The sequence below is a fragment of the Trachemys scripta genome, chromosome 1, assembly GCF_013100865.1.
Source record: "Trachemys scripta elegans isolate TJP31775 chromosome 1, CAS_Tse_1.0, whole genome shotgun sequence".
NCBI classification, from domain to species: domain Eukaryota; kingdom Metazoa; phylum Chordata; order Testudines; family Emydidae; genus Trachemys; species Trachemys scripta.
In genome coordinates this window covers 15,655,968-15,800,146 of record NC_048298.1, presented here as the reverse complement: position 1 = coordinate 15,800,146, position 144,179 = coordinate 15,655,968, and the positions used below count along the sequence as shown (strand labels likewise).

General features: G+C 43.5%; 1 protein-coding gene across 5 annotated transcripts; it reads left to right on the top strand.

Moving 5' to 3' along the window:
- The first annotated feature begins 52,704 nt into the window (after positions 1–52,704).
- FAM107B (family with sequence similarity 107 member B) lies at positions 52,705–135,697 on the top strand. Of its 5 annotated transcripts, XM_034765226.1 has the most exons (6): positions 52,771–52,905; positions 55,387–55,518; positions 87,211–87,353; positions 122,957–123,140; positions 129,367–129,520; positions 132,528–135,697. In XM_034765226.1, exons 4-6 carry the CDS (start codon positions 123,013–123,015, stop codon positions 132,642–132,644), a joined length of 399 nt encoding a protein of 132 aa, XP_034621117.1. In that variant the 5' UTR covers positions 52,771–52,905; positions 55,387–55,518; positions 87,211–87,353; positions 122,957–123,012; the 3' UTR covers positions 132,645–135,697. The 5 variants fall into 5 exon arrangements, with proteins under 5 accessions (XP_034621134.1, XP_034621140.1, XP_034621117.1 ...); XM_034765243.1 differs by lacking the exon at positions 55,387–55,518 and having other exon boundaries at positions 52,705–52,905; XM_034765234.1 differs by lacking the exon at positions 87,211–87,353.
- Positions 135,698–144,179: the final 8,482 nt, after the last annotated feature.

The following is a 144,179-nucleotide window of genomic DNA, read 5'->3' as shown; positions in this document are numbered from 1 at the left end:
TAAATGGAGCGGGTTGAATAATGGATTTTTCAGTTCTTTGGCAATTTCCAAATAGAATGATTTTATTTTCTGGCTGAAATATTTTGTTTTTTGATTTTTCACCAACTCCCCACCCATTAATTTTCCTTTGGGGGGGGGGGGAAATGACAATTTTTTCCCAACTAGTTCTAATTAAAATCACAACCAATCATGTTGTCATTAGGCAAGTGTTACACCCACATTCTCAGCTTTCGGATGGAAGCCAAATAACTGGTTTGGAATTTTAATGAAGGTGAACAATGGCAGATAGGCATGAAGCTGTTGGAGGGGGATTGGGAGGAGTGTGGTGTACATGGGCTAGCTGCAAGACTACATTTGCTTTGCAGCTACAGTGGTTGCCATCACGACATTTCACATTGGGCCAGATCCTCAGCTGGTGTATGTCGACATCGGTCTATTGAAGTCAGTGGAGCTTAGCCAAGTTACAGCAGATGAGGTTCATTCACAACTCAAAACTGAGGATCATATACAGAGGATGGGAACTCAGCAAACAGAAACTCAAGAAAATGTGCCCACAAACCAGAACTGTTCAGTTTAGCACAGCTCTAGTCGTTTCCAAGAGCACATGTATCTCCCCAATGTGTCTCTGTCCTCTACGCACTTCCTGTCTCTGTCCTCAGTTATCCCTATCACCTCGCTTCTTTCTTTTCCCAGTCTCAATACCTCCTCCCCCTACCTCACTCCCCTTCTCCATTGTGTGTCTCTCCCTACACTGTGCTTACGACATAAATACAGGACCTTATTCTCAGTTACCCTATGGCCACTTGTCACCACCTTGGCATCGTAAAGATGCTTTAAAATGCATGAATGTGTAAAATGCAAGCCCAAAGTATTGCTTTGTACAGTTTTTCTCCAAACAATGCTGAACCAACCACATACCTGTAATTGAGTGGTATTTTTACAGGTTTTCCCTGTAATTACCTCACCCATCCTCCTCCTCTTTATGGCTATTAGTTTGTAGAAGCACTGTATTTGCTACCTGCAGAACGTTTCCTTAATACATCTCATCTGTCTCAGCTTTTTATGGTAAACGGGTCATTCTGAAGGTGAATCCTAAGGGTATGTCTACACTACCCGCTGGATGGGCGGGCAGCAATTGATCCAGCAGGGATTGATTTATCACATCTAGTCTAGATGTGATAAATCGACCCCCGAGTGTTCTCCCGTTGACTCCTGTACTCCAGCACTGCAAGAGGTGCAGGCAGAGTCGACAGGGCAGCGGCAGCAGACAGACAACTCATCGTGGTGAAGACACCACGGTAAGTCAATCTAAGTACGTCGACTTCAGCTATGTTATTCACGTAGCTGAAGTCATGTAACGTAGATCGATTCCCCCCGCCCTCCCAGTGTAGACCAGGGCTAAGTTTGTGCCCTCTCAGAATTTTCCTTTTTTTGTTCTGTAAACACCAATTTAAAAATTAAATGTGATTTTTCTGACTTCCAAGCAAGCTTTGCACTCTAAGGATGAATTATTTCCTTGTTGGGAGAGGAGTGAATTGGAACAGGTTTAGTTATCCCCATTTTACAGATGGGAAACCAAGGCACAGAGAGACTAACTGACTTAATCAAGGTTACATAGGAGGTATACAGCAGAGCAGGGAACCAAAGCCAGGTTTCCCTAGGCTAGGTTTCGCTAACCATAGGACCATCCTATGGTTAGCAGAATACTTTGACATAAATATATGAGTGAACTGTGAGAGTCTGTTTATAGATTTCAAGGCCAAAAGGGACCATTGTGATTATCTAATTTGACCTCCTGTATAACACAGGCCAGCGAATTTCCCCAAAATAATTTCTGTTGAACTAGAGCATATGTTTTAAAAAAATCCAAACTTGATTTAAAAATTGTCAGAAATGAAGAATCCACCACAATCCTTGGTAAATTGTTCCAGTGGTTAATTATGCTCACTATTAAAAATTTACGCCTTATGTCCAGCCTGAATTTGCCTAGCTTCAACTTCCAGCCATTAGATCATGTTATGCCTTTGTCTGCTAGACTGAAGAACCATTTATCAAATATCTGTTCCCCATGTAGGTACCTATAGACTGTCATTAAGTCACCCCTTAACCTTCTGTTTGTTAAGCTAAATAGATTGAGCTCCTATAAGGAACAATGGTCCCCAAACTTTTTCAATCATGCCCCCCTTCTCTGGTCCATGCCCCCCCTGGGATCCAGGTATGGGGAGGTGAGTGGGGCAAGATGGGGGAGGGGAAGCTGCGCTCCAGAGGTGTGGGGATGACAGGATGGGGGGCAGCCGGTACCTCTCTCGCTGGAGCTGTTTCTGAGTGCTCCACTGCTCCTCCAGACTCCAGCAGCAACTGCTGCTCTTCCCGCCCGCACCCAGTGGTGGAGGCCGGTTACTGCGGGTAACCGGACATTTAGTGTCTGGTCAGCAGTGCTGACCAGACACTGCCAGGTCCTCTTGGCAACCCTAAGCCGGGGCCAAGGCCAGGGGTGGGGGCTGTGGCTGGGAGCTGGAGCTGGGAGAAGAGCCACAGCTGGGGCTGGACCGCAACTGGGAGCAGAGCAGGGCTCCCTCCCCACACCCCAGGGGGCTGGCTTGGGCTCACTGCACCCCTGGATGTTTCTCTGTGCCGCCCCAGGCGGGCATGCCCCACAGTTTGGGGACCACTGCTATAAGGCATGTTCTGGCTCTTCTCTGAACCCTCTCCAGTTTATCAACATTTTTTTGATGCTGCTTGCTGATAATCTTGCCCCTCTCACCAGGTTACAGGAAACCACACATGCTCGCCTTCCTGCTTAAAACATCCATTTGCCAGCATTTGGTCGAGCCCAACGGTCTGTACCATGTGCTGCACTAGCACAGAAACCTCACTGCCTTCCCTTTGATAAGGGAAAATATGAGTAATGCAGTGGTGTGGCTGGTGGATGTGGTTGTGTATGTTGTGAGCCTTTTAGAATAACATTTGTTCTTCCAAACTTCCGTTATGAAACCAGAAGCTCGCCAGGGTCCATTGCCAACTCTAGGTCCAGGTTTGTCAAAAATGTCACTCTTTTAAATATGCAGTGTGGCGGTAGCCGTGATGGTCCCAGGATATTAGAGAGACAAGGTGGGTGAGGTAAATATCTTTTACTGGACCAACTTTTGTTGGTTTGCTTACAGAGATAGGCCTGAAGAAGAGCTCTGTGTTAGCTCGAAAGCATGTCTCTCTCAAGTGGGCTGTAGTCCACGAAAGCTTATGCTCTAATAAATTTGTTAGTCTCTAAGGTGCCACAAGTACTCCTGTTCTTTTCACCAACAGAAGTTGGTCCAATATAAGATATTACCTCATCCACCTTGTCACTCTTATAAATGAAACTTTTCAAGTTTTTTGTAAGTTTTAAATGACTCGGGTGATGGCGCTTCCACAGGACACTATCCCTAAGATTTGTAGATTTTGCTGAGAGGATTTTTTGTTGTTGTTGCTCACCTGTTTAAATTTTACCTTGCTAATTTCATTACATCTAGTCTTGTCTTCAGTGGTTTGGCCTAAGTACCAAAGCATTCTCTATCTTAAGTACTTATATGGCACCTCACAGGATAGGTGCAGTCTTTATGAGTTGCTGAGGGTGCTCAACCTCTGCTCCGCCCCCACTCCACCCCTTCCCCCAAGCCCTCACCTCTTCCCACCCCCACTCTGCCTTACCCTGCCTCTTCCTGCCCCTGCTCTGCCCCATTCTGCCCCCTCCCCAAAGCACGCCCTGTCCTCACTCCTTCCCCTTCCCCCCAGTGCCTCCTGCACGCTGCTGAACAGCTGATCTGTGGCAGGGACGAGGCGCTGGGAGAGAGAGGAGCTGGTCGGCGGGGCTGCCAGCTGGTGGGAGGCGCTGGGGGGAGGAGGAGGAGATGATGGGGGTGCTGAGCACCAACTGAGCACCCATGGAGTTGGCACCTATGCCTCACAGTCTTTAATGTATTCCGCCTGTTAAGTAGAGAAGTGCTATTAGTCTCATTTTACAGGGCATGAGGCAGAGAGATACTGAGTAAATTCTCCCAAGTTACAAAGGAAGTCTGTGGTGGAGCAGGGACTTGAATCCACATCTGGGCTAGGAGTTGGCTAGTGTCCTACCCACTGGACCATCCTTCCTCTCTGCTGCAAAGAGTTTTAATACTACTACTTCCATCCTGTTGAATGTAGCTATGTGTTTACTGTTTCCATCGCTCCATACGTCTAGTTTATCTAATTACTCCTTTTATGAATCCACTCAAAGCCCATATTGAAAGAATGTTAGGAGTCTTTTTCTCAACTCAATTTTGGAAGATGACATTTTAGATCTGGGTGTTGAAAGATTTTGGCCAAAGTGATTTTATTTTCTGAATGCTGAAGCCACACAATTGCAAAAGACAGAGTTCAAGTGCACATTACTTTACTTGCAGAGAAAAATATTGCATTTTATATTTGGTGTTGCTGTCATGTTTAGGTTAACTGCGTTAGTATTTTAATAACTAAAGCTTGAATGAATTTACTAGTATTGTATTTTTGTTTTTTAGACATGGATAAATATACAGAGGCAGTGTATCAAGTGGTTAGTTCATGGGACAGGCAGCCAGGAATCCTGGGTTTTGTTCTTAGCTCTGCCATTGACTTACTGTCTGGCTTTTGGCAAATCACGTAAACTCTACGTTTTTCAATTTCCTGATATGCCATATGGGGATAATAATGTACTTACCTTTCTGACAGGGGAGTTATGAGGCTTGATTTTTTTTTAATCGCTTCTCGGCTCTCTATGAGCTAAGATCAAATGTATTTTGAGATCCTTTGATGGAAGATGCTTTAGAAATACCTTTATTATTATTATTATTAATAACTATTCCACATCTTTCTAATTAACAGTTTATTTGCATTTTCTCTCTTTTCTCTTTTGGGGGATGTAACTTAACAGGAACAGCAAGAAGCAGCGGAGTCACAGAAGGATATAGATTTGCCAGTCTCGGACAGCGAGCCGTTATCAGGTAGAATGCATTAAGTGGCACTTGTAGTTTGTTTCCTGACTGCCATGCACTATACAAAGCATAGCCTGGCTTTTCTAAATCTGCTTTAGACAATCCCCGAAGAAGTGCTGATTTTCAGATCAGCACACATGACAAATATACCTAAAATAGCAAGTCTAAAAATCTGAGAACAGGTCTAATTCAGCTGTCAGTTCCACATCAAGTAACTACATTGGAATTACTCCGGATTTACTCTGATATGAGCAAAAATTGCCCCAAAATTTTCAGGGGTTTTCCCTGGCTGGTCAAAAAAATCCCATTCACCAAACCTTTTTCATGATGACAACTAGGTTTCATATTGGTTAAACTTGAGTCATGTTTAACATATGGGCTAAAGATTTTCTTAACTCCAGTGGATTACTAGATATGCCACATGAATAACGGACCAATTTATTAGTGTTCAGCTACCATGAGTAAGAAAGATCGTCTTTTATACAATCTGACCTCTCTGAGGCTCATTACTGAACCTTTAAGGTTTATCCAGGGTCCTGGCATCTCTTCAATGTAGCGTTACCAGATAGCAACTGTGAAAAAACGGGACAGGAGGTGGGGGGTAATAGGCACCTATATAAGGAAAAGTCCCCAAAACCACAACTGTCCCTTTAAAAAAGGGACATCTGGTCACCCTACTTCAAAAGGGGTAGGACAGATTTGTCTTTTCCTTTGCCTCCCCTGGTGTTTAACAACGTGAACACTATTTAGATCAGTGGTTCCCAGACTATTCAGACCAGTTGTACTCCTCCTAATACCTAAGGCTTTTGTGACTGGTATTCTAGGCTTGCCTTCCTTATCTTAATGGTAAGCCTTCGAACCAGGACTGTGACATGCTGAAGTTGTGTACCGCTTAGCACGAGTTATGGAGCATCGCAAGCATAGTGCATCAGAGTGCTCACATCTGACTAGGAGGTGATGGGCACTGGCTGCTGTGACCAAGGGCTTGGCTATACAAACATTTAGTTTGCAGGAAGCTGGGATGTGAATGTACCCCACACTAGCCTGCTGCCCCTTCTAACTGTCCTGTGGACCCTGCTCACACACACTACCAGTTCATTAATGCGCTTTGATCTTCTAGTTCCATTTCAGAGTGCCCTCACAGGGAATTAGTGTGGCATAGCTAGGGCACTTTAAATTCACACCCTACTGCACACTGTTTTCCCTGTGTAGACAAGTCATCTGGTGGTTAGCATACTAGACTAGGAGACCTTGGTTCTATTCCTGTCTCTGCTGCTTACTCACTGTGTGGCCTTGGGCAAGACTTAGTCTCTCTGTATTTCAGTATCTTTAAAATGGGATACCTACGGGAAAAGTATGAGGCTTTATTAATTGATCTTGGTAACATAATGTGAGCTCTTTAGAGAAATGCAAAGCAGGGTTACTCTGACCACCTGACGGAAGGGCGTTTCAAGGCTTATAAAAGGGAAATGCCTGGACATACTTTTCAGATTGCATCTATTATTTGAAAATGCTTTTAAGAGCAATGAAACATACAGTCAGACCTGGTAATGATTCCTGGAACCCAATTTAATCTACAGCCCCACCCATGCTGTGGTTCTAGTATATCTGTTTTAGACACTTCAAAGACTGAAAACTTTTACCACAGTTTTAGGCACTTCAAGCCACGCAAGTATACTGTGGTTTCTTTAGACCCTCTCCAGCTTATGTTGTTGAGATGTTTCTGCCGCACCCAGCTGTGAAGTAATCACACTACTCGAGGAAATGGACTCTTGAGCGTAATTAGACTATTCTGGTGCAGTAACGTGTAGTACACATAAGAAAAGTCCAGTTTGTTGTCTGAAGGCTCAGGTTCCGAGCAGGGTCTCTCAGGAGGCTCAAGAGATGCAACCGTGGGAGCGGGAGGGGAGGTAGAGGTGGCTTTATATCACCCTTTCATTCCCAAATTCTGGGGTGGTATGGAGGCTGGAGGCTGCATAAGCAAGAGCGGCGCTAGAGGCTATTCTGATTTACAGCTGCTGCCCAGAGCTGCCCATGGACTACTCCACAGCTCAGAATAGCTGGAATATCGAGGAATCTGACCGCTTTCCCTCCCATCCTCAACATGACTTCCCACCCCCAGCGCGTCCCTGCATTGGGGGCTATGAGGAGAGTGCTATGTAGGGCTGTTGCACTGACGCTAAGCCAGCAGGGGAGCCCCTTTGTGCTGGAGGAATTCCCAGCTGGGAGATCTAGTTGCTTTCCAGCCCTTGGTGCCACATGAGCCGCATAAAGGGGCCAGAATGAAGCTGAGAATCTGGGCCAGAGTGTTCAAGATGGTCTGTACTGCAACACCGGCTCAGGGTTAGTTCCTCCAATGCGCCAGTGGAATGAGAGCATTAAGCACAAAGGGCCTGATCCAACTTCCACAGAAGTCAGTGGATTTCTTTCCACCAGGGAGAGTTGGATTGAGCCCTATGCTTGGGCCGGGATAGGGTATAGACCAGGGGTGGGCAAACTTTTTGGCCCGAGGGCCACATCGGGGTTGCGAACCTGTATGGAGGGCTGGGTAGGGAAGGCTGTGCCTCCCCAAACAGCCTGGCCCCCTCCCCCTATCCGCCCCCTCCCACTTCCTGTCCCCTGACTGCCCCCCTCAGAACCCCTAACCCATCCAACCCTCCACTGCTCCTTGTCCCCTGACCGCCCCCTCCAGGGATCCTCGCCCCTAACTGCCTCCTGGGACCCCCCCATCCAACCCCCCCCATTCCCCATCGCCTGACCGCCCCAACCCCTATCCACACCCCCACCCCTGACAGGCCCCCTGGGACTCCCACGCCTATCCAACCGCCCCCTGCTCCCTGTCCCCTGATTGCCCCCTGGGACTCCCTGCCCCTTATCCAACCCACCCATTGCCCACCCCCTTACCATGCTGCTCAGAGCAGCAGGAGCTTGCAGCCCTGCTGCCCGGCCGGAGCCAGCCAGGAGATTTTTAAGAGCAGATTGGACAACACATGTCAGGGATGGTCTAGATAATACTTAGTCCTGCCATGAGTACAGGAGACTGGACTAGATGACTTCTTGAGGTCCCTTCCAGTTCTATGATTCTATGACTCAGCTGGGACTAATAGTTCTGTTACTGAGATCATAAGTACAGGGAGAAAGGTGGTGTGTTGCTTGCTACTTCGAGTGGGGTTGTAGCTAGAAATCGGATTGACACTGTGAGGACCGCTGTGACTGGGAGAAGTTCATTGCCTTCATATGTTATACTCTGGCTGTAGGTAGCTCATTTGTCTTGAATTGTTGAGACAGACTCAGACCTTTCGGGTTGTTTCTCCTTCCTCTGATCTTGTGTCCCTTGACTTGTCAATGCTACAGTCTCTCTCTGTCTTTCCCTGTATTCTTAAATTCTTATGGAACACCTGAAGCATGGAACAGTGCTAATAGCTCTGGTATAAGCCCAGTGCAGTCAGGGCCGGCTCCAAGCACCAGTGCAGCAAGCAGGTGCCTGGGGCGGCCAATGGAAAGGGACGGTACGTCTGGGTCTTCGGCAGCAATTCGGAGGCAGGTCCCTCAGTCCCTCTCGGAGGGAAGGACCTGCCGCCGAATTGCCGCTGAAGAATGGAGCGGCGGCAGTAGAGCTGCTGCTGAAGTGCCGCCGATCGCGGCTCCCCCCCAGCTTCGGGTGGCAAAAATGCTGGAGCTGGCTCTGAGTGCAGTGCAGACAACACAGTCTGCAGCCTGGGCTACATAAGAACATAAGAACAGCCATACTGGGTGAGACCAAAGGTCCATCTAGCGCAGTATCCTGTCTTCTGACAGTGGCCAATGCCAGGTGCCGCAGAGGGAATGAACAGAACAGGTAATCATCAGGTGCTCCATCCCCTGTCACCCATTCCCAGCCTCTGGTAAACAGAGGCTAGGGACACCATCCCTGCCCATCCTGGCTAATAGCCATTGATGGATTTATCCTCCATGAATTTATCTGGTTCTTTTTTGAATCCTGTTATAGTCTTGGCCTTCACCACTTTGCCATCTTAACCCTGACTCGAGCAGTCCAGCATTTCTCTTCCTTATGTAGAGGTCAGAAGTGATGCCAGGCTGCATGGGGTGCGTGGTGCCAGAAGAACAAATAATTCCAAGGACAAAGCTAAAATCATCCAACCCACCTGTACAAAACTTGAAAGCAGATCACAAGAATTGAAAAACCAGTGGAGTAAGCCAACGTTATTTTCTCTGTGCTAAAGAAAATTCATAGGATGGTTCCTCTCCTCGCTGAGATGGTGTGGTTTTGCATTACATCAAGAGCAAACCATTCATTACCTGCATAAACCATTCACTGGCTCAGTTCGCAGAACACACAGATTTGAAAAAAAAAATTCTCAGACTTATTGCAGGTAACTTGCAAACAGAAAAAGGGTCCCAATTCATTGAATAAATTGATCACTGAGAATAGCTTGCTGAGCTCTAGTACCTACCTATTTTGCAGCATGCAGTTATTACTTATCACAGTAGCATCAACCAGGATTTGGGCCCATGGTTCTATACAAACACACAGTGAGACAATTCCTGCCCCAAGGAGCTTACAGTCTAAACAGACAAGCAGTGGTTGAGAAACAGAAGCATGGAGAGGTGTAATGACTTAGCCAAGGTCACACAGCACATCAGTAGCAGAGCCAAGAGAACTCAGGTCTCATGATTCCCACTCCAGTGGCCTAGCCACCAAGCTGCTTCTAATGTTAAAGTAAATGTTTACATTCCACTTTGTGAAATATAAAGTTCTACATACCATATGTGCAAAATACTATTATTATTGAGTGTTCCAGAATGATTTAGATGTTTTATTACTACTCCACTGCTCAAGGGCGTGTTCCTGCCCCCTGTGAAGTCAATGGCAGTAATTGACTTTGATTTCAGCAGCATTAGGCCCTAAATACTTTCGCATAGCATTGTCCACAGGTAAAAAGATCTGCAACCATGCTGGCAGTCATGTTTCAATCAGTCTATGTGGGTGCTTACTACCTTATCACTGTTTGGGGAATATCTTAGGCACTGGCTCCATCCAGGAGAAACTGCACTGAGGTACAGCCTCCTGTTTCAGCTAACATGGGGGGGAACTTTCTGTCAGATTGCTGATCGTTCAGGATCTTTGTTTTGTCTAAGATGTAGCAGCTTAACATGAAGAAAACCGGGAATGTTCAATATGCTTGTTTCCGTGGTGTCACTGTAACTTGAGGTGTGATTCTAGCGCGGGTGGGCATGCATGTGCTAGCTTCAATGTAGCCCGCACGGGTAACTACAGCAATGAAGCTATGGCAGCATGGACCTCAGTATGGGCTAGGAACCTGGATACATAGCCAGGGTTCCCAGCAGGCTTGTGCTCAAGTGGCTAGCCTGAACTAACCCCTGTGCTCCCATGTTTTCACTATTATTGTTACCTGTGCTAGCTAGATTAAAGCTAGCATGGGTATGCCAACCTGAGCTGCAATTACTCCTTACTTTGCATTGTAGATGTACCGAAATTTGTCTGTGCCAATAATGGATAAGGATCCAGCCGAAGAACAACAGTTGGAATTGGGGCAAAATTCATCCCTGGAGGAGTTTCTCTACAAAGCGCAACATGTATCAAACTGCTTCTTCTTTTCTGCTTTTCATGAAGCCTTGGTTATAGAGTATTGTACACTCCTTGTGAATGCCCAGGGCAGGGTGGAGAATGACCAGTGTAGTGTTATTGATGTAAGATCCATCCTTTGGGAAAAGGGAAAGAAAGATAGTCTTGTGGTAAAAGCATGAGACTATGACCCTACATCTCTCTCTGCTACGAAATATATGTGCAACTTAGGGCAAGGGCTCGTGTCTATTTTTAATGTCATGTAAAAATGGAAATACATAACTTCCTCTGATTTTCTGTATTGCCAATGTAAAAAGAGCCAGCTAGCGTAATGTGTTTTCTTTTTAAAGGGAACTTGACAAGGTTTATATCCACATTAACCAAATGTTTTTTTCTTTTTGTTGACACTGAACTTTAACCTGCTGTTCTGCTTTGCGTAAGAGAGCACAAGGAGCCTTGCAGAAAAGCAGTCCGTTTGTCTGTGATGAAAACAAGACGATTTAGAAAACATTTTTTTTACAGAAGCATGTACCACACTCCTTGCATACTGAGTGCTATTAAAACATTATATATAACTTATTTGAAATACAATTGCTATATAACATTTTTATTTCGAGGCTCTGAGAGCATTTTCCTTTCTTTTGCCTGCAGTAGGGCTGTCCCAGCGTCTGACCATCCCAAGAGCTAGAGCTCTTACAATAGCTCTTCTGAACGTGAACAGACAGAGGAAGTGGTTTCCCTAGCAACAGAACTATATAGAAGCACTCACAACCTAACAGCTCCTCCTCACTTGGGGTTTCTTTCCATTGTAGTTATTTGCTGTCATGGAGAAAGTGGCAAGCATGAATCTATTGGCTTGGCCAGAAGCAAACTGCATTGTGATGATGTCTGTTTTTGGATAGTGGATGGGGGGCAGAGCTCCAAAGGTTTAGCATTTCCCTTCAGTTTGAAGGCTAAGCATCAAGAAGTTGGGGAATCTTATTGGTGCCTCATAAGCTGCCAAACTGGGCTGCAAACTTTGAGAGATTTGTTATTTCCTACTTCTGGTCAGGCTAAAAATAGCACAGGGACAACCTCTGTCATGGCATCTTGTCCCTCTTGCTGCCAGTGCTGGTGTGCAAACTGAAGGGAAGAGCCACACGAAAAACAAAGGATCAAAATGTGCTAACCAACACTTTTCTCATCTCTGTAAAGGGAACAAGATCATTCTGACAGTACAGCCTGGTTATTATTTTATCCATAGGGTTATCTAATTTTAGTCCGTGAACCTTTCCCCACCTCTATCTCCCATTTTGTAAAATGGCCTCACTGTCATTCTTTCCTTTTAGGGATAAATTCTCTACTGGCATAACGCCACTGACTTGCTAACAAAGACCATCCCAAATAAACGGAAATACTAATACCCACGAGACTGAATCGGCAAAACTTCTGATACATTTAAACTTTTTTAAACATAAAAAATTACTTACAAAAAGCAAATTAAAATACAATAAACAGATTTAAGCATGCACTTCAGGTATCTTCTGAACTTTAGCAAAGACCTTTGGTCATTGGACCAACCATATAGAAAGCCTCTCCTGGAAGATGGCCATAGCAGGGAATTTTTTTGTCAAAACATGGTTTTTGTTGGAAAATGCTGATTTGACAAAACCGAAACTTTTGTGGAAATGTACCAGTTTCGACAAAACTTATGTCACAAAAGGTGTCTCAGATCTGGGACGGAATTTCTAGTCAGAGAGAGAAAAACTGTGAAAGATCTTGATTTGTCCTACTGCAGAACAGGAACATTTTTCTAAATATCAAAAATGTTCACAGGAAGGAAAAACCATTTCCCACTCAGCTCTAATGCTCATTTCCATGGACAGTACCATGACTCTGCCACTCTTAGACTGGTTAAAATAACAAAGAAGGTCTACACCCATTAATCTGACCTAAACCTCATTCTTTTCTTCCAAATTTTGGGTCATTTCCACTAAGCCCAGATGCCCTGCTCCTGGGCTGGCCTTGCAGCATTCTCTGTGTCTCTGTGTCAAAGATTCACCTCTAGTAGCTGTTGCCTGCTCTTTCCTCTCCCTCTCTAGCTGGGGTTTTTAATGGTTTAATGTGCTTTTGAGCCTATGCTGAGGCCTGGGAAAAACCAACTTACTATTTTATCTAGAATGAGGCAGGTGGGTATTTCTCAGTTAATAGTTCCTCCACTGTTCCCTTAAAGACCATAGGTGTTCTTTCTGGAGGTACCACACATCTGTCATTGTTTCATGATCTCCTAACAGTCTTCTTTGATTTAACTCCATGTGGCCAGGCAGAATAACAAGGAGGTAAACTGAGGCACACTCATACATCCCCTGTTTCATTTGGAGGTGTCAGTTTCCTAGACTGGCCAGTGAAGTCTATAACTACCTGGAAAAGCCTCATTTGGGGGTTTTAAAAAATAAACAAGAGCTGTGGAAGGGATATAAACCCTCATGCTTCAGGGCACAAGCTAACATCTAACTACTTGGGTGTAGGAAGAAACTTTCCTTGCGGGTAGAGTATTCCAGAACTGGCTACTACAGAGGGTTTTGCACCATCTTCTGAAGAATCCAGTACTGGCCAAAGTTGGAGATGGGATACTGAACTAGAGGCACTTTGGGTCTGGCAATTCCTCAGCATGGTGTGTATGTATGTGGACTCTTGAGATTCTCTCCAGCCCCAGGTTTCTGTAATTCCTTTTTTGTTCCTTTCGTGGGCCACATACTTATGGTACTTGAGAGCCAAGTTCGCAGCTGGTGCAAATCAACATAGCTCTATTGACAGTAATGGTGCTACATTAATATATAGCTGCTGAGGATCTGGCCTTATCCGCCTCTAAACATGTGCTCAAGATGCAGGATAGCTATGTCCTATAAGACTAAAATGTGTAGCTAGTCACTAAGGGAGGAAAGGTGGTTTATTGGATAAGGCACTGAGCTAGCAGTTGGAAGAAAGAGGTTCTATTCCCAGCTGTACTGCTGTGTTACCTTGTGCAAGTCACTTCCTCTTTCTCGTTGTGTTTCCCTTTCTGCTAAGACTATTTGAACTTTAAGCTCTTCAAGGCAGGGAGTGGTTCTCATGATGTGCGTGTACAGTGCCTAGCACAATGAGGCTTCAGTCTTGGTTGGGGCTTTCGGGTGCTATGTAATACTACTAATAATGAACTCTATACAGGTAGGCAGAGGACAGTACAGTGAATGTTACTGATGTCAGCATAAAGGGCATTGTCTTCTAGAGTTTCAAAGATTGCTTTCCAAGTGCAAAGTTGTCACTGTTTATATTAGTCAGTGTTTGCTTTATTTCTGAAATGTGAACTGTAAACAGAGCAACAGATGTCTTCTCCGAGGGAGGGAGAAGGGAGGAAGACTGAATTTCCTGCAGATGGGAAAGTCAGACAGGTGGTGGCATCTTTGTAGAGAGATTTGTTTTGCCAACTGTAATGAAGCAAGATACTCCTCAACCACCCACCGCTAAGTGAGTCTGCTATTTGTCATTTCAGACAGGAGATTAAAACCCAAAGCTTTTCCTGAGCCATAAGCCCTGTACAGTGGCTCCTTTTCTGCCAAAATAATTAATAGTAGAGTAGCTCATCCTTCCATTCAGCTTCTTATACTCTTCACAAAGGGCATCTTCGGAGGAGGGGAATACACTCGCTCATATTAAGTCTCTGAGGTAAGAGGAGCCAGTAGGAAACGAAGAGGAGTTTAAAAGGAATATTGGAAAACTAGTAAGCAGCAGAGACCAATGACACAGAAATGATAGGATTGGATAAGACATGAGGAGTGCTGAGAGAGCTAAATGTACATACTATCTGAGTCGTTTCTATACAAACTATCTACATCATATCCAAGTGCTAAGGACTCCATTGTGCATGGTACATATTCTCTGTAGTCTAGTACAACAGAAAGGTGTACAGGCCAAATGTGAGTGAGTGGTGGAGTGACCTGGCACATGGGGTCTCTGTGCTACTCAGATTTGGCCCAGGTGCCCCTCTGCCATGAATGTTTTTGGACTGGGGGTTGAGGAGAGACTCAGTTTCAGATTTTGTCCTGAGTCCCAAAAAAACTTCTGTGCAGCCCTGATTAAATCCAGTCCCAGGCTAGTGCCATAACCATTGGACCAACTTTCCTCTCATTGGGGTTAAGTTCAATCTAGCAGAGAATGGTATAATATGATCTAATGCTGGAAGTTGAAGCTAGACAAATTCAGCCTGGAAATAAGGCGTACATTTTTAACAGTGAGAATAATTAACCGTTGGAACAATTTACCAAGAGTTGTGGTGGATGCTCCATAACTGACCATTTTTAAAATCTAGACTGGATGTTTTTCTAAAAGATCTGCCTTGGGAATTATTTTGGGGAAGTTCTCTGGCCCGTGCAATACAGGAGGTCAGACTAGATGATCATAATGGTCCCTTCTGGCCTTGGAATCTATGAATCCAATAATCTATAAGTGTTGGGTTACCCTGTCTCACAGGGGGGTCCAGGATGGATTCTGCTTCAGGCAACCAGAAGTCCTTTTGGAGTTCTGAAGTTGGAAGAAGCAAGTTTTACATCCCGCAGCGCTGAACTCCAAACACAGACTGATGGTGATAGGATTTAGTCTGGGAAACTCAAACAGGGCTGGAGCAGGTGGGTGTTTGCTTATTTTTTCCAACCCCCCTACCCAGCCATAGTGAGGATTGTGGAACAGAACAAAAGGTGATGCTGGGAGAAGGCAGCTGTGAGCTGGTGCCTGGGGTAGTTAGAAAAAGGACTCTGCTCAGTGCCTGATGGGATTGGCTGAAGCTAACCATAGTACATCCAGGAGTCCTAGAAATCCTAGGCCTTGTCTAGAGTAGGATAAAAGGTATGTAGACAAGGCAGTGTATACTTCAGCATCATGGTCAAGTTAAAATCTAGGCTCCCTCTTAGGCTTTAAACCAGCTCAGGACATGTTAGAGGTTGTGGGGCTTTTGCTACATTGACTTTTCACTTATGTTAGTTAGAAAGTGTTATCAAGTGCATTCTAACAATATGCATTTTATCGTGCTCTAGTTAAGGTCCCTGTCCACCCAATAAATTTGGCTAGACTGCCAACCTTGTGAGAGCTATCTAATCCTTTGTGGACTTGAAGTAAGTCCCACACCTGACTCACCCTTACACCCAGAGATAATCAAAAAATACCATTCCACAGAGAGGATACCAAGGTGTAAAAACCTAGATAGAGAGACAGAGGCTATGCAAGGGATCCAAATTCTATTCTATGGGTGATGTGAGATATTATCCCTAGAGAGGTAGCTGAGGCTTTGCTGGCACAAATAGGATGAGGCGCTGCTGGTGTATTTACAAAAGGAAGTGGGTTAGTACCTTAATAAAGTCCTTCAGTGAGAAGCTACAAGTTACAAAGCAAGAGCAAATTGGATCAAGAAGGCCTGCAGAGGCAAAGCACAGAGAAGAAATCCCAGCAATGAGATAACCAGAAGATTTCTCAGTGGGGAATTCAAGGGTGCATTGTGCAGAACCAGCATAATGTGGCCATAAAGCAGCCATAAGTCACCCCATTGGAGAATTAGCCTGCACAGGGAGCCTTTCTAACCAGGGCATGTCAGGAGCTGACCGGGACCTGGAGGGGATGTGGCCTCATCTCTTCTGCAGTAGAACAATGTCCACAGGAGTCATTGTGGCTAAGGTGCAAATTTGGATCATACTATGGGTTGCTGTGATCTGCATTGGGGGGTGGGGGCTGATTTGGCTCCCAGCGGCCCCAGAATAAGGAGAGCCCCCTTGGTCCATGTACTTAGCATGAGTGCAGGCCTTGGTGTCTAGGATGAGTCTCTGGAGAAACAAATTTCAGAGTGATAGCCGTGTTATTCTTTATTAGCAAAAACCACGAGGAGTCCTTGTGGCACCTTAGAGACTAACAAATTTATTTGGACATAAGCTTTTGTGGGCTAAAACCCACTTCATCAGATGCATGGAGTGGAAAATACAATACGAAGATATATATAGAGCAGTACATGAAAAGATGGGGGTTGCCTTACCAAGTGGGGGGTCGAGACAATTCAATTAAAGTGGGCTATTATCAACAGGACGAAAAATCACTTTTGTAGTGGTAATCAGGGTGACCCATTTCAAACAGTTGACAAGAAGGTGTGAGTAACAGTAGGGGGAAATTAGCATGGGGAAATTAATTTTTAGCTTTTGTAGTGACCCAACCACTCCCAGTCTTTATTCAGGACTAATTTGATGGTGTCCAGTTTGCAAATTAATTCCAGTTCTGCAGTTTCTCATTGGAGTCTGTTTTTGAAGTTTTTTTGGTTGAAGAATTGCCACTTTTAAGTCTGTTATTGAGTGACCAGGTAGATTGAAGTGTTCTCCTACTGGTTTTTGAATGTTATAGTTCTTGACCTCTGATTTGTGTCCATATATTCTTTTGCGTAGAGACTCTCCAGTTTGGCCAATGTCCCTGGCAGAGGGGGATTGCTGGCACATGATGGCATATATCACATTGGTAGATGTGCAGGTGAAACAAAATGAGTCTAGACATCCCCAGTCTCTAATTAAGATGAGAATTCCCAGCTCTAGCAGGGTAGGTTGGCATCTTTTTTTTTCCTTAAAGCAAGTTACATGCTGAGGCTATAGAAAGAAAGGATGGTCTGGTGGCTAGGGCGCTAGCTGGAGATGTGGGTTCAAGCCCCTGATCTGCCACAGACTTTCTGTGTGATCTTGGGTGAGGCACTTAATCACTCTATCCTCCGTTCCCCATCTGTAAAAACAGGGGTACTAGCACTGCCCCAATGCCTGGAATGTCCACCATTTGGTATCAGGCACAGAGATATAACCCAGGAGATTCCACCAAACAGATTGCAGGGTCCTTGGAGATCAATCTGTACATACTACATCTGCCTGTGCACCTCTTAGTATTGGATGTCTTACAGGCACAATCCACGACACTGCCACCTTATATCTTTGCTTCAGGAGCTTTAAATCTCTTTAAAACCATATCTGAAAACCTCTTTGCCTCCTTGAAGCAGCTCCTCAACTGGTGGAAATCAGCATAACTCCATGGAAGCCGACGGAACTGAGGATCTGACCTGCTAATGATCCTTCCCTCTGCTCTTAATATTGCTAAATATGGCTGTTGTGCGGAATTCTGTGGAGACAGAACAGGCTGTTGCATTTTGCATAATGAAAAGCTTGTTCATGTTTATGCTTAAAGATGTCTATTCTTAATCGGGCTGCAGAACAGGACAGCCCACACGTGTGAATTTCATAAAGAGTGAAAATGAGTTGAATGGAATCAGGAAGACAACTTATCTGGGCTTCAGGATAAAAGACAAAGGCCAGTCGCCTAAAGGTTGCTGGGAAAAAAGATTCTGAATGACAAATGTTTATCTTCCTTTGCTCACGGGCGCTCTTTTCCATTAGCGGGTGGGTAGGGAAGAACAATATGTTTTTTACATCCAAAGCCTGTGAAAAAGAAATAAATCCTCGTGTATGAAAACAACCCACAAGCCTTTGACTTTGTGCATCAGCATCCAGCAAGGAACATATAGAGGAAAATGCTGGAAAAGAGAATAGACCTATTGGGACCAATCCTCACCTAGTGTGAATTGGCACAGCTGCACTGACTTCAGTGCTGATTCACACCAGCTGAGCGTCTGGCTCAGGGGTGAAAGTAACTTAAAGGACTTACCGGTACGCCGGAGTCCTGGGTGGGGGCGTGGCCTCAACCGGAAGAGGTGGGGCCTTTCAAGATTTAAAGGCCCTGGGGCTCTGGCTGTGGCTGGCAGCCCCAGGGCCTTTAAATTACCCCAGAGCTACCAGCTGCAGAGGCGGCTGGGAGCCCTGGGGCTCAGGGGCGAATTAAAGGGCCCGGGGATCTGGCCGCCGCGGAGCTCCGGGCCCTTTAAATCACCGCAGGAACCTGGCTGCCGGAGCTCCAGCGGCATTTAAAGGGCCCGGGGCACCCCGCAGCGGCTGGAGCCCTGGACCCTTTAAATCACCGCCATGGAAGCCAGTCCAGTCCGGCACGCCATACCGGCTCTTGCCAGTACGCCGGACCGGACCGGACCGGCTTACTTTCACCTCTGATCTGGCTCCAAAAGTCCAAAGAGAGCAAACTCTCAGTGAGATGCTTAGCTGGTGTAAATCAGTTTACCTCTGCTGAAGTTGAAGGAACTAGGCTGATTTCCACCAGCTAAGGATCTGGCCCCCTTTCTTTATGTCGTTGGGAGTCTAACGGAGAACAAATTCCTGAAAGTCATTCTTAACTTAGCCAGGTGACAAACCTTAAGAGACCCTTAAATAGCAAGAATGACTAAAGCGTTCTTTTTCTCCCGCAGAGAGGATGTCCCGTAGCAGATTTATGAAGTGGAGAATGCAAGGCAGGCAATAAAGGAACTCTTTGTAGCTGCAATTGTGATTTGTAACCTATGGCGAAAGGACAGTGAGGTCATACCCATGAAAGAATTGAAGTCTCCATATGATGTGCACAGTAATTGAAATAGTCGTGTTAAGAAATGGTTTCCATTGAACATAGCTTTCTTTTTTCCCCTTCACTGGATTTTTTTTATATATATACCTGATGTGAACGTACTCTCAGTTCAGACTCAAACACTGACACAGCAAGTTTAGTTTGGTTTAATAACGATCTCTTTCTAAGGCGCAGTAGAACTATGAAGAACTCTTTGCCATATTTGCAGCACCTCTCCCAGGAGGGTCAGTGACTGGTGCATGGAGCAATGCATTTCCTGTTGTGTGTGGCTGTAAATAAGAGATGAATGAAGGAAACAGATGTGGAAAATTCTCCCTAACATGTCACTCAAATGTAGCCAAAAGCAGACTTGGCCTCTTTGTCTTCTGAGTGATCTGTGTCAGCTTCATTTATATTATCTATTTCTGCTAAGGGACAAAGGCTGCTATCCTGAGTGTAAAAAGCAACAGAGGGTCCTGTGGCACCTTTGAGACTAACAGAAGTACTGGGAGCATAAGCTTTCGTGGGTAAGAACCTCACTTCTTCAGATGCAGATGTCTTGCATCTGAAGAAGTGAGGTTCTTACCCGCGAAAGCTTATGCTCCCAGTACTTCTGTTAGTCTCAAAGGTGCCACAGGACCCTCTGTTGCTTTTTACAGATTCAGACTAACACGGCTACCCCTTTGATACTATCCTGATTGTGGCATTATCATGTTGCCATTTGAACAGGAGTGAACCAGGGGACCGAAGGACAGAGAAAGCCGAGATTTTGATTATTTAGGTTTCAGAACTGCCATCATTCAGGTAAAACCTGAATGTGATGCCTGACTTGGGGCTCTTGAGTCTTCGTCCTGATCAATGGACCTACTGTACAGCTGTGCCATCGATTGAAGTGTCTCTGCTGAATGTGACTACTGTGCGTTATTTCCTGGCTTCTTATGATGACTGCTAAAAGTCTACCAGCTAGGCCTAGGCCTCTGAAGTTGGCGGAAGCAAGTTTTCTATCCAACAGAGGTGAACATTCATTGCAGTCAGTTTCCATTGTCACCAGCTTAGTTCCCTTGAAGGAAATATATTAATAAAGAAACCATTTACAAATGCAGTAACCATGGAAAACCCAAGACTGTAAATCCTTAATCACTCATTGAAATCAATGGGACTTCCCATGCGTGTAAGGTTTTGCAAGACTGGGCCCATAGAAAGCAGGTTCCCTGAAGAAAGGACTTTGTTTGTGCAACTCTGAGCACAACTCTGCTCAATACATAGCTAGTAATTGCTACAGCTTATATGTATGCAGCCCTTTTCATCGTAATGTGTAGCAAAAGATAGGGAAAGTAATTCTATGAAAACCTACAATTATTAGAGATACAAGTGCGGTAATATTTGTTTATTGAGTCATTTTGTATTAGGAAGAGAAATCTTATCAGTGTTCTTTTACTGCATTAGCATGTATCAAAAGATACAAAACAAACACTAAGAAAAAATATAGTGTTTCTGTGACTCAGTCATGCTATCAGTGCTAGTAGAATATAATAATGTAATAATAATATATTATTATTATTTTATGGTAATGCATAGAAGGCCCATCAAGATTGGGGCTTCATTGTAAAAGTACATAATTAAGAGACTAACCTGCAGAGCTAACAATCTAAACAGGCGTAAGAAAGGAAGTAGCATTGATCCCATTTTACAGATCAGGAACTCATAGACATTAACGCCAGAAGGGACCATCATGATCATGTAGTCTGACCTCCAGCACATTGCAGACCACAGAACCTCACCCACCCACTCCTGTAATAGGCCCATAACCTCTGGCTGAGTTACTGAAGCCCTCAAATCTTGATTTAAAGACTTCAAGTTGCAGAGGCAGCGAGAGATTGTGACTTGTCCAAGGTCACAGAAGACCTTGGGGCGCCCAGGCAGTGTGAATGGAACCCTGATCTCCTGAGTCTGAAGCCAATGCTTTGATCACGAGGGCATCTCTCCCCTCATAGATTTACCCTTTCAGTGGGTAGAACTAGTATTACCAACCAAAATGTCAAGTCCAGAGCCAGATGGAGTTAGAATCCATAGGCATTGCTCTCTGGAATAGGCTGTTGAATCTGATAAATAATGAGAACTGGATGTAAGCTTTGATCTGACTGTTGAAGCCAGTGGGAGTTTTGTCACTGATTCCACAGGAAGCAAGATAGAGTCCTTAATCGGTGTTTCTTTCTTTTTTAAAAAAAAAGATGCCAAAGTGCAGCCTTTGTGTAAGGAAAAAATTGTGCTGATAATATATAGTGGTTTTATCAGGCCCTTAATTGTTGTTGCCAAGAAAATGTATCCTCTTGGGTCAGGGCTAGTCCAATGAATAAAATGCAAACAGCTTGGTTTGTGTCTAAAGACAGACTGAGACAAATGCATCCCTGGTGTAACTCAGTTGAAATCTGTAGATGAATTTGGTTCATTATCTAGCTAAAATCCTACATTAAAAAACCCCTCTCCTTAGGTGTGTTGCTAACAACACTTAGCTTTTTAAGAGGAAAAGTTTAGAAAATCAAATTTACTTGTCATCCTTTATTGCTGATTAACTGGCCTTTGCTTGGACAAGGATTCAGCCAATCTCTTCATGGTCAATTTCTGTTCTCAGATCCTATGTGCTAAGACAATGCTGCAAGGCTTGGGTTGCAAACCCTGCAGAAGAAATGTTCTAAATAAATAATACTCAGGATTTTCACTGAATTTGTTAAGGTTTCATGTAGGGTGACCAGATGCCCTGATTTTATAGGGACAGTCCCGATTTTGGGGGCTTTTTCTTATATTACCCATTACCACCTCCCCCCGTCCTGATTTTTTACACTTGCTATCTGGTCACCCTAGTTTCACGTAATCATTTCTATAAACAAACTGCAGTGGTGGTATACAAATTCCACCCTGGGCAACACAGGGTTAATAAGCTATTGTGGGCTCAGTCGGTCCCACTCTGCCACAACTATGAGAGATGTCAGTCCTGAAGGGAGGAACTTAAAAAAGAAAAATACAGCTCAGTTCATGGCAGACCAGACCTCCAGTTTTCAGCTCCACAGCTGGCTGAAGGCAAGAGCTCCTTGGATGACCACTGCCTGATGACCTCTATTAAGGGAGATGTCAGGGATCACAGATCTCAGGCCCCAGGGTCCCCAAGTGGTGTCCAGACCACAACTGCCACCTGACAGCTCTTCAGAACCACCAAGGGAGGGGACTAGCAGAACTCTGGACCACCAAAGGCTGCACCTATGAAGCTCCTGATTGGAGCAGCTGTCTGGCCTCTCCGATTGGCCCAGATACACTACTTAAGCCAGAAGGAGGCACAGGAAGTTGTCTGAGCAACTAAGTGAACTCCCGATCTGCTGCTGCAGTGGACTCTAACTCCTCACTCTGGTTTGACCTGTGGTACTGCTATCTGACTCTGACTTCAGCTTGACCCTTGTACGGCTGTCTGACTCCAGTCCTGACCCTTGGCGAGACTCCTGACACTGATTCTGTCTCAGCCTTTTAGGTGACTCCGAACCCTGACTCCAGCCCTGACCCATGGCATGATCCTGACTCCGACTCCAGCTCTAATGCTGGCTTTGGTTCTTGGCTCTGACCAACAAACATGACCACCCTTGCTCTGGTCCCTACAGCTTGCTTGAATTACTATTCCTCCAACTGGTCCCAGCCGAGTACGGATCCAGCAGAGTTCCCCTTACCCCAAAGAACATCAGCGTCGCATGAGAAGGCAGCTTGGCTCCAGGTAGATAACTGAACAATGGAGGCACAGATTGCACAGCTGGCTGCCAAAAATCAGGTATTGTGGGAGCAAGCCCATCAACTCCAGGCAGAGAATACTGCGCTCCGTGCCTGACCAACCGCACCGCTACCTGAGCTGGGACTTGTTATTCCCCTCCTGAAGAACTACAATGGACATTGTTCAAAATTTCAGGGCTTCGTGAACCAGTGCCACCTCTTGTTCCTGCTTCGACCACAGATACACTCTTCCAGCCAGGTCAAGATAGACCTGGTTATTAGCCTACTTGCCTGGGGAGGCATTGGACTGGGCCTCCCCACTGTTGCAAACCAGCAGTCCAGTGCTGTCTAACTGGGACTCCTTCCAGTGGGTGATGTCAGCCATCTTGAATGACTCCAACCATGCTTGCTCTGCTGAGGCTCTGCTTGACCCTAGGAAATAGGAAGCATGAAGTCGTGTCTCAGTGGTCACAAGCCGGGATAGCAAGGCCATCAGAGCTGACCACTGACCTCAGTTCTCAACTCCCATCCAAATATAGTGACGAAACTGACACTTGAAAAGAAAAACACAGGTGCCTTGCCCCCGCACAGCAACTACAATTGCCCAGTTGAGTTACAAATGGGGTGAACTTTCCATTCTGTCACATTGACATCATGGCTGAGCCTGAACTAGTTACTCTGTGCACCTACATGCAGAACTTTATTTGCAAGTCCACCTCACCCACCGGGGTGCCAGTGGTCTTTGTAAAAAAAAAAAAAAATGATGTCAGTTTCTAACTTTGCGTGGACTCTTGGGCCCTAAAATCAAGTCACCATTAGGTATCAATAACCACTACACCCAATCCCCAAACTATTGGATCAGGTGGGGGCCTCTTGGATCTACACAAAGTTAGATCTCTGAAGGGCATACAACCTAGTCTGTATTAGACCTGGGGAGGGGTGGAAGACTTCGTTCCAAACCCCATTTTGAGTACCCCCATGATGCCCTTTGGTTTGATGAAAGCACCTGCCATGTTTCAACATTTTATTAATGATGTGCTCTGGGACATTCTGGACCAATATTGGCTAGTATACCTGGATGACACACTTATTTTTTCAGAGAATGCTAAGCAGCACATCCTGCATGTCCATTCCATCCTGAAGAGACTATGTCAACATGACCTCTGCGCTAAAATGGAGAAATGTGTCTTTGACCAGACCTCCACAGAATTCCTAGGGTTCATCTTATCAACCAATGGTATTGAGATGGATCCTTGGAAGGTGAAGGTGGTCCTCGAGTGGGCAGCACCCCATAATGTTCACAAACGATAGCACTTCCTGGAGTTTGGAAATTTTTACAGATGGTTTGTCCTGAGGTTCTTGGAATGTGTCACCTCCCTTCAGTGCCCTGCCTCACAAAAACACCAAGTATCTCTGGTCCCCTGAGGCTCAACAGGCCTTTGAGCAATGAAAACCTGCATTTACCACTACTCCCCTACTGGTTCATCCAACACTATGCACACTTCCAATGTATCAATCGGAACTGTGCTTTCTCAGAGACACAGTCCCCAACAGATGTTACATCTGTGCACCTTTTATTCCAGGAAACTCGCACCCCTGGATCAGAACTAAGAGATTTTGGACAAGGAACTCCTGGTGATTAAAATGGCTCTTAAAGAGTGGTGCCACTATTGAGAAGGGGCCTGGTACCCTGTCCAGGTGTATATAGATCATAAGAACGTAGAATATTTGTGTAGGGCCAAGGTCCTGGAACCAGTGACAACCTCGGTGGGCCCTGCTCTTTTCACGTTTGTTTCATAATCTCCTGTTGCCGAGGAGCCAAAAATAACAATGCCAATGCACTGTCCCAAAGGGGGAAACTTTACACTGATCTAGACTATTCAGACCCTGAAATCTCCTGCATCCTAAAGCCTCATAACTTCCTGGGTGCAGTGTCTCGCCAAGACTGGCTTACCTTAATATAAGCAGCCTCAGCCCATGAGGTCCCTCCTGATGAAAAGGAGTCCATAAGAACCCCATGATGTCCGAGAAAGGATAATCTATGTGAAAGGGTGTATATATGTTTCCCCTGGACCTCTGAGAACTATGTAAATATGTCACATCTCCCCATGGGGGACATTTAGGCCAGATAAAAACTCAGTGCCTTCTAGTGGCTTCGCTTGTGACCCATGGTACAGGCCTATGTTGACTTTGTTGTGTGCACCTTCTCTAAGATGTGACACAAGAAACCTCTCAGATTGCTGCAATCTCTCAAGTCTCCTTCTAGCCCCTGGTCAGTCATTGTCCTAAATTTTATAGTAGAATTACCCGCATCCAATGGGTTCACAACTATTTTGATGGTGGTGGATAACCTCACAAAAGTGGCATACTTCATCCCCTGTACTGGCCTACTCTTCTCCCAGGAGACCACCCAACTATGGGTCAATTAAGTCATCTATCTCCATGGCCTCCCAGAGTACATCATCTGTGACTGTGGAGTGCAATTCTGGCATGAAGCCCTTTGAATGCTGGGCATTTGCTCTTGTTTCTCTTCTGCATATCACCCTCAGACAAATGATCAAGTGGAAAGAACTAACCTGATTCTGAAGCAGTATCTTCACTGCTATATAAACAACCTTCAGAATGATTGGTCCTCTCTGCTACCTCATGCAGAGTTCACGTACTGCAATGCGGAATATGTCCCTTCTTTTCGAACTATGGATTTCACCCTTCGTTCTACCCAGAGCTACCTGCAACTACCCCTTCACAGCAGCCCTGGACTGGGCACAACAACTATGTCAAATCCAAGATGACTTAAAGATTCACTTGGAAGTTGCCAAAAGGAGCTACAAACAATATGCAGCCCACCGTCGACAGGACAGGCCCGCCCTTTCAGTAGGCCAGATGGTATGGCTCTTGATGAAACACCTACACATGGACAGGACATCTCATAAACTGGACAACTAGTTCCTTAATCCCTACCAAGTTTGCTGCCAAATCAATCCAGTCACCTTTAAACTCCACCTACCTTAATCCCTCTGGATACACCCTTTTCCCCCATATATGACTCCTGAAGCCCCATGTACAGAATCCATTCCCTCACCTCTTCCAACCTCCTCCCCCCCCACACCAGCATGTGTTCAAGATCACAATGAGCATATTGTCCATGAGATCCTCAACTCCACAATGAGATGTGGTAGACTCTGGTATCTCCTAGATTGGGAAGGTTATGGTCCTGAAGAGCACCCCTGGGATCCAGCAGAGAATGTCCACACTCTTGGCCTGGTAAAAATCCTCCAGGAGCGCCACCCTGGAAAAACCTAGCCCACTGATGCACAGAGGGCATGCTGGGGGGGGGGTGATGTGAGGGATCATATGTCTTGAACCTGAGCCCAAGGGTCCTCAAGTGATGCCCAGACTGTGACCGCCACTCAACAGTTCTCCAGAAACTCCAGGGGAGGGGCTTGCACCACTGTGGCCCACCAGAAGCTCTGCCCATGAAGCCCCTGATTAGAGCAGACATCCGGCCCCACCGATTGGCCCAGACACACTACTTATGCCAGAAGAAGGCACAAAAAGTTGTCTGAGTAACTGAGTGAACTCCCAATCTGCTGCTGCACTGGACCCTAACTCCTGACTGGCTTGACCCTTGCATTGTTCCCTGACTCCAGTTTGATCCTTGGTACTGCTGTCTGACTCTGACTTGACCTCTGGCACTGTTCCTTGATTTCTGGCTTGACCCTTGGCATGGCTGTCTGACTCTAGTCCTGACTTTTGGCATGACTCCTGACACTGGTTCTGGCTCAGCCTCTGACATGACTCCTGACCTCAGCTCTGGACCCAGTGCTTGGTGTGATCCTGACTCCCACTCCAGCTCTGACTCTGGGTTTGGTTCCTGCTTCTGATCCCAGCTCTGAGCACTAGGCTTGACCGCCAACACCCGGTCCCTAGAGCAGGACCTGATGCTGACCCACCTTGGTTGTGAGCATTTTTCTGTACTAGCCTGTGAACCTAGTTGGGGCTGCAGCTCAGGAGAAGCCCTCTGAAGAGAGCCTTGTCCCACCCGTGGGACAATTAGTTTGTGTTTGTGTTTGTGTTTGCTGGCAATCCTAGAAGGGGCTGATTGTCTGGGGCTCACCTGGAGGTCTGAGCCTCTTACAGCTGGGCATCACAAAGCAGAGGCCTGGATGAGTGCAAGGGCATGGACCAGGGCATAGGGGGCACCCTGGGCAAGAAACCCAGTGACAAAACACACAGGCAAACTTCCCTTCATAATAATATTCTAGTAATGACTCCAAGTATGGTGTTGTTATGATATACTTGTGGTGTTCCTTGTCATCCCTGTAAAATACTGTAGTGTTTTTTTAAAATAAGAATTTAGGTTTAAACTACTTCACAGCGTACCCTGTGCGTGGAACATCTCAATTTCTGTTCATCAAGCCCCTATTCTTGCATGATTAAAATCACTGAGAGCTTGGCCATGGATTTCAGCAAGCATGATTATGCCTGCATAGAACCCGACTGACTTCAGAACTGGTTCTCATTGCCATCATATCCAAATATCTGATACCAAGTACTTGATTTCTTACGTCTAATGTTGCCTTAATGTTAGGTTTCTTTGCATTTCATTTCTCACATTTTTAAAAAAGAGGGAAAATAAATATATCTGTTGCTGCTCACCTTGCAGAGCTCATGGACTCTGCTGGTTTTGCCAGCAGGGCTTGTAATGTCTTGTTCCTGAGCTATTAAGGCCTTATCAGCTCCTCCTGCTTTGCTTGCAGAGTTTAAAAGTAAAGCTGGGGGGAAATTTTCCTTCCCAAAGTTTTCAGTGGAAAATGTCTTTTGCCAAAATGCAAATGTTTACAAAAAGTGTCACTTTCGCATTAAAATACAAATGTTTCAGTGTCTGCAAACAAAAACTAAAAATGGTTGTTTTAAAACTGAATGTTTTGGGTTTTTGATGAAACCCCCAACAATTTTCTACAAAGAAAACAATCATTTCAGCAGTTAAGGGATCAAGCCCCCGCTACGTTAAATATGAAAATTTGTTTTATGACCCACCGAGACACCTATCACAAAGCCCAGTCTGCAGCATGATAGTTGGGGACAAAACATTCTTGGTTGAAGGGATCTGGCTCTGGAATGAACTTCCAGAGCAGAGTAGGTGAATCTGGGGTCTGACCAGCTTTAAGAGATACTCTGAAATCTTTATCTTCAAAAAGACCACAGCAAGCATGACTCTCACAGCTGACACTGTATTTGCCCAAACTCACCTCAAAATATATACTACTAACACTACTATCACGAAAAATAATTTAAAATTTTTTTAAATAAAAATTAGGGCTGTCAATTGCAGTTAACTCACATGATTAAATCAAAAAAATTAATCACGATTAATCACAGTTTTAATCGCACTGTTAAATAATAAAATACCAATTGAAATGTATTTAATATTTTTGGATGTTTTTCTATTTGGATGATTTCAATTACAACACAGAATACAAAGTTTAAGTGCTCACTTTATATTTTTCAGAGTACCAGCCGTGTTAGTCTGTATCCACAAAAAGAACAGGAGTACTTAGTTTCTAAGGTGCCACAAGTACTCCTGTTCACTTTATATTATTATTTTTATTACAAATATTTGCACTGTAAAAATGATAAACAAAAGAAATAGTATTTTTCAATTCCCCTCATACAATACTGTATTGCAATCTCTTTATTGTGAAAGTGCAACTTACAAATGTAGATTTTTTTTTGTTACATAACTGCACTCAAAAACAAAACAATGTAAAACTTTAGAGCAGGCCTGCACAACTCATAAAGCGGCAAGGGCCATATTACTCCAAAGAAAACAGCTGAGGGCCGAAACCCCCCAAGTGCCACCAACCCCGCCCCCAGCGCCACCCAGCCCACCCGAAACACAACACACACACCCCAGCGCCGCCTGCCCCATGGAAACAAACCCTCCTTCCCCAGCGCCGCTCCACCAAAACAGCGGTATTGAACCGCGGTAATATGTTATAGCGAGCTCCTAAGGTAGTATAATTAAGGTAAAAGAAAAATGTCTGTTTGCTAGAAGTAGAATAAGATTTTCTCCCCACTTTGTAATCAATTGCCCTGTTGAATGAATGAGGTGTGAATGAGGAAGGCGTGGAAGGCAGCAGCACTTCCAGACAGCTGCAAGCCTTGGAGAGGGCAGGGCCAGCTCTAGGATTTTTGCTGCTCCAAGCAAAAAAAATGTTGGCTTCCCCCCCCATTTTTTTCATGCCTCCCTACCCCTGGCCCCGCCCCCCGCCCCAATTTCACCCCTTCCAAACTCCTTCCCCAAATCCCCAGCCCCACCTCCTCCCCCGGTGTGCCGCTTTTCCCCCCCCTCATTGCTTCCTGTGGGACCCCTGCGACCTCCCGTCCAAGCTCTCCTCCGCTCTGCCTGCTCCCCTGGGCGTGCTGCCGCTCCACGTCGCCCTCTCCTTCTCAGGCGAGGGAGGGCAGAGAAGCGGAGCAGCGGCGCGTTCAGGGGAGCAGGCAGAGCAGAGGTAAGCTAGGGTGGGGGGGGGGGCCGCAGGAAGTAACGGGGGGGTAGAGGAACCGCTCCACGCTCCAGCTCACCTCCGCTCCACCACTGCCACCTCCCCTGAGTGCCCGCCGCTCGGCTTCTCCTCCCTCCCTCCCAGCCTTGCTGCGCAAAATAGCGGTTTCGCATGTGGCAAGCCTGGGAGGGAGGGGGAGAAGCAGAGCGGCAGCACGTTCAGGGGAGCAGGCGGAGCGGAAGTGAGCTAGGGTAGGTGGCACAGGAAGTAATGGGTGGGGGGTGTAGAGGAACCACTCCCCGCTCCAGCTCACCTCTGCCGCCGCTCGGCTTCTCCTCCCTCCCAGCCTTGAGGCGCGAAACAGCTGTTTCGCGCGTGACAAGCCTGGGAGGGAGGGGGGAGAAGCGGAGCGGCCGCGGCGCGCTCAGGGGAGCAGGCGGAACGGAGGCGAGCTGGGGTGGCGAGGCCACTTTTTTCCCATGCCCCGGAGTCGGCACCTATGATGACCGGCGCCAGAATGCCACCCCTAGAAATGTGCCGCCTCAAGCACCTTCTTGTTTTGCTGGTGCCTGGAGCCAGCCCTGGGAGAGGGGATGGGAGCCAGACCAGATCAGTAGAACAGGTCAGCCACTGATTCGCCGCTCGCCTCCTCAGCCCCCCACCCCTCCGGCTCGCCTACTCACTCCTCGCCACTGCCCGCCCGCCTACTCAGCCCCCTTCCCTCACCCGCCGCTTGCCTACTCACCCCCCCCCCACGGGCCGCACAGTGAGCCCACGTGGGCTGCATGCGGCCCCCGGGCCGCATGTTGTGCAGGCCTGCTTTAGAGCCTACAAGTCCACTCAGTCCTACTTCTTGTTCAGCCAATCAATAAGACAAACAAGTTTGTTTTCATTTATGGCAGATAATGCTGCTGGCTTTTTATTTACAATGTCACCTGAAAGCAAGAACAGGCATTCGCATGGCACTTTTGTAGCTGGCATTGCAAGGTCTTCATGTGCCAGATATGCTAAACATTCAAATGCCCCTTCATGCTTCAGCCACCACATCAGAGGACATGCTTCCATGCTGATGATGCTCGTTAAAAAAATGCATTAATTAAATTTGTGACTGAACTCCTTGGGGGAGAATACTATGGCTTCTGCTCTGTTTTACCTGCATTCTGCCATATATTTCATGTTATAGCAGTCTCGGATGATGAGCCAGCATGTTGTTCATTTTAAGAACACTTGCACTGCAGATTTGACAAAACGCAAAGAAGGTACCAATGTGAGATTTCTAAAGATAGCTACAGCAATCGACCCAAAGTTTAAGACTCTGAACTGCCTTCGAAAATCTAAGAGGGACGAGGTGTGGAGCATGCTTTCAGAAGTCTTAAAAGAGCAAAACTCTGAGGTGGAAACTACAGAACCTGAACCACCAAAAAAGAAAATCAACCTTCTACTGGTGGCATCTGACTCAGATGATGAAAGTGAACATGTATCGGTATGCACTGCTTTGGATCGTTATCGAGCAGAACCCCTCATTAGCATGGATGCATGTCCTTTGGAATGGTGGTTGAAGCATTAATGGACATATGAATCTTTAACACATCTGACACATAAATATCTTGTGACACCAGCTACAACAGTGCCATATGAACACCTGTTCTCACTTTCAGGTGACATTGTAAACAAGAAGCGGGCAGCATTATCTCCTGCAAATATAAACAAACTTGTTTGTCGGAGTGATTGGTTGAACAAGAAGTAGGACTGAGTGGACTTGTAGGCTCTAAAGTTTTACATTGTTTTATTTTTGGATGCAGTTATTTTTTTGTACCTCATTCTACATTTGTAAGTTAAACTTTCATGATAAAAAGATTGCACTACAGTACTCGTATTAGATGAATTGAAAAATACTATTTCTTTTGTTTTGTATAGCACAAATATTTATAATAAAAAATAAATATAAAGTGAGCACTGTCCACTTTGTATTCTGTGCGTAATTGAAATCAATATATTTGAAAATGTAGAAAACATCCAAAAACATTTAAATAAATGATATTCGATTACTGTTTAACAGTGTGATTAATCACACGATTAATCACAATTAATTTTTTTAATTGCTTGACAGCCCTAATAAAAAAATGTAACAAGTAAACAAATCAACCAACACAAAAACAAAAATGGCTTGAAACAGAGTTTTGGGGTTTGGTTTTGGTTTTTTACCCTCAAAAGTGATAACTGACAATGACTCCATGAGATCCACTGGGGACTTTGCTATTGCTATTGATTTTATGTGGAAGGTTCTCAGATACTTGAAGATGGGTGGGATTATACAAGATTAAAATAGGCAGGCATATATCCTGACCAGCTCTATTCAAAATACTTTGCGCTGCAGCAGAATTACTGTCCTGCACAGTTTAGGAGCCTGAGTATCACTAGAATCCATTTTTTTTTTAGTCTAAAAGCCCCATCCCAGGACACTGACAGAATTCAGATATAACTGAAAGGGGAGAATGCTACTGAAATCACCTACCACTGAGCTGCATTTTTGCTGGAATGCCTTGTAACTGGTTTTTAAGCTACTGTTTAACTATCCCAGTGATACAAGAACACTGGAAATGTCAGTATGCAAAATACTTTGCAGTTTGGCTCCCAATGAGATCTCTTATTTCGGCAATTTTGTTTTTGGTTTCAAGACACTCTTAAGTTTCACAGATACTGTCCTACAACATTTTAACAAAAACCACAATCAAATTAGGTTAGTCGTGGGTATATTTAATAAAAGTTCTTGTATTTCTTGTCAGACAAACAGACTCCTTTGCTCATGAATTTGTGTCCTACAGTCCATGCTTAATTTAATTTGCTGCCTGATTTCTTTTTATGATGCACAAAATGATATTATTTACCATTAATGATTTAAACAATGCCAGAAATATGCTGCGATGTGGGCAATACAGGAAAGAGGAGATGGATTTCTGAAAATGAGTTAGCCGACTTAATTTTTGTCTTGTTTGGATGCTAACGGAACCACAGCAATGAATTAATAGGGTTCAGTGTTTGCACTGGAGCCTGATAATTCCAGGTTAATAAGGGGTTGTGGAATAAGGGTTCCATTAATCATCCAGTGAAAGGGTGGATCTCCATTCAGAAGGGGACTTGATTAGCTCTTGACATTCGCAAGGTCCATTCATTGCCCTCAATTCACTGTATCACATGGGGTACATTCACCGCTAGTGGTGCCTCCTGCCGGCCATCCTGGGAATTAGCTCCACCAGGCTTGCACTCTCCCTCCAGTGGTGTCTTCCCCTGTCCTGCCTCGCTCTGCAGCCCCACTCACTCTCAGATCTGCAGTCTCCTCTTTGTGGCTTGGCCTTCCAGCTAGGTCACTAAGGTCCTCCCCTTCCAGGGAATTCAAAGTCCTTCCAGACCCACTGGCTGGCGTCTCTAATAGCCAGTGTCACTTCCCAGTGGCTTGTAGGGGAACCCAGACCTGCCCTCTACACTGGGTTCCAGCCCAGGGACACTGTCACAAGCAGCCAATGTCTCTGCATGGTTTGGCCCCTTGCTGCTGTTTCCTTGGGCTTCTTCCTACTCATCTAGCTTCTCCCCTTTCTGGGCTTGTGAGATTCCCAACTCCCTTCACTTAGAGGGTAACTGCAGCCTGCCTTCCTGCAGCCCCTTTTGTTGATCACTGCTCCTGGGTTTTATACTCAGTCCGCTTGCTCCTACTCAGCTGATCCCACTTCTAATTAGTGGCATGCTCTCTGGCTCCTCCTCCAAGTGTACCGGGTGGAGTTAATTGGCCTGTCTGGCCACCTTAATCACTTTTAACTCTGTGTGGGGCGGACACCCCATCACACAGTGTTTGGTTCAAACAAATCCAGATCACTGTGCACTACAACAAGGCCTGCTGGGAGGAGGGAAACAGGATATAAAAAACAGGTCCTGTTTCTCAAGTGTGGAGAGGGCAGGGAGTCTCACCCTGAAGGGGAGTACCCAGGGGTGAAAGTAACTTAAAGCACTTACCAGTACACCGGAGTCCTGAGCAGGGGGCGGGGCCTCAACTGGAAGAGGTGGAGCCTTTAAAATCCTTAAATCAAGATTTAAAGGGCCCGGGGCTCCAGCTGCGATAGCAGTGGCTGGAAGCCCCAGGCCCTTTATATCACCCCCGGAGCTACCAGCTGCAGAGGCGGCTGGGAACCACAGGAGTAGGGGGTGATTTAAAGGGCCCGGGGCTCCCAGCCGCTGCTAGTGCAGCAGAGCCCCAGGCCCTTTAAATTGCCAATGGAGCCCCAGGGGCTCCTGGCTGCCACCGCTACCCCGGGCTCAGGACTCTGGAGGAGATTTAAATGGCCCGGGGTTCCGCTGTGGTAGCAGCGGCCGGGAGCCCCTGGCCCTTTAAATCACCGCCGGAGCCCTGCTGCGCTATCCCAGGGCTCCAGCAGCAGGGCTCTGATGGCAATTTAAAGGGCCCAGGGCTCCGGCCGCTGCTGGGAGCCCCAGACTCTTTAAATCACCGGCCTGGGGAAGCTGGTCCGGTCTGGTCCGGCATGGCGTACCATACCAGGTTACTTTCACCTCTGGGAGTACCAGGAGATGTTAGTTCTCTCCAGGCCAGGGTAGAGACTGCCTGGCGCCCCTCCACTAGGGATGAACCCCTGCAACACAGTGCAAGGACTGAGGATCCCCCAGGATAAGGGGAATTAGTCACCCTGTCCTCACGAGTGGGCTGTGGAGGCCTAAGAGACAGTACATAGAGGTTGGTGAATTAAGCCTGAAGAGAAGGTGTGTATGAGAGCAATTTCCAGATATATGCTGTGTGTTGAGACTTTATTAAACCAGAGCCCCGGGGGGGTGGAGGGGGAAGACTCGGTTTTAGAACTTTAGTTGTTTGTGTTTGATTACAGCAGACCCAGGAAGGAAAAAGAGTCATGGCTACACCTGAGTGCTTGAAGGGGAAGTAGCCTCCTCACACTAGGCTTTCATATGTTGTTATTAAAAGATAACCTTGAAAAAAAGAACAGAATGTAACCAGTTTAGAATGGTCTTCCTGAGTCTGCACAAAGCCTGAAAGAATAGCACTAAGAGATGTGAAGTGCCCCGTTCCTGTCATTGTGCTGTTAACTCTGAAACCTAAGGGTAGCAGTATAAATGTAAACATTAACTATTTCTCTGTTGATCATGTTAGGAGGAACATCCAGTGAATGGTTGAAATGTTCAAAGCCAATCAGGGGCGTTAGCCACACACATGCCCTTGAAACCAGTTCCAAACAGCTTCCCAGGAGATGAAAGTCTCAGCTGTTCCTTGGCTAACTGCCAAAACCTCCAGTCTCCCCCTAATAACTTCTGTGATGAAGATATAATGAGTCACAAAAACATGGGACATATTAAAATGTGGGAGAGCACTAAATGAATGGAATTTAGTAGTGTACTGAGTGTATCATTCATTTTCACATTTAAGCATCTCAATTTTAAAAGAATTTAAATGAAACTGCCATAGAATTTGCATTAGGCTGCACTGGAACTCTGCAGAAAAGCCGTTGGTATAATTTTGGATCAGCCATCTAAGTGGCACAAATTATGCCTACATGTAATTGAAGTAAAAAAATGCCCTTGAACAATTATTTGCAGGTGCAAAAAAGGAGCTCAGTTTGAAGCGCCAACAAAAATCAGGATCCAGATTTTCTCTTCATGAGTGGCTGGATCCCACTCTGCCTTCCACACTGCACAATCCTGTTGTGAGTCAGTTGTGTTTCACAGAGTGCAAGTCACTGCAGAGTTTGGCTGTCTGTCTATACCATTAGATCTGAACTGGAAGACACTGACTACACTGAAACTCATGCATGAATAGACTTGAAAGGATTTTTATCAGTAAATATTGGTGCATGGCAATTTCACTGTATATACACACACACACAAACTGATGAAAAAATATTTCCATTAACGATGACAGAAATGTACAGAGAGGCGAAGTAAGCAAAACGCTGCTTGAGAACTTACTAGTATTTGATCTAAGATTATTTACTTTGTATATTTTGACATATGATGTTGGCCCCCACATAATTTCACACAACTGTGAATTTACGTTGATAAAAACTAAAAAAAATGCTTAAAATAAATATCAATATTATGTCAAAATTATAAAAAAAAATAAAAATTGAATTTTGCCAAGCCTAAGCATGAAGCACTTCTCTTCCCCCCACTGCCCCTGCTAATGTTTATTCTGGCACATTGTGTTACAGCTGCATAGCAGGTTTAGTCCCTCATGTCTTCCTGCACTGTTTGCTCCCAGCAGAGTTTGCCAGAACAGAGCTCTAATTGATACAAGACCTTGGCTGGAGCAGTTAAAGACCTTGTCACAGAGCAGAGGCCAATGGCTGCTAGGTCTGCACGTGTTGTCGGAGTGTAAAAGGACACACTGGAATGAAATGAGACGAGGGTGGGGGAAAAGAAGCAGTTTGGTGGCGGTTGGGAAATTGAGGGGGGGCATCATTTCCAGACAGGAAGCAGGAGGAGGAAGGCAAGCAGAGAGAATAAAACGTGTGGGAGCAGGCAGCGTGCTGATTAATATACCCATTGTCATGATCACTGCTATTGAAGGGATAGGAGACCACAAGCAGTTCCTACAGCTGATCCTTTATACATACAGTAAATGTATGGCATTTTACTGTCTATATTTTATACTGCATCCGTTGTGTTAATTCAAAATTTCCAGTCCTTTCACTCATTAAATTGTTAACCTGTCAAAGGCCAACACCTGTCAGGCTTGCAAAAGAGCCAATATTCTAGTCAGCAGGACTACCTATGTGTTAGGAACGTATGCAGGATCTGACCCAAAGTGTCTGGACCAAATTCAAAGGTGAGTCTGAGGGCAGGTCTACACTACCGCTTAATTTGACCTAATTTACGTTGCTTCAAGGTGTAAAAAGACACACCATCCTGAGCGATGCTAGTTACAGCGACCTAAGCACCGTCCACCCTGGTGCTATATCGGCAGGAGATGCTTTCCTGCTGACCTAGCTTCCGCCTCTCATGTTGGTGGAGTAATTCTGCCGATGGGAGAGTGCTCTCCCATTGGCATAGAGCGTTTTCACCAGACGTGCTACAGATACGCAACCACATCAGTGCAGCTGCTTCTAGTGTAGACCTGCCCTAAGATAGTGTCATTTATACTGTCTTTCCTTAACATTGACTACAGCCTCTGGGTGAAATTCACCCCCGTGTACAGGACAAGCACAAGGGCCTATATACCATTCAATCCCCCTGAAGCCTTGAGGCTCTCGATTCACAATGTGTTGGTTAGATACATAGCTCCTCCAATCACAGGTCAGAAACCATACCACACAACTTCTGTATCCAAGCAACATAGTGCATCTTGAGAACTGCAAATAATCCCCCTGAAATGTGATGAATGATTTATGGACCAAGAATTATTCTTAGAAGAAATTCAAATAATGAATAAATTTTTACATTTTGCAAACAGGAAAAATGCAAAATTTACAGATTAAATTAATCATTTCAAGTTTTCTTTACTCGGCTCTGTCTGAAGTGTATTTCCTATTCTTCTTTTAGTTGATTTCGTGGTTCGTTGTGATTTCTTCAGTGTTTCTTGTTATTAGGCACAGCTTTGCCAGAATCCTATGAAACTCAGTGGCTAGCCCTAGCCCTAACAAACAGGTCAACTTGCAACTCCATTTTAAAACACTTTTTGAGAAAAGCATTTGTTTGTTTTACTACAACTAACCGCGCTTTTCTTCCTCTCCCTCCAATCCCAGTTTGCTAACAAGCGGAGCCTATTTCTGATAGCAAAGGAGGTAACCATGAAGCCCTTTCGGTAACCCTTCAGATCTGCTGGGAATGCTACTGCAGATGTATGGAATACTTCCGGCTCCACCCTTTCCTTCTCTCTGCCCCTTTCTGTTCCTCCACTTCAGCACATTCCCATGATCCCAGGGACCCAAGTGAATTCTCAAACCTAAGTGCTGTATCCTGTTTCCTGCAGTAGAACCACATCAGTGGACTTATATTTTCAGTTCTATTTTAGGTGCAGGTTTATGATGCTTTAGTCGTGGGCCATATGAATGTGCATGCTATGCCCTCAGAATCTCTGACATGTTGTTGTAAAATTCTGTTAAGGAAATTAGCTGGGAATAAGTATTGCATCATACATGGAATATACCAAAACATGTAAAGAAGAAAATATAGGGGGGAAATAGGATGCGGTAGAGAAACTGCCAGCCAGCACGGAAGGGGTTAAAGAGACCCTTTGGGCCCAGCTACCCCTCCCTGCGATACCTGCAGCTAAGGCCAGGCCTGGAGGGGAGAGAAAAGAAGAGAACCTGGCTCAGTTTGGGGCTGACTGGCGAAGAGGCAGAAGCTAGCTGCTTCCCTACCTGGGGGAAGGAGCACTAGCCTGCCAGCCAAGGTAGCCACCAGGAGACAAGCACTGTCTCCCTGGCCAAAGGAGAGTGTGTGGAAGAGGCCTAGGAGCACCTGGCCTTAGAGAAACCTGGGTGACCAAAGCGCAGAGACCTTGGGGGGGGGGGGGAATTGTGATCCCACCAAACCTATGGCTGCCCCACCCAGAGGAAACAGGGGCCTCAACAGGATGCTGTCCAAGGTCCACGAGGGAGCGCTGCTAGAGACAAGCCGCCACAGTGACTTGGACTATGGGACCATGCTCCAAACTGAAGGGACAGTGGTAGGAAGTAGCCCAGAGCAGTGGATGTAGACTCCCTGCTGGGGAGGGATTGACTTACACAGAACCCTAAATTGGGACCTGATGGAGAGGGAAGGCCTGGGCCTCAGTTCCCTGCCCCCGCACCTTAAAGGCTGAGGCACCTTGACCAAGCAGGGGGCTGGAAATCAAGTGCTCCAACTACTAGGCCGCCAGGCCCTCCAAGCTCCCTGTTAGACTGACTGATGTTCTGAAGTTGTGAATCACTTATCGGTCAGGTGCACCAGAATTTAATCTAGAGTAGCTTGAATAGCTCAGGATCGTTTTAATTGGGTTATGTATTTAGTCTGAATGATCACAAGACGACTCTGAGCAGTGATTAAATAATGGGATTAACACTGGAGATGGGTTGAAACCAGAACCATTTCTCTAAACTCCCTACAATCCAGGAAAGTAGACAAAATGAGAATTGCAGCCGCACCATCTCAGTTTGGGTAATGTGGAACAAAAACCAGCTGATAAGGTTTTTGCAAAACCCAAACACACACACTCACCCGGCTCCCTGTTTTGTGCACTCATGCAGCACGGGGTCAGGATTTGGGTTTGCCTGTCTGTAGGTCTCCTTTCTGGCACTTTCTCCCAGTTCTCTTCTCAACGTTCTGTCTTACCAAACGGGCACACACATTTACTGCCCTTTGCCAGCGTCCCAGAGGATTTCCAGGGCAAGGCTCAAACATATCCACCAGCTGGGCCTCTTCAGCATTCAGGGGGACCCTCCCATTCAATGCTAAGCATACAGCCTAGTTCCCTTCCCAGACGGAGCTTTCAGATGACAACTGAAAGCAATCGACATCATCTGCCTTGCCATCGCCGCTCAGGGCTATCCCAACATATTTTCAGGATCCAGTCCACCTTTGTCCCCACCTGTAATGGCTCCCACCAAGATTTGCTCACTCCACTCCTCCCAGGCATCTCTGGCTTGCCTGCAACTTTGCCTCATGCTTTGCCAGTTCATGAGGATCCACGGCCACTGGCAACCTCCTTCCCCATATATGAATTGATAGGCTGAGCCAAAGCACAATTTATAGACTGAGGGAGCAGGTCAGAGTGGGGATTCACTACCTGCTTTCTGGCAGGCCACAGACAGGGCTACAGCTGGGGAGCTGAGAATGCACATTGACTGGCGAATCAGGCATGTGTGAGATGTGGGGGATTTCTAGAAGAGCAGGACCCCATGTGACTGCATGGCTCACCCACTGTAAACCTTAGGCTGCCCACCTGCCTTCTTGTTGTCACAGTCAGTGACATGAAATCAGTGTTCAGTGTGCAAAGTCTTTGCCAAATTTGCTCCATCTACTTTATTGCTAACACAACTTATGACTTTGCTTGGCATGCCACGGGTCAGGTCGATGACATCAATGGAAGTAAGCAATGTGTTTTGACTAGATATTATCAGACTTATTTCCCCACCATCACCTGCAACTGATATATGTTTATTTTCCATAGTCTCCCTTGTACTAAGGAATATGGAGGGAAACCTTATAGTTATCTGTTCAGAATTTAAGAAGGGAAATATCCCTCCTTTCCCAAACACCAGGAATACAGATGATGGTGTAGTCACTGGAGCTGTCCTGTGAGTAGAGTTGCCAGTTTTGGTTGGACGTATTCCTGGAGGTTTTCTCACATGACATTTAATTAAAGATTAATCTTTAATTCCTGGAGACTCCAGGATAATCCTGGAGGGCTGGCAACCCTACTCGTGAGTGACAGAATCAGAAGAGCTGGTGTAAAATGGCTTTTTCAACCAAATGGAAATTTTTGTATAAAATGTCCATTTTTGTTGAAAGATATTGTCGATAAAAGAAAAAAACAGAAATGTTTGGTTTTAAACTGGAAAAAAAATCAGATTTTCGGGTTTTCATTCACACTTTTTTGACAGGAAAAAATATCATGTCCCAACCAGCTCTAATAGTAAGACTAGAATTTGGCTTGAGAGTAAATGAAAGGAGAATTGTGTTCCTCTGTAAAGAAGAGCAGAACAGTTTATAAGTGATACTGACAGAAAATCATCCCATGACCTCACGTATCCAGTCACTTCACCCGTTGTTTTCACATGGAGGTCAAGGGGAGTTTTGTCTTAGCAGGTCAGCGTTCCCTTCTTCTGCAAGTTGTGGAGGGGACCAAAGATATGGAAATGCATTAGGAAGACTCTATTATTCTACAAAACTGAGGTGCTAAATATTTCAACCATAACATTGTATTCGTGCTAGGATAATTTTTTGGTGTTTTATAACTATGTTGTATTTCCATAGGACACTCCAGGAATGAATTATTTCACTGATATCCCTCCAGGAAAAGCGAGCAGGAAGCTTTTTGTTTCCTTTTTCTCTCTGTGATTACAGGGATTTATTTATTACAATTGAGAGGCAGAGCTCCCTGGTGAGAGTAGGAATGAGGGCCCCCGGGGCTCAATTTCTAGCTCTGCAACTGACTCAACATAATAAAACAATACGAATGCAAAGCATACTGAATATATATGGTGGAACTAGTGGGGGTGTATGTAACCTAGGAAAAGACTGAGGGGTTATATCCATAAATAATACACATACAATACAGTACCTTACTTTCAGTCTAGCTCTGTACTTGTTGTTAGCACAATAAAGAATAGCTGATTTAAAAGATGATATAAATGTGAAGTAACTCCAGTGAGACCATCTGGCTTTACATCCAACATTGTAAAGGCCCAGAATGTAGCTGGATGGGAGCTGCGCCCGCGTCAATGAGGACAGAGCATTATATTGAAACTATTTGTTTCTGTAATTGCTCACAGCTTGGGCTGGCCTGATTCATTCATTAGCATTTGTCATTCCTTGAGATATCTGTATGAATAAGATCCAGTTTCCAGGTGATATGAATATCATGGTGCTTTCTTTTAGACTGAGAAAGTATTACAAATCTAAAACACAGGGGAGCGTAAACCTTGCTTTGAGTAGTCACATTAAACTTTAGAGTCTCTATAAATATTCAGGATAATCTTATATGGCAGTGAAGAATATGGGCTTGATCCAAAGCCCATTGAAGTCAATGGAAAGGCTCCAGTTAACTTGGATGGGCTTTGTATTAGGCCTTATGGTCTAGCTCCTTCATCATTGAAGTCAATGAGCGGTTTCTCTTCCATGGCTGTAGGATCAAGATTTCCATGAGGAAATTTGTACTAAGTATTAGTATTTATTTATAAAAGCTCATTTCCTATCAGTAGTGGCAGATCATCTCCTCCCATGGGAAAACCTGTAGAAGGAGATTATGACAGAAGAAATCTCCAGGAGGATTTCCTTTTGGAGATCCTGACCTCCCACACTATCTAATTGGGAGGAAATGCGGGGCAGGCAGGGGTATGCACAGGAATAAAAAATTGGCCGCTTTTGGAAGGGCGCTTTCTCTGGCCCCCACGGCCGGAGGAGCTGTCTTCCCCACTGCCCTGTGGCTGGAGGAGCTGCCTTTCCCCACCGTGGCCCTGGGGCCAGTGGAACTGGCTCTCTGTCTGTCCCCCAGTGGTTCCGGGGTCGGTGGAGCTCACTCTCCCCCCGGCAGCCAGAGGAGCTGGATCTCCTCTTACGGCCCCAGGGCTGGAGGAGCTGTCATCTCCTGCCCAGGCCGGGTCAGAGGAGTTCACTCTCACGGCCTCGGCCACAGAGGAGCTCTGTGCTCCTGCTGATTTTTTTTTGGGGGGTGGGGAGCTGTGGCCCTGCTTGTCCCCCTTTGTGCATGCCCCTGGGGGCAGGGTTTTCTTCTTTGCAGAATAGGCTGTGGTGCTGAACCTGAAGGATCCACGGAGACCACAGCCATTTGGGCACAGCGGGTCCTACACTATTTCTTTGCCCCCAGTACACTGTTACACTCCCTAGTGGGGTGAATCCATTACAACCATGCTACCAGGGTGTCTTTGGCCACAGCTTCCCCTAAGTGATCTGTGGAAAAGAAAATACTTGCCTTAGGCTGCATTTATTTTTTCACAGAATCTATGCAGGGTAGGTGGAATTTGGAAGGATGACCCCTCCAAATCTCAGCCCTCCAATTCCTGTCCTCAGCCTGTCCCATCTCTGTCCCCTTCCTCAGTGCCAATCCTGGACCGACTGAATACCTTACACAAGGGATGGTGTTGTGGAAGCAACTGAGCCTCTACTTCCCTAGTATCAGAGGGGTAGCCGTGTTAGTCTGAATCTGTAAAAAGCAACAGAGGGTCCTGTGGCACCTTAGAGACTAACAGAAGTACTGGGAGCATAAGCTTTCGTGGGTAAGAACCTCACTTCTTCAGATGCAAGACTGGGGGCAAAGACTTGCATCTGAAGAAGTGAGGTTCTTACCCACGAAAGCTTATGCTCCCAGTACTTCTGTTAGTCTCTAAGGTGCCACAGGACCCTCTGTTGCTTTCTACTTCCCTAGGAGATGAAAGAGTCCACTTCATGTGTGGATCTAGGGGGGGGGGGGGCTTAATTCGATGGAAGAAGTTCTATGAAAATAAATATGTATTTAGGACTGTAATTTATGGTTGGAGTAACTTTTATCAATCATACATTGCATTAAACTCCTGTGGAACCCTGGTTTGGAAGAGTTCAGTCATGAACTTCATTAATTTGATTGCCAGAAGCAACTATCTCTAGCGTAGGATGCAAAAACCAAAAAACACATCATCCACCCACACGCACACACAACCAGGCAAACCCAAAAGCCCTCTCTACATTCTAAACTTCTAACGGTACAGATAAAAAAGTTTAATCGTGCATAAGAAATACACCATGTACTAGTGCCGAAATATACATGATTGATTTGCAATAAAAGACAGCATAAAACTCCACACAGTCATAATTTGAAGGCTGTCTGAAAAAAGAGGTGAGTCTTAATAAAAGCTACAATACAAATGAAGAATCAGGGAAGTTTTATAGTGCTGACTCTGCTAATGAGTGTGGAAGGCAACAGAAATGAAAATGTTCCATCATATTGTTAGATTTTTTCAGGGAGTTATAAACTGGACCAATGGATTCTCCTCAGCATTGATACAGTTTCATCTCTTCTTGGATCAGAACGTTCCCTATACATTGCCGCTTGGGGTGCTATAATGTCAAAGAAGCTCTTTCTTTTTCCAGTTCCCTTCTGACATTCATTTGTCTCATAAATTAAATGCATTACTTGTAATTTGGACTGAATGTCAGGCATCTCTCAAGGCTTTATCCTGCCTGTGGTAGAGCAAAGAAGAAACAAACTGACCTTTGGAAGAGAGCAGCCTATCTAGTATTTTTTTCCCTTGAGTTGTCATTAGGGTATTGATTTGTCACACCCAGGATTCCTAGGAGTGGGAGTATTTGTTTGTGGGCAGCCCTATTGCTAGGCAGAAAGGCATCTTGTTTTTAACTCACTTTTGTGGTGACATAGCAGTCAGCGTGAATGGCACTGGTGATGTGTTATTTAACTGAAAGCTGCACCTGACTGTCTGTGATGGAGACTGGGTTGGAAGTATTAACCCATACTCCTGAGCATTTGTGTTTACCATACTTAGTAATGTACCTCACTTGTACTCATTGGGGATGCCACTTCTGAAATTGTAATCTTTGAAATAGCACAAACCATGCAGGATTTGATCAGGTTATATAATGAGGGGAGAACAGCCATGGGGCAGATGCTTGTAGGCAGAGGATATATTATTTACCAGCAACGTCAGCTGTGATATGCTCAGTCAATAGTAAAGCCTCAAAGGACCTAAGGATAGCCACAATATTGCTCAGCCTGCTGATTTCTTTATAAGGAATGTCAGCTGGTTACTAAAATGGTGGGAGGAGAGATAGAAACCAGGCAAACTGGGTATGATGATGATTAATTTCAAGGGGAAACCAGGAATGCATATTTAAAAACTGTTTAAAAATTTAGAATTTCTCATAGCTTCTATTATTATGGTGGCGCCGAGATCAACTGAGATCAGGGCCCAGTTTTGCTAAGTACTGTGCAAACACAGAGTATGAGACAGTCCATGCCAGAAGCATAGTTCATGGGTGAAATTCCCATGGAGTTCAGTGGAGCCAGGAGTAAAGCATTAGATCTCAAAGTGCTTTACTCAAGAGTTCATGTTCAAGTATATTTCACTGAGAACTATAAGGAAAGAAAAATGAAAACACACTGTGAAATATTTGTAAATATTATATGTGAGCACACAGTGAGTGGGGTGTGTGTCTTGTAGTTAGACTATGGAAGGGGTTCTCAAACTGTGGGTCTGGACCCCAATGTGGGTCGCGACCCCATTTTAATGGGGTGACCAGGGCTGTTGTTAGACTTGCTGGCGCCTGGGGCCGAAGCCCAAGCCCCACTGCCCAGGGCAGAAGCTGAAGCCCGAGGGCTAAAGCCCTGGGTGGTGGGGCTCAGACTTTGGCTTTAGCTCTGGGTGGCGGGGCTCAGGTTACAGGCCCCCTGCCTAGGGCTGAAGCACTTGGGCTTGCCTCCCTCCCCCGCCCTGGGGTGGTGGGGCTCAGGCGGGTTCAGGGTTCAGTCCCCCCCTCCTGGAGTCATGCAATAGTTGTAGTTGTCAGAAGAAGTGCAATGAAGTTTGAGAACTGCTGGACTGTGGGACTGGGAGTCAGGAGTTCTGCGTTCTATTCCCAGCACTGTCACCAACTTACTGTAGGTAAACAAAACCACTTAGGGCCTAATTTCCGCATGGACTGAGCTGTAAAGCTCCCACTGATATCAAGTGGAGTTGAGTGTTCAGCCCCTCAAACATCAGGCCCTTAACCTCAGTTTCCCCATCTGTAAAACCGTTGTTCAGATGCTGTGACGATGGGCACACTGGAAAGAAGTTAGATAGAAGTTATATACCTGCTTCGTATGAGTGCTGAGGTTTAACCAAGGTTTGTAAAGTATTTTGAGAGCGTTAGATGAAAGATGCTACAGAGTCCTAATCCATCAAAGCACTGAAGTGAATGTTTAACTTTAAGCATGTGAATGATCCCATTGAAGTCATGGAAGTGTAATGGTTACACTGAGGAAAGGTGGGAGGAAGGGGACTCAAACTGTTTGACAGATGTTGTTACATTTTTTAAAACTGTGTTTTTAGGAGCGTTGTGGAGGGGGATGTTTGTTTATTTTCCCCTCCCTGATGGACTGAGCTGTTGATTGTTTGTTTTAGTGGGAAATTATATGAAATTGTCAATTTTAATTGCTGTAAAGGCACCCACAGCACATAGTTAATGAAGTAACATTTTTAATAAATAAAATAACCAGGAAAACTAACACAACCCCACGCCCCCACCCCGCCTGCATTACAGCCCAGATGTTTAATGACTAGATGTACAGATTGGAATTTCTCAGAGGCTACAGTGGAATATTAACATTTATTATTTAACATTTATATTTTGATAGTACATAAAGGCCAATCAAGTGAAAGCCCTATCGTGCTATGCATTGTACAAACATTTAGTAAATGACAGTCTCAAATTGTAATGCATTGCAATTTACATATTACAGGTCTGGTTATAATGGGCACTCCCTTACCACATATTACAGTTGTTCTGTTGAAGAACTTGATTTCATGATTTTATGAGTGTTCCACAGTACCATACCATTTATCGGATATGCATTGTGTCTATAGAGAGATCACTCATACATTCAGTACCAAACCTATATATAGTCTCAGAAATATAGACTTTCTTTATAAGAGTCTATCTCCATTTGTCATGCACAGTGTTATAATGTATGGTGCTATAACAATTTTAAATAATGACAACAAGAGAAGGCAAACATTAAAATGATTGTGTTAACGGGCAGTAACTAGATATGTACAAGTAACAAATACAAGATAAGAAGGAAGGTGCAGAAAAAAAATCACAGCCTAGATGGTATACAGGACCTAATCCTATGAATCGTAATACCCATCGCCTATATTGCACTCTTCAATATTAGATCTCAAAGTGCTTTACTCAAGAGGTCAGTATCATTATTCCCATTTTATCCCCCATCTAGTGGGGTCCTGCAGGTGTCTGTCCTGAGTCTAGTATTAGTTAATATTTTCATTAATGACTTGAATAATGGAGTGGAGAGTATGCTTATAAAATTTGCAAATGACATCAAGCTGGGAGGGTTTGCTAGCACTTTGGAGGACAAGATTACCGTTCAAAATGACCTTGACAAATAGAAGAATTGGTCCAAAATCAACAAGATGAAATTCAATAAAGACAAGTGCAAAGTACTACATTTAGGAAGGAAAACTCAAACGCACAGATACAAAATGGGGAATAACTGTCTAGGCAGTGGTACTGCTGAAAAGGATCTGAGGATTATAATAGATCACAAACTAAATAAATCAACAATGTGATGCAGTTGCCAAAAAGGCTAATATTATTCTGGTGTATTAAGAGGAGTGTTATATTTAAGACACAAGAGGTAATTGTCTCACTCTGCTTGGCACTTGTGAGGCCTCATATGGAGTGCTGTGTCCAGCTTTGAGGGCTACATTCAAAAAAGATGTGGACAAATTGTAGAGAGTCCAGAACAGGGCATCAAAAATGATAAAAACAATTTAGAAAACTTGACTATGAGGAAAGGCAAAAAGTCTGGGCATGTTTAAGTCTCAAGAAAAGAAGACTGAGGGGGGGACTTGATAAAGTCTTCAAATATGCTAAGGGCTGTTATAAAGATGATGGTGATCAATTGTTCTCCATGTCCACTGAAGGTAGAACAAGAAGTAATTTGCGTAATCTGCCCCAAGAGAGATTGAGGTTAGATATGAGGAAAAACTAACTATAAGGATAGTTATGAACTGGACTGGGCTTCCAAGGGAGGTTGTGCAATTATTGGAGGTTTTTAATAACAGGTTAGACAAACAGGGATGATCTAGATATAGTTGGTCCTGCCTCTGCTTGGGAGGATGACTAATAGACCTCTCGAGGTCCCTTCCAGTCCTACATTTCTAAGATTCTGTGATTTTACAGATGGGGAAACTGAAGCACAGAAAGTGACTTGCCGAACATCACCCAGCAGGCTAATAGCAATGCCAGGAACAGACCCTACATCTTCTAAGTCCCAGTTGAAGGAGTACTGACCGAGTAGCTGTTAAGGTTCTCAGCATAATAGAGCCCAACATGTAGGTAGTGGTTAGAATGATTTCTAAAACAGTTATCAAATAAAATTCTGCTGTCAGAAGGGTAAATAGAATCTCCCTTTGTCCTGCAGCCTATGGAACAAACATATTTTGTATCTAGCTGTGTAGCATTAATCACAATATGGATTATTTGAGCTGTAGGTCAACCACAGGGTCCAACTATTAACATATGGGATGTAGCTGTTATCCCTCCTAAATAAAGATACAGTATAATAGATAATTAAGCTTCTGAATGACTGCATGTGCAGTACTCTGGTTTTTCCAGTTCTCTTTGTGATTTGATCCAGAATCATTTCCTTTCACTGAATGCTTAGAAAAAGAGGAAACCAAGGTGGCATCCTGATCTTAATTTCAAATACACAGGAAAACTCTGAGGAAATCCCTTTTATGCCCCAGGCTTTATGTAAAGAAAAAAGAGAAAACTAAAATTTCATGTTGTTCATATCCTGTATATATGTGTATAGCAGATGTTTGTTCAGATACATCACTGATGTCTCTGCTAAGTTGTAGCACAGAAAAATGACCATAGAAACCTACAGTCGTCTTGTTTTAGTTTATTAAAAGTCTAGACAACCATTTTAAAAATAAACAAATTTGAACACAGAAGACTAGATCCTCATCTGATGTAAATCAGGGTTGCTCCTTTGAATTCAATGGAATGACACTGGTTGACGCCAGCAGAGTCTGTTGCAAAAACACGGGGCAGATAAAATACAGTATGATTATTTAATATCTTATTACAGTAGCATCTAGAGACCCCAACTGAAACCAGGGCCCCATTGTTCTGGGCACTAGGCAGACATCCAGTAAGAGACAGTCCCTGTTCCAAAGAGCTTACAGTCTAAATAATATAATTTTTTTATTGTTTCTTTTTAACAAAATATAAACACAAACAGATAAGAAAAATCAAGATATTTAATAGAAACCATTTGATTTATAAGGTAACAAGCATGCCAAGTGGTCATATGACATGATATTTATAAAATGAAATGACTGTGTACTTTTGGCCATAAATGTTAATAAAAAAGAAGGCATATCTTGTTAAACTATTTCCAGTGTATCTTTCAGTCTGAGAGATGCTCTGAAGTGCAGCCAGCTCATTCATGGCTGGGATTCCAATAAACTATTTTTGGTAAAAAATGATCTCTTACGTTTATATAGTGCCTTTTATCCAGAAGGATCCCTAAAGAATATTGCCAGTGCTGTGTAGAGTTCACTACACATTACTTCAAGAGGCAGTGTAATTTAGTGGAAAAGGCACTGGACTAGGAGTTACGACAGTAGGGCTCTGTTCCTGATAGCTGCAGATGTGCAACCTTGGGCAAGTCATTTCACCTCCTTGCGCCTCTCCCACCCTTTGTCTGTCTTGTCTATATAGACAGTGAGAGCTTCAGGGAAGGAACTCTCTCTCACTATGTGTTTGTGCAGTGCCTAGCACAATGCAGACCCAATCTAAGGGCCTCTAAGTGCTACTGAAATACTAATAATTATCTACAAAAATTATGTGAAAAGGATATTAAGGTTGCAAGTCAAGCGCTCAAAAGTTAGGAAATGCCACAGTTAGGGTTGCTTGTGCAGCCTTAATTTATTACCCTTGTGCATATGCATTACAAGAGTCTTAATTACATGATCACATACTATTTTTCCACAGATATCTGCTTCATTCAGTGCTCCTCATTCAGTGCATCCGAAGAAGTGGGCTGTAGTCCACGAAAGCTTATGCTCTAATAAATTTGTTAGTCTCTAAGGTGCCACAAGTACTCCTGTTCTTTTTGCGGATACAGACTAACACGGCTGCTACTCTGAAACCTGTCATTCAGTGTGTGGTCCCATGCCATGTTTACTGCATACTATTCAAACCCTGCACTCAATACAGAATTGTTAATTTCCTCCTAGACATTTCTATGGTGCTCTCTCTGTAGTGTATGAGTGCTCCAGAAACATTAACAAATTTATCTTCACAATGCATTGGTCGTGGTATTATCAGCCCCCTTTTACAGATGAGGAGCTGAGACATTGAATGACTGAGGCTAAAATTGTCAAAATTGTCCACTCATTTTGGGTACCCAACCTGAGATTCCTGTGGGCTGATATTTCAGAGGACATAGTATTTTATAGTACTTTGTTCACAGCACAGCTTCAGTTGACTTCAGTTGTAGTTGTGAGCATTCAGCACATCTGCAAATCTGAGCTTTCATGTCCTAAGTTCAGAAAATAAAGAACACGCAAGTCATGGCCTCACACAAAAAATGTTTTCAGTGACTTGCCCAGCATCACAGCCTTTTCTCCGAGTGAAGACATGGCCTCACAGAAAGTGCCAAGCAATCCTTAATAACCACCAGTGGTCAGGGCTGCAGCTTTACATCTTACCCTTGAAAAAACAATACTTCCAACCACACAGTAATGCCCATAACTATGTTGGGGCATTGGGTTCACTGTGTTGGAGCACTGACTCAGTGAAAAGAATGCCTTGCCTCCTTCTGAACCCCTGGAACCTTTTATTGTTGATTTTTTTCTAGAAGGTCTCCCATATTCAAGTACTGTATTGCTTATTGCCCATCCCTGCTTAGCTCATGAGGTGCGAGCCTGAGGTGGCATGGCTGAGTGCCATAAAGGAGATGTCCATCATTTGTATGATTCAAGAGTCTGCTGTCATTGCAACCATCCTTCACTGCAATCCAAGTCATTTGCTAAAGAAAAGTTTCCTAGTAATAAATATACAGAGTGACTGGGTGAATCCAAATATGTAAAACATGTATTCCAATTAACTCTTCATCCAAGAAGGCTCATTTATGATTTGTGTATTCTCAAAGTATCCGTACCATTGTTCCAAATTGTCTTTCACTTCTCCAGCATGTATTACTTGTACTGAAACAGATTTCCATCTTATCTTCTGCAGTTTCAGATACACTAAAATTATCAGTTACACCCTCATGCTACAGTTGGATCCACACGGATGTATAGGTCTGTCCGCAGGGATCCAATGGCAAAATTAGGATCTCAGTTTACATTTAGTGATTGGCAGAAATATAAATGTGGGATGGGATGGAGTTGTTATGTTTTTGGATAAAGAAAAGAGAAGAAATAAATGGGTGGGGGAAGGGAAATTAAAACAAAAATACAGTTAGGGATTACCCTCTGACAAAGAACGGAATGAGTCACTTTCTTGGGTGAATGAGGTCACCCAAAGGATTTAATGCCTTGACATCTTTAGAAAATATCTACAGTTAAAGCAAGCCCTGTTTCCCCCCACCCACCCCCAATTTGATTTGTTTCCTCTTTTAAGAGAGCAACAACCACAATATTAAGGAAGGAGCCCTAAATCACAGCACTTACCCGGTGTGTAAAACTGGAAAGCCTGGGAATTATACAATTGACATGAAAAGAACAGGAGTACTTGTGGCACCTTAGAGACTAACAAATTTATTTGAGCATAAGCTTTCGTGGGCTACAGCCCACTTCATCGGATGTATAGAATGGAACATATAGCAAGCAGATATATATACATACAGAGAACGTGAAAAGGTGGGGGTTGTCCTACCCACTCTAAGAGGCTAATTAATTAAGATGAGCTATAATCAGCAGGAGAAAAAAAACGTTTGAAGTGATAATCGAGATAGCCCATTTCAGACACCTTGACAACAAGATGTGAGGATACTTAACATGGGGAAATAGATTCAATGTGTTTAATGGCTTAGCCATTCCCAGTCATTATTCAAACTTGAGTTGATGGTGTCTAATTTGCATATTAATTCAGTTCAGCAGTTTCTCATTGGAGTCTGTTTTTGAAGCTTTTCTGTTGCAATATTGCCACCTTTAAGTCTGTTACTGAGTGAACAGAGAGGTTGAAGTGTTCTCCTACAGGTTTTTGAATGTTATGATTCCTGATGTCAGATTTGTGTCCATTTATTCTTTTTCGTAGAGACTGTTCAGTTTGGCCAATGTACATGGCAGAGGGGCATTGCTGGCACATAATGGCATATATCACATTGGTAGATGTGCAGGTGAATGAGCCCCTGATGGCGTGGCTGATGTGATTAGGTCCTATGATGGTGTCAGCTGAATAGATATGTGGACAGAGTTGGCATCGGGCTTTGTTGCAAGGATAGGTTCCTAGGTTAGTGTTTTTGTTGTGTGGTGTGTGGTTGCTGGTGAGTATTTGCTTCAAGTTATAGAACAGCTTATAGAATATCAGGGTTGGAAGGGACCTCAGGAGGTCATCTAGTCCAACTCCCTGCTCAAAGCAGGACCAATCCTCAGACAGATTTTTGCCCCAAATGACCCCCTCAAGGATTGAACTCACAACCCTGGGTTTAGCTGGGGGGTTGTCTGTAAGCGAGGACAGGTCTGTCTCCCAAGACATGAAATCCTTTCATCCATAGCCTCCTCTTTTCCCACTCGCCCTCCTTACCCTTTTTGTTGTGTATTATGGTTCTGCCTAGAGCAGTGATCCCCAAACTTTTTACCTCATGCCCCCCTTATCGCTGTCCATGCTCCCCCTACCCCTGAGCTGGGGCCAGGAGCAGGGCTGTGGCTCCTGGAGGGGGATGGGTGGAAGGAAACGCGGACAGGAGTAAGGGATATGGGAGCCGGGGCCAGTAGCTGAGCTGGGTGGTGCTCCCTCCCTGCCCCCTAGCGGGGGCTGGCCCAGGCCCCAGCTGTGCCCCCTCAAACATTCCTCCACGTCTCCCTAGGAGGGCGTGCCCCACAGTTTGGGGACCTAGAGACTTGGGCCCTTCTGTGCTAGGACACCATAAAAATACATATTAAGAGACTGCCCCTGCCCTGTCTAAATAGACAAGATAGACAAAGGATGGGAGGGAAAAAAATTAATCCCCATTTTACAGCTGGAGAAACGGAAGCACAAAGAGAGGAAGGGTATGTCTACATTGCCATGGCAGAGCTACAGTGCTTCAGCAGTACTGCTGTACCACTGTACTGGAGATGCTTCTTACATCTTTCCTTCGCTGTAGTTAATTTGCCTCGCCATAGGGTGGGAGGTAGGTCGGTGGAAGAATTCTTCCATCTAGCTGCATCTACAGTGGGGGATAGGTAGGTCGACCTAACCATGTTGCAGAGGGTATGACATTTTTCTAGGTGGATCTAATTTTGAGGCGTAAGTGATTTGCCCAAGGTCACCAGAGGGTCTGTGGCAGAGCCATGACGTGATCCCTTATCTCCTGAGTCCCAGTCCAAGACTTTAACCATGCAACAAGCCCTCTCCTGGCCTAACACCAACACAACACATCTCCTCTGAGCCACAGGGGCAGCCCCAGTCACACAAGGGCAGTGTGGTGTGGGACAGATGGGCACACAGGTTTTTTCTCTTAGGGGGCATTGTGTGTTGGGCTCAGGCTCCTAGTCACAACTCCCTCCCTCCCACACACAACCCTCTCTCACCCCCACTAGCCCCTCCTTGGGAAACTCTCAGCAGCGAGTGAGCCCCCCCCTCTCTGCAGACCCCTTCCCCTCCTCCCAGGGACCGTGACAACAAAGGAGGCGCTGGCTGGCTAGGTGCAGAGCCACAGCACGGCCCGCTGGGCGGGGAGCCGAGGGGGAGGAGCTGTGTGACTCAGCAGCCAGCCCCCGCCCCGTGCAGCCGGGAGTCGGGGCTTGCCTGTGTGTGCGGGCAAGGCAGCACGAGCCGGAGGGGCTGCGCGAGCGCGTGTGGCAGGAGCAGCAGACACCGCCGCGCGTGGAAGCCCCTCTCCCGGGGCGGCGGGGCGCAGGGCGGAGCGCGGCAGCGGCTGGGGAGGAAGGTTCCTTTGTGGCAGCTCAGGGGCAGAGCCGCCCAGAGGGGCGAGGTAGGTGTTTGTGTCTGGGTCTCGCGCTCTCCTTTGCCTTGCACACAAAGACGCTCTGCTGGGGGCTGGTTGGTTGGGGGTGTGGGTGTGCGCGTTTGCTGGGGGAATTGGGGGGAAATAAAACGCAGGGTTTTGTTCTCTAAAGAGAGGCTCGGGGGGGGGGGGAAAGGGAAGGGAACCACCCCTCTTCCCAAATTGTTCTAACTTAATAAAGAGCAAAGACAGATATTTAAACCGCCCCCCCACCCCCTCCCGCCGCCTTGTGCTGGAAATCTGCTCGTGTGAGTCAGGGAAGCGGCAGCTCCAGGGCTTTCATTGAGGAAAAGTTCCCTCTGGCAGCCCCATGTGGGGTGCAGATGCCGTAGGGTTCAATCAGAGGAGCTGGGCGGGGGGGGGGGAGAGACTGCCCCGTCTCTGCTCCCGGAGAGAAAACGAAGGGGTCTGTGTGCCTCGGTTGTAGGGGTTTTCTTAAGTGCCATTAAAAGAAAACAACCCCACGGAGAGTGAATTGTTCCTTTAAAAGGAAGGATGCATCGTGCTCAGTGAATCATGTGCTTCCCTGGACAGATACTGCGCTAAATCTGGGTCTGAAATCAGGGTTCTTGGCCACGAGGCGTTTTAATCTGGAGCAGAACAGTTGTGTTTTTCCAGATAATGGTAGGGTTTCCCTGCATTTGGCTTCCACGCTTTTTTTGAGCTTGTCGGGTATCTTTGTTCGCCAGCATGTGTCTCCGAAGTAACTTCTCCTCCTCGTGACTATTTCCTGAGTCTCTTTCCAGCGTCTCTTTTCTGTGTTAACAGTTCATTGCTGTGCCATACAACTTCTGCCTGCTAAAAAGGAAGGTGTGTGCTGCTTGCATCCTCTTTCCATTATTCACAGACGTCTAACATGTCTAGGAATGTATGTATGTGTCCTTGGGTAGACAATCAGAGATACTGTTGGGTGGCAAGATCTATTAGATCATCTTAGCATTGCAGAATTATTCCCTATATTGTCTACCTTTTAAAATGTGAAAATAGTGTTCAGCCTTGAAATTCTGATGGGTAGGGGGATGGGCTGTGAATGTCCTGGGCCAGTCATACCAAACCTCCGGTAAAAAATTGTGTAGCAAACCACAGAGATTTGTTCTTTCTTTTTCTCTCTCCTTGGTTCCAACTCTTACAGCTTCTGATTTTGTCAAAATTTCCCTTAGTGGCCTTGAGGCTGTAATTTACTAGATTTTCATAGTGCTTTGGGTTAAAACCCTGTACAAAAGTTACAGCCCAGATGTATGTTTGCTAATAAAATCTGTGTGTTCATTTGATTTAGAGATGGTGGGGGAAGGATATATATAACTTCACATGTAAAGTTTTTACTTCTGTTACATCATTTGATATTGTGTCATCAGATATATGTAGTCTGACTAGTCTACCGTACATGTGTTTTTGACTGGATTGTTAGGGTTTGTGGGACAAGGCACAGGATCTATTCTGCGTAATGAATCTCATGCCTGAAGTTTAGTATCCGTATACATGCATGTATGTTTGTAGCAAACTCTCAGCTATGGGACAGGAACACATGAACATTTGGTTTCATTGAGACTTTGTATAGTAAAATTAAAACACAATAAAGAGAGAGGTATTTCTGAATGATATAGCTAGAGCCCTACCGAATTCACGGCCATGAAAAACGCGTCACGGGCCATGAAATCTGGTCTCCTCCTGTGAAATCTGGTCTTTTTTGTGCTTTTACCCTACAGTATACAGATTTCACGAGGGAGACCAGCATTTCTCAAATTGGGAGTCCTGACCAAAAGGGAGTTCCAGGGGGGTTACAAGGTTATGGGGGGGGGGGGGGGGGGGTCATGGAATTGCCACCCTTACTTCTGCACTGGGCAGCCGGAGAGCAGCAGATACTGAGTGGGCACTCAGCTGTGAAGGCAGTGTCCTGCCAGCAGCAGCATAGAAGTAAGGGTGGCAATACCATACCTTGTCACCCTTACTTCTGCACTGCTGCCTTCAGAGCTGGGTGGCTGGAGAGTGGCGACTGCAGACTAAGGGCCCAGCTCCGCAGGCAGCAGCGCAGAAGTAAGGATGACAATACCATACCATCCTTACTTCTGTGCTGTTGCTAGCAGCGGGCTTGGCAGAGTCACATTGGCATGGAAGAACATTGTGTTAACTTGAATAGTTGCTTGTGGATCTCATGGGATACTGTGAAGGCAGTTGGAGCAGCAGTCTAACTAGTTAGTTTTTAAAAAGTCCCACCACAGATGATTTGAGCATGTTAAGTCTGACTTTCATTTACATGATCCAAGAAATTCAGAGAGAAATTTTTTTGTATTATCCTTAGTGTTCAGGTATTATTAATGATTTGTATTATGGTAATGCCTAATAAACAGTAAAGTAGTGAACCGTGATGGAGAGTCATCTGATGAGACGTGCTAATTCTCTTCACTTTCTTTCCCTTATTTTTCTTTACTTGCTATCTCACTTTTCCAGTCTTGGCATCTTTCTTAATTCAGAAAAAGTAGTGGAGCGTGGTTCCTCTGAAAACCAGCTTACCTTGAACGCTTACAATTTTTGAGGTTGCTGACTGTACTGAAGCACCTGCTGGTAACAGTCCACGCTTTGGTAAGTTAAGAACTTAATGCCAGCTGAAGTTCTGAATGTCTTTTGCTGTCCCAAGAAAACACATTTACAACTTATTTTTACAAGCTGATTCATGTGATAGCAAAATCTGTGTACATTTGCTAAGGTGGCAGATTTTTTTAAATAAAATTGCCTAATGTAACAGATTATTCCAGGCTTAGAATAGTTTGGGTGAGTAAGTCAAAGGTGCAATTCAGTGTATTTTTGTATAGCATGATGCATATAAGGTATCGATGCTTCTCAGCAAGGTCAAGGAGCAGTATTGGTTTACAGAGTTGGGTACAGTACAGTGTTCTTCATAAGAGCAGAGGCAGAAAAGCGATATACAAAGATAGAGCAGAGGAAGAAACAGTCAGCAGGTATTTTTGTATGTTAGCTACAGGAAGGGAAAGATGGAAGCATGTAACAGTGTGGCTGAGAATCAATCCTAAGCAAAATGGAAAAGGCCTACTTATATGGCCTCCCCGTAGTGAAGTATTTGAGCACCTCACAATCTTTTAATTTATTGATCCTCACAACATCCCTGTGGAATAGGAAAGTGCTATTTTTCCCCATGGGGAACTGAAATGCAAAGAAACTAAATGACTTACCCAGTGTCACAGAGGAAATTGGTGGTGGAGCAGGTCTCCGAAGTCTTAGGCTGATGTCCTAACCACTGGACCATACTTTTCTCTCTCTGCACACCATGAGGAGTGAAGCAAAGAGACATGGCCAAGACTGACTGAGCAGAGGCGCACTTTTTCATTGGGATTTGGTGCCAGTTAATTGTGGTGTATGTAGTTGTTATGTAAGGTACAAATTTATGTGGGTCTTTGGTAGAGAGGCCATAAAACCAGGAGAGACCTCTAGACTATGAAATGGGTGTATAGATGGGGGAGACACCCTAATCTCAACACAGAAACCTGATTCTGTTCAAAATCTTAGGAAAGGAGCCACTCCACTGCCTGGCACTGTGTGTGTTCACTACCTGGGTGCAAAACACTACCACTCTCATTGGGTTTTGCACCTGCTTTGCGTCAGTGTTAACGAACATGCAAAGTGAGTGGTAGTGGGGAACTGAGTCAGTGACCTCCAACACGAGGGAAATAGCATGAAGATTAACTCAGCTTGACAGCAGAAAGTCCTGACATCTGTGGGAGGGGAAGGACCTGGTTTGACCAAACCAATACTTCCTCTCTAACTGTAATCTTAAAACCTCTTGGAATCTCCTATCCAGGCTCTTTGCTTGCTTAATGACTAGAAATTTTATTAAAGCTGTTAAAAAATTATATAATACACTGGTTAAGAAAAGAGTATCTGTGCATCTGGGTATAGTACTTAGATTATCCACAAATTACTAAAGTCCAAAACAACATTTTCTTGCAACATCGAGATTGGTAGTTGGCAGTTCTCTGGGCAAAATTCATGTAATCCTGAATGTATTGTTTTGCACAACCCTACAATAACAAGTCTGTGTGTAAATGCAATGCAGAAAAGACTTCTTGATGAGGGAGCAGATTTTTAGTTTCAGGCTTCCAGCTGATGGTGATAAATGAATAATCCAAAAGGGGTTTGGCTGCTGTGCGTGTAGAATCCCCACTGGGCCTTATACTTTTTTTTTAAAGAACATCTCAAATAGGCTGTCACAAATCCAGAGTAGGGCAAAGAAAGTAGTAAGCATACGAGTGTTTCTGATGTTCTAGTGGAGTTTACATTCTAATACAGAGCCGAATCTGGCTTGCTTTACATTCAGAATGAGGGTTGTAGTCCGTCATAAGCCTAGGCAGATGTGTCCAGAATTGTAGTTTCACAACCAGAGCAAGGACTATTACAGGAAACTGTATGTCTCATTTCTTGGTTTTTCATATATTGTTTTCTAACATTTCTGGTTTCATGGTGTTAAAGAATGCACAGGTGCATGCTCTCAATGAAAGGGAGAAACAAGGCAGTCAGGAATTGAGGGTGAAATTCATTTTACCCACATAGTCCAAGAAACCAGGGTTCATGGAGTTGAGGAAGAGAAATTCCTCCCCTCTCCTTCCCATGTCCTTATTCCAACCTATAGGAAGCACCTTTGCTTCCATGATGTATCGCAGATTCGGTATTTCCCTCCCTTGGGATATCCTAGCTAGCTACCATTGCTGGCCTTTGGCACAATCCACATGGGAAACCGCTCTGTGGCATGAAAGGGTGTGGAAGAGGTTCTAACTATTGGGAGGGTTCAGTGGTTTCACCAGTGGCTACTCCCCTATCCCACACTCAGCCTCAAAGTGGAGAGATGGGAATTGTTTTGGTCCTCTGTGCCTGGGTGAATTTCACCCTTAGACAATACAAGAAGTTAATAATCTGAAATCTACAGGACAACTCTGGGGGGAGTATACTCAATGGGTGAGTGTGGAATGATTGGTCCCTCAGCTTCGCGGTCAAAGTACATTTGTTTCCGTGATATATTTGATCCTTGAAACAGCTTAATATAATCATGGGTTTCCCTTCATGCCCATAAGTTTGTTTGAATATTAAGGGGTTTCCCCCTCTGGTGAAGGACACTGCCTTCACCACCCCTGTGCCAGCTGGGACTAGCTAATGCATGGAGTCCAGTTGCATCTGCCTCCAGAAGGAGGCTGTGCCAGTCAGAGGCAGCTTATAGTGATAACATCCACTAAAGTATTTTTTGATGAGAGGGAGGGTTCTGGGGAGAGTGTGTTTCTCTGAGGGGGAGATAATGGAATGATTCTTTCAATGCCTGGTGTGTACAGTGAATAGGCATTCATGTGATCTCATGTATATACACTGTCCTTTGTTCTACTGAAAATAATAAAATAGAATTAACATCCCTGGGTATTTAAGAGGACGTGACAAGAAGTGGGTCAAGAATGTTCTGCTGTACATAAACACAACCTAGATCTAGGCTGGCATGTATGTGTGATATTTCTATACACACTTAAATGATTCTAAGGCGCTAATTGACACTTTCTGAGGTGCTGTTGGACCCCTGCCAAGCAAAGCACTTAAACACTGGGATCAAAATTGTTTAGTTACCTTTGAATTCAGATTCAAAGTAAAGTGGAAATCTTATTGTCGGGTAGCTCAGGAAGGCAAGGAACCTGTTTTGGACCAAGCGAAATTTTATTACTTACTTGCAGGTCAGGGGGCATATATCAGCATTCATGTTGTACTCCCCATCGGTACCCGGCACGGGCTGGGAAAGCTAATGATCCAACCAGTGGACCAAATTCATTGATGAGTCCTGGTCACGTGCCGCCTGAGGCACATTGCGCATATGGTAAGAAAAAGACTGGTAGGTTAGGTTGCTGAGCAGCACTTAAAAATAAATCCTATATAGATTGACTTGCTGTTTAAATTGAAAATGGGCAATGGGATGGATGCCTTGATGATTACCTGTTCTGTACATTCCCTCTGGGGCACCTGGCATTGGCCACTGTCGGAAGACAGAATACTGGGCTAGATGGACCTTTGGTCTGACCCAGTCGGGCCATTCTTATGTAAAAATTTCTTTGCTGCCTCAGTTTCCTTGTAAGTGCCACCAGGAAAATGGACGATTTACTGAACAGTCCTGTTAACTTGCTAAAGTCCTCTTCTAGGTTTTCTCCCTTAGTTGTGCCCAATAAGGCACTACAAGGAAGAGTGTACGTGGTTAATCACGTCTGTGCTTTCCCTGAGATGCAGGATGGGATACAGTTGTCTCTTGGAGGTCAGTTCATGAGGTAACTGAGACAGGAGATCAATGTTCACTTGCAGCATCAGGATTTTATTTTTTTATTTTGGGTCAGTTTGGAGTATGATCATTTTGCATTATATGCTGCCTTTCATTCAGAAGGTTTCCAAGGCAACTTGTCCTTGAAGGAGGCTATACTGAATAATGGACTGAAAACAACTTATATTTTTTTTAAAAAAAATCCTGCTTGCTACCCTCCCATTCCAACACACGTAATTGCCCAGCAAGAACTGTCAGAAATTTGGAATTCAGTTTTTCTTCTGACAGTTCCAAATACGGGAACACAGAAGAGGGGGAAAATTGGTTTTGTTTGCACCTTTTGGTTTGCTTCATTATGATGTATAAGGAGGCCTGAAAGATATTTTCAAGGGTGTTTTAAAAATGTTCAGTTTTAGAAATATCAGTAATGTCAAATCTGGTCATCTCCCATCATGCTGGAAGTGTCTGGATTCTCCGGACATACTCCTTGCGAGCAATTCTTAGGGTCCGATCCTGCATGCTTGTGCATGAGGATCTTTACTAAGATGAGTCCTAAATCCTGTGGGACTACATGCATATGAAAAGTTACTTACATGTTTTTGTGTTTCAAGGATTGGGCCCTATGGCCTTAAGTGAAGGAGTGAAAGTGACCATCCTTTAACAAAAATGCTTTTCTTCTAACTGTTTCTCGGGCCTTTGAGTCAAATGGACGTTAACAGGAATGCAAAATCCTAATAAAAATTGCTTCCCATCTCAATTAACCACGTTTCACCTTCCTTTGGTGCTTGTGATGTCATAGCCTTACTAGTTCTCCAGTTGTCCCTGTATTTCAAGAAAAACAGGCTAGATAAGAGCTAGATTTCTAATGTAAAAGATGACCAATTCTCTTCCCCCCTCCCCTCCCAACCCCAAAAATTTCAGGCTGCCTTAATAGTAGCAAAAAAAGTACAAATCTATTGTTCCCCTTTTGTATGTCACTTTTGTAAAGGTTGATTTTTTTTTTTTTTTAAAACAAATAGCTTACCTAAAATTGTAGAGTGGTAGTAGTCACTTCATAGGTAAAGCTGAAAGTGAAGTTGTCAAGCTGAACACACATGCTTCTTTAAGACCGTTCAGAGCATACTACACTGTTGCAACTGAGCTGGGGCTGTGGTTTATTTGGGTGTGACTGGCTTTTTGTGGAAGTGCAACCTTAACTCTAAAAAGAACAGGAGTACTTGTGGCACATTAGAGACTAACAAATTTATTAGAGCATAAGCTTTCGTGGACTACAGCCCACTTCTTCAGATGCATATAGAATGGAACATATAATGAGGAGATATATATACACACATACAGAGAGCATAAACAGGTGGGAGTTGTCTTACCAACTCTGAGAGGCCAATTAATTAAGAGAGAGAAAAAAAAAAAATGCTCTCTGTATGTGTGTATATATATCTCCTCATTATATGTTCCATTCTATATGCATCTGAAGAAGTGGGCTGTAGTCCACGAAAGCTTATGCTCTAATAAATTTGTTAGTCTCTAAGGTGCCACAAGTATTCCATTTATTTTGGTGTCCAAGGATAACAAGAATGGGAACATACGAACTACCATACCAGATCCGAGTATCTAGTTCAGTATAATGTTGGTGCAGTACATTGTGTCCTAAAATGTAGTCGGGTTGCACAGAATTCGCTAATTCCTATTTCTCTGACAGAATAATTTTAATTCTCAGTATTTTTTCCAGTCTGTTCTTGAGCAGTTATACAAGTTGAAACTATATAGTGGGACATGCAGTTAGCTTCCCACTGTTGTTATAGAGATGAAAATTAAGAAGCCTAGCATACATTTATTTTGGTTCACCCATTCCATACATACTTTCTTCTCATTTCCTTGTGGGGATCATTGTCAGTGCACCCGTTCTTTCATTGTAATTATATTTTTCAGCAAATACCTTTATAAAAAGTGATTGCTGGAACTAAAGAATCCCCACTCTCTGAAAAGCAACAACTTGGTGTTCTATAGATAGGGGAATGTTTCCTTATGCATAGTTGAATTGGAAGGATGTACAAAGATACTTCTGTAAATTTCCAGCAACTAAAAGCAACACTGTCATTGGTTGTAAAATGAAAGAACTAGCTAGATATCACTAAGCTTAGATTCTGGAGGGAACGTCACTTAAGATTTCATGCCAACTTTGTTTGTGTGAGGTTTTTTTTAAAAACAGCATTGTTTCCTATCATTCATAATACTCCTGCAGATCTTCATAACAAGGTTTTAGGACTGCCATTAGCTGCATTGTGTTATGAGGAACATCCAGCTGAGAAGTGTTCTGGTAAAGTGTGTGTTTCCTCTCTCTGCAATACACTTGGTGTGTGTGATCAGTCCCTCCTTGTGAGTGATTGAATGAATGCATCTACAGAATGCCAATAATTCCCCAATTAAATGTGGGGATTGGTGAGCTGCTGGAACCCTGTAATGATTCTGAAAATGAAATGTTGTAGCTTAGTAACATGCCCAGTGTGTAATACAAGTGTATTACACATAATACCTTGGTAAGCTATTTTAATACATTGTCTCGTCTATCTTAAACCTTGCAGTCTTTTGAAAAACTTGTAAACGTCCATGTAAATCATTTTTATGTGGAAGGCTTTATAAAAGGGCTATTATGCAACAAATCACACATTTGAGATGAGCCTGATCGCCCCCCCTTCAGTTTTGGGAAAGTTCAGACCCAAGTCTCCACTCTTCAGCTTGAGCCAATTTCGACTTTCTTACTACATGTGTGGAATAGTGGCTTATCAACAAAAGAGACTTTTGCTGAAATTAAAAGGCAGCTTGTATGTTCAGGCTGGATGTGTTTTTTACTTTGTGATCCCTTTTTCACTATGGCCGCATAATCCAAAGATTCATACCTCATAAATCCAGGAATTTACTGAGCATTAACTAGACTGTGCTTCCTACTGGAATTGTCGGTATGTCAGAATACATAGTAAAAAAGATCTCTCTTGCTTTGAGGAAGGTAAAATCAACCAATGCCTTTGACTAAAAAATTTACATGCCAACTGTTAATAATTATTTGCCTTACAGTATCGCTTAGAGGCTTTACCAGCCATCAGGGCCCCATTGTGCAAGATGCTGTGCAAACGCCGATAAGAGACAGTCCCTGTCCCAAAGAGTTTACAGTGTAACTACACAAGAGAGACGATGAGTGGAGGGAAATCAGAGGCGCAGAGAGGTGAAGTGACATGCACATGGTAAAAAAGTAGATAAGTGGCAGAGCCAGACATTGAACCCATCTCTCTTGCATCCTAGACCTGGTCTATATAGTCTTTCTACTGATTTAACTGTTTTGGTGAGGGCTGTGATTTTTTTTTTTTCCCTCTACACCAAAATAGTTAAAGTAGTACAGGCGGATGTAGTTACATTCGAATAAAGGTGCCTTGTATCGGTTTAGCTCATTCACCATTCCTCACAGGAATAAGCTATACCTATAGTAAAGCACCTTTATACCGGAGTTACTATGTTCACACTAGGGAGTTGCATTGCTTGAACTATGCTGGTACAATTTTTTATGTGTAGACAAGCCCCTATTCTAGCATCCTCTCCGCTGAACGATGCTTATCACCACCTTCTTAAAGGATGGTGAGACGCCCAGATACTATGGTGATAGGCCATAGGAGTATGTCGCAGAGAGAGACAGAGGGATCCTGGCCGAATTGTAATTCAGGTATTTACATTGTGCCTCTCCAAAATCTGCTGCTTATGGTTTCCTATTGCTAAGTTATTCTTCCCTTCCTGAAAGCTGTCCTGGGTGTTGCTGGCACGGAATTGCTTCTGGGTGGAAAGTGCTAAATAAGTAAGAAAATGCCAGCCTAATGAAGTGCTTCATGTCACCAATCTGAGAATCCCAATCAGATACGTATTTTAGTATTCAGTTGTGGTGGGTGTGGTTTTCTGAGCTGTTTCTCTTGTTGTGTGGAAAACTCTACAATTTAAACTCTTTTTTTGCTGCTGAAGCACAGCTTAACTCAGGGGTGGCCAACCTGCGCCTGAGAAGGAGCCAGAATTTAGCAATGTGCATTGCCAAAGAGACACAGTAACATGTCAGCAGCCCCCTGTCAGCTCCCTCACCGCCCCCAGTGTCTCCCACCTGCCAGCAGCACCGCTGATCAGCACCTAACCCCCTATTCCTGCGCCTCCCGCCTGCTGTTTTGTGGTGTGCAGGAGGCTCGGGGGGGGGGGGGGCGGAGGAGGAGCAAGGGTGCAGCAGACTCGGGGGAAGGAGTGGAGTGGGGCTGGGGCAGAACCAGGGATTGAACCATGAGCACCCTGTAGCACATTGGAAAGTTGGCACCTGTAACTCCAGCCCCGGAGTTGGTGCCTATGCAAGGAGCCGCATATTAACCTCTGAAGAGCCGCATGTGGCTCCAGAGCCACAGGTTGGCCACCCCTGGCTTAATTTATCATGTGTGAATGTCGTTTTTCAGTTCATCCTCCAGTAATGGAAAGCTTTGTTATGACTTTACAACAAACTAAGTGTCAAAACTGAATAACACCCACTTGAAAGAAGTAGATGCAGATTTAAAGTACTATTCTGTGCATAAAAACACAGATTGTTAAACCCTTTAAAGAAATATACACTTAAAACTAAGTTTATTTTTCCAAATGCTTAGAGAAATTGAACTGATAAAAGAGCGCTGTCAAACAGAACACATGATCTGTTTAACAAACCATGTTTTGTGAAATGATAGTTTTTAAGGGGATGATCCAACTCTCACTGAAATGTAAGTACAGGTCCATCTGTATGCTGGTGCCCCTTTAGATGTACTATTAGGGTGACCAGATGTCCCGATTTTATAGAGACAGTCCCGATTTTTGGGCCTCTTTCTTATAAAGGCTCCTATTACCCCCCCACCCTCTGTCCTGATTTTTCACAATTGCTGTCTGGTCACCCTATGTACTATTCATGTTTGAAAACACTATAGATTTCAGAGTTCTTCTTGTTTTACTTAAAGAATCAGTCATTGATATAGCATTTTTTCTTTTTTAAAGAAACCTGGCTAGCTTCCTGCCAAATGACTACAAACATGCAACATTTACTTTCTAAACCCAGACACTGAAAAAGAATGTTGTTATATCAGGCAAAGATTGCACTTGGGAACAGTAGCGTAGCCAGGTCCTAAGTGCAGGGGGAGCAAACCTAAAAAAGTGCCCCCCTTGGCTCCTCCTCTGGCCACGCCCCCCCCGGCTCCTCCTCCGGCAGCGCCGCGTCACCCCCCCCCTTAGCTCCTCCAGCCACGCTGCGGCCATGCTGCTCCCTCTCCCCCCTCCCCCACGGCAGAGCAGCAGGCACAGCCTTCGGGGAGGCCGGAGGGCTCCTCATGGCAGAGGTGGGGGGGAAAGCCACACGTCTCCGGCTGCGTTCCGGGAACTGGGGCCGGAGACGTTGGGGCTGGGGGTGCTCGGCCGGCACCGCTCAGCCAGGGCCGGAACTGGGGCCTGCACCCCAGGGCCCGAAACGGGCTGGACCACCAGGGGTGCTCGGCTGGGGCTGGGACTGAGCTGGGCCGGAGCCTCCAAGGCCGGGAGCGGGCTGGCGCCGCAGGGTCCGGGCCAGGCCGGAGCCGCTGGGGCTGGAGCCGCCAGGGGTGCTCGGCTGGCGCCGCCGGGAGCGGGCCGGTGCCTCCGGGGCCTGGAGCTGCCGGGGTGCTCAGCTGGGGCCGAGACGGGCCAGAGCTGCCAGGGCTGGGGTGCTCGGCCGGCGCCGCTGGGGCCGAGCTGGGCCGGGGGCTGCGCCGCGGGGCCCGGGTCGAGCCGAAGCTACTGGGGCCGGAGCCGCCGGAGGAGGGGGAAGTGAGCTAGGGAAGGGGTGGACAGCTGTGGGGCCTGTTTAGGCGCCGCTTTTCAAAAATGTGATGAGGGGAAGCGGCTGCTTCCCCTGCACCCCACTAGCTACGCTAGTGCTTGGGAAGTACCGCACTACCAATACTAGTCAAATCCTGTCGTGTGTGGATAATTAGGCATCGGTATAAAAGGAATGAAATAAAGAATTCCCACTAGCATTCTGTTGACCAAAAGGGGGACAAAAGTTACATGCTGCCAAGTACAATGATTCAGCATATGTTTAAGATTGAACTTCTCTGTAATCAATGCACAGATTTTCTAATGCACCCTAATTAAGATGTGCAAACCCAATTTAAAACAACATCGTTGGCTCAAATGAGAGTCTCGGAAATGTAGTGTTGGAAACCATATATACAGAAAGAAAACTAAAAGATATTCAAGGTTTACAAACAGCAAATAACTTTATTAACAGAAAAGAATGTAGACCAGAGTATTCATTACTTCGGACTTACATAGAGCTTTGCATATGTTGAAAGCTATTCAAATACAAATTAATCCCCCCAACATCCCTCTGAAGTAGAGAAGTATTGTTTTTATTTTGCAGATGGAGAAACGAAGGCAGAGAGCTTGCCCAAGGCCATATATAATTGGGGGCAGAGCTAACTAGAATTTGAACCCTGGACTTCGTGAATTTAGTAGGATTTTTTTAAAGGATTAGACATTTATATGGAAACAGAATGAGATAATATACAAGTAAGATAAAATCTTATGTTTCAGGGCATAAACCAACTGCTAACTGGCAAAGTGAGGTAGAAACTTATCTAATGGTCAGTTTAGGCAATTATGTGTTTGGAGATCTATCAGTTAGCATATATTAAATACATTAAAAACTCACTATTTTGATTTTTATGTAGTACTAATTTTTAAAATAAGAATGTCAGGTTAGTAGAACATAACGACCATACTGGGTCAGACCAGTGATCTATCTTGCACCTTATTTTGAAACATCTGGTACCGACCACAGGCTGCTGGACTAGATGGATAACTGGTCTGACACAATTTAGTGATTCCGCTGTCAACTCTCTGCTTGTTACTCTAGATCATGTCACCCCTACACTGCTTATTGCTGAGTTGAATGCCCAGAAGGGAAAGTTAGTTTGTGCCATTCCTAAATTGCCTCGTTTGCTTTTATCATTTATACTCAAGTAAAGGAGAAAATCCCTGGAAATAGACATTTTTAGGAGGGGATTCGCAAGACTTGACATTTTAGTGAAAGGGGTTCACAGGCTGTAAAAGTTTGGGAACCACTGGCTTAGTAGATGCTAGTCAACACTTCACTAATGGAAAATCTAAGGTACAAAGTATATATATGTTGCATCATAAACTGTAGAGCAGTGTTTTTCAAACCGTGGGTGGTGACCCACAACAGACAGAACGTAAGGTACTGGATCGCAGCGGCTCTGGTCAGCACTGCTGACAGGGCCGTTAAAAGTCCTGTTGGTGGTGCTGCAGAGCTAAGGTAGGCTGGTTCTTACCTGTTCCGACACCGTGTTGGACCTTGGAAGTGGCCAGCAGGTCCGGCTCCTAAGCGGAGGAGGGAGTACCACGGGGCTCCACATGCTGCCCCCGCCTTGAGCACCGGCTCCGCACTCCCATTGGCCAGTTCGTGGCCAGTGGGAGCTGTGGGGGGCAGTGCCTGTGGGCGAGAGCTGCGCAGAGCTGATTGCGTGCCTCTGCCTAGGAGGCGGACCTGCTGCTGGCCGCTTCCGGGGCGCAGCACGGTCCGTGGTGCCAGGACAAACTGGAAGCCTGCCTCTGCACCCCCTGTGCCGCTGACTGGAAGCCACTGGAGGTAACCCTGAGCGCCTCCCCCCCCCAACCCAGAGCCCCTTCCTGCACCCAAACCCCTCATCCCTGGCCCCAGCCCAGAGCCCTGACCCCTGCCCCAGCCATGAGCCCCCCCCCACATCCCCTGAACCCCTCATTCCTGGCCTCACCCCTGCAACATAACCCTCTGTCCCAGCTCTGAGACCCTGCCACATCCCAGACCCCACATCCGCAGCTCCGTTGGGTTGCGGGCATCGACAATTTTCTTCAACTGAGTCACCAGAAAAAAAGTTTGAAAATCACTGCTGTAAGAGGACTAAAAGGTCCTACAGTGATGGTGCAAGACTTTTAAAACATTGCATTAAATTCTTCGAAGAAATAGTTTGTTAGTAGAAATTTGGATAATTGGAATTTCTTGGCAATAACACCCAAAAGTTGGAATCATTAAAACTTTGGACATTTAGAACTCAACTAGTTTTTCATGTAAGGACTTTGAAGCTTATAATGGAGGGGGCAGAGAGTGGAAGGAAAGTATTTTTGTAAAGTGTATTATTGATCTCAATTTAGTTTTTTATAATGGATTGATTGATCGTGCTTGTGAAGGGTTAAAGGATGATCTTGGCATCTAGAGCACTAATACATAGGCCAAGTGTAGTGCAGACAGCTCAAATGATAGGATTTTTGTGCTGGGTTTCTTTTTTTTTTTTTTTTTTTTTAATTTTTTTGGTGACACCCATGTGTTTTCAAGTTCTGCTATATGGTGGATTTTGCTTAATTGAGTACTTCCCCCCCCCTCCCCCTCCCCGAGTCATTTTTTGAAAGCATATCTTACTTTTTATACTGGGGCAACACTTTTGAAGCTTAAACCCAAGCTTCAAAAGTTGAAGGCTCTGGGCCAAAATCTGGGTAGGTGTATATATGTATAGACAACACACCTTAAAAGCAAACAAAAATTTGCCTTGCAGCTGTTGCCCCGCCCCATTCTGGACTCCATATGTTGTCTTCGATAGGCAAAGCATAAAGCAGCATAGCCAAGGGCTGCATGTTATGGTGCAACATGTATGCATCTTCCAGGACCAAGCAATGGTTCTTATGAACAGACCCCTCTGCATTCTGAGCCTACCATCCACGTCAATAGACTAAACAAGGGGGCTAGCAGTAGTGGAAATTGTAAGGTCTTTTGCAACATAGATATGCATGCTTTTGGGGATTGGGCTGGATTTAAATCATTCTCTTTTCAGCAATCAGAATTTGACCTTTTTTTATATTTATTCACACAAAAATAAAATGTAAAATATATTTCACAGTAATGGTATTGTGTAGCTATGGGTCAAGGTTCAGAAATGTAGAATGATCAAAACCATTCTGGCAAAATCTGAATTAAGTTAATTGATGTAGCATTTAATCAAGGCAGATGAATATTAACAGTTTTAAACCAAAGTCTCCGTAATGGCAATATCTCTCTTCTTTTAAACCTGACTTTGAGCATTTTCGGTGTCCTAGCTTCAAATATAAAAGAAGCCATAAAATCACATACAGGAAAAATGTTTTCGGCTGGATGGCAAGTAGATACAGGAAAGGATATATTACTACTACTTAGTAAAGAAATGTCAGTGGCTTAAGACTCCCTCTTGTGAGTTCAGAAGGAGCATGGTTATAACAGTATGACTGAAATGTGCAACCTTAAAAAAAAAAATTGCTATCTTTGTGGTGTGTCTGTATTTCCACTTCCAGCTGATACTTGTACAAGCATGATCTGATAGCCTGGTGAGATGGGTGTGTGCGCACGCCCTTCCCACATCAGTTTAATCCCTTTTAAAAGTACACAACTAAAAACGTAGATCCTGTTTACACACTCACTCGTGTGCCTCTGAGTGAAATGATTCTCCAGTCCTGCTCCCCCAAAATAGCAATGAGCTCCTAGGAGTTTTTGCTAACATTTAGCCTCCAAATTGACCATAGCACTGGCCACGATTTACCTACTTCTGAAGAATCTTGCCCCTGCTTTCTTGTTACACGATCATTCCCCATCAGAGATAGTTTATTCCTGGGTGAAGTTCATAAAAATAACTCTGTAGAGCAAACTTTTTGCATTTGGAATGCACCGAATCACCAAGTGTCAAGTAAATTTCTCAGGCGAGTTTATATTTGGAATCCCCTATAAAGTCTGCACAGGCCCTCCAGCCAATTCTCAACCCACTGTTCCAAGCTACACAAGCTGAACATGGAGCTATCCTATTAATGTGGTCAGTATATTTCACCGGAAGGAAGTAAAAACAGTTCCAAGGAAGCACACTTAATATATGGTAAATTTGTTTGCCAAGTGGTCTTGCCTTCTCCCATTGGTGCCTACTCCTGCAAGGTGCTGAATGCCCTCCGCTCCCATTGGTGTCAGGAGGGCTTCAGAATACTCAGCACCTTGCAGAGCGGGCAGAATAGGAGAATGGGTCTTCATTAAAAAGAAAAATGAATTCATACATTCTCAGTACCTCATCTTTCTCTTCTGCAAGCAGATATACTCCCCATATGTGGGGTTTATCCCAGACTAAAGGGGACAATGTAGGAATCCTTGATTGAAATATTAGCAGCACGTTGTTTAGAAAATGTTCCTTTATTTGAATGCATGATTATATCAAACCTCACATTTGCTTCTTTGTTACGAAATCCTCTTTGTTTGCTCCTTCTCAGTGTTTGCGTTATGCTATATGTTTTATATATACTATATTAGGCCACCCAGAGGACTGCCTAATGTGGTTCTGCAATGAACCCTTTAAAGCCCAATCTGTACTACAACTAGGCAGGTTTAACTGAAATGTGTGCAGCTGAACAGTACTCCAGATTCCTTCTCTTCAGTCCCTAAACGCTTTTCAACATGGTTGCTAACTTTTAAAAAATTGATTGTGAAAGCAAACCACATTAATTTCCTTAACACAGTTTAACTGCCACATGGTGGGTATCTGAGATGGGGAAATAACGACTACACTTTCATTTTAGCTAACTTTCTAATCTGTAAACCACACACAGAGGTCATGAGGCTGAGAGAAAAAAAATGTGTGTACACTTCCACTCCTCTCACACTCATTACTTATTAAGGTACATTGCTCATTTATCATTGTCCTTTATAAACGTTGTGTTTATCTGCATGTCTTATTCCTGTACTTCATTGACCTCAGATATCAAAGTCCTGAAACTTAAATGTTAGAAAACTTAGTAGGAAATGCACATTGTTTCAAACTGCCATGTGTGAGAGTGTAAGTGCACCTCATTTTGGTTCTTTGGCTTTTTAAAAAACTAACTACCAAACTAACTAGGTTGCCAGATGTTAGCATGATGAACAGTACAACAGTTTTAGCATAGGGTCTGTCATGGTATGTGGAATTGCAGTCCTTTCTTAAACTGAAGATATTGATTACAGAAAACTGCTACAACTACAGACACGAACAAAACGATTTCCTCATAGCTTGAATTCCAGCTTGGTCATTTCTGCTTACCAGGAACAATACCAAAAAGATACCTGGTAGCTGAATAATATATTGCAAGTAAAGATATCATCACAGGATCTGGGTACACTTGGCCGAGATGGTTACAATTGACATATTCCTATAAAATAGAGGAATCTAACTTTCCCACCCTCCTCATCCCTTTGAGTCTTATATTTTAAGTTGACCCATTTCTTCCCCCCTCCACCGCCAGTCACCAACTTTGGTCTTTTAGTGACCAACTCTGAGGTTCTAAGCACCCTCAACTTGTGTTGAGTCGGTTTCAGTATAAGCATAAGACGCTTCCCAATTTTCAGGCATAGTCTGCACAGTTTTTCTACTGGTATAACTATGTTAATTAGCCGTATGACATTTTTATCAGTAAAGTAAAACTCCTAGTGTGGATGAGGTTATACTTGTAAAAAGGTGTGTTATACTGGCATAAGGGAATGGGGATCGAGTGGCTAGGCAGCAGTTCTGCAGAAAAGGATCTAGAGGTTACAGTGGATGAGAAGCTGGATATGAGTCAACAGTGTGCCCTTGTTGCCGAGAAGGCTAACAGCATTTTGGGCTGTATAAGTAGGGGCATTGCCAGCAGATCAAGGGACGTGCTCGTTCCCCTCTATTCAACATTGGTGAGGCCTCATCTGGAGTACTGTGTCCAGTTTTGGACCCCACACTAGAAGAAGGATGTGGAAAAATTGGAAAGAGTCCAGCAGAGGGCAGCAAAAATGCTTAGGGGGCTGGAGCACATGACTTATGAGGAGAGGCTGAGGGAACTGGCATTGTTTAGTCTGCAGAAAAGAAGGATGAGGGGGGATTTGATAACTGCTTTCAACTACCTGAAAGGGGATTCCAAAGAGGATGGATCTAGACTGTTCTCAGTGGTAGCAGATGACAGAACAAGGAATAATGGTCTCAAGTTGCAGTGGGGGAGGTTTAGGTTGGATATTAGGAAAAACTTTTTCACTAGGAGGATGATGAAGCACTGGAATGGTTTACCTAGGGAGGTGGTGGAATCTCCTTCCTTAGAGATTTTTAAGGTCAGGCTTGACAAAGCCCTGGCTGGGATGATTTAGTTAGGGAATTGGTCCTGCTTTGAGCAGGCGGTTGGACTAGATGACCTCCTAAGGTCCCTTCCAACCCTTATACTCTATGATTCTATGAATAAGCTATAAAAATATAACCAGAGTTATACCAGTGTAACGATGCCCACACTAGGGGTTGTACTGCTTTAACTCTATCAGTCTAGTTAAAATGGCACAATTCTTGTGAGTAAACGAGATCTCAGAGAGTCCTCATAGGCCTGGGTCTTAATCTGACTGATGTGTACGTGTATCTTTCAGGATTGAGAGTTAGGCGGATTTATTTATTTATTTATTTATAGTACATATACAGAGGTCTTAGGGCAATGTTCTCCCAGGAAGAATGGAGCAGTTATACCACTTAAGACTGTTTCTGATATTGCTTTCATTAAAACTTGATTTAACTAAATGCACTGTCTGGCTCCCTGCCCATGTAGTAAATAAAAATAGATGTATTTTATTAAGCTGTTACGGCCCTTTTTTTAAAAAAATAGTGGAATGATAGCTGCTTTCTGAGAATTAAACACTTGGGTGGGGGACATTATACAACATGGCAAAGATGGTTAGTAAATATTCTCTGTTCAAACAAATCGTGGCTATTCATGTTACATTGGTCCTTATTTTGTTGCTTTTTAAAAAGGGTTCCTCTCTTTCCAAATCCGATGAACATTAAACTTTCATGTGCCTACATATGATAAAACATTCTAGGATATTTGCATGGAATTCATTTCAGAGGACTTGGGCACTGTGTATTGTATGTGATGCCATCTTCAGAGTCTGAAAGCAACTTTTTTCTCTCCTGGTTTTGGCCTTCTTTACATTTGGCAAACCTTGAACCTTCCTCCTCCTAGTCCTGTGCAATGAACGTGGCTATTATTGATGCAAAGTCTTCCTCAACATTACTGGGGCCCTACTGGATTTAAAATATCTGAGCTGTTATTGGACAGCTGGAATCCCTCTAGCCAGAACAGGCAAACATCTGTTTACTCCAGGAAGAAACATCTCCTTGGTCAACATCTCCTGAAACTCTTCTATGGGTGTGAGCCTCCTGTTATACACTGAAGTGGTCCTAGGAAAGTGCTTACACAGCTCAGGTTCAGCCTTCTATTGCTTGGAGAATCGACCCTAATGCCATCTGTCAGATTATTTTTTCCAGAGCACAGAGTGAAGATGATGAATTAACGAAGGGGGAAAGTAATAACTCTCACTTCCCTCCCTGATCCCCTTCCACTGCATCTTGGTTCTATCTTATCTTCAGGCCCGTGGTGTAGCCACAGATCCAAGTACTGAACATCTTCCTCGTGACTGTTGCAGAGATCTTGGAGAGATGAAATGGATAGAAGTCCGCAAAGGAAGCGGGTGAGGCTTGTGCCTGGTCTCTGCTTGAAATGGAGTGGCATTTGTTTCACTCCTCAGTGGTTTCTTTTTTTAGGGTGATAATACACTGCAATGATGTTGCTGCCTCAGGCTCGCCAACAGCAATTATGGGCCCCAGGGCCATGGCCGTGCCTGGGGGGGCAGGGCCCGGGACGCTGTCACTTCTGGGACCGATCACTGCCGTGCCTTTTAAATTGCCTGGGTCCCGGGGCAATTGCCCCCTTTGCGTCTCCTCCCCTTCCTCTCCCCCCACCCCCCCCAATTGGTGGGCCTGTGCTGCCTGGATTCAGAATGAACGGTACCAAACCACTCCAGGGGATACTTCAGAGTGGCAAAGATGAAGAAAAGATGGCCAAGAATTGGAAGCATGTGAGGTATTTCCCATGTTATGTATAAGGGGCCCCATTGTCACACAGGTGCACAAGGCTATGGCACAGTGTCCCCCTCTTCTGCCCTAATCTATATTCTCCAACACAACCCTCCCGACCACCGCTCCACCCCATCCTTCTGATATTGAATTGGGGCTGGCAGAGCTCCACTCCTGGCTGGGTACCTGCAGTCACCTATGCACGGGAACCCGGGCTGCATTCTTTTCCTACCGTCTTCCCCATGTGGGATGCCATGAAGAATGGCAGAGTGAACCTGACTGGCTATGGGAGTTGAGGTTGAAGGAGCCCCTCGGATCACCCAGTGTACCATCACCTAGACTCTGAAGAAGTGGGTGTTTAGTGCACAATGAGTGTCTATCTTGCAGCTCCAACCGCGGAACACACCTGCAGCAGCCATTGATGGTTGCTGGCTGCAATGGGAGCCGCAGGTTCCTGTTGTGCAAAGTCCAGAGTTCTAGCAACTGCCCAGGTAGTACATGAAGAACGCTACGCTCCCACTGGCATCTAGCTCCCTTCTCTCTGTAGTGACTCACTTCCATCAGCGTGCAGTCATCCTCAACCTTTGAAGATGAGCATGATACGATACAGAATCCCTGCTGGCTTGTCTTTAAAGGAAAAGTCGTGTCTCTAATTCACTAGAATTCTTTGAGCATGTCAGCAAAGCTGTGCATAAAGGAGAACTAGATTATAATTTAATTGGACTTTCAGAGAACTTTTGTCAGAGACCACGTGGCATCTGTGAGCGGCAAAATGGCTGTTGTGCAGTGAAATCTGTGATGGTTAGACTTAAGAGGCAGGGAAGGAAGAAAGGAAACACCAAATGGAAGTCCCAGTGTACAATATAGCAATCCTTCACCCAGCCCCTGGCAACTGAAATTTAATTGGGACTCTCTACTTTTAACTTTATCACACCATAGAAAGTGGGAACTTCAGCTGAGCTGTCAGCCCAGGGTCAGAGGAAATATCAATTTTTTTGCTCAAGCTCACTTTTTAATTTCCTGGCTTGCCTCTGAGTTAATTTTTATTTAAATATTGTTTTGATTTGTAGCCTTTAAAATGAGTAAATGCTTTTTTCAAGAGAGGCTGTTCTGAAAAAACAAAAGTCTGTGATTATTTAAGGAGTGGCCACTATGTCTCCTTTTGTTTTCTCATCCCCTTGACCCACCCTGGTCTGAGTAAATTGTTGTCTAGTTGCAAATTGCCATTCCTTTGCTGCAGTCATTTGCTAATTGTGGCATGGCAAGCAGTGAGCTCATACAGAGTTACTGGGCTCAAATTACAGTTGAACCAGTTCAGACCTCTTTAATGAAAACCTTCCTCCTTCAATCCCTTTTTGCAGTTGTCCTACACAAGCAATAAAATTTCTTGCATTTGAGACTTTTTGAAATAAAATCTTCACTGTTAATTTCATTGCCTACTGCTTTTGATCCCTTACCCGTTTTTATTTAATATTGTTACCTTAGTTCTGGAGGGATAGTTTCTGAGGAGGAAAAAACTTCTACTTAGCTAAACCATTTAAATTTTTCATAAAGGGAGACTTTATTTATAACTTAACTCATTTTACAATGAGTTAAATGTCCATTTCAGCTCAAGATTTAATGTGGAAGCATGGATCATTCCAAAAGCCAGCAAAGTTTTCTGGATGTAATAGAATATGGATGGGATAATATTTTACAGTGGGTGTGTAATAAAGGAACACATCAGACTGGTTATGGCAAAACTTGCATAATTTATCTAGGGGTGTATACACCTGATCTCATGACACAGAGTAAACTCCCACAACCACATATAACAATGAGTGGTGTGTGAGAACTTTGAGATAAAATGTCAACCAGTGCTCACAAAATTACATGACCAGTGTCACTTCACCACCATTTTTTCAAATGTGACTTTTTTTCCCCCTCAGGTTGAGATGTCAGGATCTACTGTAGACTTCGTTAACGTTAAATCGAACCTTTGTTTGGCTTTGCATGATATTGAAAGATCTATTAACTGTATTCTATTTATGGAGTGCCTTTGTTGCGTAAGTACTCATATGGACATTTTTCTGGGCCTTTATTCATATTGGTTGCCCATTTCTTGGTGACCTTATATTTCTGCTATCTTTTGCGTTGGGGTGGTATCATTCTAGGGCATTGCTGTCAAAATGAGATTTTTTTCCTTAGGGTGACCGCACCCAAAACCGTACATTTTGGTGTCATCTGATGTCTCTTCTCTTCAGAACTTCAGTGAAAATCCCAGTGTCATGATACTGTAATTTGAGAAGAAAACATTCTTTCTGGCTGTTTTGTTTGACTTTTCCAATAAGCAACCTTACTGCCTTAAAAAAAACAAAACAAAACAAAAAACTTACTGCCTTTATAATAATTTCAGTTCTAAAAAACTCCAGTACACTCTGTACTGCTTACACTTAACAAGCAGATATTTGATTTTTTTGTTGTTGTCTTGTTGCTTTTTCCACTCTCCGTTTTCAGGTGACTTTATATTCTTGCATTTCCTTGCATTCCTTAGGACAGGTCTGGGAGAAGTAACTATTTAATAGGGGACAGAGCCCAAAGAAACCAGTTCAATTTTCTCTTAATGTAGTAAAGCTGGCAGACTTGTCTAGGCTTTTGTTTGTTTTGCTTATGTAAACTGCTCACTTATGAATTTGTGCCTCAAGACACTGCCAGGCTTCTGTACCTGGCTTTTTTTGTTTGTTTTGTTATGTAAGTGCTCTTTTAGATTCTCTCTACCTTATTCTCTCTACATCATCTGTGTGTATGTGGAGAATTTTTATAGAGAGCTTACAAAATTGGAATCTTTGAAAAATCCATCCCATAGTTTTGACAACATTGCCGTAGTGACAGTTTTGGGGTGAATCTTCCTGGGAGGCAGCCACAAATGGGTGTACTTCATATCCCTGTGTCTGTGATAACTTTAAATTTGTCCCTGTAGGTGTGAAATACCCATCCTTAGGCTGGATTGCTCAGTAAGTCAGTCTCTTCACACTGCCCTACCTACTTCTAAAGCCCTTTGTAAGATATTTTAGTGCATGAACGCAATGGGTTCGTCTCTAGAATGTAAATTAATGCCAGCTACAACTCCAGTGATGTATCTACTTGCTTCCTTTTTAATTGAGATTGAATAATGAGGGTGGGAGGGAATTAAATACCGTCAAATCATTTGCTTGTGATGTAAAACATTGAAACTTTCAGAGCTTGGGGAACCTCGATATACAGAAGTTCCTTCTAGGCCTGTATCAAGATATTTGTACGTATAGTCGGTAAACTGCTTCGACTTTCTCCCAAGGAAGAGTCACACAGCCTAAAGTGCAATATGAAAGCTCATTGTGACTCCTTCAGATGAGCTGAGTGCTTTGGTCTAATAGATGCTTAGATAAAAGACATCAATGGTCATCACAAGTAAGGTTTAAAACTGTGGTCTGGGTCAAATTTCAGAGGTGACTAAAGAATATTTTAATGCTTTAAAATCTTAACTCTGCTGGTTGAGACAAATCCAATAAGTTATACTGTAATTTATGATTCTGATAGATTTCCTTTAATTCATGACTTGATTTACAAGTTACAGCATCTGTATTGTTGAAGCATTTTAGGTGCATATTTGGAAGCTTTTTAATAGGTGTACCAATGGCAGGTGAAGGAATAATAGAAGTCAAAGATAGAAATAACCTGACAGGTCATTTCTATCTAGTCTGTCCCTATTACTAATGCAGGATTGTTTTTGTACCATGCTATATCCTTCAGTTCCTTTTTAAGTGACTGGCCAAGGTCCATATGTGCAATGGTTCGAATGCCTCCTGATCTTGTCCTGTTAGCCTTCTTTCTCCAGTCCCTCTGCGACACAGCGTGGTTACTGTCAGATTGCCATTAACTGAACTCCAGGGCCTCTTGCCTACATCTTTAGTTTGAAAGAGTCCTCTGAGATCTTCTACCACTTTATAAGTCCGTCAGCCATGGATTCCCTGGCTGCTTCTGGGAGTTGCAGACCTTTAATCCTCTTTGTCATTTGTTAGCTCAAGGCAGCAGTGCAAAAATTATCATAAACTATGGCTGCCCTGAGAGGAGAGCATGCAGTGTAGAACAGTTGTTTCCTTGACTCTTCTCTCCACTGTAATCCTTGCCAGGTAAGGTCCTACGCTGCAGCCATGGATGGACTAGAGGTGGATAAAGCTCTTCTGCTCACATTAGCACAGTGGAGATGAATTTACGCCCTTTGGCATGTGTTTATTCTCCAGTATAGAACTGTTGGAAATATGTTTCTAGTAGATTTTTTTCCCCTTTGAAATAGTTGAAGGATTTTCCCCCCACTTTTTATGTATCTAAATATCAGATATGAAGTAAAAGTGTGTGTGTGGGGGGGATGTTTTACAGTGCTTGTATTTAGTGCATTGTACTATTCTTTGTAAGTTTGCTTCTCTCCACTGCCGGGCAGTGTTCTGAATCCAAGGCATTTCTACTTCAATAGAAAATCCAACCAGTGAGAGAGAGTGAATGTTAATGAGATAATGGAAAATATTAACAAATGGAAAGGTCTGGCATTGAACGGGGAGGAAAAGGGAGATACGCAAAGGCAACAAAAGCAAGGCCTTAGTTTGCATGTTAATTATGGATTAAAAATTTACAATTTAAATTATGAGATTTAATCTGGTAGCTAAATAACAGTTTTATAACCAAGTGTAGGAAATAAAAAACAGCGCCAAGACGATGCTAGAGGGCCTGATTCTGAAAGGCCTCAAGCCTCCGACTCCCATTGCAGAATTGGGCTTATGTTGTTGGATTTCTAAGATAATTCTCTCCCCTCCCCCAAATATGTAGTAGGAAAGATGATCTGAGAAGGCTGTAATGCAGGTATTGAAAAATGCTTGATTCAAAAACTGAGGCCTAGATTGCATTGAAATGCCAGTGGAGTTCAGGTAAACATGTAAAAAACAGAGGAGGTTGAGGAGAAATATCCTGTTTGTCCATAAGACCTGTTGAATCTATGTACAGGTAATGAATATGGATTATTGCTTAAAGTTATTAGTAAGAATGTACATTTACTGTCCATTCAAAAAAAATGTACAGCACCAGAAAGAAATACAGGGCCAGAACCTCAGCTGTTTAGAATTGACATAGACCTATGAAAATTAATGGGAATTAAACATGTACTTAAAGTAAAATTATATCTTTTGATTATCTTCCTGTTTTTCATGCCTTCTGTATACTGAACATTTTCATTACAAAGCTAAGGGAAATATGAATTAAAACAAGAGAGGGAGAGTTATGACACAAAGTACTATATATATTGAATGAATTGACCAGGACAAACCAAGAGGAAAACTATAAATACTGTATTATGAATCTGCATTTACATTTCAGAAGCACTCGGCTTGTGATAAATGCAGTGAAGACCTGGGGTCTTGTCTACATCTTATCTGATGAAATTAACCACACGTGTATGTACGATATTAAATCTACAAGCCAACATAAAAATTGCTGTTAGGAAGTCTAAAAGTAACATGCATGGAAATGTAATTTCTTTATTATTCAAATAATAATAATTACATATATTTTTGGATACAGAGATTAAAAAATGAATGTACAAAAGATAAACTTCACATTTGCAGATGCAAGTTCCAGAGATAGCAAGTCTCTGGAAATATGTAAGCAGATCAAATATGCTGGTGGTTCTTTTGTAACAAGAGGGGTAAAGTCAGAAAGAGAACCTTGGGTTCATATGATCATCTAAAACTAAAGACAAGCTTGAACCAAAGGCAGTAGTGGGAATGTATCAGCCATGGGCCTACGTTTAATGGAGCCCTCTCAGACCATGGCATTGAGCATGGTCTCTGGAAACACCACTTGCATGATTTGAGAATTGGTTAATCTAAAACGGGGATTTTCAACCTGTGGTCTGTGGACCCCGAGGGGTCCACAAACTGTCTAAGGGGTCTGCAAAAGATGGCTCTGAAAATAAAGTTTCAGATCCCAGCAAAGGCATTCCGGTTTTCTGATCAATCAAAAGTATGTGAATACCCCTACCTACATGTCAAAACCTGCAAGTGTAGTTATTACAACAAAAGCCCCATTTAGCACTCTTGCTCAGCACAGCATCTGATGTATCCTGAGAATGTGAGTTTTCAGTCTAAGTGGTAGGGGTCTGTGGACCACAAGTTCAATTTTCAAAGCGGTCTGCACCTCCTTTGAAATTTTTTTAAGGCTCCGCAGGCGAAAAAAGGTTGAAAACCACTGGCCTAAACGAAGCCACATACAATGCACTCTAATAGAATAGTGATGTGCTCTATATGGACACAATATGATAAATAAACAAACCTTGACGACCGCAGACATAACTCATAAGGGAACTGTGCAAACCTGTTATTACTGGTTTTTATTGGATAGACCGCCTAATGTGGTTCCTAAGCACCAGAAATGTGAGGAGGGGATCTGCCAATGCTGAATGTGAAATGGCTTAACCAGTAAGTCTTCTACATGGGTATTGAATCAACAGACATGCAAGATGCATGGCTTTCTAATCTCCATAGCCTAGAACCACCATCAGCATCAAGATTTGCACTAGCTTTTCTGCACCTAGTGTCCAGAGACCTTCCCTTCAGACTGGCTGTCTTCTCAAGGATCTATATGACAGCAGGGAAGGGTCATTAGAGCAGCCCTACAGAACAACTGTGCATGGTTATGCTGGATGTAGGAGTTCCTGTTAGTTTCTTCAATCAGTATAAAGGCTTAAATTTGGTTGCCAAGTCTGATTTTTTAGACCTGGAATCTTGCAAAAATACATGATCGATTTTAACTTTTTGAAATATGAATTTATTTCTAGCCTGGGATTGCTTCAATACAGCCAGCGTTTGGTGTTTGTCTTTACAGTGAGTTAATACAGAAGATAAAGGGTCTGATCCAAAGCCCAAAGAAGTCAGTGGAAAGATGCCTGTTGATTTGAGTGGACTGTAGATTGGGCCCATAGGTACGCTTGGTGAACAACTCATCCAGGAAACTCTTTTGTTGTCTTTGGAAGTCCCTGGAAGGATGATTAATAATGTGCATGCTTACTCCTTTGAATTTCAGGCTCATTGATGCAAAAATAACACTGCTTATCAACTGAGAAACTGCTCTAATTTTGTTTGCAATTAAATTGGCATACTACTCCAGCATCTGTAGTACCCAGCTCCCATTAATGGCTTTGAAAATAAAAGGACTTTCTGTGGATTGGCTCCTTTGTTACATATGATCATAGTTTTTCAGTAGTTTTCGATCTTGTGTTCTACGTTTAGCTGTAGCCTGTGATGACTCTCTATCACAAAGGACCTATGCATGCTTCTGTTGTTTCTTATCCATACATTTATAATCATGCTACTGTCTCTGTGACTCCAAGTGGTTTTAAGAATCTCTCTCCCTGCCAGGGTTCGGGTGTGAGAAGAGATGTTTTGGTTTTTTCCATCCTTAAGAGGCTCCTAAGCAGCCAATAGCCTTGGAAATGTTTTGCATTTATACACAATTCTCATATTTCTTCCATGTATTTCTGGCAACCAATCTTGAATAGATTCTTTTAGTCTTTTGGAACATTATATGGATGAGATATGCAGGTGCTCCTCCTGTCACATATGAAGAAGCTCATTCAGTGTAAAAAATACTTCTTCCATCTATAGGCAGGTAAAAATTTGAACAGTGAAATAAAATGCTATTATCGATAACAGCTTGACTGTCCACTTTCACCATAAGCACCTTATTGTTTTTTTCCCATCACCTCTTTTACGTGGGGTGGAGGGCAAAACTCCCAGTCAAAATCTGTAAAGTTGCTGTATTATAGTCCTTCCAAGTCCATCTATAAAACTCATCTCTGCTGTAATTACTATAGTAAATGTCATCCGATGAAGGCCACATGAGTAGTGAATTGTGGTTATAACTACTAATTTTGCAAGAACTGTGCACCCAGCTAGTCTGTGCTAAAACATTCAATTTTTTTTTTTTTTATTACCCTGTCCTCTCTTCCAATCTGCCCGCCCCACCTGCTTGTTTGTTTTATCCTCTTGCAGTCTTTGGGGCAGGGACTGTCATGTACTGTATGTTTGCATTGTGTAGCCCTGACTGGTTGAAGCCTTCAGCTACTTAGTGTAAACATTAAATAATTATTTAATAGATTAAGCTTTACATGCAATCTTTAAAGTACAGTTTTAATAATAAATTCCATCTTGCATGAACGAAGTAATTTGGAAACCTCCTGGAGACACATCTCTGTAATAGCATACCTAGTAACAGGACACATCTTGCTCGTGCAAGTAGCCTCATTAACTTTAAGGCAATGTCTACACTACAGACCTTACAATGGCACAGCTGTACCCATGCAGCTGTGCTGTTATAAGGTCTCCTGTATAGCGCTCTATGCCAATGGGATAGAGCTCTCCCGTCGGCATAACTAAACCACCTCCAACAAGCAGCGGTAGCTATGTCAGCGGGAGAGCATCTCCCGCCGACACAGTGCTGTCTACACCAGCGCTTCTGTTGGTGAAATTTATGTCGGTCAGGGGTGTGTTTTACCAACAAAAGTGCTAGTGTAGACATAACCTAAGGTTTACTAAGATGAACAAAATTTCGTCTGTCTACAATAATTCCTTGATATTTGCAATGGAATATATAAATCATATTCTTACACTGCTTTTAAACCTGTCCTGTGTGTACAGATATGGTTGTAGTTAGATTTCTGTTTTTTAAGCTGAAAAGAAACTCTTGCAAACTTAACGTACTCTATGTTCGTTCAAAAACAACTGCATCGTTCGCAAAAAGCTGTGGCTGGTGTTCATTAAATGCTGTGGGGCCCGCTTCGGAGCCCACTGAAGTCGAGGCAAAGCCTTTCTTTGACTGCAATCCCTAAATCTAGAACAGGATCCATAAATTGTCTGTAAAATGTTGCTATGACGCAGTCTAAACCAACAGAAACCTATGGTGCTCAGCAGCGTGCATGTTGAACCCTTAGTTTCCAGAATGTGATGGTCTTTCCACAACACGTGTAGCTAGAATTTTCAGGAAATGGCCATGAAGAAAGAATAACTGATAGCATGACAAAGACAAAAGGGGGTGGGGGATGAGAAAGCGCTAGTTGTCAGAGGAAGTGTAGGTTGCAAAAGTAAGCAATGGGTAATTGTGTGTGCAATAGACTGAGGCAAGAAACACTCAACTCTGTCTGAACTGGTAAGTAACATTAAAGAATGTTTCTATTGCTATAGATTCTGCTGACCTAATATGTTCAGTGGGGAAAATCAAGGCTAATTTAGAGCAGATTCTTTTATTTTCCCACCATGCCAGCTCACATCTCACTTCGTTATTATCTTGGTGACGGACACAGCTGCAGATGATAAAGGGACCACATACTGTACTGGTGTCTTTTGAAAAAAGACCAGGAGTATTTGTGGCACCTTAGAGACTAACAAATTTATTTCAGCATAAGCTTTCGTGGACTACAGCTCACTTCTTCAGATGCATAGAGTGAAACACACAGACAAAAGATATTTATACATACAGAGAACATGAAAAGGTGGAAGTACGCATACCAATTGTAAGAGGCCAATCAATTGAGATGAGCTATCAGTAGCAGCAGAAGAAAAAACTTTGCAGTGATAATTGAGATGACCCATAGAAGGTATGAGGAGAACTTAACATGGGGGGGAAAAAAATTCAATTAGTGTAATGACCCAACCATTCCCAGTCTCTGTTTAGACCTAAGTTAATTGTGTCTAATTTGCATATTAATTCGAGTTCAGCAGTCTCTCTTTGGAGTCTGTTTTTGAAGTTTTTTTGTTGCAAAACTGACACCTTCAAGTCTTTTGAGACACTAGTTCATTGACACCTTACAAAGTCCCACTTAAGGAAGATCTCCCGAAGAGTACATAGGTAATGCATGTTTTTATTATTATTATTTTGTACAGACTAATCAGTTTGAAACCCATTTTTCTTCCATTAGAATGACAGCAAAGTGTTTTCACCCAGCTGTATGCTGTAGTTAAGGTTACATCAACATTTCCTGTAACTCTGCTGTATAACGCTAAGACATTAGAGTTCTTAGTGTAAAATGGTTTTATTCAGACTAAAGATTGGTCTGCTTTTTTCTTTTTCTTTTTTCCAAACCACTCCCTGACCCTCTGCATCTGATTAACATGGGCTTAAATGTAGCTTAAGGCCCCTTTATGCTGCCAGAGCAGTGTAAAAGGGACATCATGTAAATGAGAAGCAGGTGCCTTGTGTTGTAGTTGGAATGTAGGGATGGCTGAATGTAAACAGAACAGTGTTTTCCAGGAATTGGGAGCTGTTGAAGGTTAAGAGTATTAACCTACAGTAGTAGATGTTAACATTCACAAGGTTTGCACACTAAAGAGGGAAGCTTCTGGGAGTGACTGCAGAAGAAACACAGGGCTGTCTTCCTGGCGGGTGTAAATTGGCACAGTGCCATGTCTTCACTGGCGCTGCACCAGTTTATGCTAGTGGAGAATTCTGACCCACATCATGGAAGAATCAATGGACAGGATTTGCATGACCAAAATAACAGAACCCAAGCGATATATGACTTGAAATAGACAAGCTATTCTGCTTTCCAAACCCACAGTGGTAGGTGGTGGTACATTTCGGGGAGCTGGGAGGATGGATGGAAAACCATTTACTTCCCTTAGGACAGAAGCAAATAGCTGCTGCTTATTATCCTTAAATTTGATGGTTTAAGGATACACGGTTTGTAGACCGTGAGGAAGCGTGCGAGCTGCCATTCTTAAAACTGGTGCTGACACAGATGCATGTTGTTTTGGGTTTTGTTTTATTAACTGCTCCATGGGTCAGTCATCTCTAGCAGCCACTTGTTCGGCAGTTGAACTCTGAGTTTCTACCGCCTACATGTGATCTGTGATAGATTTTCTGTGACCTTGGATCACATAATTCAGGGAGCATCAGAGGAAATTAACAGAATCGATGAACCTGCTCTTTAAAGGTCAAACTTATATTTTTAAACAAAGTTTTCAGGACCTCTGAGTATTAATCCCAGTGGCCGTGACTCTTGGATGAAAGTGAAACGTTAACTTTTTATTTTTTTCCAATTTTAAAATGTTTCCTTTCCATGACACACACGTAATTCATTGATGCTGTGTACTATAGTCTTTGGTTCCTCATTTACTCAGATTTGCATTTATAAAAGTTGTGAACGGCTTTCTATGTGGAGTTTATCGGTTGAGGAAGCCTCTAGGAATCAGCTATGTTATCTTTAGTGAACAGAAACTTAACAGTGTTACATAAAATCTTTTAGGGCTGGACATATGGACTATGTCATTGAGAACTGCTGAACCACTAAAAGACCATTCATAGATGAAGGTGTAGTTAAAAGGTAATTGCTGTCTTCACGTAAGTTCAGTTCTATGTGTTTTATTACTTTCCAGCTTATATTTTTTTTAACACGAGTGAAATTAAATGAATAATTGGGTGAGGATTTATAAAGGAAATGGAATATTAGACTTCACAGCACATGAGGGAGGAAAAGGTGATCTCATGATGTAAATGTTGAGTTAGGAGTCTCATGGTATTGTAGCAGGCCTACTAATTTTATTCTTAAATTCTGACCTGAAAAGAATAAATTCACATCTTATATTATTAGGAGGGGTATAATTTTTTTACAGTAGAGTAATTACTGAAAATCCTAATGGAAGGCAATCATCGCAAACTGAAGAGAAATGAACTCTTTCAGTTAATAGAGTCTTAAAAAATAGCCTTCAGTCCTTCAGGATTTAAGTGGATGCACAATTTACTCACACAGGTTGTCCCAATGACTAGTTGCCATGAGTACAACTGTACTGGATGTGGAAGGAGAGGAAAAATAGTGATCTAAAATAGTTTTATTGCACATGAAACTGAAATAACATAATTAGGGCCCTACCAAATTCATGGCCACGAAAAATGTGTCACGGACCATGAAATCTGGCTAGTGTAGGGGAGGGGCAGGGCTGGGGGCTCTTATTGTGCGCTGGTCTCCAGATGCTAGTCCCGGCTGGACTAGAGAGAGACGGGACTTCCTCTTCGCCTGCAGGGGCTGCTCCCAGGGCTAGGTCAGACCCATTTCTGGGAACCTCCCCCAGCTGCAGGTAGCTCCCCCTTCAATAGCCTTGCGGTCCCCCTACTGCTCCCTTTTGGGTTAGGATCCCCATGGTTACAACAACGTGAAATTTCAGATTTAAATACATGAAATCGTGAAATTTATGATTTAAAAAATCCTATGACGTGAAATTGACCAAAATGGTAGGGCCCTAAACGTAATTGCCCAAAATATCTAGGTGCTTCAGGACTACAAGCAAGTGTTGTACATAGACTGCAAAACTAGTAATTTCCTTTTTTCCCCAGTAGGCTAAAATACTTGGAAAAATTGTAAGATATTGGACTTTAAACCTGTGACAGGTCCAGGATTGGATATTGCCCATCCTGGGCCTTAGGTCAGTATAATTATTTTAGGCCAGTATAAATTCCTTGTTTGGTGGAAAAGAAGGAAATATTTCCCTGGCAGGTTGATTTAAAATTTAACAAAAAGATGGCGTGTGTAGCTTTCTTCAAGGCTTGGAATGTTATAAGTCAACTCTTATAGATGTGTTGGTGGGCAGGGTGTAGGTGATGTGGTTAAATGCAAGGACAATGACATTATGGTAGTGGACTGGGGCTTGGGAGATCCGGCTACAGTTCCTGGCTCCATCACAAATTCTTATGTACCTTTAGGCAAGTAGCTTAATTTCTCTGGCCCTCTCACTTCTCAACCTGTGAAATGGTGATCATACTTCTCAACTTTACAGGAGTGCTGTCAAGCTAAATTGAATGTTAATTAGGCACTCAGATACTATGGCAATGGGAGTCACACAAGTAACTAGACAGGCGCTGCGTTTATCCCGTGTGATGGTAATATCTATGTGATCTGCCTAATCTAAAATATTTCTACTAAAGTTTTCTGTATTGATAGCAGGTAACCTACTCATTTTTATTTGAGGAATTTTAGTTTCTAATGTCTTGGCATTTAGATACTGTACTTTAACATTTAAAACGAAATTTATCAGTGTTTCAGTACTTTGGAAGTGACACGTGTTTAAAAAGTCTAGGCAGAACTTTGTAAAGAAGTAAGGGCAATCAAGTTTTATCTGTACTCCAACCTTCAGATAGGATGTTGTGGGACTAGTATTATCCTGTAATATGCAGAAGAATGTTGGGCAGCAACTTGGTATTATCAGGAACAGGTCAAATGCTGACTGGTTGGACAAGTTTTTTCCCCCTCTCTTTATGGCTACGTGATGGAGTGTGTGTACCATACACGTGCCCTGAATGGATTAATGTGAGCCTGAGAGGCCAGTTATGTTATCTGGCGGCATCTGGAGGGAGTGCCAGGCTTAACTGATCTTGTAGGCCAGTGGGGCGGGAGCAGCTGGCTAGCATAAAGAGAGGAAGCTTGTCACAGAAGGGGGTTGCAGACTGCCGTCATTCTCTGGGAATAGAGGTGGTGTGGAAGAAGCCCTGGGATCTTAGCTTGGCTAGAGAAGGCTGGCAAGCAGCTGGGAAGGCATAAAGTAGCTACTGGAGTGGAACAGGCCCTGGTTGTCACCCTGAGAGAAGGGCAGGATTTGGACTGCCAGGGAGAGAGATCCTTGTGAGGTGTTCTGCGGAGGAACAGAGTAAGGGGAACTTAAGAGGCGTAAAAGGGCAAGCCTGAGAGAGGCTGGGTAGGAAGGAGCCCAGGGAAACAGAGGCAAGAAGCTGGAGTGCCAAGACCTTGGCTGCTGGTTATAGGGTCCCTGGGCTGGAACCTGGTGAAGTGGGGATGGCCTTGGTTCCCTAATCAGCCACTGGCAAGGTGGCATGAGCCTGGAGAAGAGGACAGGAACATTAGAAAGCCCTGAGGCAGTGCTGCAAGGACCAGGGGCCAGGAGTTGGGACCAAAGACCCTCTTGTGAGGACACTGGACTGTTTTTTATATTAGGCTTTCTGTTACCCTAGAAGAGGTGGGCTAAATCACGACCAGGCCAGAGGGCTGAGTTACTGGAAGAGAGACACTGCAGTGACAGAGCGACTGTCGGCAGCGGGCGCCAGAACAAAAAACAGCTGCTTTGCTGCACCTGTCCAGAAGGGGTACCCTACTGGTGAGTAAACACCCTTCTCAGGCCAAAGTTCTCACAGTTAGGCCCCTGAGTCTGTATTTAGCCACTTTTGAAAATCTGACCCTTAGGCTCTTAAACATAAGCTCCTATTTCTGAAAATTTTCCCTGCATCTCTACTGTATGCAGCATATCTACTTAAAATTGATTTATATTGAATAGGTATTATGAGCGGTACCTCTGCTCTAACTTGTTAAATTTATTTTAACTTAAGGCTTTTCTACAAAATATTCAACAGACAAGTCTTTGGGGACCAGAGTGACAAGGCTGTAGTCCAGGGCGCACTTACTTCAATTCTGTCAACAACTTTTATACCTCACCTAGTTCGTACCTTAAAAATCACAACTAGAACTTGGTTTCATACTGCATTTTTAATATTTTATGCAGCAGATCTCAAACTGTGGGTTGCAACCTCAAGTGGGATCGTACCATCAGCAGAGGAGGTTGTGGCACTCGATAATGTGAGGAGGACGCCATTTTGCTTTGCACAGCGTGACCTTGCATGCATGGTGTGAGCAAGGTCACAATGCATGGAAGTTGCCATTTGAGCAAAATGGTGCCCCCTCACTCCCACCATGTGGTGTGACCTCACTCTCATGGTACGTGCAAGGTCACATTGTACAGAGGATGCCATTTTGTTCTCCAAAATGGCATCCTCCATGCTGCATGAGGTCCCAGGAGGAAATAATTTATTAAAATTGGGTTGTGTTAGGAAAAAAATTGTGAAGTGCTGATTTAATTCTTAATCCCACATTGCTTGATCCACCTCCACAGGAATCAATGGGTTTATTTTTAGTAATGCCAGTGGTAGTTAGATCAGGCCCACGGTTCTTTCTAAATGAACCACAGGATCTTTAACTTCTTTCTTCTCTTGGTCCCTGGTGGCCATTCAGATACCTTGGTTATCATTTCATCTTCAGGGCAACAGGCTTTGTTATTAATGTCTCTTTATTTTTGCCATTCCCATCCTGAAAAAAATTGATTAAAAGACTGATATGATCATGTCAGAATATCCAATAGTAAGGTATTCTGCTTTCATAGAGTGTATGTGCTTGATGTTTATATATGTTACTGTACCTGCATTGGGCATTCCTACTTAATGAAAATAGTATTATAAATTCCTTTCCAAATTCATATTTTTTTGCAGTTTCTTTTAAAAGATGGGGATTTGTGAGAAGAGAGGGGAAAAAAAACAAGATCCTTGTATTTGCCAAAAGTAACCATTTTAGAAGATGAACACCTCAGCGTAAATATACATTTATGAGTAAAAATAATGAAGCAGTAGAATAATTCAGCCATCTGAACAAAAGCTGTTTGTGATCAGAGATTGCTCTCTGAGTTAAAAGTTTGATGTTAAAAGTTTATTAAAAAAAATAAGCATAAGATAAATGAACTACACATGCCTCTTCCCATAAGACTTAATTGCTTTCAAGTCTTAAAAAAAACATATCCTGTGTGTGCACATCTAAAATCTAAAATCCTAAACATTTTTCAGACGAATACAGAAATGATGGTATGTCTGGTGAAAGCTTGCCTGTACATGTACTTAACCTACATGTTTGATAAATCAAAACATATGAATGCTTGATTATGGTGAGGCAAAGGCATGTCAAAAATTTTTAATGCAAGTGAAGAAAGCCAGGACTGGATTTTATAAGTTTGCGAATCGTAGCTTCTCCATCTCTCCCTGCCAGGGTTCTGTGATAGTGTACAGCATTTGTTTTCAAATTTCTAAAACTTATTTATCTGGGACTTTCTGGTGCCCAGCTGATTTTCCCCCTCCCACCCCCAGGCTATCAAAAAGGGGAGTAAATAATGTACTTCTCAGACCTCAAGCACTCCCTACTTCCCTTCCTCTCTGTGCAAATGCCTACCTGCTCTGTCTTCAGTTTCAGCATTGCTGCTGGTAAACAGCCAGAATGTGCACATGAAAAGTAGTGTGCAGAATAACTCCTGCCAGGGCAGTGCATAAGAGAGATGTCATCCGTCTAGTGCATAAGACAGGAAGTGTAACCGAGCTTCAGCAAAACAGTGAAATTGACTATATTCTGAGTTATCAGTGCACAAAGTAAACAGAAACAATCTAAATATAAATATATACTCTCTCTAATCTTTCAAAAACAATGAGGAGTACTTGTGGCACCTTAGAGATTAACAAATTTATTTGGGCATAAGCTTGCGTGGGCTAAAACCCACTTCATCAGATGCATGGAGTGGAAAATACAGTAGGCGGATATATATATACACAGTACATGAAAAGATGGGAGTTGCCTTACCAAGTGGGGGGGGTCAACACTCTAAACTATAGAATTTCTTGCACCTTCCTCTTAAGCACCTGGTGCCGGCCACTGTTTGAGATAGGATACTGAACAAGATAGAACTCTGTTCTTATATAGTATGGTCATTTCTATCTGTCTTCCTGCTTTCCTATTGGACGTTTTGTTCCTATGATGGATTCTGCGGAGAAAGGTTGAGCTTGTCTTTTGTTCTACATAGCATTTGTTTCACACGTGCATTACGTGTAAAAGCACAGATCTGACAAATCATTGTTTTTGAAATAATTTGTAGTCCGTATGTGTAGTTTTTTTCTTCTTCTTCAAATAAATTGAATTTATCAATTTTTTTTGCTTAACTATTTCAGTTGAAATGGGGTATTGTATTGGGAATTTTTCTTTTACATTTCATGGACCAAATAAAATGGTTTAACATAATGTTGAAACATGAGGGGAAATGTCACTATTTGGGAATTAGAGATCTGCTGTTCAGTGCTATCCAGCAAGACAACTGGCAGATGAGTGTCCAGCAAACCTGGTATCAGTATAATGCAGGTCATTTGAATTATCTGTAGATATTGTAGTCTGATAGCTGGGCAAACTTTGCAGTGCGTATCTCCACTATAACATTCACTTGCTGCTATTCTGAAGACATAGTCTTCTTCGTTTTATTGACAGCTCTATTTTGTGCTTCTTTCTAACAAAAATGAAACGTTAGTGGTTAGTCATAAAACATCCTTAAAGTAATATTGCTTTGCCAAATGTAACTTGCATTGTCTTGTGCCATTTTGTGCACTCATTTTACATTCCTACAAAGCAATAGCTTAAAGATGCGCCTTTCAGTGAAAATTAGAACAGTAGCTCTTCTGAGTTATATATCAACGCTGTGGTGCTATTAATAATACCAAGCAATTACTTTAGAGCCAGCTTTCCAGCTAATTCCCAGTATATTGTGTATGGTAGCTGTAATTGCATTAGAATTTCCTCCTACCTTGCTTTGGCTAGCATAATGGTTTTAAATAGTGTAGGTCACTAGTAGACTCTGATGCCTTACCGCTTTATTTTTAAGCCAATGGCACACTATGACCATGTGTTTTTAAGTGTATTCTATCATTTTCATTATGCACCTTAATGTAAGTTCTTCTCCAGAAATGAGGCTGTCAAACAGATATTTCACTTATTCATAAACACATGCCAACTTTTTCCTGATTGTTTACATCAGATATTTGGCAACATAACTGCATAGCACCAGTCAAAGCAGCTACACTGACTTATGCCATCTGAAGATCTGGCCCACAATTTTCATCTTTCTATGGATTTTGATTTACTCAGAACATGGACAATAAGCGTCTAAACCAATATGGAAAATGATTGTCACCATGTTAAAAATTTGTACTCGCTTCCCTTCATTTTTTTAACCTAAATGCATATAGCTAGCAAAATTATTTTTTAACTTTTTCTTTGGGGGGAGGCAATCTGGGCATGATCATGCATTTATTGGTTGGCGGAATTAGAGAAATGTGGGAAAATAATCACACCTGAGGTGAAGCGGGGAATTTTAGCTTTACACTAGCTTTATTTGGATGAGAAAAGTAACTTTTTTGTGGTTGAATACTTTGCTTTCTGGCCTGGAATACCTTGAGGGACTCAGTCCTGAAGCAAATAACCCGGAGAAGGGCAAGCCCTTTCTTGTTATTTTGCTCACTAGGAAGTCTGGGCACAAATAAGATATCCACAGGCACTTTTTTCCAGCGTGTGGTTCCAACACCAATGGCTGACGAGACTTGGATTTTACAACTCTGCCTGGAAAAGCTTCTGACTAGAAGGATATGATGTCCAGCTCAGTGATGCAGAGCAATGTGAGTAAAGGATGCATACAATAATTGTACCTGGGTGTACACAATACAATGTCCCAAATCCCTAGATTTTTTTCCCCCTCAATTAGCATTAGATGTTTTTGTAAATGGGCAGAGTTGTGACTCTGTAGTTAACTGGCAAAGAAATATAGTTAAAAATAGAAAGTTGTATACATGGAACATACTTATATAGTCTCTGTTCAGTAATGTACATCCATGGTTGTCCAGGCTTCTCACACTTGCAGAACTTGGCCATATCCATCAGGAATGTTTGTCTGTGAAAATCCATTCTGAAGTAGACACTAACATATGATCTGCTGTCTGAGAGGTGAACTCAAACAACTGAACTTTCCTACAACTCTGATCCTATTAGCTTGAATATATGCAACCCATCTTCTTTTGTGATTGTAACACTGAACCTCTGCGTGGGCGGTTGACACCAGAGATTGAATCTGGGATCTCCTGTCTCTAAAAGTGCAGTCTGCTGCCTAAGGGCTGGTCCCCACTTAGTCCGGACTTCGGACTAAGGTACGCAAATTCAGCTACGTTAATAACGTAGCTGAATTCGAAGTACCTTAGTCCGGACTTACCGTGGTCCAGACGCGGCCGGAAGTCTCCCCCCGTCGACGCCGCGTACTCCTCTCGGCGAGCTGGAGTACCGGCGCCGACTGTGAGCACTTCCGGGATCGATTTATCGCGTCTTAACCAGACGCGATAAATCGATCCCAGAACATCGATGGCGTGCCGCCGGACCAGCCGGTAAGTGAAGACTAGGCCTTTGCTAAAGGACCCACCTCTCTGAGCTAGGGCTGTAGCAGGCTTATCCTCTGCCCAGCCACCACTTGAGGGGGATGTGTATCACACTGAGTGTGAGTTACATGCAAGGGCGCCACAACAGGTGGGGTGGAGAGGGTCAAAGTCCCCCTACCCCCACCTCCACTGCATTTGGTAAAATTTTGACCCCTGGCTGGTAGTTCTGCTGCTGTGGCCTCAGAAGCAACGTGGTACTGAGCTGGCGGGTCTCCTTCCCCTGCCCATAGGGAACGGCAGTGACGGAGGAACTCAGGCTGCTGCTGGCTGGCAAGGTCAGCACTGCCTCTGCAGGGCTCCCCACACACTACCCATGGGAAGGGAGGATGCTGAGGAGCTGGAGGTGCTGATTCTGGGGAGGGGACGCTGGTTGCCTGGTGACTGGTGGTGCTGCTGTGAGGCCTCTTTTACTGCGCAGCCTGTGGAGGCCCCACCCAACAGCTTGAACTCCCCTGCTGTCTCCTAGTCATGCCTGAGTCTGGTCTGGGCTGGACTGGCTCAGTCCCAGGCATCGGCCGGAGCAAAGGGTCCAGCTTCTGGGGGGATGCTAGCGCGGAAAAGCACCGACCCCACTCAGCAATTCAACTCCGTGGCTCAGATCACATCTGCTAAGGTCCATCCTCCCTCACCCACCCAGTTCCAGCATTCCCCATCCAGGGCGGTCTACCCCAATCTCCTCCCTCCACTGCTGTTAGTATGGGGTAAATTTTTGGGAAGTGTTCGGTAAATTATTTTTTTTAGGCTTCACTCTTCTCCTGCTTGAGGCCTCAACAAACTAGTAGTTACTCCAGCTCTAAGTCTCAGCTTTCCTATCAGGCTGTACGGAAACAGAGGAACATGGCGGACACATCTACTTAGCTAACCAGTCACCCAGGAAAGAGCTCACCAGTGAAATGACAGCAATGGCCCCTTTTTAAGACTTCTCTAACTAACATAAGGACATGCCACCATCACTCTCTTTCATCAGTTGGGGAAGAACTAGTTGTCATAGCAAAATGAAGAACAGGAGTACTTGTGGCACCTTAGAGACTAACAAATTTATTAGAGCATAAGCTTTCGTGGACTACAGCCCACTTCTTGTTATGCATCCGAAGAAGTGGGCTGTAGTCCACGAAAGCTTATGCTCTAATAAATTTGTTAGTCTCTAAGGTGCCACAAGTACTCCTGTTCTTCTTTTTGCGGATACAGACTAACACGGCTGATAGTTGTCATAGCAGCACTCTTGGGCACTCTCATTCTGCAAGTGGAAAACTCCCAATTCACCTCGATTTCATGATCTCTGCTGCCCTGTTAGGCTGGTTGGAGTCAGTGATTCTTTTCTAAAGAGGAGAGGTGATAAGTGGCAGTGCTACTGTCTTGCAAAGAATGCCAATGGAGACCAGGAAGCTCATTGACTCATGGGCTAGCAGCTGTGGGAACAAATTCTCAGTGAACTTTAACCCTAAACTATCTGGAAACTAACTGGAAAACTGCCAGCCTATAAACTCTCTCACCATAATCACTTCAGCATCTCTAATATGGTTCACGGAAAGAAACCCCTGTTTATCATGGGAAATATTTTACATGTCAGTGGTTCATAAAGGAATAAAATAATTAGGCTACACCAACCAGTACGGAGTATTTTTCTCGTACTGAGGGACATGGTTACTGAGGAGTTTTAGTACAGAGAACAAAGAGGTTCCCAGAAGACTTGACTTTTATTTTTCAAAACAACTATTTTGCATCTCAGAGCTAAACCATTTTAATTTCCTTAATTAAAAGCAATGATTGGCGCATACAGACTAATAATAGAATTTAATTCTACTACACTTAATGTGAGAGTTACAATAATGGATTTATACCTTATTAAAATGGTTATTTCTTAGTGTGTCATTTGCTGTAGCTCGAAATTTTCTTAACAAATTACATTAATTTTCATACAGTGTTGGAAAAAGGGAGAGAAACCAGATATGTATTTATAATTGCTACCAGTCAGGAATAAGGCATCTCTTTAATCCAGGATAGACTGAGAGATTTATTATGAGATTAAATGAAAATGTCATAGCACAACAATAAGCAATAAAGTAGTTGGGGGGAAGAGAAGTTTTTCCATAATTGAAAAAGGGAAAATTCCCCAAAATAACTTTGCCTCGAAAACAGTAAAATCCGATCAGAAGTTCAGTTATCAGGATAAACTGGGACCATACATGTTGAGTTGGGTGATTTGTTTGCATAATTGCATGCAAAGATGTATATGGAAAAATACAAGAAATATGTTCTATACCATTAAGAATCTAGATGATAAGTGTGAGTATGTGTTTCACACACTTAACGTGGCCCAGATAGTCCACTCCATAGCACTGTGGGCTGGTTGATCCAATGGGCCGGGGCTGTGGGAGAGTGCTGCCTTTGCAGCATCATGTCTTGCCTCTCTAGGGCCTTGGCTACACTGGTGCTGTACAGCGCTGCAACTTGCTGCGCTCAGGGGTGTGAAAACGCCCCCCCTCGCCCCCAGCGCAGCGCTGTACAGCGCCAGTGTAATCAGCACCTGCAGCGCTGCACGCTCGCTCGCAGCGCTGCAAGCTACTCCCCTCGGAGAGGTGGAGTACATACAGCACTGCGAGAGCTCTCGCAGCACTGGCGCCGCGACTACATTCACTGTGAATTGCCAAGAGTAGCCAAGGCCTTTATCCCATGAGTGCTTCCCCTCTGGATCTGTGCTTCCTGAAATTTTGGAGGTAGAGCTGGAGGCAGGAAATGATAGAGCAGGGGAACTAGCTGCTGTCTGTGGTGTCTTCCTCTTCTGTACTCTTGGATTTCTGGTGGGAAATCTGAGTGAGAGTTACTGCGTCTTGAAGTCGCATTAATTCCTGCCTGTCTCATCAGTGACTGCAACTGTGCAGTTGCAAGAGGACTCTGGTAAGATCATTTAAAGGCCAGGAAAGAGCCCTACTCTCTGCGGGGAGTAGATTTGACTGGAACATCAGCGTGGAGGGAATGACCCTGCATGGGAACTGAGTGTCCTCTTACCTCTGTATTCTGGGATGTGGTGGATTTGAGAGAATGCACATCCTGCTTCCTCTGTCAGCTCCCCAACACCTTCCCTTGAAGAGGCTGATTTGAGAGGAACTCTGTGGAGAGAAACTTGCAAAGTTTCCTGTGGCCTCTGTATTTTCATCTGGGTATCCCATAAAAAATTTTAAACTTAAACAATATCCACTGAGAATACATATATCAGTTGGAGGTTTTTTTGTATCCTGTTTAACTCTAGTTCTCTAAAGAAGAAAGTTCCTGCCCCTCATCTCCTGCAAACTTAGCAATGGCACAGCTCTGAGTTAAGCACTGTTCATGTGCCATTGTAACCCACACACCTCCTGGGTGTTGTGCTCTGTCCCATCTAGTGGCACCTGGACTACTTAGAGATGAATGGGTCTGCTCTACAGCCTTCACTAAGAGCCAGTTGGCTTTTAGCTCATGCAGTAGAGCAGGGGTCGGCAATCTTTCAGAAGTGGTGTGCCGAGTCTTCATTTATTCACTCTAATTTAAGGTTCCGCGTGCCAGTAATACATTTAACATTTTTAGAAGGTCTCTTTCTATAAGTCTATAATATAGAACTAAACTATTATTGTATGTAAAGTAAATAAGGTTTTTAAAATGTTTAAGAAGCTTCATTTAAAATTAAATTAAAATGCAGAGCCCCCCCCAGACCGGTGGCCAGGACCCGGGCAGTGTGAGTGCCACTGAAAATCAGCTCGCGTGCCGCCTTTGGCATGTGTGCCATAGGTTGCCTACCCCTGCAGTAGAGCCTTATGCACTAAGCTCCAGAGGTCTTAGGTTCTCTCCCACCCTCCGATGACCAGGGTCTGTCAGTGTTACACAAGGATTCAACAGCTTTTAGTTGTCATCATTAAAAGCACAATACCCGGCAGTTAGGACAAGCTGGGGTTTTCCCACACAGTCTCCTAATCCTGAAAAGGCTGAATAACAGTTTTGGGGTGTTTTTGTTAATTTTTTTTCCCGTTTGGATGGAGACCAAGCATGAAACATTTCTACCCCAAACCTTCTGGGGATTGCAGTAGACATTAGTTGTGCAAATTTATCAATAGCAGTCACATAGGCAATAGCTAAAACAGAAACGTTTTTATGACTTTTAAAAAATTCAACAGACGGATCCATATGGGCAAAGGGGTGGGGCGGCTGTGGGTGCATTTTTTTAAAAAAAGGAAGATACACCTGTGTGACATCGTGCTACTGCAGCACATGCTAACTAGAGTCCCCAGTCCTCCAAGCACTTACGTATGTGCTTATCTTTACATATGTGAGTCCATGGGGAATTACAGTATTAGAAAACAGAGGTCAGATCTTCAGCTGGTGTAAATTGAGGAAGATCCATTCATTTTAATGGTCCTACGCCAATTTACACTAGCTGAGGATCCTGTCCTGTAGTATTTTAAGTGTGCGCCAGAAATCTTGATCATGTAATCAGAGTCTGAATTTCACGCTTCTTGAATTTAAGAATATATGTCCAAGATACAAATACAACTGGTGCTTTTCTTTTTTTTTTGAGTGCCTTGCCCAATTGAGCCACATTAAAGGGGCCTGATTTTAAGAAGGCAGTTGCTTGGCACATGCTAAAAGTCAGACTCTTAAAGGGTTTCAGTTTAGGCAGCCAGAAATTGAGGTGTCCAAAATCATTAGTCTCTTTTGAAAATCTTGACTATAATGTGATTAAGTGGAATGTTCAAATTTCTTGTCAACAGTTACAATTGGACCTCTGGAAGGATCAGTGAAGACACTATCGTTTTTCAGACAACCACATCTGTGTCAAATTTAGTGTGGTAGAAACTAAACATATAGAGAATACTTTTGAGCCAGATTTATCCCTAATGTAATTCCATTGACTTCAGTGGCATTACATCAGGGTTGAGTTTGGCTCATTATATTTTATTTATAATCCAGGATGTGTATGTAGCTACAGCACATCCTCGCCCAGGGTCTGGTACCCAAGAGGAAAACATGCATGATTCCATCAGTACTTTGTTAATTTAATTATAACAACAGATGCAGCATTTAATCTATTTGACTTCTGTTATTGGGTTACTAAATCTTACTCAGAGAACACTGTCATTTAATTACCCCGAACTATCGCACTGAGTAATAAGCCTTACAGCTTTTCAAAATGTTAAGCAGCTTTGTAACTTCCCCTATACTCTACTACATCAATAAACTAATATTTTTGCTGATAATACTTTTTGAAATGGGAGATGTAAATCTATCTTCCGCTTAGCAATACCTATTTCCTGCTGTAGTGGTTTAAAAAAGATGTATTTTTCTCTCTCACATTCCTTCCCGCACCTCACCCCGGGCAAATGAGCTCAAATTTTTTAATGAAAATGTAAGTCCTCTTCAGGACAGCACTTAAGCACTTGCTTAAAGTTAACATGTGCTTCTTGAGGCAGTGGCCTGAAAACAACAGCAGCGTTTCCACTTGTATTTCCAGTGGTGCAATTTTTATGGCCTTTTTAAAAAGAAATGTGTGCATTCCACTAACCATGATATGATTACATGGGAGGTTTCCTAGTGAAATGCTTAAGCCCAGCTGCTAATGGGGACCGTAATTCCACTCTAGAGATGTCTGCAGTTGATTTAGTGGTTCTTAGGTCTGTGTGTGTCTCGGTTCCATGTTGGTTTTGTCTCCTTTGATTCTTACAGCTGAGATATGTGCAATAAGTGTCTTGCCTTCTCGTGATTGCTGACTTGCTCTTTCCATTCCAGTGATGCACTTTTGGCCACTGCGCCAGATATCTCACAGCTGCCCTGGTTACTGGTCTCAGCCTGGGTAGTGGTGCCTCCTAAGTCCATGGGCCTGACCTGTAACTGTGTGGGCAGTCAGCTGTAAAGCAGTGTTACTACAGAAAGAGGAATTCTGCATTCTTGTATAACATTTACAGTGTACTAATTTAACATAAATAATACTTTGTCTTTTCATTTGGCTTCAGGTGAACAGAGTCTTTGCTTTTAAACTTCATATCCTTTTGCTCTGTTCCTGTTAATTTTAAATATTTCTTCCCTCTAAATATGTAGGTGTATTTCTCCCGTCTCTCCCTCCTACACATTGGAACTTCGTATAATTGCATGAGTGCTTATTTCACCTATTTACATAATGTTTCTGCAATATCAGGAAAGAGGCTTTGCAACATGTGCCATATTTGGTAGGACATTCTGGTGCAAGAAAATTGAACTGAGGAAGTACCCCATCTGTTTTGACAAAGTGTTCATAACAGATAACAGGAACGTGTAGCTTCCGATTCTTTAACTGATTACTACAGACAGAAAATAATAATGCTACTTGCATTCATTTTATTATCATGTGATTAGTGTAAAACAGTGGCTCTCAATCTTTTCAGACTGCTGTACCCCTTTCGGGAGCTAATTTGTCTTGCGTACCCCCAAGTTTCATCTCACTTAAAAATGACTTGCCTACAAAATCAGACATAAAAATATAAAAGTGTCAGAGCACACTATTACTGAACAATTGCTGACTTTCTCATTTTTGCCATATAATTATAAAATAAATCAACTGGAATATAAATGTTGTACTTACTTTTCAGTCTATAGTATATAAAGCAGGATAAACAAGTCATCTGTGAAATTTTAGTTTGTACTGACTTCGCTAGTGCTTTTTATGTAACCTGTTGTAAAACGGCAAATATCTAGATGAGTTGATGTACTCCCTGGAAGACCTCTGCATACCCCCAGAAGTATGTGTACCACTGGTTGAGAACCACTGGTGTAAAAAGTACAGTAGACAATGTGGCGAGTAATACAGGAAATACATGATTCAAAGGATACTTTCCATGATTTCCTGTTCCCTGGTGTATGACACTGGAAGCAGCTGGCACACTAGAAATATTGTTTAAAACATGGGCAGGTTAGACTTAGGTGCGAGTAATTTAAGAAACTTGGGGTGAAATTCTGACACTACTGAAGTCTAGACCCTATTGAAATCCCACAAGGTGCCTATTTCCATAATTAGGCACCTAAATACCTTTAAATATTTGGCCCCCTAAGTGACTATCTCACTCTTGAACAGGGGACCTAGGCATTTCTGAAAATTTTAACCCAAGTCCGTGAGTTATTTTCAGTTAGTCAAATGGCAGGTAAATGTATCAAAAAATACACTCTTATCTAAATTCTGATTATTCTTGAAGGTTTTAACAAGGTAATATAAAGTTATGTGGTGACTGATATGATGCTTAGCCCTACCTTCTGTAAGTTCATTTTACCTTTCCTCTGCCATCATCAGCACATATTCCACATTAAAAGGGCACCCATTGTGTTGCTACAGATGCTCACAGTCCCGTAGAGTTCTGAATGGCTATCAGACAGTGACTGAATAACTAACAGCAGTGGTCTCCATTGAGCCAGTGACCTAGCAGTCCAAAGCTCTGTATCCCATGAGCCATCTTTTTTTTAGCAATAATTTAATGTTTAAGACTTAATAATCAAGAGGTGGGATATATCACGAATAACAACATGTTGGGAGGAGCTGATTGTCATTCCCTTGGCTTCAGGCTGTTGGTCCCAGCTGCTCTTCGGTGCCCAAAGAATCCTTGCCATGCTATCGTCATTGCTAATATAATGGAAACTTTGTTTTAAAGATTCTGTGAGAGCTGTTGCATTGTGCACAGTATAGGCTATTACTACCCAGCCCCCCCAACCAGTCAGGTCTTTGGGATAATTTTCAATCTTTCAGAGTGAATTTTTTTTTATGAATCAAGAAATCCAGCTAGTGGCGGGAAGATATTGAGCATTTCTATTATCTCAACAATTCTCTTTGGCAGAGAGGAGACGATGGTCAGGAATCTCTCTCTCTCTCATACGCACACACGCACTTGTATGGATGTTATATATATGTATTTTTCAATATCCTCAGAAAAATGCTAGTTTTAGTAGTAGACGTTATTTCTCCATTAAAACTAATAGGCACGATCCCTCTATTTTCCTATATGCAAAACACTTGTTGGAGTTGCTGGAAATACTGTGTCCACCTTTACTTCCTTATATAGCACCCAAAATGCACTAAGTAGAATAGCAGAAATACTAGGATGTGGTGGTCTACAGCAGTAACTTAATTCCTTGAAAGGAAATTTCAGACTCAGCAAGTCCAGGTTCACTTCCTAGCTTTGCTGCAGACGTGTGTAATGTAGGGTGTCACTTAATCTCTGTGTGTCGTGTGTATTTAGATTCAGTTCTTGGGGCAGGGACACTATTCTTCCTGTGTGTGTCTGCATGGTGCCTAACACAGTAGAATCACTATCTCAGTTGGGACACTAGGCACTATTGTAATACAAAATAATACATCTTACATGGCTTTCATTTGAGTTTTTTGTATTGTATATTTCAATCGGCCTGCTAGAATTCTTTACTCATGAGTTGTCATAAAAGACAAGCAAAGCAGCAGTTTCCTTCCTAAAGTTTTCTTTAGAAGAAATCTTTTTGGTTTTTCTCTCTGGCACACTCCAATTTGATCCTGAAGTGTTGCCATAATTTACTTTGATCTTGTCTGCACTAAAAAGTTGTACCACCTTACACCAGTATGGTTAAAGCGGTACAATCCACACAGTGTGGACACAGTTATATTGGTATAAAGGTACTCTATACTAGTAAAGCAATTCCCATACAGGAAGGGGAATAAGCTATAATGGGATAAGGCACCTTTATACTGGCATAACAATGTCCACATGAGGACTTTTTGTGGTATATTTGTGTGTTTACAAAAAAAAAAAAAAATCACAACTCCGACTGACATGGTGGGACTGTAATGCTGCAGGTGAAGAGAAGACACAAAGAGTAATGAACACTGAAGGGCTGTCAATGCTGGGAAAATGTTCTGTGTGGCTTCTGATGGCCTGATCCCTTTTTACTGAATGGTTTTCAAAACCTCAGGTCAGGCTGCCTTAAACCACGTAACACCACATCTTTGCTGTGTTTGTATCCAGTTTTTAAATTGCTTTAACTAGACCAGTTTTAAAAAGGGTTAGTAAATGTCCCTTGTGTAGATAGGGTCTTAGATGGTGCGTGGTGGAATGGTAGGGAGGGCTTAGTCAAGTTGGTATTTGAAATTGTCTCTAGAAAATATACAGAACAAAAAACAAACACGAAGGAGAAACTTGTTAATATTTCATATAAAATTATAGGATTACTACACATTTTTTTTGATGGAATGGTGAATTAGCCGTTCCTAATAATTGATGCAGTCTAAAAAAAATCTAACGTGTGTTTTTAAAAAAAAAAAAAAAGCCACACTGAGGCAATGTCTGAAACGGGCATATTTTCTCCCTTTTGTGCTTTGAGACATTTGAAGAGCTCATGCTGTTTTAAGGGAGGACCGTTTTTTGATAAATGATTGTTATTGCTAACGACAGTGCTATATGCACTAGAAACGGCTTAAACCCTCAGGCTTTTGGCCTTTTATTGATGTTTTTTCAATGTGGACCTTAATCTCTAAGGAGCTGAGTTTTCTTTAATTTTATATATTTATTAGTGCAGCTCGATGGATACCTTTTTTGTTGTGTCTGTATTTCTGAGTGAAAAGTCATGGACAAAATATAAAAATCAGAAAAGAATAAGAGTGCTATAATGACCGAAATAAAGAAAATGCATAAAAATACATGAAAAGCAAAATATTGGCATCCCCAGACTTTCAGGCTTTCAAGCCATAAAACCAAGGTATTTTATTCCTCCAACACTGAAAAGAGATTTCACAGCCATTATGATGATGTCAATCCATTTTCTTAAATTTCCACTGTTATTTTATTAACCCCTATTTTTTAGCTTGCTTTTCAGCCCTACCAATACTGTTTCTCTCTAATGTAATATACAAGTGAAAATTATTTACTGGTTTAGTAGAATTTGGGTTTTGCCTTTTGAACAGAACATTTATTTTTAGAAGCAATAATATTGCTTGTTTAAAAAACAAGATATTCATAATGAAATTGTTCTGTATCTCTTCCAGAAGTTTAGTCAATGTGCTGCTTATCCTAAAATAAAGTATAAGATTGTTATAATGAATTTGTCTGTCTTCTGTAGAGGCTTTCATCCAAAGATCTCAATGCACTTTAATAAATTAGGCTTCACTGCTCCTATAAGGAAAGGAGTGGTGTTCCCATTTTATTAATAGGGCAGTTGAGCTCAAAGGGTTTGAAGTCTGTATTTTCAAAAGTGACCACTATTTTTTGCTATCTCAATTTTCAGGTGCCCAACTTGGTGTCTCATGTTAGGCACCCAAAAATTGAGGCACTCTAAATTAATGGACACTTTTTAAAAACATAGAGCTCAATGACTTGCCAAGAGTCACAAAGCAAGTCTGTGGTATAGTAGAGTAGAATCTCTCTTGACTCTTGGCCCTACATTCTAATTACTAGGCCACACACTAGCCACATGATAGAATTTGTGTGGTTGTGTCTATTGGAATGTACAGATCCAATTTTGTATAAGTTTTACTTAATTCATGGAAAATGTGCTCTTTTCTCAGTGCTGCAGGCAGTTTACTCTGCAAATACATTTTAAAACACGGTCAAATGAAGTGTCTGAGTCTGACCTAAAAGGGAAGTGTTAAGTTTCTGTTTGGCAATCCTTTGTTGCTTGGTGTTGTTACAGTACCTTTAAGCAAATGGGTTGGGAAACTGTTGATATTGCAAGTAGAAAGTTGAATGTGTCAGATTGGAACTTGAGCAATTTTGGTGGAAATGTTTGCAGGGGCTGGGGAGAACTAGTTCCTCTTATTTGGATTAATGGGATTGGTACTAAGCCAGAAACTTGACAAAGAGTAAAGACCTACCCCCGCATCCACTCTTTAAAATTACTCTGATTGCATTTCAGGGTCATGGAGCAACTTCAATAGCTGAAGGATGTTTTAGGCCAGGGATTTCACAGAGTGAGTGACATCTACAGAGAGAGAGGTGTGACTCAGTACCCTCTTCCATTCACAATTTCATAGATCACATCCACTCTGTCTTGATTGCAAGGACCAGTTTCCTCCCTTTCAAAATTGTGTAATATCCCTGTGGCATTTACAGCAATTGCTTATGTGAAAAATTAGTAGCCAGGAAGTATTTAGAGTGGGATTTTCTAAATCTCATAGCAATGGCCGATCTCTGATCCCGTTGAAGTCAGTGGAAGTTTACCATTGATTTCAAGGGGAGCAAAGTTGGGCCATCTCTGAAAATCCCTACCTTAATGTATATGTTTAGTTCTTTTAATGCAGTTTAGCATCTGGAAGAGAGGGGCCAGTATCATGTGACCATCCACCTAAACAGGGGCTGCCAGCTTAGGCTCCACAGACCACCAGTGGTCCGTGAATAATAGTTTAAATACAGTGTTTTAGGCTCTGAGAGGGAATCCATAGTGCCTCTGTTTGGTAAAGAGAGGGCTCCATAAGAAGCGCTTCAGAGGATGAGGAATTTAGGTGAGAATTCATTTCAGATGAGATTTATTTCAGGGGGTGAAATAAATTTGTTACAGGATCTTAATTAAATGCATCAACCCATTCTTTCTGCTTTATCATCCCTTTGCTTTTTTAAAAAAACAAATGGGCTGTTTTTACCATTAAGAGTGTAGGCATCAGATCACAGACGCTTCCTCTCCCTTTCTTCCTGCCTCCTACAAATAACTGGAAGGTAACACTGCGGTCTCATTCCAGGTGGCCTCAATATGGTGACTCTCCCCATACCTCCTTAGCAGCTGCTTGCTGCCCGGCTGGGGAGCAGGGATATCCGTTGGCTTGCAAGTTTCTCCTTGAGGGTAGCAGAAGCTGGGCCTAACAGACAGCCCACTGAGCTGCCAATTCATCTGGTGAATAAAGAACAGAGATGACTTCAGAAATGAAGTGGTTCAGCTGCCAACTGGCCGTTACTGTTACACATGAATAGCTATTTAGCCTATTAATTAGGGAGCTATTGTCAAAATCTGAGATAGGGACATCTTTTCAGCCTGTCTTAAAGATAATCTGGAGCACACAGACAGTGTTTGCAAGGGGACTCCAATGTAAGGCCGAATGGAAGTGGGGAAGGGTTTCTTCAGATTCCCCTTCTCTTTTTCTCTGTCCTGAGTGTAGGCTGTAGAAGAGCTGGCTGTAACCTCTTTCAGAGCCACTTGTTGGCTGGCCATATACGAGTGCTTTAGGGCAGCAGCTCTCAACCAAGAGGAGTACACAGAAGTCTTCCAGCGGGTACATGAACTCATCTAGATATTTGCCTAGCTTTACAACAGGCTACATAAAGAGCACTAGTGAAGTCAGTACAAACTAAAATTTCATCCAGACAATGACTTGTTTATACTGCTTTATATACAGTACGCTGAAATGTCATTACAATATTTACATTCTGATTATTTATTTTATAATGATACGGTAAAATAAGAGTCAGCAATTGTTCAGGAATAGTGTGCTGTGACACTTTTTTGTATTTTTATGTCTGATTTTGTAAGCAAGTAGTTTTTAAGTGAGGTGAAACTTGGGGGTACGCAAGACAAATCAGACTCCTGAAAGAGGTACGGTAGTCTGGAAAGATTGAGAACCACTGCTTTAGGGTACCTCTGCACAGCAGCTGGGAGGTGTAATTCCCAGTTTGAGTAGATGAACACATGCTAGCTCCGTTCGAGCTAGCTCCTAAAACAGCCGTGTGTCTAGCCACCCCTATATGTGCCTAGGGGGTCGGGCAGAATGTTCTTGGGCAGCTATCCTGAGCTCCTGTGGTCACACCGCTATTTTTAGGTGCTAGTTCAAGAAGAGCTAGCATGTGTATGTCTACCCACACTGGGAATTACACCTCCCAGCTTCTGTGTGACCAATGGCACTCGCTTCTTTGTAGCTGCGTGGGTTGCTTCCTCCTAGTCTGACTAGCAAGGAACCAGACACTGACCTGGGCGCTGATTTCCCTTCTGCTGCTGCAGTCTGGCTAGTCAGCAAGAGGCTAGAAGCCCAAGAACTCCCACATCCCATTCCTGTCTTTGCCCAGGGCTTGGTATGTGGCCTTGAAGTCACCTAATGCCTCAGTATCTTTTTTTGAAAGATTGAGAGGACTGTGATACTTTTTTTTCCTTGGAGGAAGACCATGAAGATTGATTAGGTTGTGTGTAATATGCTGAAAGCCCCCCCCCCAGTGCACTGGGGGAAACTTAAAATCCCAGAATTGGCTGGCCCAGTTGGAGCAGAGGTAGACAAAGAGTAGCTTTTAAGTTCACTTCTTTAGAGCAGAGCGCAAGTGATCTGTCTCTTGAAGGCTCCAGAAAAGGGGAACTGGGAGGAGGAGTGGGGGCTGGGAGCTCTACCACTTTTGGGGGCCTGCTGGTCACCCCCTTAATATTTGAGAGTGGACAGTCTCTGGATTATTGCCCTGATCCCTTGCTCTCCAAGGGCTTGACAGCAGATAAGCTGTGTAGGGGAATGACAACTCTAATATCCCCGTACATGCCTCCTCACCCCCAAGCTATCTCAGCCGTCCTCTGGTACAGAGATTGTAACTAGGCTATAGCAGTGGCCCCTTCATTTTCCCTCCAACTATCTCTAATGAAAAGCAGCATCCTGTTTTGCACACTACATCCGGAAAGTAGACCAACATATTCATGTAGCTTCTAATCTGTGCTCCTGGAGGATAAATTTTATCTGGGTGTGCGCAAAGCTTTGAGTATGTTTTGGTTTTTATTTTAAAATCATGCCATTCTAACTCCTCTGTGAAAGGGAGGTGAAAGGTCCAAAGGATGCTCAACTTTGTGAGGAAAAGCTCTAGAGGTTGTTCAGTCAGAGAGGTATTTCTTTAGAAAACGACGCCCTTCCGTCTGGGGAGAGGTGCAGGCTCCATTGCCTTTATCCCCTGTAGGCGGGCTGCTGCTTACTCTTGCCCTGTTGTCTTTACTTCCTGATTTGTGAGGAGGCTGTGATGGGATCTGCTCATCGTAACTGTTCATAGAGCGGAAAAAGGGCCATAGCTATCAAGGCTGGCAGCTTGGAAACTGACCTATCTGAAGGATACTGTTATCTGTTAATTTCTTGTTTCGGAGCTATTCCTGCTGCTAGACAAAATAAAAAAAAAATGCATCTTTTGACACTCAGGGCTGATCTACATTACAGGGGGATCGATCTAAGTTACGCCCTTCAGCTGCGTGAATAATGTAGCGGAAGTCGACATACTTAGATCTACTTTCCGCCATGTCTTCACTGCGGTGTGTCGACGGGCGACACTCTCCCGTCGATTCCCCTTGCGCTTTTCCTTGAGGTGGAGTACCGGAGTCGACGCTAGAGCGATCAGCGGTCGATTTATCACATCTATACTAGACACAATAAATCGACCCCTGCTGGATTGATCGCTGCCCGTCATTCCGGCCGGTAATGCAGACAAGCCCTCAGTAAATGCACTAGCGCACGCAGGCATCTCTACTGTATCTTGCCAGACCTCATATAACTATTGTTTACAAGCTTTGCAGACTTATTCATCTTGACTGTCCTTATGCCCCTAATGGCATAGGCCCTAGTTTTATTAGAGATTTCTCTGAGCCTTGCTGTGACTAGTATCTGTACTCACCCACCTGTCAGGGATCCCACAGTTGCAGTTTAAATCTACAGGGCACTGTGCCTTTGCTATCGTGAGCCCCTGGGGCTGAGGGATTCAGAAGGTGGGAGGGGGGATCAGGGCTGGGGCAGGGGCTTGGGGCCCGGGAGGAGGTCGGGGTGCAGGCTCCAGGCAATGCTTACCTTAAGCAGCTCATGGAAGCATTGGCACGTCCCACCTCCAGCTCCTGTGCAGCCAGGCGGCTCTGCGCGCTGCCCCGACTGCAGGCGCTGCCGCTGCAGCTCCCATTGGTCGCAGTTCCCGGCCAATTGGAGCTGTGGAAGTGGTGCTTGTGGGGGGGCAGCATGCAGAGCCCCCTGGCTGCCCCTACGTGTACGAGCCTGAGAGTGGACATGCCGCTGCTTCCAGGAGCCATGCGGAGCCACAGCACATGCGGAGCAGGGCAAGCCTCCAACCCCTTTCCCCTGCTGGAGCAGGACAAACTCCAGATCCCACTCCCCGGCGGGAACTCAAGGGCCGGATTAAAATGGCTGATGGGCCAGTCGCGGCCCATGGGCTGTAAGTTGTCCACCCCTGTTCTAGTGTCTGGCTGTTTTGATCCAACAAGTTTGTTCCCAAAGAGAAGAAAATCCTGCAAATTCAAAAGCCGAGGCGCCAAAGAGTTTATGGGACCTAAACTTTGGCCTCAGTTAAAAGGCATGGGCAGAGTTTTCTTTTCTCAGTGAGCTGGATTGCCAGGATGCAAACACCTGGAGGAGACGCTGATAGAACTAAGATGACATGAATGGAAGGAAGTGTGGCTGAGTCCCACCAGGCTGGCCTGAAGATGCATACAAGTACTCTATTTTAATATGGCTACATTGAGTATTTTTAAGAAACTGGTAGGCTGGCTAAACTTGCACTATGTCACTCTAAATTTTTTTTTTAAATTGGAGGGTTCTTCTGTGGGGAGTAGAGGTTGAATTTCCCCAATATTCACTGCCCGCAAAAAGCTAGGTCCCGTGGTTCTTTGTTGGGGTGTGATGTCTCCCTCGTGAATTCCACTTTGTTGTAATTCTCAGTGGGAGTCTGGGATGCTCCAGAGCCTAGAGCACAACAGATGGCAAGGGGGCAAGCTTGCAACGTTCCCATCTCCACTGTGTTCGAGCCTGCAGGAGTCCGTGATCTGTAGCTTTATTGCAACTTGACTTAGGCAGCCGTACAAATGACTGTAGTTGGCTGTCCACATGTTTTTCTGCTGTACCTGCTTAGTGGGTTACAGAGTATTTATGTTGTGATTTTTTTTTTTCATCTTCAAAGCACATTTAATTAAATCTCTCTGTAACAAATGTAAAAATAACTGTGTATCCATCTCTCTCTCCCTCATCCCCTCCCCCTGGCCATCCTGCCGAAGAATTGTGAACCAGATTTTCAAAAGAGCTCAAGATTCATCAGCTTCTGTTTAGGCACCTAAACAAAGTGGTCACGTTTTTAAAAGCTCTCTGTGCTTCCCAGCTCCATTTCTTCTTAATAAGAACTGCTGAGTGCTAAACACTTACAAAATCTGGTCCTAGTTGTGCATGCTTTTAGCAATGTTGAAAATGTTGCCCTGTATTAAAAAAGAAAAGAAAATGATATGTGCCCTATTTAAATAAAGTAGACATTATGAAGTGTGTTAAACTGAAGAACCGCTGGGGCATGGTTTTTTTTTTTTTTTTAGTAAAAAAAAAAACAAAACAAAACCCCAAACAAACTGGATTTGGGATCATAAGTAAGATTTCCAATGCCATAATTTTTTAAATTGTAACAAATTTGTATAAAACCCTCTTTGTCAAGGTTTTTTTTCTTCTGCTCCTTTCCATGGCAATTTCTGCTACTGTCTGTAGGAAGTCCTTTGCCACTGGGTGACACTGTTTGACAGTATTCTTGATGTTCACTACAGTAAAGCCTGAAGAAGCTGTCCTTGAACTTCTGATTTTCATACTAAAATACCTAGAATTTATATTAGGTGTGCTGTCTCCATTCAAAGTCCCAAAATATGATTTATCCGGCTCTGCCATAATCTGTCCAGTGTCCAAATTCATTCCTGGTGAAACACCGTTGATGTCAATGGAGTTACATGCAGGACAAATCAGGTCTGATTCTCCCTTCCTCCCTCCCCCGGACCACCCCATAATCACATTTTAAAGTAATCTAAAGATCGAAGAAAATTTACTGTTGCTCTGTATGGATTAATGTTGAACTGAATATTAATGAATTGTTAATTCCTTTTTGGGGGAGCAATATTAATGCAAATTATTCTGTCACGTTTATTTCCCAGGAGGCAATCGTTTGAATGATCTGATTCTACTAAAAGTCAAACTTGCTGCAATATGCACAGATTAAAATTATTCTTCTTCAGTGAGAACCAGATTTCATATACTTGGTTACATATTTTTAGTAAATCTTGCTTAATCCCTGTAAAATGAATTGTGTGTGTATACCCCTACACAATATTTCTTTTATTACTGCAGAAGCAAATGTGGTTCATCCATATGCAATGAGTTCTTTGGACCAAGCCCAGGGTAGGATCAGATTGTTCCCTTGTCCCTAGCATGTGCGCTCTCTCTCTCTCTCTCCCCTCCCGCCCCCAAGGGTGTCCCATATATAGGTCTGAACACCGACAAGACCATGGTGTTACCCTTAATATAAAGGATGTAGAGAAATTGATAAACCTATTTCTAAAGAAGCAGAAAATCGAAGGCAAAAGACGTACCGGAACCTTTCTAGCCTGATTTGATTCTCGTCCATATCTTTTGAGAGGCAGCATGGTTTAGTGGATAGATCACTAGACTGGGAATTAGGAGAGCTGGGTTCTGTTCCCAGCTGTGCCATTGATGTATGTGGGGAATCACAGAATATCAGGGTTGGAAGGGACCTCAGGAGGTCATCTAGTCCAACCCCCTGCTCAAAGCAGGACCAATCCCCAGACAGATTTTTGCTGCAGATCCCTAAATGGCCCCCTCAAGGCTACTGTAATATGTATGTATTAATGGTTCTAGTGTCTCTTCTGCACCTTTGATTCCACCTCAGTCTACCCTATGGTTTGAACAACTCATCTAGTATGGAAATCTGTCATAACTTCCTGGAAGGGATATTCTTCTTTCTTCCATTCCCTGCCCCCTAATTAAACAATGGTATTTGTGACTGCAGCTTTTCACCATTTTAATCTAGCATCTTCCTTTAACTATAATTCTAAGCAGGAATGCAACTATGTAGATCTTATAATTCATCTCTTCACCTTCTGAAGCAGCAATTTTGAGTTTTCCATAGGCTCTTGCAGCCACAATGAGAAACCAGTGTCTTTGGAAAGTGTAAAAATTCTCAGAGCCATTTCGTCTATTGCTGCCCATTCTTATTCCATGCAGATTACAGAACTGTGGTTCACTCCTCAGCATAACTGCTCTGTTTGGGACTGTTCAGATCCAAGGAGGTTCATTTATCCAGCATATCCCTTAATATATGTGATTGATTTTGCTTGGAAGCACTGGGATGTAGAATGAGTCTGGTGGTGGTCGAAAAAGAGATGCTAGCTTATAAATATGAAGCAAGAAGCAATAATGTGGTGGTAATTGAAGAAGTGAACATTGCCACGTTTATTCTGTTGTTCTTCTTTTGGGTGTCCATAAACCTTCCAATGCAAAAATCTTTAAGCAGATATTGCCTATTCTGGCTGCTCCATCTGTGTTCAGTTGATGTTACAGTCACTGTAGTATTTTGAGCGGGGTTGGGGAAACAAACTTTAATTGAATTTCCTGGAGGTTTTGAGTGGTTTAACAAGTTACAACAGAAATAGTTGTAGCTAGCAATGCCTGCTGCTTTCTGATTCTAAATCCCCAACATTATTGCAGTATCTTAGGCTATGTCTACACTACAGCCCAGATCGACGCTCTGAGATCGATCCACCGGCAGTTGGTCTAGCGGGTCTAGTGAATCTAGTGGATCTTGCAGATCGCTCTCCAATTGACCCCTGTGCTCTACCCCCGATGAGACGAGTAGGGTAAGTCGACGGGAGAAATTCTCCTGTCGACCCCTCATGGTGTAAACCCCGTGGTAACTCGACCTAAGGTACATCCACTCCAGCTACGTTATTCACGAAGCTAGAGTTGCGTAGCGTAGGTCGACTTACCGTGGTAGTGTAGACATAGCCTTAGGACTGGATCCTGCACCACTTAAATCACTGGTAGCCTTGCGGTTGTCACCAATAGGAATAGGATCAGGTTTGTAATCTCTTGGCAGCCAGGTGATTAATGAATCCATTAAATGCTGGTAGTAGTACCTTATTTCTTAGGTTTAAGACTGATCTCCAGCTAACCCCATTCAGTACCATTCTAATCAACAAAACATTCCAAGATAATGTTGTGGAGTTCGTCTCAGGCATGGCTGGCCTAATTGCACATCATTTATCAGGCTCATAACTTTCAAGTTCATACTTCCTATCTCCCATTATCACATAGCTTGCGGTTCCAGGGGGAAAGGCTGCAGCTGTCTTGGAGACGAGATTAACAATAATTAACCATAACCATTTGCGTTAAAACAATGGGCTCTTTATTACTGCCTTCTCTCAACGCAGTAATCCTGGGCTTTCAAATCTGTATGCCATGGATGAGGAGATAGGTGGTTACAAATGTAAGCCTCCTAGTCTAAGGGAAGTTTTGTTTATGTTGGGCTGCTCTAGATAGGGTAGACATCCAGATATTCCAGATTTGCTACCTTTGCTGCCCTCGGCATTGAAAACCACTTACTTTCTGACACTAAATAAAGTCTTTGGGCTTAATATAGGGGAATCTTGTTGAAAATTAATGGCTTGTGATAACAGACTAGATGATGTAACGGTCCCCTTCTGGCTTTAAACTCTATATGCTGCCCTGCTGGGCTCACCTTGTACCCGTTCCCTCCTTTCCCTGATGTTAGATTCACCATAAACTATCTCTTATCCTAGATCAGAGATTTTCAAACTGTGGTCCGCGAGCTCCATTCAGGTGGTCCGCGGATAATTCCCTCTAAGGTGCGCGCCTGGGCAGCCGCACACGAGAGAGTGAAGCACCACCCACCTAATTAGTGGAGCCGCGCAGGCCTGGCTCCACTAATTAGGTACCTGGACCCTGGAGAAGATGCACATGTATGGTGAGGTGGTGACCTTGGGAGAAATAGGCGGTAGGTGGGAGGGGGCAGTGGGGTGAGAAGAAGGGGTGGGGGGAATTTGGGACATTCAGGGCTGTGGTGGCCAGAGAAAGAAGCAACTTTCCCCAGCTCCAGGGCTGTGGCTGCTGGGGAGAGACCCCCCCCTCCCTCTCAGCCCCAGCTTGGGGGGCTGCCGCGGCAGGGGAGACCTACCTTCCTCCCAGACCCAGCTTGGGGGCTGCCATGGCAGGGGAGAGAGGGCACATCCATCGCATTAGATAGGTAAGACTACTGATATTAAAATATGAGTTGTGTGCTTTTATTTGTAGAACAAAAAAAATTAATTATTATTAAGGTTTTGTTATATATAGCGCTTTTATCCAAAGCGCTTTACAATAGTTAGCTAACGGTGCAAACAGCATTTGGAAAGATAATTAAGTGGTCCACCGAGACCCTCAGCAATTTTCAAGTGATCCGCAAAAAAAAAAAAAGTTTGAGAACCACTTCCCCAGATTATAAACTGGCCACAAATAGAATCATGAATACGCGGAAAGCTGATTATCTTGCCAGCTTATACTAGGTGTGTAAGCTCAAATCTTGGGTGGCATGACTGGGAAGGTAGGACTCCTCCTACCAAGGGCTGTCCACTGCTTGCCAGCAGTTAAATAACCTATGAAGGAGGAGTGGCTAACTCCAACCAAGACTGGGTAAAAAGTTTTCCACAAATTGCTCTGGAGTACAAGCACCTAGGGTGATACTGCATTCTGGAAGGAGGACATAACAGTCTTAATGACTGAGGCTACATCTACACTACAGGGGGGAGTCGATTTTAAGATACGCAAATATTAATGCAAATTATTCTGTCACGTTTATTTCCCAGGAGGCAATCGTTTGAATGATCTGATTCTACTAAAAGTCAAACTTGCTGCAATATGCACAGATTAAAATTATTCTTCTTCAGTGAGAACCAGATTTCATATACTTGGTTACATATTTTTAGTAAATCTTGCTTAATCCCTGTAAAATGAATTGTGTGTGTATACCCCTACACAATATTTCTTTTATTACTGCAGAAGCAAATGTGGTTCATCCATATGCAATGAGTTCTTTGGACCAAGCCCAGGGTAGGATCAGATTGTTCCCTTGTCCCTAGCATGTGCGCTCTCTCTCTCTCTCTCCCCTCCCGCCCCCAAGGGTGTCCCATATATAGGTCTGAACACCGACAAGACCATGGTGTTACCCTTAATATAAAGGATGTAGAGAAATTGATAANCGATTGTCGCGTCCCAATGGGACGCGATAAATCGATCCCCGAGAGGTCGATTTCTACCCGCCGATTCAGGCGGGTAGTGTAGACCCAGCCTTAGTGAACTATATAGGTACTGCTGCTTGTTTCCCACTCACTACAACCAGATTTAGCTTTCCAGAAAAAATATCCATCCATATGAAAACTGTTTTTCATTCATGTGCTATAGCATCTTTGACCAGATGCACTTGCATCTGAAGAAGTGAGGTTCTTACCCACGAAAGCTTATGCTCCCAATACTTCTGTTAGTCTTAAAGGTGCTACAGGAAACTCTGTTGCTTGTATAATACATTATACTTTGAAAGTTGACCTTCCAACTCTCCTGGGAGATAGCTAAGTTATCCCTGTGACGGGTTGAATCACAGAAACCCTCTTGTGAGCTGCCACCTGATGTACCAAGACTTCTTCTACCCCTGCTTTCCCTGCCAACTCAGGACCCAAGCACGCTGTCTTGCTGAGCCAGACACTCCCATCTGCTCCAACAAAGACCCAGGGTCTGAATTACTTGCCCCAAAGCTGCAGGTTTACCTGAAAGCAGTTCACAGAAGTGTTCCTGTCTTTAACACTCAGATGCCCAACTCCCAATGGGGTCTAAACCCAAATAAATCCGTTTTACCCTGTATAAAGCTTATACAGGGTAAACTCATAAATTGTTCGCCCTCTATAACACTGATGGAGAGATATGCACAGTTGTTTGCTCTCCCAGGTATTAATATGTACTGTGAGTAATAAAATCACTTTTTACTTATTAATTAAAATACAGAAAGTAGGATTTAAGTGGTTCCAAGTAGTAGCAGACAGAACAAAGTAAGTCACCAAGCAAAATAAAATAAAATGCGCAAATCTATGTCTAATCAAACTGAATACAGATAATCTCACCCTCAGAGATGCTTCAGTAAAGTTTTTTCCTCAGACTGGACACCTTCCAGTCCTGGGCATAATTCTTTCCCCTGGTACAGCTCTTGTTCCAGCTCAGGTGGTAACTAGGGGATTCTTCATGATGGCGCCTCTCCTCTGTTCTGTTCCACCCATTTATATATCTTTTGCATAAGGCGAGAATCCTTTGTCCCTCTGGGTTTCCACCCTCTTCCCCCCCTACCCCCCCCACTGGAAAAGCACCAGGTTAAAGATGGATTCCAGTTCATGTGACATGATTACATGTCACTGTAAGACCCCAAGCCTTTATTCCTCCCAGCCTGACTCACAAGAAGGATTCCTGCAAACAGAGCCATCCAGTCAATTGTCCTGGTTGATGGGCGCCATTAAGATTCCAAACCACCATTAATGGTCTACACTTTGCATAATTACAATAGGCCCTCAGATTTATATTTCATATTTCTAGTTTCTGATACAAGAGTGATACCTTTATACAAATAGGATGACCATGCTCAGTAGACAATAAGCTTTGTAATGATCTTTTACAAGAGACCTTTTGCATAAAGCATATTTCAGTTGCATTATATTCACTCATTAGCCATATTTTATAAAATCATATAGACTGCAACGTCATAATCCCCATTTTGCAGATGGAGAAATAGAGACCCGCAGAGAATCTGTGATTTGCTCAAGGTCACCTAGGAAGTCCGCGCTGGAACCAGGAACGGAAGCCAGGTCTTCCGATTCCTAGACCTGTGCCAAAAGTGTGCCCTTCACCTGGTGTCAATAGTAATACACTACCACATATGCTATGAGGACGTTAAATCAATGATCACTACAATATGTTTTCTTATCATTTATGTACTACCATAGGTGTATCGCTGTGTATGCCATAGGGACAAGTAAAAGCCACGAGGTCCCTGACCCATGCCTTTTATAATCCAGGGGCAAAATTCTTTAAATGGCACCTCCTTAGAACAAGAGCATGATCGGGCACTGACACATCTTTTACCTCTCTCTACCACTGCTCCCAGCCAGCAGCATCAGAACCCACCTCTTGCTAGCCCCCCCCCCCCCCCCCTCACCCAAAACAAATGTCTGATTCTTGCTTTGACCTAAATCCCATGGGACCCCCAAAGGATTCTGGGATTAAGAGTCAGGCTAATATATCACTGCAGGTTTTGGGATCCCAGGTGGGTAAAGTATGAGAACTCTTCCCCTAGATTAGAAAGAGAATGAACAGTAACCGGAGAGTTAATTCTTAAAGGGGGTTAATATGAACATTCCTAATTGGGGATCTCCTGCATTCCTCATGAACAGATATTTATACAAAAAATTATAATGGTGCTTATTTGATATGCGCAAACAATGTTCAGATGTGCACAGTTCGGAAGGAAAGTGGGAAAACTTGTGCAGCATGGACTTAAGCGGCCTTTTTCACCCAAACATGGTTGTGCAAAGCTGTGCTAGTTATGTAACTTCTGAGCAGAGGCATGCTGAAGTATTTTCATTCTAATGCCTCTAAAAAGCAGAGAGTGGTATCCTATTTCTCCTAAAAGAATGCCTTAGGGTTACTTGTTACAAACCACAAGTCTATGCAGTAGTTTAAAGATCTAAAAATGTAAGCCTTTCAAAAATAGTGTTTGATGGGTTACAGTACGCTCAGAACAGATGTTCAAGCTCTTTAAAGAATAAAATTGCACTTCCGGAGACATTAAGCGATTGAGTGAACGCTTCTGTGCAAGGTTATTTTCAAAGTTTATCTAGGCAAAAACTAAAAATTAAGTGAATAGTCCTAGTTGCTTGCTTCAATGTATCCCTCTGCGGCCTGGATACGTTTATTCTTTTTAGATAGATATTTTTAGGCCTTGATTTTTTATTTAAAAGGGGCCTCAACTCTGCCTCTGCTTTCACAGCTGGAAATAATTGTGTGCACAACTTGAAATGTGTAAATGTTTCATATGCATACATTTATAGTGTTTTTGTTCTCTCAAGAAAATTTTGAAATTCAAATTCTATATTAGTTCTTTTAGGAAAACACCACATTTAAGGTGTTTTCCACTGTAAAGCAATTAAAGCAAAATATTGACATTTCTCAAGGGATTGTGACCACGGGGGTTTTTTGGCATAAATTTCCCATTGTTGCAAGAACCAGGAGGAACACTAGTGTAGTGAAGGCTCCTGCAGCTGCCATGTTATAAAGACCTGCCTTGGAGAAGTGTCAGATGACGCTGTTAACAATGCTAGTGGCGGCCTGTAGCCCTTTTTATACTAATGCTCACACTGTTGCTAACATCGGTAGACCTAGCCAAAAAACCCTAGTGTAAACACAATTAAAACGTGTAATATGAAGAACATTTAAAACCAGAAATGTTTACTGGAGTGTATTTATGGATAGACTTTCCATAATTCAATTTGTAGGTTCTCAGACCATAGAGTTCTATCTGCACGTATAAAATAATAAAGATTAATGGGGAAAAAAACAGGAGTACTTGTGGCACCTTAGAGACTAACAAATTTATTAGAGCATAAGCTTTCGTGGACTACAGCCCAGATCTGTTCTGATCCTGCTGAATTTATTGGCAAAACTCCCATTGAGTTCAATGGAAACCGGCAGGATCTGGTCCTTACTTTTGATTGACTGAAGTGCTGATAGGATAGCTTTGAATGACTCTGAAAATAGCTTTCATACCTCTGAAAATATAAAATTTGTAGTTGATTGGATCATTTTAAGATATGGCTTTAGTATGAAGGAGATATTTTCCTTGGCTATTTGGATACCCAAATATCCATACTGCTATGTTTGAAAAGTCAAAACTTTTTTGTTTCTGTTTAGTATGGCAAATTTAATTTATCTAGAGAACACCCATGGTAAATAAGGGCTGCATACAAAATTCATGTGAATCTACTGGTATACATAGACTTGGAAGGATTAGATTTTTATCAGTAAACATCAATTTCACTGTACACACCCACACACCAGTGAAAAAATATTTCCATTGATGATAATAGAAATTTACAAATAGGAAAAGTAGGAAAAATGCTGTTTGAGAACTTATTAAAGTTTGATTTAAGGATATTTACTTCGTATATTTTTACGACATTGACAATTTGTGTTTTAATGGTTATAAAACTTTAACTTTTTGAATCTCAACATCTGCTGTTATTAAATAATCGTTGTCTAATTCCCTCATTGTCTGATACCCCCATAATTTCCCACAATTGTGAAAACTTCAATAAAAATCTAAAAAAAGCTTAAAAATAAACATTGATATATTATCTGTCGGAATTATAAAAAAAAAAAAATTGAATTCAGCCAAACCCCCGTCAACAGTACTAGATGCAGCATATAAGTGCTTTTATGTTGCTGCTGGGGCAGCTTGTTACAAAATACATTGAGAAAACTAGTATACCACTGCTTTGGCCCAGAGTTTCAAACTCAGCCAAACATTTCCAACATCTGTATAAAGGTTTCTTAGCCTTGAATTAAGGTACCAATAGCATAGTGAAGTGAACTAGGCACTATCAGTAGATTTACATACTGCTAACAAAAATTTAGTGGAGCCTCTCAAATGCTTGCAAAACAAAATATTTGTGTTTAATTATTTGTACCAAAACCCACTCAGTATTGCCATAGAACTGAGGCAATGACACCTATCTGGGATACCCAAATACTAGTTTTGGACAAGGACTTTCTTTGCTTCAGAGACTTTTGTATAAAAGACAAAAGGCCTTTAGGACCTAAGCTGCTTTTTTATATCCCTCAAGAGCAGGGCTTGGGAAATTTTTAATGTTAGGCCCCAGCTTCTCTATATCCAAACCATTCCTCAAGAAAATTCCAACCTGAAATGTTTAACATGATTCTTCGTCAGTTTCACTGCTGCCCTTTAGGGTTCTGAATAGCAGCAGTGAAAACTGACAGGACACTATTCAGTTTTCATTTTGCTGCAGCTTGAGAAAGCTATTTGCAGCAGCAGAGGCACCAGAGCTGTCTGTGTGTAGATTCAGGAAGATAATGCTGCATCCTTTTACATTCACTTCACTTATGGAAGGTTTTTTCCCCCGCAGCCATGAGGGCTAGAAACTGTAATTTATTTTTCTTCTTAAATAGGGAATCTTAAATTTTTTAAGAAACTGTTGGCACTCACCTGTGAAATAATTGCAACAATATGAAAACCAATCAGTGTCTTGACAGTTTTCATTGCTGCTGTTCAGAATTCCATGGACAGCTGAGATATTAACAAGCACAGAGCACTTTCCTCCCTTCGCCACATACTGGTGGTGGACTATGCTTTGTCATCAGGGTATTAATTTTTGGTTAATAAGTTTAGTCCTCTGGCTGTTGTCTGATAAAATACTCAAGCCCTGTATGTGTCTAGGAATTTGCCTTTACTAATCTGCATATTAGCAAGATTCCATATTCAGTTCTGCTTTTCCACTACTGGTAAATGGCATGTGCAGTCAGTGAGAATTGTATGGCCCTGGACAATGGCTCAGTCGTTTACAAGCTAATGCAGACAAAGACCGTTATGTGTCCTTAAACTTTTTAAAAGCAAAATGGGGAAGAAACCTAGTGAGGGGGTGGGGGGGAGGGAAACACCTTCTTTCATTGCTTTCAGTGAGATCTAAAGTGTTCTATATAGGTGTCATCAGGAAGACCCGCCTGCCCTAAACTATGAATATTCAAGTAAAACAAATAATATGGGAAAAGTAATTGAAATCTGTTTTTACTACTTGTATAGGCGGGAGAGAGAGAATATTAGGTTGAAGAGCAGTAGGAAAAGGACACGATTACTGTATGTAGTACTGGCATGTTTCTAAACAGAACAAGTGTATTTAATGACTAGTTTACATGCTGTAGATAAGTATTTGAACATTTAATCTAATATTGTGCAATGGAGGCATTTTTGTCTGGACGTGAATTAAGTTTGCATGTTGTGACTTGAGAAAGGGTTTTATCGATGTGGGAGTAGTCTGAATTCATCTGAGCCAGAGTTTGGTTCTACTCCCAGTTCTGCCACTGTGCGACATCGGGCAAATTGCTTCTATGCCTCAGTTTTCCCATTTTTGAAATGGGGATAATACATTGTGAATGTATGGATGGAAATTGTTAGTTCTGTTCAATATTGTCACTGATTATTTATTATTTACTCAGATTGTAACCTCTTTGGGGTAGAAACTGACTCTTTGTTCCGTGTTCATACAGCACCTCACACAATGGGTTCCTAGTCCATGACTGTGGTTCCTAGGTGCTATGATAATAGAAATAATAAATAATAATAATTCTTGTGTAGGGAAATGCAGGATTGGGCCCACAGTTTGTGATTAAGGCTGGGATTTTGCAAAGGCACCAAAGGGAAGGACTTGAATGGGCATTGGCTGTCTCGCTTCCTTATGTCCAGTTGGAAATCCCAGCTGGAGTAATTGACAGCTACGGTCCATTGTTTTTGGTATTTACTAGTTTTTCTCCAAAAAATTTGTGTGTTTTGAAAAAGTCAGTATTTGGGCTTTACTGGTTTTGTTCTTCTTCTTCTACCTGAATTTTGGGTGAGCCAGGACCTCTTTCCCCCCGGCTTGCAACAGCAGAGAGCGAAATGGGCAGGGAGCCAGGTCTGGCAGCTGAGACCACCCGACTGCTGCAGTGACAGGCCCACAGGGAGCAGGTAGTTTCCTTAAGGGCTATGTTGTGTTTACCGAGCACCTCTCCCACTCTTGGTGCCCTTTGTTTGTGATTTTTATTGTGTTTTCACTCTTTTAAAAAAAAAAAATTGGAATAAGTTCCTGGGAAATTTTAAACAAAACTAAAAACCAACAGGACCTTATTTATAGCGTAATGATGGGTGGCCAGATTTTCAGCTCCTGAGCAAGCTGTTATCAACTCAAGTCTGTCACTAGTCGTTCTTTTTACACCGGGAGACCTCAATTCCTGACACACAGGGTCCATGTTACAATGTGGATAAACCTTTATATATGTTTTTTAAAAAGAAATGGCCTGCATGGGGAGAACAGTATTCAAGCTATATTTAAAATAAACCCTATGAAATTTCTGACTGATCCTCTCTGATGCCTTCCAAAGTAGACTTACGTTCTGCAAAATGCTTTATCAAACATTCCCAGACAAAGAGACTGACTCATATTCTATTTCCAGGGGCTCTTATGTTAGAAAAATGATCCCTCAGTTGTGATGTCCCTGCTGTAGGTAATTCTGCATTGGCTATCTCTGTGTAAAAGCAGCAATAAGTGTGTTGCTGGTTTATGTGATCATAAATGCTTTTAAAAATACAATATATTTACCCTCCACCTATAATAAGCATGCACTGTACGTACTTGATTCTGTTTGAGTTGACAGACCTTGTGTTAGGGCCTAGAGAATCTGAATTGTCCTGTCCCTTAAAAACAAACAAGTATAAAACTGGGTAGCAGAGCTTATTCAAAGGCTGCAATAAAGAGCATCTGTGGTGGCATAAACCAGTGGTGGGGTGCACAGTATGGTCCTTCCAGCCAGAAATGTACCTTTTTATTTTATGTGGCATCTTGATAATAATCTGAGGGACATGCAATAAATTGTTAGTTGCAGCATATGAGAAAATGTTGATAACCCTGTGATGATAAAGATGCATTAGAAAGTAGGGAAAAGTGGTGTTTTTTGTTTTTTGTTTTTTTTAACATCTCTGTATTGTTGATGTCAATAAAGGATTTAAATGATATGTCTTAGAACCTTGTAATAGCCAAGTCTTCAGTTACTGCAATCACTGTTGTTACCTAATATTGACATTATTAGGTCCCAACCAGGATTGGGGGGGGGCTATTGAGTTGGTCACAGGGCACATGCATACAAAAGCAAAGTCCCTGCCTTGAAGGGTTTAACAGGCTAAGGCCTAGAATGAACCTCTTACTCACTGTGGAGAGCAGGTACTCCCGGGAGTAGTTCCAGTGAAGTGAACAGCTGATATGTGAAGTGTAAGGGAAGAAATTATGATTCAGATAAATTATTAAAATGGGAGACGCCAAAGGGCCTGATCTGTTTCAGACGTGGAAATCCAGAGTAATTCCACCAACCCCATTGGAAAAAAAATGGCAATACTCTGGATCTGTGGTCTCCATCTATTCCACGCTCACCTCTATGCTTTGGGAATGTTACTGGCATAACAAAAAGACCTGACCTAAAGCTCATTAAAGCCAATGGATCTGGGAATCTTTCCATTGACTCCAGAGGGCTTTGGATTGGGCCCGTAGAACAGATGTGGGACCCAAGCTCTGAGCTCTTTTATATGGGAGTAAGTAAACAGTCCCTGTCTAATGATTAACTGGAGTGAAACTGCTGGTTTTGTACTCCATTGAGTAGCAAAGTGAAGGAGATCACAGTTCAGATTTGGTTAAAGCGTGGATTCAGTTTTCACTCTGGAAAAAAAGAGGTCTTTGAGTTTCTCTCAGTAGCTCTATATTAAAAGGTCTGCAATGTTCAGCTGTTCCATCAACCATGAGGATCGAGGTCTGTATTTTTTTTTTTATGCAACGTCACATCAGTTTATCTCTGACACACCGCATGCTGTGAGGCGGTTTTTGTCTTTGTAGTGAGTCGGTGGTTGTCTCGTGTGAGTGTTTAGTTGCAGTGTGCCACCTTCTACTGGTGGGGTTCTGTGATAGTAAATGAAGGCAGAATTTGGCCCAAGATGTTTAATTTCAGATGCAGGAGTTCTGTGTGCTGTGACTGATGCTGTTAAACGTAACTAGGTATTAAATGCCGCAAACAGATAACTTCAAAGCTAATTTGCGGATTAGCTGCTAATAAAAAGCTCTCTTTTATTGTGATTTATGTACGATAAGAGTACACTTTTTACCTGCCGATTTACACCAGCTAAAAATATGGTCCTTAATTGTTAAAGTTCCCAGGTAGGGTGACCAGAAGTCCCGATTTTTGGGCCTTTTTTCTTATATAGGCTCCTATTTACCCCCCCACCCCCACCCCCTGTCCCAATTTTTCACATTTTCTGTCTGGTCACCCTAGTCCCAGGTCAAAGTTTCGATGTTTTATTCAAAATCTAACTGTAATCAAGATGTGAAGTCTCATTGTGCATTTTGGGAATTTTTTTCCAAATTAAATTATTCTTTTTTCTAAGTAACAACAAACAAAAAAAGAGGGTAAAATGACTTGTTTAAAACACATGAATCTGTTGCTTGGTAGTGCTGCGTTACAATACCGGATGTACCTAAGAGAGATCATATTTTCCACTGTAGTTATTAAATGGGGTTACTGGTAGTGGGAAATGAAGTCCCAATGGACTCCACATATACACCCAGTACTCAATGTATTAATTGTTTTTTGTAGTTTATGCTCTTAGGCCCCAATGAAGCAAAACAGACTTAAGCATATGAGTAGTCTCGTTAAAGTCACTGGGACAATTCACGTACTTGAGTATAGGCATGTGCTTAGTTATTTTGCTGAACTTAGTCCTCGGTGTTAAGATTTGATAACTAAGAAGGTCTAGATTATTGAAGTCCACAGCCTGAAGAATTTTGAGGAGGAAATTGTTCCTCAGTCTCCCCCCATCCTCCCAAGAATACTGTGACTTTTTGCAAAATTTAAGAAGCTAAAGTAAACTGCTCTAGAGCCTTATGTCTACCTACTGTCAAATGTATCTATATCTATCTATAAAAAGGTAAATGTTACCCACATAATATATTTTAGCTATATGGATGCAGCCACCAATTCTGTATTTCTTTGCGAAACAAGGTCTTTAAATCTTTTAGCGTGATTGTTTCTTGTGTTTTACAGATAACTTGAGTGAGGACACTGAACTCAAAGAGCCATATCTTACTCCAAGAAATATCATGGCTGAACCAGACTACATAGATGAAGACAACCCTGAACTAATTAGACCTCAGAAACTAATCAATCCTGTGAAATCATCCCGGAATCATCAGGACCTTCACAGAGAGCTCCTTATGAACCAGAAAAGGTGAATTCAATGGAACTTTTACTCTGTAATCAACAGGCTCATCTTCATGTACAGCGCTACAGCTGCACCGATGTAGCTGTGCTGTGGTGAAGACGCTATTACGCAGACGGGAGAGCTTCCCGAGATGTGGTAGCTTCTCCCATCAACAGCATTGTCTACACCAGAGGTGAAGTTGGTATAACTATATTGTTTGGGGTGTGGATTTTTCACACCGCTGAGCAACGTAGTTGTACAGATTTAGGTCTGTAGTGTAGAGTGGGCCAAAGTGTCGTGCTACCCAAAACTTGATTAACATTTTGTGTAACTTTAAAGATTCAGTGTTGGGAGGGCTTCGGGCTGCACAAACATTAAATTTGCAGAAAGCTGGGGTGTGAATCTACACCTTTGAAGTGGGACTAGAGCAAAGTGAACCTAATGACCTTTTAATGCACAGCTGCAGAGTCCACAGGGAACAATGAGTCTGCAGCAGGCTAGTGCAGGGTAGAGTCACACTCCAGCTTGCTTCAAACTAAAGTTTGTGTTGACAAACCCTAAATTACAATGGCTACCCATAGCATTTAATTCTATTTCAAGTGAGTGCTGGATTGACTGATTCTTTTTCCTTGGTAGCTGTATCTTGTGTTCCAGAATCTAATCTTGTGGGTTTTTTAAAATATTATTAATTAATTAATTAATATTTATATTGCAGTAGCACCTAAAAACCTCAACCAGGTTGCGTCTTGTTGTGCTAGGTGGTGTGAAAATGTGTATGACGGACCCCGCCCAAAAATATTTCTTAGTCTAGGTCTATGCTAGGCACCTTTTTAGTTTGTGCTTCCTGCGTTCCCACTGGGGAGTTACAATGCAGCACACTGGTGTGCGTTGCAATTCACACCCCTGTAGTCTGAACCATGGGGCCATTTATACAAGCCCTTAGTTAATCTTCAGAATCTGAATTGTATATACATAAACTGATACAGTCTACAAACAGCCCGGAACAATATCTCTGGAAAAAGTGAAAGCTTGCCCTGTTTATCTCAATGGGATGAAGACTTGGAACGTAGTGATGAGAATTCATTAGCAGTCTCACGACTGATCAGAGAGCACAGTAAAGAAGAAGATCATGAAGCGCTGCAAAATCTGCTGTAAATGGCATTTCATTTGGCCTCACAAGTAGGCAGAGTTTGAGTTGTGGGCAGGGTTGGGAAAACGCTACTGCTGGTTTTTGCCACCATCTAGCCTGACTCCTTATTTACAAAGACACCTTTAGGTCACATTTATTATTGAAGATAAAATTTCTCATCAGTTCTATAGTCTTCTTTACAACTAAGTTAGGTGTATATTTGGCATCTGCTTTCCTGATGCATGTGCATTACTATACATTATGCAAGTGCTACTTCCTTCATGCTGGTAGATGATACATAGCACAGTGCTTTCTTTATATACTGCTTAAGAGCTAAGGGCCCAGATCCTGATTCTGTTGACATCTGTGGGCCCAGGACTCAGCCCATAGTTAGCTGGGTTTCTGTTTTAAATTAGTCAGCAATGGAGGTGAATAATTTTTGAAAAATTTAAAAATAATCCACCCAACCAGACTGTAAAATGAGCCAGATTACTGGAAAGAAGAACAGGAGTACTTGCGGCACCTTAGAGACTAACAAATTTATTAGAGCATAAATATTAGCATGCTCTAATAAATTTGTTAGTCTCTAAGGTGCCACAAGTACTCCTGTTCTTCTTTTTGCGGATACAGACTAACGCGGCTGCTACTCTGATTACTGGAAAGAATTGTCAATTTAAACGGTATTAAAGATTTGACTGATTGCAGATGATATCCCTTTGCCAATACTTTGCTGAGAAACTTGGTATCCTCTTGTGCTTTTCAGTCCATGCTGTGTCAGATTAATGTTTCCAACTTGACTTCCTTCTTTTTCATTAATATATTAGTAAAATCCCTGGTCTGAGCTCTAACACAGAGACCTGGGAACTGGTATATTCTTAACGAGGACACTTATTAGCTCTGCAGCCTTGGGCAAGCCATTTAACCTCAGTTTTCACATCTGTTAATTGGAAATGATATGTACCGACCTTGCAGGAGTGTTCGTGAAAGTTTCAGTATATTACTCCTGGGGAATTCTGCACCAAAAAAAATTAAAAATTCTGTGCACAATATTTTAAAATTCTGCATATTTTATTTGTCAATAAATAAAGGTGAAGGTTCCAGCATGGCGGTGGGGAGCACAGGCCACTGGCTGCGGAGGAGGTGGGAGATCACCCTGCAATTTTGCTGCCCCCTCCCCCCCACCACCACGACATGGACTTGGCAGTGAGTCTGCATCCGACCCTGACACAGGGCAAGGGCTGGGCCTGCCCTAGAAATACTCTGGGGCCCTGTTCCTCCATGCCAGATGCACTAAAATAGCAAGCAAGAGGGACAGTGTCTCGGACGCATACCCAGCCCTGGCCCCGATCCAGGTGTGAGGCAGGCAGGCTCAGCCCAGCAGGATCCAAGTGTCGGGTGAGAGGGTTCTGTGTGACGCAATCTGGGTGCGGGCGGCTTAATGGGGGATCTGGGTGTGGAGAGGATCTGGATGCACAGGGGCTCATTGAGGAGTTCCGGGTGCAGGGGAGTGGGATTCCACAGGGGGGTTCAGGTGACGGTGGTTGGGGCTTGCGGAGGGGGGTTGGTGGAGAGGCCTGGGTGACGGAGACTCCGTGGGGGGTTCAGGTGCTGGGGGAATGGGGCTTGATGGGGTCGGGTCTGGGTCCAGCTGGTTGGGGCTCAATAGGGTGGGGATCTGGGTGTGGGCGGCTTGTCGGGGTGGTCCAGGTGCAGCAGGGGTGGGGATTCGAGTGCAGAGGCCTTAAACGGGGGGAGGGGGGTGGTCTGGGTGCAGGGGTGGGGGCTCAGATGCAAGGGAGGGGTCCAGGTTCGGGGGGCGGTGTCTGGATGCAAGGGGGCTTTGGATGCAGGGAGTTAGGCTCGGTGGGCGGGGGTTTGGGTGCGGGGGCTTTGATGTGGGGGTTCTTGGTGCAGGGTGAATGGGGCTTGGCTGGGAAGGTCCGGGTATGGTGGGATCCAGATGCACAGGTGTTGGACAAACGGGGACACAGCTCCCCGGACAGTGGCCCCCTCCCCCCTGCAGCTGAGGAGCAATGGGGGCAGAAAGCGGTGGAGGGGGTGCAGAGCTTCTTGCAGCCAGGGGAGGTTTCTGGAGATAGGTCTGACCTGGCCCCAGTCCTGTCACCTCCTGCTCCCAGTCCAGACAGGGCATCCCCTGCTCTGCGCCCCCCCCCCCCGCCCCGCCCCCGGGGTGATTTACCTCTCCGGCGACTGCTCCAGGTGCCTGAAACGACGTGCTTGTGCTGCTGGGGAGGAGTGCATGACCGCTTTTGCGGCTTCCCTATGCTTCCACATCAGAAGTCATTTTTCTGTGAGGAAGCAAAGAAATCTGTGGGGGACGTGAATTCTGCACTTGCTCAGTGGTGTAGAATTCTCCCAGGAGTAAGTATGTACAAGCAGGTGAAAGATCATTGCTATACATAATTAAAGATTGGCCTGCTCTTACAAGCTATAGTCATGCAACGCCTTGGATTTCAGTGGGGCTACTTGGGTCAATAAGAACTGTTCGCATAAGTAAAGGCTTGTAGACTTGGACCCCAACTCCTTGAGAGATTAAAAAAGGATTGTTTTATAGTTGTCAGAATATACCCAACCCACACTGTTGTAATAATGTTTGTACAAGGTATGCCTTGTGAGGCATCCATTTATCATAATTTGCTGATCAATAATAATATGGCAAAATGCAGGTCGCAGGATTGGATGTGACGTTATAAACATAAGCTGAAATCATGACTAAAAGAATGTTTTCCAAATCAGTCTGGGGAGTGGCCAAACCAGTTCCTCGGAGACCGAGGGCAAGCTGATGCCTCAGCCAGGTGTCAACAAGGCCAGTGGACCATTACCTGCTAAGTGGCTGTTCACTGGCAGGAAAGGGGACGGGGCAAAAAAAAAAATCTACATCTTAGCAAGAAACAGCATGGAGTTTTTTCTCCACATCTTGCTCCCAGCTGGAAATGTTTTTTCAAGAGGGGAACTGAAACTATAAAAACAGGGGCAAATGCACCAAGACTCCCCTCTCTCTCCCTGCCCATTCTCCCTCATTCTCTGCACCTGAAAAGACAAAGGAAGCAGCTGTTGGATTCTAGGGGGAGGGATCCTGACTGCTTAAAGCATGTGGTGAGAAAACTTTGCTTTGAACCAAATATAGTTAGTTAAATTAGGCACCAGTAAGCGTTTTATCTTTATTTTTCTTGCAACCATTTCTGACTTTTATGCCTCATTACTTGTACTCAAAATCTCTCTCTTTGTAGTTAATAAACTTGTTTTACTGTTTTATCTAATCCAATGTGTTTAAGTTGGAGTGTCTGGGTACTCTATTTAAAATAATAAACAGGCACATTCTTCCCTTAAAGGAATAACAGACTTATTATATTTGTACTGTCCAGGAAAGGGCTGGGGAGTACAGGACCTAAATTATGGGGAGAAGATCTGGGATGGGGATGGGGGAGGGTCACCCTGCAGCATAACCAAGTCCGGTAAGAGCCACAATGTGGCTGGTTGGCTGCAGCACACACAGACCGAGCTGGGAGTGACTTGCATGCAGGAGGCTTTTTGTAAGCAGTCCAGGTTGGAGGCTACAGGGAACCCCGGTTACAGGGCAGGGCTGACACAGCTACTCATTAGTCTGGATTGTGCCCCAGGATGTCACAGTTGTATATAATCCAGGGTCAGGTAAATTGACAAGGTTACAGATAGCTAGGATTTTTCTCTGATAATTTGTTCTTCATTCTTGTGTTTGTCAATGACATTCATGGATATGTCAACTCCAGAGGATCTGGAATGGGTTCAAGTAGATTATTTTAGATTATAGGACTGCTGTGGTACTATTGCTTGGGGTCTATGGCCAGTGTTGGTGTGACTCTCTGATTATGAACATCTTCCACTTTAGAGTATTGTCCAACTCCCAGACAAGTTTTGGATTAAAATCCTTAGTTTGAGAGTTTTTTAATTCTTTTCTGGGACTGGGAGGAAGGGGGTAAACACCAAAATCCTTTGGCAGGTTTTAAACATTCAAATCCCTATATATTTTCCTTTTCGTTTGTAATGAGTAAATATCTCAGTTGGCTTTGCCTGGGAGAATGGATTTTTAAATAAAATCAGAAATGTATTCTCACAATTGCAGAAGACTACATGCTTTGGAGTATGGTTTTTAGTGTGTGTGTGCGCACACACTTTAAATAATTTTAATGTTAATTACAAATGTTACATATATACCCACTATATCAATATAAAATTAACATGATGAAATGACAATTTTTTTATTTTTATTTTTGAAATGATCGGTTTTTAGAAGTAGTGGAAAAAACCTGAACATGAATGGGTATCCTCAGTCATTTTAGAACACAGTATATAAGGGGTTTTCAGTGGATCGGCCCTATTCATTTAAATATTATCTTAATATTTTGCATTTGTCCAGTACATTCCATCTGATCACAGTGCATTTTATAAACACTGTTTTAGCTTCACAGTGCTCCTGTGAGCTTGTCTAAAGTAGACAAGCTTTTAAAAGAGGTTATATTTGGCTGCCCTTCTAACATACATGCATATTTTACAGGCTGGCCTTTTCATGAAAAGCATAGTTCAGCAAACACTACTATATAAGCTTTGTATAGTGCTAAAACGTCAGTGTCCTGAGGTTTAATGAGTGTGATATTTGAAATCCTGCTCCTTCCACAGCAAGGTCACATTGATAGAGGGGAGGCTCTTCACCCCGCAACCATTGCTCAGAAACATTTAACTTTTGTCTTTAGTGTTATAAGAAATTGAGGGGGGATATGATGAGGGAAGGGTCCTTTTGCATATCTAATGCTGAAATTCTCCCAAATGCCCGGGGTCAGCTAACTAAATCTAAATGAATCCTCTACACAGTATAATAGCTCTCCAATGACAATGAAATGGACACATTACACAGTCCAAGCGGATCAGAGAAAGTTGGCAGTTAGGTGTGTGTGCGTCTTATTTTGTGTTAATGGGATTAAACATCAAAGACTAACTTCTAGCACCAAAACAGAGATATTTATCTTTAAAAATGGTAGTTATCGGTTAACTTGAGGGAGACGTGCATACATTTCTGTGTGAATATACAATTGATTAAAAGCTCTATCTCTATTTTTTTTTCCAAAGGGGTCTTGCACCTCAGAATAAACCAGAGTTGCAAAAGGTGATGGAGAAAAGGAAAAGAGATCAAGTTATTAAACAACAAAAGGAAGAGGAAGCACAAAAGAAGAAATCAGATCTGGAAATAGAGTTAATGAAACGACAGCAGAAGCTGGAGCAGGTGAGAAGGGAAATGGCATTAAGAATAGGTAGAGAAGATCACTGGGCTAGACATTAGAATGGACTGGGATTGATGGGGGAATTACAGGAGCCTTCTGTCTATGTAAGTATTTGTGTTCTCTGTGTGCACCTAAACAGTCCTTAATGGATTTTATCCTTGCAGCATTCCTGTGAGGTAAGGAAGTATTATCCCCATTGTATAGATAGAGAACTGAGACTCAGGATAGGTTGAGGCCTGCCTACCCCAGGAGGATTCATAACTGTAGTATGGTATATAGACGCAGCACAGAAGTGATTTTGCTGGTATAATCTATACCAGTTAAACAAGTACAGACACTTCCTGACTTATGCAAGCGTAACTCGAATTTTGCGTAAGTCGGAAACGTATCTCCAACCATTCTCTCCCCCCCCGCGCGAAAAAAAACCTTCCTATTTCTATCTTACAGAACTTTTTCCGTAAACTCAGATTTGCATATGCCGGGTTTACGTAACTTGGGGTGCGTCTGTAGGCTATACCAGCATATGCACTTTTATACCAGTTTAACTTCATTTACGCTAGGGGTTTTGCTGGCATAGCTATGCTGCAAAAAATCACACCCCTAACCAATATAGCTGTGCCAGCAAAACTTTTGAGTGTACACAAAGCCTAAGTATCTTGCTTAGGGAAGTGCATGACCAAGCCTGGAACTGAACCCAGAGTCCTGATTCTCAATCCTGTGCTCTATCCACTAGACCATTCTTCCTACCCCTCCCTTAAAGAACTTTTGTTTTAAAGGCATGCAGTGTTGTTGTGTATTCTCTTTTAACACAGCCAAATACAAGGTCACACATTTAGGAACAAAGAATGTAGGTCACATTTCTAAGATGGAGGAATGTCTCCTGGACAGCAGTGACTCCGAAAAGGACTTAGGGAACATGGTAGAAAACCAGTTGAACATGAGCTCCCAATGCAGTGATGTAACTAAAGGGATTCTTGGATGTATTAACAAGAGTAGCTCGAGTAGGAGAGTGGTATTGCCTGTGTATACATTGTAATCTGACCATTACTGGAATCCTGTGTCCAGTTCTGGTGCTCACGCTTCAAAATGGAATGTTGAAAAATTGGAAAGGTTCAGAAAACAGCTACAAGAGTGATTTGAAGTCTGGAAAATATGCCTTAAAGTGAGCTGCTTTCAATCTATTTAGTTTATCCAAGAAAAGGTTAAGAGGTGATTTAATCATGGTTTACATATACCTACATGGGGAAGAGATTTCCGATTGTAGACAGCTCTTTTAACCTAGCAAAAAAGTCATAATGAGATCCAATAGTTGGATGCCGAAGCTAGACAAATTCAGACTAGCAATAAGGTGCCAGTTTTTAACAGTGAGGGTAATTAACCATTGGAACAACATACCTAGGGATGTAGTGGATTCTTCATCCATTGCAGTTTTTAAATCAGGTTTGGTTCTCTTGCTAAAAGAAATGCTGTAGCTCAAACCAAAGTTATGGCCTTGATGCAGAATTTAAAAATCTATGACTCTATTGCCAGGCCTTTAATAAACAAACAAACAACCCTAAATACAGAGATTATGTGACTTGCAATCTATTGGGGTGAAATTTTACTCTAATGCAGAGGGCCAGCCAAAGGTCTGTGTGTTCCTTAACAAGCTTTTTTGTTTGTTTGCATTAAGATAATCCAACACACACCAAAGTGCCTTCAAACAACAAAACAACTTACTCGAAAGCATTATTTTTTTAATTTAAAAAATCAATTTAAAAAATAATCATAATTAAAATACAGTTAACCCAGCTAGTTTTCTAACTAAATATTAATTAATTACATTCCAAGCCACACAAAAAAAGTTTAGAAATTAAGAAATTTTGGAGGGTGAGAGATGTTTTTTTAAAATCCTCACCCCAACAAAGAGCCCAGTCTCAAAACATGTCGCCACTTGGAAGCTCCCTGAAATGTCCTTGATTGGCTCAAGTTCAAATCTGGAAAAATAAACCTTGTTGCAACAGGGAAAACCTGCCCATAGCAAATAGTGTTGCAACTCTGCATGTGTGGCAGGACTGACATCAATTGACAAAATGATTCATTGTGGAATAGAGCCATTCTTTATTATAATCAGATGTGTCCCTTGTCACAGAGCCAGAACAAGGAGAGCTTGTGAGCTTGTTTGAGTGGTATGTGGTCCCCATTAATCATCAGGAAGACCCTGCTATATTCAAATGAATAGTTGCTTTCAGGATAGTATTTACTGTTTGCTGTCCAGAGAGTTGCTTCTTCCTGCCTATTGGCTCATAGGTTTGCACTCAGGACTTCCAGGTTAATTGTTATTCAAACCAATTCATAAATAGCATTCTTTACTAGCAATATATGACCACGCCTCATGGTGCATAGTAAACAACTACATGCCCTAATGTTTTTTGATGGCTGCCATGTATGGGCAGGAACGCCACATGCTTTAAAAATGTTAGTAATTGGACACTCAAAATGTCTGCAACAGATGGGATTGGGAGAACTGTTGTTTTACTCTTCTTCTGCTCAAGATAGGCAAAGCAATTGGAGATGTCTCCATTAGACACCTAAATCCATGTTGAGATCCTACAACCATGCATGGTTAATAACTTTTATCCTCTGTATTCTTTCTTTGGACACGATTGTTCCCCTCCTGCACTGAAAGCCAGAGGAGAGGATTTTATTTATTTTTAAATTGCAAGGAAATTCTCATGGATCTCTCTAAAGACTTAATCTCATTGTCCCGTCATGTGAGTACGGTTTGCCCCACGTGGCAAAGCTATTTCCAAGCTGGGTGGATCTTCCAGGAGAGACTGGTTAGAGGAGATTGTGATACTATTGTCTAAATGCCACTTCACCTCTTTTTGTTAAAGTACGTTCTGGTACTTCTAAGTGTTTGAGGCTACATTTCCTTCTGTATGAAATCATAGCTTTAATTTTGGTCTGGGACTTTTCATTTGTTAATACAGGTATTTTATCTTTTTATAAACATGACTCTCATTTCAGCTGGAACTTGAGAAACAGAAGCTCCAGGAGGAGCAGGAAAATGCACCTGAATTTGTTAAAGTCAAAGGCAACTTGAGGAGGACAGCCCAGGAATTGGCAGACGCTCCAGACTCCTAGAGGAAATACCTGCTAAGACTTTCAACGTTCCAGCAGTGGCTGCAGAGAGAGGCTTCTGCAAGTTGTCTGACTCCTTTGCCCTGGACAGGGAAGATATACGGCATTCCGGTGACGTTTACCGAAGATGGGTTTTGAATTCCTGGAACCTGTGTGGATTAAAAGTCTGCAACATAAACAGATTAAACTCGCCAAACACAGTACTGAGACCAGGGGATCAGCAGCCCGTTTTCATGTCAGGATTATGGACATGTCTGAAGTGCTTAATGAGAGACTTAAACCAGGGACACTAGAGAAACCCTTTGAGTGTTGCACTGCTTGGTTTCTTCTGATCCCAGTTTAGTGGAGACATCAAGCTTATATTCTGCCCTTTTTTTTTTTTTTTTTTAATTCTCTGGTCATATTTTATGGAACTTTGCTGTGCAGGGAAGTTCTCTCTTTCTGTCCCTTCAGTCTGTGTAAACTCCATTTTGAAAATGTGGGTTCCTGCATTTAATTTTAATGGGGGTTAAATGTAGAGTGGAGTGGTGTGTCCTGGTCATTGCTGGGCATCTGCACTGGCTGTTACCACTGGGAAAATTGGTGCAAAGATATAGGAATGTTGAAAATTCCAGGGCACTGAAAAAGCTAAAAAAAGTTTTTAGGACCAAATTCTGTCTTTGGAGGTGCATGTAGAATTTGGCTCTTGAGAGTGCAAAAATTGGAATATTTCCTCACCTGGGCAAAAATCAAAGGCTGATTTTCCCCTCTCATCTCAAACGCTTCCCTTGCTCCCACCCCAGTAGAGCAATTACACTGTACAGGCCCATGTACAAGCGTACCTTTTTCCTTCAACTCTTAGTGGAAAATGATGCATCCTCTAGTTTTTATGTTCTTAAAGACTGCTTGGTTTGCTGGCGTGGTCTTTCTCCTCTGGGACCTACAGATCTAAACTCAGTGTTAACAGATCAGTAGCATTAAACTCACAGGACTGACTACGATCATTTGAACTAAGGGGCTTGCTCAGAGCACCTTGAAGACAATGGGAATGCTGTGCACGGATCAGCTACAGAATCAGATTTAAATGAGACCAAACTAGCCCTCCAAGGCCACTGAAATGAGAAACTTTCCCTAATGTTAGATAAGCTCTGACTTCTCTCCCATCTTTTCTCTTGTCTCATGAAATAAGGGAATCAAGTTATCACGGAGTCTTAGGACCATATTCTGTCCCCTACACGTAGCCCTATTGACTTGCCACCGAGTAAGATGGAACTCGGTCTGAGTAAGGGTGACAGAATCTGACCCTTAGTGCTCATGACAACTACTCATCCCCTCTCAGGAAAGCCTGGAGTTGGGGAGGAGACTGCTTATGAAGGACCAGAGCCCCCGCTCAGTTACGTGTGCACACTACCAATGCCTTCATGGGAGGGATGCCTATCCAACTCGCTCATCGTCTTTGCCCTAGAGCGCTAAACAGAAATAAATGCTCCTTTGTAATTACATCTGAGCTAACTGCTTGAGAATATTTTCTCTTAACCTCAGCAGTGTGTGCGCAAGATGCTGTTTTTCTCTCTTGTTTTTCCCAGGGTACTGGAAATTTAAATACAATTTCAGTATTGGACTTGGGACATAGCATTCACAATTAACAGGGTTTCTTAGGCATATCCTTCAAGTTGTCAAGATCAAGTTTTTTTTTTTTATGATGACACAATTAGATTAGAAGTAAATTAAATTTTGGGAAACTTGTTACCATTGACTTAGCTTGACATTGCAGTTCACATTTAGAAGATTAAATGTTACAAGTGGTTTACAGAGCTGTTCAGGCTGTGGTCATACAAAAGTCAAAGGCGAAATGTAAGTCGTTTTGTAAACTCTACCATATTGTATTTTTGGGAAACAGGACCGTAACTGCTGCAGGTTTTTTTCCCCTGTGCCTTTCTTGCTTTGGAAGAAGGTCTTCCTTTCTAGCAGCCAGTCATTCAAACACACACTCTGACTGGATTTGCCTCTTGTCTTTTGTCCAGACAGCCCTAGGCTCCAGTTTTCTGTTCTGCGTGTCCCCCCCGTACAAGGGCAGTGGAAAATACTCCTTTAGAAATGGTACCTTGATGCTGAGCCACTGCTGTTTATCTTTCTCACCCACTCCCTGCCTTGTGACCTCCTTCAGGTCTGCTGGATTCCACTTCCACAGCCAGCCTGAAGTCTTCAGAAATTGAGGCGACAACCTCATTTTGCTTGACCAGCACATTGCTTCAGACGAAGCTCAACCTCTGCCATTTCACCTCAACGTATGTGGCAACCCAAACTCAGATCTAAACCAAATAGGGCCTAATCCAAAGCGTGCTGAAGTCTGTGGAGAAGGCTTCCCATTGACTTCAGTGGACTTTGGCTCAGACCTTATTGGGAATATAGGATGGACATTTTCCACTTCCCATTCGTGTTGGTGTAACCAGTTGACTTGCGGTTAAAGGTAGAGCGTCTCTTTCTAAAAGACGGAAGGTCTGAATACGTCTTGCACGTACAGCGTGAAGTAATTTTAAAAAAAAATCAAATTCTGCATTACTAGACTAAATATCAGTAGAATGACAATGTTTTGTTTTAAATATCTTAGAATTCTGCTGCACTTTGTCTAGGAACCCAAAAGTCAATTTCATGTGGCTCTGGCAGGCAAAACTCTGGGTTTTTTTAAATCAGGTTCAACGTTGGTTTAGATGATGCAGCCCTTAGATAGGTGACCAGTTTGTCACACCAGAAATCCCATTCAGTCCAGAGGCTACTTATGTGAATATCTGCTCACCAGTGTGAGGAAAGGGATTTGTGATCTGGTCCTTAGTTACATGAAATTTTAAGCAATCCTCTGTGTTTTCATTGAGCTATCTTCTTGAATTAAAGGTGTCTCACTTTTACCAATTTCTGTCTGTAATAGGGCTGGACAGTTTGGTGATTTTTTTAAAAACCCTTGCTTTTTGTTAGTAAATGTAGGATTTCTTTCTAGTTCTGAAAGCTGGCTTTAACCTTCTGTTAATATCTGTTCTTGTTTGAGTGTACATATATAAATATATATAAATATAAAAAGGGAGCCTTAATAGGTGTGTTTTCATAATTTAATATTTTTTGTATTTGCTCTTGTATAATTGTTTTTAATTAAAGGTATTACAAAAATGAGGGTGGAATACTTAGAACCAAAGTTATGCTTAATAAAATCTACTACATGCTTGGAATATGCAACTGTCTCTGTCTTGACCTACTGAAAATGGAGCTTTGGAGCTGCGCTGAAAGTTATCCAGGTCATTTTAAAATTATATTTTGTCTTTATTTTTGCAAGGAACAATTTCAAGGCCACACTGACTTGATTCCTGTAACTTGCCTTCATATTTATATGCATGTAACGTAGTCGGCAGATTAGTTTGGCAGAGGCAGCTAAATCTTGCTGTCTTTTTGCATCTTATTTTCACTGAGAATTTTTTAAAGACACTTAAAATCTAGGCAGCATGGAGAAGTGATTTAAGAAAGAAAAGGAATGCTGAGCTGTTCGGATAGTACAAGTGAACCAGGGAGTGGAAAGTATTAGGCAAGTTTTTGATGGGATTAAATAATTCCTGGAAGCTATTGTATATACTTTGCTGACCTTATTAAAGCACATGGGGCAAAATTCATTGCAGAAATCAATTGATTGACAACCAGGCTACATTTGTCCCATTTAAAAAAAAAAAAAAAAAGTAGTATCGAGCCTGGTCCTGGGCTCAATCCTGCAATGTGCTCCCAGTCCAGCAAAGCGTTTAAGCATATTGATTCGCACGGGGACTACTCGTGTTGAAAGTAAAGCACATGCTTAAATAATCTGCTGGCTTGGGATCAGTGTGCTCAGCACCTTCAAGGATTGAGGCCTCTAAGAGCAAGATAATGATCTCTAAAGGCAGACTGGAAAAATACAGAGGGAAGAAGATGGGCCAGGGGAAAATGTTGGTGTCCAATTCACTCCTCCCCTCCTAAGTCCTTAATTGGGATGAAAATGTCAACCTGGGTGCTAGCGTAGTACAGATGGTGATAGGAGATTCAAAGGCCAATAATGGGGTGGAGTTTAGGGGAGGAGAAGAGCTGTGAATTCAGACCAGATGTCAGGAAATGCTTTTTTTCTTCAGAAAATACTCAGCATGTGGAATGGATCCTGGCAATGCTGCTGAAGCAGAAACTGGAGCTGCTCCAGGAGCCATCAGATGTGGGGGAGGTAGGAGGGAATGGAGTGTTTTAATAAGGGATAAGTTTCTATGGCCTGTTGGAAGCATTGCCGCTTCCCATCCCCCCCACCCCACCCCAAACATATAGAAATGTGTTTCAAATTATCCTCTAGATATTTCATTCCATTTTCAGAAAGAAATAAAACAAAGAACGTGGGATGTTTGATCTGCTTATGTAGCAAGTCCAGCAAAAACAAAACAAAAAAAATAGTCTTCCTTTGTATTTATGTAGGTTGCGTCCTGTTAAATGGTTTTACACTTAGGGTATGTCTACACTACGAGAGTAGTTCGATTTTACTTAAAGCAAATTTGTGGAACTGATATTACAAAGTCGAACGTGCATATCCATACTAAGAACAGTAATTGGACTTTGTGAGCCCACACTAATGGGGCAAGCGTCGACATTGGAAGCGGTGCACTGTGGGCAGCTATCCCGCAGTCCCCGCTGCCTATTGGAATTCTGGGTCGAGCCCCCAATGCCTGCTGGGGCCAAAAATGTGTCGAGGGTGGTTTTGGGTAACTGTCGTCATTCAACTCTCACTCCCGCCCTCCCTCCATGAAAGCGCCAGCGGGCAATCAGTTCGCGCACTTTTCTGGTGATTGACAGCGCGGACGCCACAGCACTGCGAGCATGGAGCCCGCTGCGATCATCACTGCAGTTATGGCCGTTGTCAACACCTCACACCTTATCATCCACATTTTTCAGAGGCAGATGCTGAGAAATCGGGCAAGGAGGCTACGGCAGCGTGGTGAGGACATTAAGTCTGAGTGGGGCACAGACCTCTCACAAAGCATGGGACCCCGCGCCGTGGACATCATGGTGGCAATGGGTCATGATGATGTGGAACGGCGATTCTGGGCCCAGGAAACAAGCACGGACTGGTGGGACCGCATAGTGCTGCAGGTCTGGGATGAATCACAGTGGCTGCGAAACTTTCGGATGCGTAAGGGAACTTTCCTGGAACTTTGTGAGTTGCTGTCCCCTGCCCTGAAGTGCAAGGACACCCAGATGCGAGCAGCCCTGACTGTCCAGAAGCGAGTGGCCATAGCCCTCTGGAAGCTTGCAACAGCAGACAGCTACCGGTCAGTCGCAAATCACTTTGGAGTGGGCAAATCTACCGCAGGGGTTGCTGTGATGCAAGTAGCCAACGCAATCGTTGAGCTATTGCTCTCAAAGGTAGTGACCCTGGGAAACGTGCAGGTGATCATAGATGGCTTCGCTGCGATGGAGTTCCCAAACTGCGGTGGGGCTATAGATGGAACTCACATCCCTATCCTGGGACTGGCCCACCAGGCCAGCCAGTACATTAACCGAAAGGGCTACTTTTCAATGGTGCTGCAAGTACTGGTGGACCATAGGGGACGTTTTACCAACATCGACGTCGGATGGCCGGGCAAGGTTCATGATGCTCGCGTTTTCAGGAACTCTGGTCTGTTTAGACGGCTGCAGGAAGGTGTTTACTTCCCGGACCACAAAATAACTGTTGGGGATGTGGAGATGCCTATAGTCATCCTTGGGGACCCAGCCTACCCGCTAATGCCCTGGCTCATGAAGCCCTATACAGGCGCCCTGGACAGTGAAAAAGAACTCTTCAACTACCGGCTGAGCAAGCGCAGAATGGTGGTGGAGTGTGCTTTTGGACATCTCAAGGGGAGATGGAGAAGCTTACTGACTCGCTCTGATCTCAGCGAAACCAATATCCCCATAGTTATTGCAGCTTGCTGTGTGCTCCACAATCTCTGAGAGAGCAAGGGGGAGACGTTTATGGCGGGGTGGGAGGTTGAGGCAAATCGCCTGGCTGCTGATTACGCCCAGCCAGACAGCCGGGCAATTAGAAGAGCCCAGCGGGACGCGCTGTGCATCCGGGAAGCTTTGAAAGCTAGATTCCTCAGTGAGCAGGATAACCTGTGACTATTAAGTTTGTTTAAACAGAAGCTGAACCTGCCCCCATTTCTTTACCCAGTTAATGTTGACTATCCTCTCCAGTTACCAACCCTCTTCCCCTCCTTCCAACACACCTTTAACAATAAAATAAATGAAACTTTGTTCATTAACACCGTTTTCTTTATTAAGGATTTCGTGGTAAAGTGTTGAAACTGGGACGCAGACTGTGGTGGGGAGCGGGTGTAGTGATGGAAAGAACGCTTCTAAACTCGAGGAATGACAGGCTCCTGCTCCTAGAGAGGTCCACAGTGGTGGACTGGTTGTTTCAATGGAGCCTGCCACCCCTCCTTTTCGGGACTCTGTGTGTGGGGGGGCTTTGTGCCTTTGTGGCGGGGGAGGGCGGTTACAGATCCCCTGCTGCGTGGCTCTGTCATCCAGACTAAGGACAGCTGCATAAGATCTGTAACCGTCCTCCCCTGCCACAAACTCACATCGCGCCCCCCCCCCCCCCCAAGAACAGGAAAACCACCTCCCAGACTGACCAGGGTGCCTAGTGACTGCAATGTGTGTGTGACCTGCTGAACCTGCCCCCGTGTCTGTACCCTGGTAAAGGTGACTGTCCTCTCCAATTAACAACTCCCTTCTCTTCCTTTAAACACACTCTCCTTTAAAAGAACATGACGGAAACAGTAATTAACAGAAACGTATTTTTTAGTAACAACTACACAGTTAGGGGATGAAACTGGGACGGGGGCTTGGGTGAGGTGCTTTTGGAGTGAAGGAAAGGACTTATCAAATCTTTGGGAATGAGAGCCTTCTGTTACTTGAGCAATCTGCAGGGGTGGAGTGACTGTTTTCACGGCCCCTGCCACCCCTCCTTCTTGGGACTTTGGGTGAGGGGGGGATGGGACTTTGTGGCAGGGGAAGGCGGTTAGAGATAGAATGCAGCGGGGCTCTGTCCTCCTGCCTCCGGTCCTGCAGATCATCTACAAGGCGCCAGAGCATGTCCGTTTGCTCCCTCATTAGTCCAAGCAGCGTTTGAGTCGCCTGCTGGTCTTCCTGCCACCACCTGTCCTCCCGTTCGCTGTGTGATCGCTGATATTGCGACGTTCTCCCTCCACTGGGTCTGCTGTGCCGCCTCGGCTCGGGAGCAGCCCATAAGTTCTGAGAACATCTTGTCCCGTGTCCTTCTCTTTCGTCGCCTGATCTGCCCCAGCCTCTGGGAGGGGGATGCCGGGGTAGCTCGGGAGACACTCGCAGCTGTGGGATGGGAAAAAGGGAGTGAATTCCTCAGAAAGATACAGTTTTGCGAACAATGAATATAGTCTTTCTGTGAACAAGACCATGCACAGCACCTATCACATGCGCACTCAGTACAAGGTTGAATTTTCGGCCTTCCCATTGAGTGCCTGGGGTCTTGCTGTACAGATCACATAAGCGGGGCCGGACAACGGAATTCGGCTAGCAGGCGGACATGGTAAGCCGTAGACTTTTGGCTGCTTAAAGCTTAATTTATAGCAGTGCCCTCCTTTCACGTTCCAAGCAATGCTCCTAGCGTTGGCCAGTTCCTGCTGCCGGCAATCCGGCCAGCATGAACTCTGCCCCTGTTCCACTCCCCTCGTGGCTGTCCCCGGGAAAGATCCCTGCATGCTGCCCCTGTCACGCCTCTACCGCGTGGCTGTACAGTTATGTAAAGGAACGGGCAATCAGTCCCAATACTAACATTCCCCTAATTCAAAGCAGGTCACCATGAGTGATATCACTCTGATGAGTGATATTCCTATTCTGTTCAAAATAAATGTTTAAAACATTTACCTACTGATGTTTCCCCTGATTCACGGTCCGGGTTACTGCCTTGGGAGGGTTGGTAGGGGATCTCCGTGTGGGTGATGAAGAGATCCTGGCTGTCAGGGACATCAGCGTTGAAAGCGCTGTCGACTGCCTCGTCCTCCTCATCTCCTTCCTCATCTTCCCCATCCGTGAACATCTCTGAGGAAGCGGCCGTCGACAATACCCCATCGTCAGAGTCCACGGACAGTGGTGGGGTAGTGGTGGCGGCCGCACCTAGAATGGAATGCAGTGCCTCGTAGAAACGGCATGTCTGGGGCTGGGATCCGGAGCGCCCATTTGACTCTTTGGTCTTCTGGTAGCCTTGTCTCAGCTCCTTGATTTTCACGCGGCACTGCGTTGCATCCCGGCTGTATCCTCTCTCCATCATGGCTTTTGAGATCTTCGCATTCCATTTGTTTGATCGCAGCTCCGAAAGCACGGACTCATCGCCCCACACAACGATCAGATCCAAGACTTCCCGATCAGTCCATGCTGGGGCCCTCTTTCTATTCTGCGATTGCATGGTCACCTCTGCTAGAGAGCTCTGCATCATTGCCAGTGCTGCTGAGCTCGCCACGATGTCCAAACAGGAAATGAGATTCAAACTGGCCAGACAGGAAAAGGAATTCAAATTTTCTCGGGGCTTTTCCTGTGTGGCTGGTCAGAGCATCCGAGCTCGGACTGCTGTCCAGAGCGTCAACAGAGTGGTGCACTGTGGGAAAACTCCCGGAGCTATTAGCGTCGAATTCCACCCACACCTACCCTAATTCGACATGGCCATGTCGAATTTAGCGCTACTCCCCTCGTCGGGGAGGAGTACAGAAATCTATTTAAAGAGACCTCTATGTTGAAATAAATAGCTTCGTTGTGTGGATGGGTGCAGGGTTAATTCGAGTTAACGCTGCTAAATTCGACATAACCTCCTACTGTAGACCAGGCCTTACATATCTGTTGTAAGCTCACTACAGGGTGAAAGCCTCTTCAGCTTTGCTCCTGCTGTCATGTACAAACTGGTGATGGCATGACATACTGTGTGGGGAGACAGCTTGGTCACTGCAAAGGTTGAGCAGACCGTAGATTTTCATCCCTGATTAAAAATTACTTCATTAGACTTGATGCCATAAATTCAACAGCTGTAATGATTTCTGTCCTGGAGTGGGGAGGAAGCAGACTAGGCAGTGCAACTTTTGATGGGTCAAAACCAGTATCATCAGGATTGGTGAGGGGAGGGAGTCAGATTAGGTGTGATTCCCAAGCAGTCTTACTACTGAGGATCCTCAAAGGCAAGGTCTGTCCTACTAGTGGCAAGCCAATGTGCCCAGATAATGGACAAGATCTGGAAACCTGAAGCTTGTTTGCTTTAAGTTCTTTTCACTTTAACAACCTTTCATCTGAGGAGCTCAAGACTTGCCACCCCCTTGTGATGCAGGTAAGTTTTATTAATTCACCTCACGGATGTGGGGGAACCGTGGTGCAGAGAAGGGAAGAGAATTGTCCGAGGTCACGCAACAAGTAGGTAGCAGCGATGCTAACGGAACAGGGAACTCATGATCTCCATTACCATGCTCCAGCCATTGGACCATGCTCCCTCCCCCAAATTTTTGGCATTGCTTTAGGCCAAGTTAAAAGCCAGGGGTAGCTTACAGGGAAGGGACTGCAAAGAGCAGACAGTAAACCACTGGTGGGGTTTGTGACAGGTTCCCCCCGGGGTGCCACCTGAAACTGGGGTACCACTGAGCCCTCTGACCCACCAGCCTGGGCTCCCACTCACACTGTGCTGCTGTGACAAGCTGCAAAGCCCTCCAGCCTGCCCTTGCACCAGCATTCATACAGGGACACACCCAGCTGCAGTTACACACAGGCTTTTTAACCACCAGCTTCCCAGCCTAGGACCCCAGAGCAGAACCATCCAGCGCTGGTTAAATCTGGCCAGGATATGGGTTTAATACCCAGTCCACCTCTCCTTCGACATGAAGAGAACAATGCACGCCTGTGGTACCCAAGCAGAGATTTTCCCCAAGCACTCCAGTCAAAGCTCACTGGTTTAGATTCAAACAAAACAAATTTATTAACTATAAAAGATAAAGTGATTATAAGTGGTAGCAAACAGAGCAAAGCAGATTATCTAGCAAATAAACAAGATTAGCTACGAATAGGCAGGTTCTCACCCTAAGAGATGATACAAGCAGGCTGCAGATTCTTAAGGGGCTGCACTTGCTTTACAGTTTGGAATCCCCAGGTGTTTCACTGACAAGCTAGAAATCCCTTTAGCCTGGGCCCAGCACTTCCCCCAGTTCAGTCTTTGATCCTCAGGTGTTTCCAGGAGTCATCTTGTGTGGGGAGTGAAGAACCCCATATGATGTCACTCCCTGCTTGATATAGCTTTAGCATATGGTAGGAACCCTTTGTTTCAAAGCTTAGTTCCCAGACCAGTTTGTGGAAAAATACTGGCATCTCAAGATGGAGTCTAGCATCATGTGGCCTGGTCACATGTCCTTGTATGTGTCATAGCAGCCATTATTTACAGGCTGTCTGTAGCGTTCTCAGGAAGGCTTACTCGGTGGGGGATAAGCTTCTCCTATGGCCTATTATTTTTCCTGATGACCTATTACCCTGAATAGGCCCTTCCTCACCCACTGTCTAGACTGAAAGCATCTCGTCTAGTGGGCGTTACCCAGGTGTAACTACACTTAGAGTACAGATGCATAGTCAATGTTTATAACTTTAGATACAAAGGTGATACATGCATACCAATAGGCTAATCATATTCAGCAAATCATAAACTTTCCAATGACACCTTACACAACCTATCGTGCATAAAATGCATCATAATTATTCCGTAATCATATAATAATATCACTGTGAAGAATATGGGGTGCAGTGTCACAGGGCTGGCCATGCTTTAGAAACCGTCCAGGGATTGAACTCAGGTACGTTGGTGGTGGGTACATTCTAAGAACCTGGATGTAGGTAGATAGGAAACCACGCTGCCCGTGACCCTTGTATGTGAGTGACAGGGAGAAGGACTGCCCAAGCCTATAGATGGGCTTCATCCTGCGCCGTTAAAATCAATGGCAGCAAGATCAAGCCCTTAAAAGCCTTTCAGTATGACATTGCCTCACAGAGTGACTAGTTTCCAAGCAGCTTTCGGAGCCAGCCTGAGGGGCAGGCTATATAGGCCATCTTGAGGGCTGATGTGGTAGGAGAAGCTCCAGCCAGACTAACCCACTGCCAGGTGAGACAGCATTAGAGTGGGGAGCCTCTCCACTGCACCGGCTGGTAGCAGCAGACTGGCACCTCAAAATGTCCAGCACCAGCCTTGCTTTGGCCTTATTAGGGTTGGTCTGTGAGCGCCAGTCGGGAGCAGTTCTAACCAGAAGCCATGTCAAGTAAACGTGTCACCTTGACATGTGTGTTCAGGGGACAGTGGCTTTGTCATAGGGCAGGCATGCCTGGAGCGCCCTTCTATGGCTGGCAGGGGCACAGCAAGTGCACCTATCTCTGGTTCCCTCCTCAGGAATAGACCGAACAGTCTGAGTACAAATATAGCCTTTGTAGGGTTTATTATAAACATCCCATGCACGTAAACCATAAGAAAACAAGTCC

Coding starts and splice junctions, on each gene's coding strand:
- FAM107B (XM_034765215.1), top strand. CDS start 121,639: ATGTTCAGCTGTTCCATCAACCATGAGGATCGAG. Junction 121,673..122,956: donor CATCAACCATGAGGATCGAG/GTCTGTATTTTT, acceptor TGTGTTTTACAG/ATAACTTGAGTGAGGACACT. Junction 129,521..132,527: donor GACAGCAGAAGCTGGAGCAG/GTGAGAAGGGAA, acceptor CTCTCATTTCAG/CTGGAACTTGAGAAACAGAA.